This window comes from Ciconia boyciana, chromosome 9 (genome assembly GCF_034638445.1).
Source record: "Ciconia boyciana chromosome 9, ASM3463844v1, whole genome shotgun sequence".
Lineage (NCBI taxonomy): Eukaryota > Metazoa > Chordata > Aves > Ciconiiformes > Ciconiidae > Ciconia > Ciconia boyciana.
In genome coordinates, this window is record NC_132942.1 from 5,313,097 (window position 1) to 5,424,392 (window position 111,296).

The window sequence follows — 111,296 nt, forward strand, 5'->3', positions numbered from 1 at the left end:
TTGAAACAAATTTTTAAGTGTTTTTCTTTTCTACTGTAGAAGGTCACATAGAGTCTTTTTGATGGGAGATCTGTGGAGAAAGAAACCAGCAGAACAACAGTGGTAAGTGCTGAAGCTCGACAGTAACATGGGCAGATTCTGTCCTGCAGGCCAGCTGCCCGCTACAAAAAGCCTCAGCTGATCTACAGAAGGAAAAACAAAAATTTAAAAAAAAAAAAAAGAGAGAGAAAATCTTTTTCTTCATTAGTTCTCTTTAGCTGGGGAGTCTTTGGGGAGTCCACCCCTGTATGCAGAAGCATTCCAGAGCTCCCAAGGAGACACAAAAAGGTATTTTAAAGTCAAACATCTTAAACAGAAAGCTTTAAGAATTTGGGATGTAAGCAAGACAGCTATATTACAGCTGGATCTAGATTTGCCTGTTTTGAATAATCTTATGAATTCTTCGTACTAATAGAGGAACGCCTTCAGTGCGGGCAAGATTAAAATAGCAATTACAGTGACAGTGATTAGTTAATCTCCAGACTCTGGAAGAATTAAAACACTGCAGGTATTTTACCTTGCTCATTAATCACTGCTTGGGTGACGGAGGATTCTCGCTGTATGTAATATCTCTACATTAATGGCACCATAAGGTATTTCTTTTAACATCTACACACTCTATTATGAAATGGCATTGAGATGCTGGACAGAGCTAGAACTGGGGCTTTCAGCACAGCTGAAATGCATGGGTCGGGAATACTTTCTATTCAAGCAACATTTGTTTCACAGGAGCAATAAACCCCATCAGAGCAGCACACGTTTTGTGGGGTTGCGAAGTTTTCGCTGAGATTTCAGCCCCAGGGAAGGCACTGCCCAGCAGGTCCCATCACGGACAGCAAACAGCATTCATGGCAAGTAGAAAAATCACATGGTATTTATTTCCACCATACGACAAGCATTTCAGGAATACATACAGTAGTCCAGTGGCATATACAAACGTATGACTGAGACAGCGTCACACTCAAGCCAGAGCACCCTGTTCCAGTCCGTTTCTGCTGACTGCTTTTCTCAGTTGGTACTCGGAAGTTTCCACTGCCAGTAGTAAAGTCCACCCTCCAGGCACAGTGAGTAAATAGTTCAACCGATAATGTGCACAGAGCATCAGTAGTGAAGAAATCCAGAAGTATTCATTTTTACTCACATGCCCAAACGTAGCAGTTTTGTTTCACACAAGAAATTCAGTGCCTGCAGTTCAAGCACAGTGTTTATCTCAGGACACTAGCCATTGAGAAGAACAGTTGATTGCACCACAGATAACAAGCAACACCTCGTGCCTAGCATGGAACATGTCCGCAGAGGGATTTTCGCTTTGCTACGCAATCCACCGCAGAGCAGATGATGTTTGTAACGTATCACTTGTCATGCTAAGACGCTAACAGCAATGAGATGGATCAAGTCAGAGGTCAGTCATCTTCCCAACACCACCTAGCTGGATCCACTTCACTTCTGCTCCTCACATTGGCTTGATCCTGTGTCACAACGGTTTGTGAATCACAGCCACACCTGTTGTAAGAACAGACAGACAGACACAGTTATCGTAGGAGCAACTCCTGGCTTCCAATGTGGCTAAGATCACCCGCAAAGCCAAAGACCAGCAACGGGCTAGCAGAGAGAGAGGTGTCTACGATTTCTATGAAAGGTTCCTCTACTGAAAGCCACATAAAACATACAAAAATATAAGATTAAAGCTTCAGGAGGCATAGACCTCGAGTTTATGAATTACCCTGGCTGTTGCCAGCTTGCCCACTATTTACCTGCGTAACTTCTCCCCGTGCTCATGCTGGTTGGTAATAACGTCCACTTGTCCGTGATGGGGTTGTAGTATTCCACCGAGGCCAAATTACAGGAACCATCATCTCCTCCCACCACGTAGAGGAGACCATTCACCGCACACACACCTCAAAGCAGAGCACAGATGGTTAGACGTGGACTAACTCATCCCCCACGACACGTCGCCTGCCACGTTCTGATTCATTCCCAAGCAGATAGCTCATCTTCCATTTTTATCACTTTCTTACAATACTGATCACTTACATTACTAGCACATTAGTCGCATTAAAATCCACACAGACAACTGCAACCAACAACCAAACACCACAGAAAGGCTTCTTGTGGTTACCTGCATTTCTTCTACACATATTCATGTCTGCTACTTGCTTCCAGGTGTTTGTTCCTGGATCGTAGACTTCCACACTCTTCCTTACTAAGGGACCATCATGCCCCCCGGTAGCGTACAGCAGCCCGCTGAGAACACCAACACCTGCCAAACAGAGCCCAGCGTTAGCCAGACATACAGGGGAAAGGGTTGCATGTCCCCAGGTCTTCCACTGGGTATTGCCTCGGCCTCTCCAAGGCATTTCCAAATCATGGGCCACACGTGCCTCAAGATCACCGGGGACATGGTCAACCCTCCACCCAACCACCACGTGGCACTACAGCAGACCTGCGCAGTAACACCTGGCAGATGTCCTATCTTTCAGGGCTGTGCCCCTTCTCAGGTAGATCTTAGTCTATCTGAGATCAATAGTCTAGTCCCACAACATTCCTCTGCCTTTATTCCATCTCTTTGGACTGACTTGTTCTCTCTTCCCTTTACCTCCCTGACCGCTGCATCCCACCCCACCTCGATCTTTTCTGCCACAGGGCCCTTTGCTTTTAGCTTGATTCCCACTTCCATGAGATTTATTTTTGCTTTTCCTGCTGCCTTTGTGCCATCTGTCTTCATCCCTTGGGCACTCTTCCTCTTCTCAACAACCTACTGGCTCCAGTTGTCGAGGCTGCCACTGGGTTCCTCTCCCCCCACTCGTGCCCCCAAACACGGCAGCAGCACTTGGCAAAGACAAGGTGCCTCCAAGGCCATCTTCCCAGCCGCTTTTGCAAGCCCCTGGCTCAGTCTCTGGGAATGACAGGGATCTGAAGGGTGCTTCTGCCTAATATTAAAGTAAATCAATTAAAATGTTCACCAATCCGTGAGAGTTAAAACTTCCAGCAACATATCTTCGTTAATAGGTTCAAAGGCCTCTATTAAAATTAACAAGGTGGGATGTTAGTAAAACAGAAACATAGATCTGAATTGCATCATTTTAACCATGGGCATTAACCAGCAGGACAGCCCCCGTGCCCTGAAGATGGACTCGTGCTGACGACTGAGGGAAAGGCACAGCCGGAAAGGGGCCCTGCCAGCGTAAAACCGACGGGTTTTCAAGTTGCCCCTGTGCAAATCTCTTTCCTGCTTGGCACATGCAGCACAGGGAAAGGAGAGCACAGGAGCAGCGCTGCAGTGGTGAGCTGGGGAGCAAGCACCATCCAGGCTCGGCAGCTCCCATGCCACGGGAATATCTCCTGGTGGTGTGTCACATCCCAAAAATACGATGTGTCACATTGCTCTGAGTCTTCCTACGGTCAGCAGGAGCACGGACCACAGCAGCCACCTGCGGGACGGCAACACGAGGCAGGGAGGGAAACCATCTGAGCATTACTGCTCCTCCCTCACCCAAAAACGGGCCAGCACCTAACTGAGACCAACTGATGAGTTAGAACTCCAGCAGGCACACCACCATTTGGGGGACAGGAATGCTGCTGCAGGTCTACCACCATCACCTCTCTCTTCTCCAGATTTTCTTAACTTGCTACTGCTGGGTTTGCCTTTGACCAGCCATCTCTCGCTGCACCAAGAGGTGTTGAAATCCCAACATGACATTGGGATTCATGGTTCATCTCTGGTAAACACTGGTAATTAATGTCAAACTGCCATAAATATCCACCTTATTGGGTGAAATTCTCTGTCTAGTTGAGGTACTCCAATGTGCACCATCTAAGAAGAGCAGAACACATCCCAGTATACGTCCTGGCCTCTGAGCTGGTGCCTCCCAGTTGACTGGGGGAATGGGAACTCATTTAACTGGGTGAGGAAAGCCTACCGCATCTGAGCCCAGCAGCCTGGTAGATCAGGTAGATCTTAGTCTGCAGGACCTTAGCATTTGACTATACTCAGCTGTTAGCAAAAATGTTACACTTTTAAGAAATAATTTAATTAAACTAATTTAAGCAAGTAGGAGAGTTAAAAAGAGTCGGAAACACTGCAAGGCTTCTCCACCTAAAACTGCCTCCCTGTGCGGCGAGACAGGGCACACACGGATGGGACATCCCTGCCAGGAGGGGAAAGCCCAGCAAAGCCAGCACTGCCAGTGCCTGCACAGCCCCACTGCCTGGATTGGGGTCACCCCGGGGACTTGGGGACACCCGTCCTCACCTCCGCTAGATGTCAGCATCGGGACGGCAATGCCAGCAGTCTGAGCACAGTTTCGTTTATGGAGCTGTACAACAGATCATGCTGCAGCACCACTTGTCATGAGTGGCACTGGGTAGTCCCCTGCCCGGTGCCTGCTGGAGGGGCATCTGGGTGACAATCAGAACTTGAGGAGCTCAGCTTTCAGGTTGGGAACAGAAAATTGCAAGGCTATATGGCAGGCAAACAAGAGCATTCCTAATACTGGACTTGCCGTGTGGAGATGTACTTGCAAAGCAGTGCTCAGAACAGAGTGTTTCAAACAAAGAAAATTCACTAAAATCCATCTCACTACAGGCACAAACTGTTTTGCTGTGTTTCAACAACATGAGATACTCATTCTGTTCTCCTATAAGGTTGCACTGGGCTATGTTTAAGCATCAAGCAGATTCTAAAAACCTCTTCAACTGAATTCAAACTAATGGTGTGTGAGCATATTTGCCTCACCTGGAGTTACGGAAAAGGTATTAGAGTGAGGAAAGAAAGATGGTGTGTAGAGAGCAGTCTCCCAACCACCCAGCTCAGAAGGAAACTCCCACTGCAGCTTAACCTGCAGGGTTATTTCAACCCACACGCAAAGGGCAGCCTCTGGGCTTGGCTACTTCTGCATAATTGCCACTTTGGCTGTTGTAAAATAAGAAAACTGCACGATTTGACATCAGGGAGGACCCACTGCACACACCGAGCAATAGGACCAACATTGACACATTCCCTTTCATCTGAAGATGATTTTAAATGCAATGGATAAGAGCTTTTATCCTTTTCAGAGAGGAACAGCCACAGAGAGGACATGTGCCTACCTGGCCTAACCTCACGTAGTAAGTTAGAAACCATCAAGACTAGAATATAATCCTTTTTTTTAACATGTCCTTTCCTCTAATCCTCTAGATCACCAACTCTTGCCAGCAAAAGGTATACTAAAAGCTAGCTTAGCAGGGGCAATCTGAGAGGAATTCTGTTACCTTGACTTGGTCTGCACATCACCCAGTGCAGATGTGCTTTGTGCTACAAAGCACCCACTGGATGCTTGCAGAGAAGATCCAAGAGGAAAATCCATCTGACAACCCCCAAATGATAGGAGAGGAGGAGGCACAGCTTGGCTTTCCAGTCCCCAGCTGAGCCTGCAGCTGGTGATTTGGAAAGATAACTCTTTGCTTACAAGTGAGATGCATCTGTTAGCGAGGCTACTTAGAAACACTGAACATTATTTCATTAGTCCAGAAATCAATTTCATTTTGGCAGATTGTTAAAGTCAGGAGAGCTGCTGAGAGCTTCCGAGAGCTTCCAAGCAATTATGGTTTATCCCCTCATGGGAAGGAGGGGGAAATAACAGGTTGCACTTGCCAGCCCAGCAATGCCAAAACACACTTCCCTTCCTTTCTGTGAGCAGAGGAGAACCCACAGATCATCCACTCTTAAGACGACATCGCGGAGCCAGTACCTGCACCGCTGCGTCGAGTGCTCATGTCGGCAACATAGGTCCATTCGTTCGTGGCTGGGTTGTACTGCTCGACGGTACTAAGGCACTGACGGGACGCTCCATCGTAACCCCCCACGGCATAGAGTTTACCTGGAAGAGACACACATTGGCATCGGCATTACAGCTGTGACTGATTTACATTACCATCACCCCTGACGGCCCCAGGTGAGGACAGATCCCAGTGAGGGAGGCCCTAGGATACCTGCCTAAACCTGCTGGGATGTCTGGGGAAAATCCTACCAAAAGGATCTGAAGTAAACTTGCAGACAGGCAGGACTGTTTTTAAAGCTGTTAAAGCTGTCAACTAAGACAAGGAAATACACGACACAACAGCTTAATTAGAAGCCAAAAGCCCAGAGGGTTTTCCAAATGACTTGTTGGCCCAGGAGAAGAGGTTACATCAAAGCACGTTCTGCTGATCGAGTGTTTCCTCCTGTTCAGGTGCCACAAGGCAAAATGCGTCGTCAAAGGTTGATACTGTACATTAATTACAATATCGCATGAGCAATAAATATGCAATAGCCTCTTATGTTAATATAATACCTGCATGGAAACCTAGACCTGATTTTGAAGAACCTGGGCCAAATCAAAACCAAGCAATGCTGCTAGCACAGCTGAGGCCAACCTGCTCACTCATGCCAAGTGATCACAACACAGAAGATACCACAGGAGATACTCACGGCACCGTGTATCTGTCCCTACCTCAACTCAGTGAAAGCTGGACAACATACACCTACATAGTGAGACTGGAAAAACACAGTCAGATGTCACGGGACTACACCGTACCTGAAACAAGGCTGATGCTCCACCATGTCCTCTGTTCACAGACCTGACTGCATCTCTCCTTATCTCCCTGTATCATCTATCAGCTTGTTTTGTATTTAGGCAGTAAACTCTCTGGGCAGAGAGGGTTTCTTTGTGTTTCTTTGCTAGACCACCTAGAACAAAGGTGTTCTGGTTCTAGACCAGGACCCCTAGACACTGCAACAAACAACCATTAATAAAGTTCAACAAATATGTCGGAAAATTCTAACCCAAATTTTTGTTCAAGACCCATGAATAAGACCAATTTTCAGTCCACAGCCGCAGAGCCTGGCCACAAATGAGCTATGTAATTCTTTATCACATGAGACTCCCACCAGCAGTTATCACCTACGCTCTTTCGCTTTTCCATCCTCCTGTTTCCTCGATGTTTGCAAAGCTCAGAGAACAGACCAGCTCTTTTCTTTCCCATGGTCCTGCCTCTGACCCCTGTTCTCCTTCAGCTCCACTCATACCTTCCTCGGGCTGTGATCATTAGGAGAGGTTTGCAAGGATCAGGTTTATGACTGTGCTCCTTCTGCATCTTCCTGTCTCTTTCAAACTCTTACTTGTGCTGTTTTTTCAACCTGCCTGGTGTTAGTCAATGAATCAAGGCAAGCGTGCCAGAGCAAGACAAGATAAAGTTCCCTGGCTGGCATCAATTATTAGGTATTTTCAGTACCCACAGACATAGGATCAATCTTCATCATGTTCAGATGAACACTGTGGATTAACTGCAGGCTGCAGCTTGCTCCCCACACCAATATGATGAGCTCTTCTTCCCCATCACATGCCCTCTTTTTTTTTTTAATCACGGACTCCAACATGTGCAACACTTATTTGCACTTTCAAACAAAGCAAAGGAAAAGGATTTCATGTGTCTCCAGTAGAAAATCTATCCATAGAAATGCATCTCTCGGGTATGTACTTAGTATTCGTTCCACATTCAAATGACTGACCCACTTTAGCAAATCACACTGACTACCAGCAGCCCCGCACTTCACAAACATGGGCCAATTTTGAAGGAGATGCTTCTTAAATATGCAAATTTAGCACAACCACCTCTATCTATTCTGACTTTATCCCCCTCCCTCTTCGCACACAAACACATTTCATGTACATAAACACGTTTCATGTATTTCCCATGCACACAGGTCAAACCAAGCCACTTCAAACCGCAGTTTATAACAAGGCTCGTACCAACGGCTGCTCCACACTGTACTAATTGGAAACTGCTACACCACGCTAGAGACAAGATCAAGTAAAACCTTTCACTTGCTTCAGAACTGATTTTGCTAAAGGAAGAAAAGGCTCCTACTTAAACTGCTCTTCCTCCTGGATCCAAACCAAGCTGCTCCATTCCAGCTCACTCGAGTCTGGTGCTGACACATAGGTGCCAACAGCTGCCACGATCCCCCCAAGCACCCCCTCCACCCACCTCGCCTACCTCGCTCCCGCAGAACCAACATTTGCTATCGTCGGTCCCTGCTCATTTACGAAGCAGAGCAAATCGTGCCGTGTGCGCTGGCAAGCCTGATGTCAATAAACACAGGTTTTAGTATTCCTGCCAAACCGCCAGCTTGCGACTGTGGGATGAACTATGCTCCTGTTTCTCTCGCTGAGAAGATTTTCTGTGACGGGTACCCCATCCACACCATGTCTGCTGATGGCAACAGCATCCACTGCACAATACCATTTGCTTTCACCAGCAAGAAGCAGCCCAGGAAGAATAAGGATTCAAAGAAACGTGCACACACCTAATGGCATTCACAGGAGGCATGGGCTGGTCTGAGGCTCCTGGAAAGCTACACATGATTTTTCACTAAGATAAAGAGGAGAATGGAAAAAGCTGCAGCGATTACATCCTATAAAATAAATCTTTACCAACTAAAGACAGTCTAGAGAACAGTTCCTGCAGGTCCCTCCTATTGCACTTAAACGTTCAGGCTTCCGTTTCACACTAACATTTGCTTGATGGAAATGGCTGCTGATTTTCTTACCCTCCACAACTCCAACTCCAACACTGCTTCTTCTTGTGTTCATGGGAGCCACAAAAAACCACTCATTGGTTTTATAGCTATAGGCCTCAACTGATGCCAGACCTAGTTAAAAAGGGGATACACAGGTTTTCTAATTAAAAAAAAAGAGAAGAAAAAAAGATTGGTGTTGCACTTTCATCTGCCTTCCACCTCCTCCCAAGCCCGTAATTCCCCCCACACTCCTGCAACCCAATTTTCTAGTCCCTTGACTTTCAGGCTGGGGCCAGTATGTCAACGCCACTTCAGCAGCTGGAAAAATTGTTACCCCATGGCCCCTGCCCTGGCACTGCTGCTCCTCCGATGTGCTGGGGACGCCAAGGTGGAGCAGAGTCTAGATTCCAAGCCCAGAAGTCCCACACCCTTTCAAGCATTACAAAATGTTCATGCAAAGGTTTAAAAATTCCCCCAAACCCTGTTGCATTGTACTCATCACCAGCTGGAATAGTGAGTTTAGGGCTTAACCAAGTGGCAAAGCTCTACAGCAGAGGCAGAGGTGTGAATCTAAACATGCAGTTATGCCAAGATAAATCCCAGACACGCGTACCCCATAAGATGCCTTGCTGGCATTTTATTCATGTTGCTATGAAAAATTTAACTAAAACAAGGAAAAAAAAAAACCCTTTTCAGTCCAGAATAAGCATATTCATACAGAGAATAAGACTGAAAGAACTGTATCACTAAAGAAAAAAACTAGGGTGAGATACTCTGCAATTACTGATGGGTCAAGAATGTGCATGTGGTTAGTTACAATACGCAGTAAACCCAATTTCTGGCTCTTTCTCTACAAAATCATAGAGGAAGGGTGCAGGAACCTCACTAAAGCTCTGCAGTCTTTGCAGGGGTCTCTGAAAAACATTTTGTCAGGTCAGGCACTGCCTGATTTTTGCTGTCACCTACCAGTGCTGCCATCAAAGCCGCCCACTGCATACAGGAGATCATTGAGCACAGCTGCGCCTAAAGTGCTTCGTCTTTCCTGCATGCTGGCTATGGACATCCACTGGTCCTTCACGCCATCGTACACATCAACCGTCCGTACCCTTAAAGATCCGTTAAAGCCCCCGACAGCATAAACATTGCCAGCCATAAATACCACACCTGATAAAAGAGGAGAGAGATTTTACGGAGGTTTTACAAACAGTTTGGGAAGCGAGTATCATCAGACGTCTGTCGGGGTGTGTAAGACAGCAGGGAAGAGCAGAACGTGGGCGACTCTTTGGTATTTTCTGCAGGTTAAGAGCATTGGAGCCAAGTATGATAAAATATACGTGTCATATGGAAGGTGAAATGCACATAAACACATGGCAACATAAGGCACAGATGGATTTCACACCTGAAGGAATAATTTCCCAAGCCAGAGAGGACACCAAATGCTGATCCACATTCACAACCCTCTCAGATGTCTTTAGAGGAACGCTCCCAACTTACAGATCTGCTCTCCATCACCTCCTCCTCAGCACTGAGAGGGACTGACTCAGCTCCTTTGATTTTCACTAGGAAACCAGCAAGTAAAACAGGATCCCTGTGGGCTGCCAGGCCAGTGGGATGGGAGGAGGAGGGGAAACACTGATGAACGAGCAGCCAGTAGAGGGAAGTGACGAAGCGGAGACAGTGGCTATGGAGGGCAGACAGGCAGGAGCAACCCCTCTGGAGAGCAGGGCATCCACCTGAACGAGAAGGATGCACGTGTGTAGGGGAAGAGGAGAAAGGAATGGCAAAAAGAAAGAGCTGCTTGAGGCCGGGGACACCCAGGAAGGCTGAAGGGACAACTGAGGACATCCATCCAGCCCTGAAGAGCTGCACTGGGAAAATGAAGAAGGGTGCAGGAAAAGTTCCCATTACCTGCTCTGCATCTCCGGGAGGGAAGCTCAGCAACCTGATCCCACCGCTCCTCCTCAAAATCATAGCACTCCACACTGCGAATGGCTTTGGGCGCTTGCCCGCCCACCACAATCATCACCTGGAGAGGGAAGATGAGAGCCAGAAAACCTCAGACACCAGCCCAAGAAGCTGCTCTCTGCAAAGAAACTATCAGCACAACTTGGTCAAGGGCAGCTGCCAAAAACATGCTGCAGGCCCACTAAAAGCCTCTGCAGGGGGGGAAAAGTTATCTCCAATTTAATGCACGCTAAATATGGCAGCACCATTAACCATTCGTCACCGTTTCCGAGGTGGGCAACCAGCCCTATTTCCCCATGAAACACAAAACTGCTTGGCACCACCATGCACACAAGACTCACTGCAGAAGTATTTTTAAGTGAAGAAGATCCCAGAGTCATTTCCAGAGCCAGCCCACTGTTTAGTCATTATCTCCATGGTGGTGCTAAAAATAATCAATGCCACTTAGCAAATAAAACCTGACAGCTGTATTGCCACCTGCAGGGAAGACAACACTCAGGGAAATCACCAGGACTATTAAGAGCCAGGGTGCTGGGCTGCCGAAGGAAGTGATTTGTCAGCTTCATTAAGGCTTTTGGCTGCAACATGTATTGATGCAAATCCAGTAATTAAACCCTAAATTCCTTACAGATAGGGAAGATCTATGTGAAGCTGATCAAGGGCAATCTCAGGAGTGCAAAAACCACTCTGCCAGATCAGGCTAAAGGTCTGTCCAGCCCCAGACTCCATTCCCAGCGATGGCAAGTGGTGGATACTGGTGGAAAAGTGAGAAGACCTGGACGGCGTGCAGTGTAGTCCTTCCCAAATCTGCCCTGTCTGCCACCAGAAGACAAACACCCCATAGACTCACTGACTTGCCCAAGGGCAGGGGTCCTTGACCCGCGCTTTGTTCTGAACACGTTTCCTTCGACCCTCCACAGCTATCAAGAGGGAGGATTTGCTCCCCTTATCACAGCAAACACTACCCAAGACAATCTGATTTTTACAAGGCCAGGGAGCTAGAAGCAAGATAACAGAGCTTCAAATACGGTCAAAGCGTAGATGGGAAACTGGCTTTAGCCTCTGCAAGGCAGCTGTGAGTAGCTGAGGGGATAAGATCATCGTTCAAGGTCACTCTGGTAATGAGCTCAGCTCCAATCACAGCTGCTTTAAAAGTACAGAGCTAGACAGCAATTTAAAGAATTTGAAGAGTATAAAAATAGTGGACTGTTTGATGTACAAAGATGAGAATGTGACATTAGAAAGCAAATTGAGTCTAAATTAGCAGCCTGACTACTAGTTGTGTAACAGTCTTCCATGGAAAGCTGCAGAGCTTCACACGATTACAGAATTAAGAGATTTCACAGCAGACGGTAATCCCCCATCAGCGGGACCAACAGACCAGATGAAAGTTTCTCAGTAACAGGATTGCTGGAATATCATCACCTTCTCCCCTTTCTTTACAGTTAAAAAGAAGGGAGGAGAGACCTGCAGAAGATTTGGGTTTGTGCTCATAGGTCATGCTATAGAAGATGTTGAGAACCTCTGAACTCACTGGTTCACTGTTCATTTTCATCCTTACCTACTTTAGTCCTTGAACAATGGCCACATCAGCCCTTCATGATACCCCCAAAGCTATGTTCTACCCACTTCACCTCAGCACCAGCAGGTGGAAAGAACACAACACGCCACGCTCTGCAGAACCACAATTTCTCAGTGGACAGTCCGGTATCTAAACATCTGAATAGTCCCTCATAGCATATATCTCATACACCATCCCACAAGCTCCCTATGATTTGTGCTTAGAAAGATAATACACTGTGGTTTTGATGTCTTACAATCCCCAAAATGCTTATTAATAACTTCAGTGGCAGTCTGTTGAGAGACATCGTGCCAAACTGCATTTATCTCCGGGGCACATGGAAAATAGTTTCTGTTGTCATTTTTTTCTTCACTATTAAAGCGGTGGCCAGAGCATCACAGGCCTGCAAGATAAGTGCAGGGAGTAACAAGGATTATTTATTCAGTAGCTGCTTTGAGTCTATTGAAATTTGCTTCAGACTTCCTGCCCACGGGTCTGGGTGCTGATGTTTCCTGCTTTCCTGGCTTCCGATTATGGATACAGGAAAAGGAAAGACACCTACTGTGACCCTCCTCAGCAGGGCTCCGTGACAGTGCTACAAGCCAGCAGCAACCTCAGCCAACCCTCCCAGCACTACAGGCACCTGCCTGCAGCCGCTGCCGCTCCACGGGTCAGCAATTCCCAAGCTGCAGCCCCAGGAGCAACAGCCGTTCACAAAACCACTTGTGGCTGACAAAATGTTTCAAGAGCAGAACCCTGCCCCTGGGAGCAGGGATATTGCTTCTCCTAAGGGTTTATCTAAGTTTATCCAACTTAATTATGTATCCTTGGTGGGTATAGGCAATACCAGAAGAAGGAGTAAAACACTTCAAAGGACGATCGTGGAGTTAGTAAGAAGTAACGTGGCAAGTATGCAAGCTCCTTTCAAAGACAGAAAATGCCACTAGTATGGTGTGAGGTGACACGAAGTGACCAACTCAGCTTACCTTTGGCAGGCTAACGGGAGTCCTCGGCTTTGTTCTGGGATTCTTTATCAGTTGCCTTTGATCCAGAGGAAGCAAATGATATTTCATGGCTTCGATAAGGAAGTCTTTACAGGTGTTGTTATTCTTGATTAAAGCTTCTTCTTCAACTGTCTGAGAACACACACACACACAAAAGATCATTTAAACTGAAGTACCTGGTGGCACAGGTCACAAGGAGCTTTGTAGAAAGAACATGAAACCTGGAATTTCTCTTCCAAAGTACCAACATAAAAAAAAAAAGGCAGAAGACAAACACAGGCTTCCAGCTCTTTCCAAAGAAACACATGCAGTAACATCCAAGCTTCTCACTTTTTTCCCCAGTATCACTCACGAGTAGCAGTGCTCTCTCTATTCTACCACCCTCTGCCAGACACTTAACTCAGCAGAGGAGAATTCACCAGGAGTCTGGGTACAAAATAAGTAATTTCTTTTATTTGAGTCAGAATTTGTAAGGAGAGGCAATATCTTTTACTCGATCAGAAGATAACAGTTGAGAGACAAAAAATACATGATGGGCTCATCTTGTGAATACCAATTTTATTTCAATTGTATTGATTTTTTTTTAGGCACATGGTAAAAGCATAGTAGTCAAAGAGCCCATATGCCAAGCCCTTCTTTGGGGACTCTCAGTTCATTATCAAGGCCCAGATGCCAGGAATTAACTTATCAAGAACAATCTCTAAGTCAGACTAAGTCAGAGAGCATCTCACCTGCCAGTCACACAGACTCATCTCTATGCGCAGAACACATCTTAAGCCAAAATTATGACACATGACGTGTTTTCACCAAGCTAAATTTCCCTGTGCATTAGGGAAAAAAACTGCACAAGCTTGTACCACCACCACCTGGGTATTTTCAGGGCAAAAAATCCCAAGACATTAACTTCTAAATGCTTCCAAGAGGGGCAGGAGCTCCGCTCTCGGCACTGCCTGGCAGAGCACACGTCACATTTACAAGAAGGTTTCTGCTCACACACATTGATTTCAGAGTCCACCCAGTTCTTCCTTTTATTCCTCTGTTTACAGACTCAGCGACATGCCAAATTACCCATCTCAGACACAAACAGCCAAGCCATTGATTAAAGAGCTACCAGCAGCTTAAGTGCAAGTATTAATTACTTATTTGCAGACTAACCTGTACAAGATAATCTCTGGGCAAAAGGGGTAGGCGAACATGCTCCATCAGTTTAGCCATGTGCTCTAAGCGAGATTCCTTCTCATAATTTATCCAAGAAATAACCGCTTCAAAGACCTACACAGATAAAGTACAATTAAACGGAGAAGAGAGAACTGGCTTGCACAGTCATCTACCCAAAATCAGAAGCATTGTGATTTTACAGTATCAAAGGAAGGAGGTGCAAGATCTCTATCAAACAGATGAAAAAGTCATGACTATGCACAGAGCCCAAGCAACACGGTAGCGAAGAGGTGAGCAGACCATGCATATTAATAAGCAACTTCATATCTAGATGTGCTGTATCACTCTCAAAGCTAAGTGTGTGTCCAGGACAATCATAGACCTCTTGGACGTTAGTACTGGAAGGCAGCCAGGAAACTTAATTAGCCTGCTGACATTTGCACTGGACATTATTCATGAAATCAGCCGCAACGATTACTCCTGATAACAGAGATCTCCCCTCCCGAAGGAGTCTGGCCACACAGTAAGTCACTATGTTCACCATCATATTTAATCACTGCACCAGTTCCCCCCCCTCCCCACCCCAAAACCCAAGAAGTCTTCAGGACAAGTTCACCACACGTGCAGGAAAACCCCTGCTGCAGCCACGCATGCATTTCACCACTAAAAATACCCAGATACTTCTGCAGGGAAACAAGGGCACGCTGGACTTCTGGTCTGAACCAAAATCTAGTTTTACTCCCAGATCCAACCGGTTCAGACAAGCATCCAGACTTTGACGCCGTGACAAACTGGGCACAAACAACCCCGTGCAGCAGGAGCCACGCAGAGCCCTGCACGATGAACAGACACCGGCAGAAGCGTCCTACGTGGGCTCCTGGCATGCATATGCATGTGCTTATATAACTGCGAGCCTCACTCCTCCCAGGAGAAAGGCCTAAAAATGTCACTGGGAGTGGGAAAGGCTTCCTCAAACACCCAGCAAGGCAAGGAGAAGGGCTGGTGCAGTCTCGGATGCTGCACAGCAGGATCTGGACCCTTGCAGTAGAGTTTCCCCACAGAGTCAGAATTAAATTCTGACCCTTAACTCGCATCTACAGGCAAAATTCCCGAAGTGCTCTCGCTATCCGGTTACTCGTGGGGGACTGAGCACAGCCGTCTCCCATGGACCCCGGCTGTCCCATGCTTCGCCCAAAAGGCATCGCTGACCCTTCGCCCCAGCACACTCGGCACGTGCCCTTGGCTTCAACTTCCCTCCAGGGTCACCAAATGGTCAGGCCAAGTTGCACAGATATTTTTTCCCTTCTTTCCACCCCTCCCATCACTCTCCAAGAAACCATTTTGTTCAGTTCAAGGTCACTAATTTGACAAAATTAACCAGAACTGAGGGCATCATCTCTCAGTCCCCAGTTGTTGCTGGCAAATCTATTTGCAGGAGGCACCAGCAGACACGTCCTCCCACAAAGGAGAGGCAGAGTGGAAAGGGGTTTCCTCCTCTTAGGCTAAACTATACCCTTAAAAAAGCAGTAAAGCACCAGCCTCATTTCCTATGCCAGCAAATGCTCTTGCTGAACTGTTTGGAATTCAGGACACTGCAATGAGGATTTAAGCAATGCAGTGGGGAGCCATACCCCAGTGGGTAATCATACCCCAGCAAACACAGCGGAAAACAACTACTGCAGAACCTGTAAGTATTTTAAAATGAAAATAAATAAACAAACAAACAATTTCACTTTGGCTACAAGGCGTTTCAAGTAGAAACTAGGTTGTTGTGAGATTTTTAATTGCAAATGAGCGTGGAAGGAGCATAAAGTAAATGTTTAGCCAACATGTTTTTCATTAACCTCTTCTGCACAAACGCTGAGCTACAGAGCAGGTCACGGGACTGGGGCATACCCAGCTACAGACCAAGATGACAGTGAACAACTCTTAAAGGAAGGTAAAGCAAGTGTGCACAAGGAATAAACTGCTTCCTCGGTGCTGGAGTCCGCTCCTGAATTAGGCATACACTGACACTACCCTGCTGTGCCTACTCTAAAAATAACAGCATTTTTTTTAAAAAATCAGATTCTGGCACCTTCCATTGGACCCGATTCCTCATTTTATGAGAAGGAGGAGGAAAAAATCTTAATCCAAGACAGCAATATCTCTATTTAAAGGCCACATCTGTTTCCACTACTGCCATGCCCTCCCTCCGCACGCTGTGCCCGCAGCAGACGCCCAGCAGCTGCTGCCGCTCCCCCAGGAGACAGGTTCTTCCAGCCATGCAAGACCCGCTGCCGGGCTGTGATGAAACGAAGCAGTTACCCACACAGCTTTATTTAGAGCAGAGGCACAGGCTGAGTTAGCGGCTGGCACCTGCCCGGCTGTAGGAGCAGTCCCAAGCTTGGGAGAAGCAGTTTCCCACTCTATGGAGCAGAAGGGTAAAAGCCTGGAATATCCCCTTTCTGCACACTACCTAAGCAAAGAGCAAGCCCAGATGTTTTCCCAGTCTCTTCAGCCAAAAATCCAGTTGTCAGATACTCCTAGGAGTGAGGACCAAGCTGTGCATCAGCTTCTACTGCATGTTAGCGGCGTGAGACAATGAGTCGATTACTGGACTCCATGTAAAATCCCCAATCCAAAAATCCCAACCCTTTTAAAAATTTCTTTCGTCACTGTTCTGACTTGGCAGGAGCCCTTTCTCAAGGGCTGGAAGCCCCTCCTTTTCACACATCATTAGTAAATATGAATAAACATGATTTTTTATAGTTTTTCCTTGCTTGCATACACTGTTATAATTAAAGAGCCAATTAGGTCAGGTACAGAAAGCATTGATAAAACTGTCTTCAAAGTACTCAGCTATAGCAAACAGAGCAGGCAGGGACCAAAATAAACCTTTGCCCTAGGCCAAAAGGGCCTGTGCAACTGCAGAGGTTGGCAACAGCAAGGGGGAGAGGGAGAGAAAGGAGGATAATCATTGAATAACGGGGAAACGTTGTCACCATTTTACAATTAAAATAGATTTCTGTGGTAGCAGACAATTCGTGTAGTCCTGATGGCCTAGGGATATAAGTATGCCAAAATTTGTGGAGATAAAGAATATATTTTATTATGCCAAATCGGTATTAGTTGGGAGGTGGCAGAGGAAGGGGAGAACACACAAGCTCTTGGGTACGTGTACCTTGAAGCATTATAAGGGCAATACTTCCCTCCCTGGCCTTGCTACCTTCTGGCCCTGGCAGGACTCAGCTATAAAACTTCCCAATGGCCCAGAGATGGCAACGCTCTGGCTCACAGGCTGCAGCACATGTGTGAGACACGGTAAGAACGGGAACAGGAAAGCCTCTCGTGAAATCTGGTTGTGACAATTTAGGTCTCGGATGTTTGAAGTATTTGCCTCCTTACAACATCTTGTTGCTTAAAAATAGTTATCTATCCATCGCATATGCACATGCACACCCATAGATACATGTGTGTGTTTATCTATACATACACACACATATATCATTTTATATATATATATACACACACACACACATCTATTTTTTTATAATATATATCTCATACATTAGCAGATAGGAAGAATAAAGGTCAGGAAAACTGCTTGTCCGTCATGAACCTAACATCAAACAGCAGCCTACAAGTCTGTCCTCAATTTTCAGCACTGCTTCAGACTCCAGCACATATTTCGTGTTTATGTTCCAATCCCATTCTCTGCCTCTCTCCTGTTATTCGTATCTGTTGTTTTGAACGTGCAGCTTATGTTTATGTTTCCTTCCACCGCCTTACATTCTCGACTTTTACAATCAGCTAAAGAAATACTCGTTTTGATTGTATAAAGCTCAGATGAGGGAGGAAGTACTTTGATTTCTCTGGGCACAAGGCCAATAAAAGCTTTTTAACAATGCTGCACAGGACTGGAAAAATTGCTTACTAAACTTGCACTTCCCTTTGCAGGCTGCTTGGCTCGTGCAAAGCAATTCTGCTGCGAGTTCGCGTTGTTTTTTCCCTTTTTGGCTCTGCCTGTGTGGCACCTCGCAACACCCCGCCGAGTCGCCCACGCTAGCCCCATGCCTGCGGAAACTCCCGAAGCCTCCAAGTTTGCTGGCTCAGGATCTGCATGAAGCATCGCTGCATTCGCGCCTCACGTGGTGCAGGTTTTCTGGCAAGCTTTCGGTCTGTATGGGCCCAAGCATCCGCGTGTCTGCAGCCCAGAGGGGCTGAGCAGGATGGTGCACACACCTGGACACGCAGCCTGACCAGCCCAGTACAGACCAGCAGCACCAAGCACACCCAGGGCCAGCCTCATCCCGCCAAAATGTAGGCATTCAACAAGGGCCCTGAAGTTAAAAGCCACATAATCCTCAAGGTCTCCTGTAGCCTCCCACAAGTGTCCATCTCCCCGAAGTGACAATTCGGAGGTGAGCTGAAGGACTCAAGGCACATACCTCTGCCAGAAGCCTTCTGCGGGTCATGCAAGAAGCCCACGCCACAGAAAGGGGCTGGACCTGGTGTTCCAAGTACCGTAACCACTGGTCACTCTCCTTCCCAGGACTACAGACTACATAAAATGGGCTGAACATTTCAACCACAAAACAACATCAACCAGTGCCTTTTTTCCCCTCTTCCATTAAAAACACTGATGATGCTAGAAAAATGTTTCCTTCCTTCTTTTTGGTTGCAAGCCTCCTTTAGTTGTTCTGTCTGACCTGCAACAGAAGCCAATACTCCTCCCTGGCCTAATAAGATTCACCTTTTTTTGAGGTTTTACAGCAGGTAATAAGAGCTTTACACAACAGCAGATGGGAGGTTCTTAGTTTTCCAGAGAGGGAAGGTATTCGGTTCTGGCCCCCAGGGCTTTTGGAAGTGATATGGATCTGAGAATCATTACTTCCTGCAAAGAACAACCAAGTGAAGGTCATTTTTATGTGTTTTAGGATCCACATTATTTTTCATTTTCCTTTCCATGCGACCTCTGTTGGAAAATGGCCCCTGAAGAGCATAACATGAGAACAGTTCCTGATGTAAGATCCAGAAACATTCCAGCATTCTTAAATTCACTGTTGCTATACAATTTACTGTACCTTTTCTTCAGAGGAGACTGTGAGCTTGTCACTTGATATTAAACTGCAAACCTGGTCCAGACTAAGGCTAAGAAATTCTTCTCCTAGCATCACCTCAGGAAAGTGCTGCTCTGTTCAACAAATGAAAAGGGGGAACAGAAAATTATAATGAAATCCATGCTTTAAGTCAATGGAAGGACTACAGCATTCAGAGAACCGCAATTATTACAGCTCTGAGCACCCAAGACAAACAACACACTGCAACTGCATGGCAGAACAGAAACAGAAAATAGTCTCAGAGCAGGTTAAAGGAATTTGATGTTATTTCAAGTAACACAAGCCCCATGAGACACTTTCACACAAATGACACTAAATGGGAACTTAACTTTCTGCAAAGCCAGTGGCAAATATGATTAGAAGTGGCAATTGAGAAAAGTATTGGACCTTTCTAAAGAAGTAAATAACCTGGCCACTTCGAGATTCAGTTCTTACCCACTTCAACAACCTAGACGGAATCAGATCTGCTCAACACCTGGAGGACAGACCCCAGCAAGAGTCCTTGATATTTGTAGGTATTCAAAGGAAAGCCCATCTTTAACATGAATTAGCCAAACAGTCAGTTTGGTGCATACGCTCAGCAGCAAATAGTGTGGGATCCCAGGGAATCCAGCTGAATCTGTATGTGTGAGGGGGCACACGGAGCGATGGGCAAGGGGGATCCTCGTCCCACACACGTACATGGGATCAGCTCTCCTTCCCTCTTTCCACCTTTTACTTCTTTCCCCAAAATGTGTCAACTTAACCTTTCTCCTGCTCCAAACCCTCAGCACCCATCTTCCCCAGGAGTTTTGCCCCTTTCCACTTAAGTCTGCAATTGTACAAATTTCTTCTTTTCCCTTTTTGCCTCCAAACCCCTCCATGCTGGAACTTTGGGAGCCACCTGAAAACAAAATACACATCACTGCTTATAATGCCAAACTGGAAGAATTATGACCAATTGCAATACAGGTCCAAAAAGGATCAAATCTGTCAAGCTTTCCATCTAGCCAGAGGGCACTAGGAGAGAATTACTTTCTAAAAAATAATTTCTAGGTCAAAACCATTGTTAGCCAGTTGCAGACAATTTCAGTTTTGCAAGCATTTGTTACATATACATGCCAATTTAATCCCACCTGCCATTTGCTGAGTCCCATTTATCTTTGGTTGAAATACAGAAACACGAATCTCAGACACTTTATCTAAAGCAGCTTTTTTCAAGCCCTAATCCTTTTAGCTTTGAGAAGCTCAGACTCATGTATCCAAAGAGCTCCCTCCGCAGCAAGATCTGCCTCTAGTTTTCACCTCTGCAAAGTACTTTGCCTGCCAAAAAGCAGCACCACAGGGACACAAGCTGGCATAACTTCCAGAGAGGAGCTCCTTGGAGATGGCACCTGAACAACTCCCTCACCAACCTGGTGCTGCAGAGGGCACTGGGGCTTCCCCAGCCACGGACCCTACTTGGTCTAATGGGGACCAAAACACCACAGCTAAGCCAAAGGCTCTGACTGAAAATAACAGGATCTGGATAAAGTTTAATACTTTGTTATGCTGGAAATCATATATAAGATCTAATGAACTCTTCTGGCCTTAAATACTTGAGAAGCAGGAAATGCTCCCCACGGTAAGCCGGATGCACTCTGACTTCTGGACACAATCTCCTATTCATTCTGGACTGGTATCTGGCACTAGAAAGATATTTGATCTCTTGTTATTAGTCAGAAGCAAGTAAAAATATTTACTGATTTTAATAAAGTAACTTGCGCCTGCCTCAAGAAGGCTTCTCCATCTCCTAAAGTTGTCCGTTGGCCAGAACTAAGCATTTCTCAAGTAACCGAGCTCACGCATGCACAGACTCTTGAGCTTGGGGACTTCTGTCTTGGTTTAACACTGTTACATAAACAACATAGTGAAAAGAATTTTAATGGCATTTTTATTAATGGAGTTCCATTAACATTACATGGGCTGTTGTACTAACTGGGACTTATGAAGGCCAATAAAACAACAAAGCAGACTTTCTAATTGCCAAACAACCAAATAAATATACAGTGAATGCATTGCTTGTTGGGTTAAAGATTAAACAGGGCCTGGAAGCAAGGATAATGAGATATTACAAGCAAGCCTTTATACAATTAACCATTCCTTCCAGGGTACCTTTTCCTCCAGGGGATAATACAGCCAGAGCAGCTGAAAAGGTTTTACTTTTATTTGCAGGAGAATAGGGGAGGACTTGGTGGGCACATTTTTATTCCACTGAGCCTACTTATGGTCCAATTAAGGACAAAACCGTACCAAGAAAAATGTTGCAGGACAGAGCAGGTGCTCTGGGAGACAGCAGGTGTATTTTTCCCTATACAAATAGACAGAAAAGCAGAAAAACAAACTGACTAGAGAAAACTACAAGCTTCTCCCAAGCAGAGGTCAAGGGCAACTCTGCCAGAGGAGACTGGAAAGTGCTGGGGAGTTGAGAGCGTGGGGCCGCTTGGAACAGCTTTACATTTACAACGTAGGGGAGAAATGCTGAAAGCCATTGCCTGCACCTACTTATTGCAACCAAATACATCCACTGTCAAGGAAACAAGAGTCTATCCACCCTTGGAGTAAGTGGCCATCGCTCCACAAATCAGAGGCTCAAACTGCATGACAAGTTTAGCTGAGTCTTCCCACTCCCACCCACAAGATTTAGTTTTGCCCGGTGACATTTATTCCTAGAATGCACAAATCTCCGGCATTGCCTGCTGCTCTCACAGGGCAGCATACATGGGGAGGACATCAGCATGCCAACACCGTGCTGTTGAACAGGCAGCCAAAGAGCTTACTAGGAGTGTACTAAGGAACTATTTTGTGGGCTGGGAATCCAGAGGATCAGGGTTTTTTACCTCTTTAGGTGTTCCCCTGCAACCAAACCACATTTCACAATTTGCAGCATCACAGAAAGTTACAAGTCTACAACCCAATAAAGTATTCCTTTCCCTGTTCTAATACTAGAAGCACAAAGAGACCAACCAGGACGTGCTGATCTTGCTCAACCTACAAGTCGATGTACCTGGAAGCAGGTACATCGTCCGTTAACTTAGCAAATGGACGACCCTTCCCTCACCTGCGTAGGCATTTGCCTGCTGCAGCAGTTCGGTACACGCGTGCACATCGGCAAAAGCTCGGATTCCAAGGCAGTTCGTGGGATGCAACTGGGACTGAAGAAAGTCACAGCAGTTTTTTCTAACATCCATCAATTGCAATAAACTAGCAGCTGGCAACAAAACCTGCAAAGGCAAGAAAGGGGAATTAGAGTTAGCGACAAAGTTAGTTTGATTCATAGCTTGCACAAATTAGATGTAATTCCCCTTCAGACAGGAACACATTCCTGGGGGGTACAAGAAGGAAGGTTAAAATTTTAGCACTATCTGTATGCAGAAGATCCCCATCCGTGCTCTAAGAAATGGAAACAGCTATCCCATGCTGGGCTAAGAGCAGGGGAGTTCTCCCCCAAAAGACCTCAAGGCAGGTAAAGGGAGGACAAAACACAGGCAACCACAGATGCACCTGAATTTCTGGCTTGGCTTTATTGCAGGTAGGTCCTGCACACAGATTTATTTCTTTTTCCCCCTGAAGAGCTTTATGTTACCTACATGCATTACCATCACATTCAAAGCCCATAGCAGCCCAGCACTCCATCACCCTCAAAATGTCAGTCTTGAACTTTCTTATTTCCAACAAAACCAAATTGGCTTATGAGCAGGGTGCCCAAAGTGCCATGGTAGAGAGGGAGTTCACAGAAGCTCAAGCAGGTTTTGGTGACAGCAGGACTCTCAGGAAAGATGGGGACAACTATTCAAATCAATGGCCCTCATTTTCACCCACGCAAAATGCTGTGGACACTTCTGGTTCATGACTGCATCTGAAAATGAGGTCCTGCTTTGCATCTGCAAAACTAAGTACAGAAAAGGGAGACAGAACTGGATTAGGAATGTGACTTCTGCTGGAAAAACCACCTTTGAGGCCAGTGAGCGGGACAGGAAGTAGAAAATACAGTCGGTCAGGATGTTACAGCCCGTGACATCAGCTACTTCCTTTCTTATGTCGTCCAGCAACTGCAGACGTGTCTTATCCCAGCTCTTCCACAGCTCTGGCTGCTTCACACATGTCCTTCCAACCGGGCATCTGTGCTCACCATCTGAGCACAGATTTCTGGAAAATTATTTCCGACTCAAAAAAACCAAGCGGCTGTTAAACAAAACAAACAGGTTAACTGCAATCACCTCCCTGGATCTTGATGGCAGGGAAAGGGGGGAAAAAAAAAGTCCTTTCCCCTCCCTGTCCCTGCCCCCACAGTCCCGTTCCATATCGGGGCAGGACACTCACAACCTGCCCCAGGTCTTTTCTAAGTCACTGATGCGTTCCAGCTCCAGCCCAGCTGTACAGTGTCTGACTGCTGCCAAGCAGCCACCCCAACAGGCAACAAGAAAAAAAAAGAAATCAATTAACCCGGGAGCCCATTTAGGTCCAAGCCTCTTGATGCCAGGAGGAGATTAGTTTGTGGTTTTGATTAAATCAAGATAGCGATGCTCTCACATTTTTGAAACCTAGCTGTGAACCATTTTCTATCTAGCTGAACTATCTCCTTACATCAGCAGAAAGGCAAGCACCTGACTTGCATAAAGGCTGTGGGTAAAGAAGTCAGACTCTCTGCAAGCCACCTCTGGCCATATACCAGCCAGAGCTTCCTCCATGCACTCCCATCCATCCAGCAGACATGTCTGCAATCCAGGTGGGCTGCTTACCTGGAGTGTTTTGGGATACTGCTTCTAAAATAGAGGCTACTCACTACCATCACTAATACCCACATGCTACAGCCCCCCGTGCATCCTAGTACTGCTATTACAGCCTCGTGCTGGCTTGACAGGGCAGCGTAGAAGGAGCCTGATGCCACTGCAGTTATTGGGAAGGGAGCGTTATCATTTAAGACTTTTTAGAAGCAGGATATAAATAGCCTATCAAGAGATGAGGGGATCTTCTCTTTCTTATTTCCCAGTTAAACATCTCACCACTCATCTTGTTTTTACCAGGGAAGGCGAAAAGCAAGCAAAGGATATCCGCTAGCACAAAGTCTGTTTCCTTTAGAAATAACAAGAGGAAATGCCCTGCCTAAACATGCAGCAGGACCAAACTGCAACCCCATCAATATCCAAGCAAGTTACTCACTTGGGTCTGGATTTGGCTCTTAATATTTGAACTCCAACCACTGAACGATTTACAGAGAGCTGGCTTCTCCACCAGATCAGCCTCCATACCAAAATCCAATCATCTTTTGAAACTATGTCAAAATTATCTGCTGTTACTACCGAGACTGACTTCTTTGCTAAATAATGTCCAGAACCTCATCTATGGGGGGTCCTGTGTGTATATATATGTAAATACAGACACACACCCATAACCATCTAGTTCACCAGCTGTGCTCTCTCGCTCTGCAGACTCTGTACCAATCTCAGGTTTTACAGAACATTGCCTGTGCAATTAAATACTTTCATAAACCTTTGATGTCTCTGAATTAGAAAAGTCTTTCAGCCAAAAGTGCTCTGTGTTGTTACAAGGTTCATTCAATAGGCAGGGCATTAACACTGGACTTCAGAGACCGGGGTTGGTTCCCTGCTCTGCCACAGCCTTCCAGGTAACCTTGGCCAAGAGTTCATCTACACTGTTCCTCCTCTGCAAAACTGGGAGAGGAGCATTTCCCCAAGGCAGGGGATATATTAAAGCTTAAGCTGCTTTGACAATTTAGTCAAATTGGAAGCCAAATAAGGGTACTGGTTGTAATCCTCAGCAGCACACCTAGGGCCACAGTTGGGACCGCACATCTGCCCGAACAGGGCGACAGCTCCCGAGCTCCCTCCCAGGGGAATCTGTGACCAGAGAAACAAGCGGATCTTGCATTTGCAAGGCAGGTTAAATACTTGGTTTTAACTGAACAGCTCTAAAACTGCAAAAGTAGCAGAGATAAAACTATATTACTGTAACACGGCTTTTCAGTGTTAGGAAGGCAATTAGGCTTTATTGCTCCCCAACTGCTACCAGGCAGTGCTGAGGGTGAACAATGCTGCTTCTATTTAAATGCTCCACCTGGGGTGAAATAGCCAAGGCAGAGGCATGTGTAGCAGGATCAGAGAGCCACAAAACCTCTCCAGAAGCAGGCATAAGAAGGAGAAGGGATATAGAGGTGAGAGAGAAAACAGGGGAGCAGCTGGCAACCTCCCTCCTGATCTACCTTCTACAACTTCACTGCACAGAACAGCTACACCATCCCTTGGTTAAACAGCGGGATAAAAATGTGGAGACACATCCATCAGACACAGCAGAGTCCTCTGGTGCCACATCCGCAAGTTTGTCCTCACCTTCCTATTTGGCCAATCCAATCTAAAAGACTTCCCGTAGGCTTAGGAAGGGCCCCCAACCCATCTGCTGTGACACCGCAGAGAAGTCAGCCCTGCTGTTGACCAGGGCTCTCCAGGAGGGCAATGCAAGGCAAGGAGCTTTTGCTCCAGGGAGGAAGATAGCCCTGATTTATTGCATCTCTGACCCTCTGCCTCACTCTGGGCTTGCACCTACTATAGTTGCAGCTTTTGAAGTGAACAGGGGCAAGGGAGATGAACTGACCCACTTATCCCTTTACCATCAAAACTGCATCTGCTGCAGATGCTGCTCTTCCTTTGTTGTGAAGTCCCTAGGGAAAGCTGAGGTGCAGAAGCACACTTCTGAAAAGGAAATGCTACAGCTTCTAGCAAGGCTTTTTTCCTCCTTTCTCAAGCCACTTTTTATTACAATTATTATGTCTGCAAAGCTGACAGTTTCAACATCTATTTCCTCCAGACAGCTGACTTCCAGACACCTCTTCGCTCTTCTTTCTATATGAGCTGTATCTTGAACTGTGGTAGTATAGGAGGACACACCACCCATGTGGTATGCTGCACCTCATTCATAAGAATTTGCGTGTGAAATCAGGTTAATCAGGACTTTTGCTAGGGAATCATTACAACCCTAATGGTAATGACTTTAATTGTGAGGGTAATTCTCGGGCTGCATGCAAGTAATTAAGTACCATCAGTAAGGATGGGTGGGACACACTGAAGAGGGACAGCATTCACTGTCTACAGCCAGAGGTCCAGGTCTCTTCACAGGACTACCTAGGAGAATGAAAAGCCTCCTCCCAAATCTCCTCTTCATTCAGTTCTGCTCAAGGACACCATGTTGAGCCTCATCTTCATTGCTGGACTTTGCTCCCATCACTCCTCACTGAGCTGGCAGGTTTGAGATGAGTGTTGGAAAGCAAGCAGCAATGCAGCCAGTTCAGCTGCAAAATCAAGACCTAACTGAAAAATTCAAGGAACTGATATGTTAAAACAACCAGCTATTCTGTACAGGTATGGAGCAGCAGGCCCTGTGCTCTGTTTGACATATGCATGTGGTTTCCATTGAAGCCAACCAGGGCTGCACATGAGCACCTGTGAACTTCCTCAAGTCGCTCACTTTAGTTTTCCTCACTTTTACAGAAACTGTACAGCACAACTTTCTTCCAAATAAACTTATCAAGCTCCACCTTCAAATGAATGAGATCTTTTAGTCACACATATGAATCAGATGTCTTTACAACTAACCTTGATGTGGCGTGCAACAGAAGAGGAACAACAGAAGGCAGCAGGGAGAGAAATCCCAGGATGGATTTTCCTGAGACTACAACATGACTGCAATGAAGAAAGAAATTCTTCCTTGCTCCATGCCTTCCAAACAAGTGGGAGGTTAAGTCCCAAATGTGTGTTCAGAGGCAAAACACTGCTTGGCACAGAAGCCTCTCTATCATCCATCATCCCTGAGCCTTCCTACTACTGCATCTATATTGCCTTGAAATCTCACTCTCAAAATGAGATTCCAATGCATAAAGCAGGATTGCATTTGTCAGCGCAATTCTCACCCACATACCCCCAATAGAGTTAGAAGAGAGTATTCGCTCCCACATGGGCTCAGTGCTCTCCCTCACAGAGCTAGGGTGGACTGAAAAATCCCCTTTACCCCCAGTAATTCACTACGTAGATGATGACCGGAACTGACTGTATAGGCTTGGCCCCTTGTACACACATCCTTCCTTACTTTAAAAAAACAACAACAACACTCTGTGCAATGAAATGACAATCAGCTACAAAAATACGTGCTTAGAAAAACAGAGTCTCACTTCCTGAACACCATACCAGGCCTATAAAAGCAAAATGAGACAGGTTTCTATTAGAAAAGAAACAACAAAAATACTGTAAAAAGGCTTGTTGTTGTGAAGTGCTGGGCGCAGCCCAGCATTTGAGCACACTTGGGAACACTCATTCCTGCACTCCCATGTTACCTTTGCTGCTCATCTTTTTCTCATCTCAGTTCTGCTCTCATTTTATTTTGGTCACTGACAAGAACTTGTCTTTTCATTTATTCACGTTTTGGTAGCTTGTCTGCATATGTTCAGTTAATGCCATTTAGCAATCTTTTTTCTTGCAGTTTCTACAATGAAATTACCTGGCACCTATACCCAGCAATTCCTTCTTCCAGCTGTTGAGGAAGTCTGAAAAACTGTGTGTCAAACTGCACAAAACCCCTTCAAAATGCACCCTCGCCCTGCTAGAAAATTAGAGCTCATGACACAGCAACAGGAGACCTCAGGAGATACCTGCTGGGAAAAGAGAAAGTCTCGCCATGCTCAAGCAAAACGGTGAAGCAACATTGCTGAAACAATGCAGACCGGCACTACCGAGGCATCCTTCCAGCTGGACGGCTGACACAAAGCTGTGCAGCAGGAGGATGTGACAACACGAGGGACGAAACCCACTCACTTCTTCCTAAGACTGACATTGCTAATCCAAACCAGAGACTGCAAGGAGCTTAATATTTTGTTGTTCGTGTTGTTTGCCTTCACTGATGTGACCCTTTCCAATGAATCACAGGATATTCTTCTCTGTAAACCTTTCTTCCTGTTGCTGCAGGTGAATATTAGGGGTAAAACACCCAGGGGTATTCTGCTTAGGGGTAAAACACCCAGAGACAGGATGGAAACTTCTCTTTAAACATTCTATTGGTTTCATCACAAAATGATAATAAATTCCATAAAACACTTTCCCACATGGATGTTTTAACATATACTCAAATTTAAACCAGTCAGTTAATCTTGCTTTAGATCAGCTTCATTTCTTGGCTCCCATGAATTAATTTACCTCCAGCCTAAAGAGTTATTCACAGGGTGGTTATTTAAATAAATCATGTAGAAAAAGGACCTGCTTTATTAGATCGGGAAAAAATTTAATGCCCAAATCTTAGTATTCACCAAACTTATATTTTTTGATCCTACCGTCTGAGAGTTGGGAGCGAAAATATAGACAGGGCTCTTTCTTTAGCTCTTTGTAATCCCTAGGCGATCAGAAGGCAGGCTTTGGGTAGGTTTTACTAAAAGAGACAGCGTTCCGTTTGCTCAGAAAAGGTCACATCTGGACTTCTTCACAGACCTCCTGGGCAGGTCCATGCTGCCAACGCAGTGCAGGGCTGACCTGGCTCTCCAGCCTGCTCCAGCTCCCGCAACACTGCTGATACCCAGGTGCAGCTGTACTCGAGCACTGAAATGCTCTCATGGGAAAACAGCCAGAGCACACGTAGTCACTTCAAGCAAGCTTCATTCAATGCAGACTGACTGGGACCAGCACATCAGATGGTATCCCAAGCTCAGCACATCCCACATGCCGAGTGGGTGTTTCTGGGCCACCTAACAACCAGCAGCATGGAAGGAAAGCATACATTTGAGAAAGCACGTGGATATAGTCTTCACATTTCCCACAGGAAGAGGGACCAGCTCGAGACTGTGTAAATGTCATTTTTCCTCCAGCAATCGAAGATCCCAGAGGTCCAAGGAACTCTACCCCAGTTCCCCACTGAAGTCATGTTGTATCTCAGCTCCTTATGACCCTGACTATACACTGTAACTAAGCATGGGCTACACAGCAGACAGCTAGCCCAAGCGACCCACAGTTGGGTTTGAGTCTCAGCTTCTTTGCTATAATGGCACCTTGAAGGTCTCCTCACTGCTGGTCCTCAGCCTCACTGTGGGGCAACCAGGGTCCACACTCCTACTGATGTGACAACTGCCAGGTTGAGAGCATGCCAGAAAGTCAAGTTTGCAGAACTGGAGGGCAGAAGGGGCAAGAAAAGGTACCCACAGACTTCGGTCACAAAGGATGGCACAGGGCTTAGACTGCAAAGTGGACATAGCTCAGGGTTTTGTCCAAGTTCCTGCAGGAAGAGCAATATGCTACAGGACAGCAAGAACCTGTACCCTCCCTGAGGGACTGGAGCAGAAGAGCATGTCCCATCCACAGCAAGAACCTCATTTCAAACAGAATCAGTCTAATTTTGCCGTCTTAATTAGGTCAACATAAAGCACACAGCAGCATTGCCCCTCTCTCCCCAGCATCACGGTCCCAGACTTATTACCCTGCCCAGCATCCAAGTCACAGAGAGCAAGACAGCAAACTCAGACTGCCGCTTGCAAACAAAAACACAGACCAACCGAAAAGCACATCCACACACGAGCTCCCAGCATCCCTTCCAGAAATCAGTGGCTAAGTGCACAGCCGTTTTCTTACCACAAATACAAGCAGAGTCAAAGAAAAAGCTTTACCAGCAGCCACAGCCACGTGACACGGCAAAATGCTCTCTTCCTGAGCATCCCACTTTATCTGTAGGCTGCCTTTCAATTACTCTTTTCACTTCTAGACAAATATTTACCTCAAAGAACTTCAAGATGGAGCGCGCACACACAAAAAAAGGAAGAATGCCCTCATTTGAACAACATATTCCACTCAAAGCTCTGCCAAACAACTCAAACTACCCAGAAGAATTTAAAAACTAACAGCCAGATTCCTCGACCATGACCTTAAAACAGCATTTGACTCACTGCTTGTTTGAGTCTGTTTTGACCTTTGACAGACTGACCCACAAGTCAGCACAGCTTCTTGGAAGGCAAATGCCTACTCTTGTTATAAGAGCTCGACACAAAAGCTAAATGCAACATGACTTAAGCGCAGGGAAAGCAGCAAAGTGCCTCAAGACTAAACAGAGGCTGGAAGTAGCTCTCTTCAAGCTCAACCTTTTACTTTCTGCAGCCTGAAGAAACTATCCACCCCCGAAGGACCTGTGCCTTTGAGTTTCAAGCTTTTCACTTGGGTCTCCACGGGAGCCACTGAACTAGACCTACCTGCACGTTCTCTTCCGTGACCTCGATCTCAGCGGTGTAGATGTAATCAATCAGCTTCCTCAGGGTCTGCCCATCAACATCTTTTATCTCAATCTTCTTGGCTTTACTTTCAGACATATCTCCTGAAATTAATTTCAAAAGGACAGTTAGAGTTTGCTTTGCAGGACCTCATTGCAGGCCCTTGCTCCCCATTCATCCAGCACATCCTCCTGGTATCTGACTAAAAGACTACCCTGGCACTATCCCTGACCATCAAAGGACAACCAGCGAGATTCCCAGAAGCCTCCTAATGCCACCTAAAAGACATCTCAACATTTGAAGACACTAGTGTAAAATAAAAGCAGTCAATAAATGCAACAAGCTCAATTTCTTACCAGAAAAGAACCTGCCATGGTTCACCTGCATTCAAACACACAGAAGGGCTAAACCCCCCCCCCAGTATGACCCTCAACCATGTCTCAGCACAGGGACAGACTCAAAGAGACTGTGGACAAGTTTTAGGAGGGCTTTTTTAAAAAATATTTTAATATATATTTATTTAAAATACTTTACAAATTTTATATATATATCTCTATATATAGGTAGATGAGTAAGTTGCAACAGCTAAGTTAGGGTGCTTTGTGATATACCCTACAATAAAAGCAAGGCAGCATTACCCTCTTTCTTTAGAAAGAGCCTGAAACCTGCTGAGGAAAACAAGCAGACATGCCAGCAGTTACATCCAGCATGCTGCAAGCTTCTCTCCTAAATCACCCTGCTGTAACCTGTCCACACACTTACACCTTATGCAAAACATCTGTGCAGAAAGCTGCATTTCTCATCTCTCGCCTTCCCAACCTCACACCTCAGAGGCAAAGCAGCCTTTGGATCCAAACTGTATCCTTTCTCCAAATACATAACTTAAAAAAAATAACCTCAAGCATGCAGAACTAGAGCAATAATTTCCCCTATGGATATACAAGTAAAACCCATATCTGTTTAAGAGCCTATACGTGAACCCGTGCTTTATGTGCACCTTTCCCATCGCTGTTGTGGCCAACGCTGTGCACCATATGCATGTGCACCATATGCACCATATGCACATACCCCGTGCGTAACAGGAGCACGTCACAGGAACAAAAGCACGCTGTGGGGAGGAGGAGAAAGGACTCCCTGGGGCCCTTCCAGCGTCCGTGCACACAGTGACCTCACCCAAGTTTTAATCACCAAGATCTTGAGGAACCACAGAAAAGAAAGAACAAACTCCCAAGCGGAAAGAAAACAATAAGTGAAAAAACAAAGCTAAACAAAGGAGAGCATGAAGAAATGTAAATTCTTAAACCTGGGCATGAATAATCACTACTATAAGAAATCTGGTGACTCAGTACTGCTGTGGGATTAAGAGGAAGAATAGTTCCTGCACCCTATGGGAGAAGTAATTACAGCCTACATCTCTGTACAGCGTGTGACAAGACGTGGCCAGGCACATTAAGTGCACAGCACAGAGTCAGATGCTAAAGGGGGTCCAAGCTTGCGCAAAATCTGGATCCTAGAAATTGAACTTTGCAGGCTTCACTTATGCCAATAAGGAGGTAAATAGCAGGATGAGGTCAGACCATAAGTATTAGAAGAGCCAACAACATCCCAAGGGAAACGTAGACTGAAATAATATTTGTCCCAAATTCAATTTTTAAAATTAAATAATAAAATGTTGTTCGGAGAAGCCCACGAATACAAATGTACAAGTACAAAGGGATAAATGACCTGCATTTTGGAGGCCTTCAAAGCAGGTAGGACTTTTTAATTGCCAAAATAAATGTCATCTCCTTCACACACTTCCTCCCCCCAAAAAAAAATATCTCCAGAGATGAGAGGGGGCTTCTGAAAACAGGCCAGTCCCCATCAGCCTCTGTGGAGCTGGAGGTGCCTGTAAGGAGCACCCAGCCAAACCCCACCCGCACAGCGAGGGGCGAGCGGAGCAGCCGGAGCCCTGCAGTGCTCGCCGGGACCCCCGGGACAGAGGGAGGCTCAGACACATGCACCCGGAGATCAATGCAGAAATTGCTGGGAGGGACCGATCCAATAACATCATCTGTCTTTCTGGCATTCACGTGACACAAGCAACAAAAATAAAGGCTGTGTGGGCTTCCACACCCACCAGCAAGCTGCCAGCCCTGCATACTAATGGACTCCGCTGCCTCTGCTCTGGTAACAGCCCAGTGCAGGATGAGAAAGGGGAGTCTCGTGTGCTGTGCATCACGGTCCGAGGGGATCCGACCCCTCCAGCCATGCTGGCATGATCGAGTGCCTGCCACTTGCCAGAGGGTGCTGCTCTGGACATGTCTCTAATGCTGCGGAGTGAGGAAGAACCTGAAGACACCACAAGCGAACCAAGGCAGGGGCTGGTGCAGACTGGGAGCAGGGAACAAGCTGCCCCCTCCTCCAAGCACAGAGCCAAGGCAAACACAGCCTCCAAAGCACCGCTGCAGGCAGCCAAATGGTGGGTCAATTAAGGCATCTCATCCCACATCCCTTCAGAAAAAAAAAACAACCACCCCTAGGATGCCCTTCATAAGTCAGACTTGAGCCTTACCCGATACCTTAATTATGGAGTAATTCAAAGCACTAGCATCATCTCTCATACATAAGGGCTGTGCTGAGAAAGGGCTGCCATGCACGAGGCACACTGCACAGACCCCGTCCCTGCACCACCGTGGTCAGGCAGACCCGAGGGACAGGGTAGGAGGGAGCAAAGGCAGGTAAAACAGGCAGAGTGGCTCCAAGCAGACCCTTTTTAGGGGACAGATGTTGCAGACACCAGCCCCTCGTGAAGGCAAGCCCTTCATGCATCACGCTCAACACCCAGCAGTGCTTTCTCCGTTCCCCTCTGCTCATGAGGGCAGGGAGAGAGCAGAGCTCTCCTGCTTTGTCACAAGATAAACTACAGTCAAAACTGCAGCAGCTCGCAGTGCCTTGTTTACCCAGCACAGCAGCTTGCCTCACCTCCTACGTGCCGCACTCCAGAGAGGCTTCCCAGTGCACAGCTACAGCTTTTGTTGTTTCCTAAGCCAGAGACGTGCTGAAGGAGAATACTAGTGCATTGGATAACAAAACCACAGCCTCTGCGCATGGGGCGAGTGCTTTGAAGTGGCACGCAAGACCCGAAAGGGAGGTTTCTGCGTTGCTGCTCCCTCCTTCAGCACTTCTGAAGTTCCCCCAGGTATCTCCCAGGAGCAGTCCTAGTAGCATCACTGAAGTATCTGTTAGCCCTTCTGAAACTATTGTGTTTTCTTCTAAACGGATGGAAATTACTCTCCCCAGTCATTCCCAGAGAATGGTGCCAACAAGGACCAGCCACCGTCCAAAATGCTCTAGAAAGCCAGTATGGGAAGGGACACTCAGTTAGGAAGTGCTGGGTCCCATCTCTCCTTCAGCAGTGGAAGATGTGCCTCCTTATTTTCGGACTTCCCAAGGCTATTTCAAAGAGGAATGCCTAACCAGAGGACACTAGATGGTTTAGGAAAGACCCCAAGGTCATCACAAGGTCATTCACAAGTCCAAAGTCAGGCACAACCTACAGGCCTGCAGAGCAAGCATCAGGCAGAGGTGGATGAGCTGCAGGTCTCACTTTGGTTCCCACTGTTCACAGCTTTACACTGATCATTCACTACCGCGTGGCTGCCAGCACTGCCGGGGGACCCCTCCGGCCCCCCGCGTCCCCAGAAAGCGGCTCCTCCAGCGGGGACTCGGTGTGCACAAGCAGCTCCCGTCCAGTCCTGCAAACACCCACGCTGTGCGGCTGCCCCGAGTCATCGGGTTGCATCGCTGATGTGCAAAGAAAAAAAACCAAGCCACAACAACCAACTAACATTCAAGCTGTGATTTTAAAATCTCCCCCTCCAGCAAGTGAGCCACCACACCGCTGGAAGGAGATCACGCACTTGGTCTTTGCAAGAGGGAGATCCAGACCTTACAAATTTGGGACTAGCTGGACGGAAAGCGAAGGGAGAGCTGGTCTTTGCCTGACCCGCTGCCCCCGGGAAGGTGTCAGGGGGAGGGGACCGGCGGCCGCCGAGGCTGTCACCCAGCCCAGGGGAGCTGCCGAGCCGGCCACATGACGGCGGTTAGCTGATTACTGTTTAACTCACAGCGTGAGGGATTACACGGCCCGGAGAATTCCTGCATGGAAACATGAGCAGCCCCGCACCACCGCCGCCTCGCGCAGGTGACCTCTAAGGATCAGAGGGTTTTTCCAATAATTTTTCTTTTTTAAACTTCTCGTCAGGAATGAGCATCACAAGCACAAGTCCTCCCCGAGGTGCCCTGTGCAAACGGTTCCTGAGCAGGGTTTGCTCCTCTGCCTCGCCACCACGGCCAATACCCACTTCCACCATGCAGTGCCGGTGCCCCAGAAAGCACAAATGCCCTCCACCTTAGCTCACTACACTGATAAAGCCGTTATGGCAAACCTCACGTCTCATCTCACATTCAGACATCTGTTTACACCTGAAGTTTTTCCCCCCCGCTCCATTACAGAAGGGAAAAAAGCTTCCCAAATGACAAGCTTTTTCCCGAGAAACGCTGCGTTCTGCTTCCAGTAAAGCAAATAAAACCAGGTCTAACCCCAAGGCTTTTAAAAGGAAGAAGCAACCTCTAGACCACAGGCAAAGGAACATGAAACAGGGGCAAAACCCCCAAACCTCATTTATGCTGAAGCTGAGGGACAGTAACAACCATTCCCTGGAGCATGCAATCATTTTCTTTGTATGTGGCTAAGTCAGTTTCTATCCTGGAAAGGACGGCAAGGAAAAGGAAAGGAAGCTCAGCAGCTCCCAACCAGACTAATTTTACTAGAATTATTTAAGTTGGTCACTCCCTTGCCTTGGGATTGGCATGGCTTTTTTTGCTGCCCCACCTGGGCGCAGCCTCCGAAGGGCCCATGCTATAGGGATCAGGAGATCAGGGCAAGAATTTTGTCATCGTCTTTCCTTCACACTGAGGTTGCATCTGCCATTACCAAAATATACCGAACTGCAGCAACGCACCCTGCAAAAAGGCAGGGCTGCTAAAACACACTGGGATCGAGAGAACAACAGTGTTATTGCGGGCAGCAGCAAAAAGTGCCCCGGGAGATTAAACATCCGTGACTGCAAATCAGCATTGGCAGGGCTGAGCCTTGAAACTACAACTCCTGTGCCAGCAACTTCTTTGATGTGCACCATGAACATTTAGGGCACTGCACACGTGCTTGATGTTAATGATGTGTGTGATGTGTTTTCATGACCAAAGGTCTTGTTAAGGAGGGGGGGGGAAATAAAACCAACCCAAAAAAGCAGTGAGCCAAACCTCAGTCATAGTAACCTTCCTGTGACTCATGTGCTACCCACTCACCCCACACCCATACAACCACCCCATACCCATATATTGTGCCTCAAGGAATTAGTCAAGGATGACCAGCATCATCCATCAAGTGTAGCAAACTGCAGACCTAACCGTACTACTTCTCTCAAGGAAACCCTTTCCCCACAAGTCATGCTTACTGCCTCTGCTGCAGCTCCTGCCAGAGATACAACCAGAAGCCTCTGCGTTTGCAACGGCCTGTTCAACCCCAGTACAGCGTCAGATGTCAAGAAGAGTACCTGTAAACATCGCACAAAAATAAGGGCTGCAGGCTGCAAGGACCACGCGGTGGGCTTCCATCTCCACAGTTTCGGCCACAATCACCACATCACAGAGGAGCCGCTTGCTGGAAAAACACCAGAAAAGACAAAGATCATTTCAGAACTTCCGGTCAGGCAAAAAGGTACGTCCCTATAGCCTGAAAAAGCAAGTAGAAGACCCACTGTTACAGTCAAGGCACCTGAGCTTCTGCCAAATCCCAGTGGAAGATCCTCTAATCCTTCAGCTACCAGCTCCCATCAGTGTTTGCCTACAAAGCAAAACCTGAATCCTCCCAATGCTGCAGCCCTGCCTGTGGTGCTGCTTTTCCCAGAAAAAAAAAAATGTGGAAGCCAAACTAGGCACACACGCTGCCCGAAGAATGGATGGGTAAGGGGCTCCTTCCACCTCTCAAACAAGTAGGGCTTGGTGAAGGCACAGAAGAGCTTTATCCATGGGCCTGAGGACTTCGTTTACCCCATGAATTAGTCTGGGATTAAGAATCACTGAGATAAAGCACTGGGTTCCAAACAGAAGCCAAAAAACTTCTGAGCTCCCCCACCGACTCATTGTACAGCTTTGGAAAAGTCACTTCATTAAGTAATGACCTTTTCTACCAGCCCCACGTATGTCCTTTGAGGATTCATTAGTTAATGTTTGCACAGGGCTGCGGAGATGCAGACAGCTAGAAGTGCTCAGCCTCCCAATAAGTCGGTTTAAGACGTTTGAGCATACAAATGCAAAATAAGGCTGTTCTTTTCAAATGTCAAGCCTGAAAAAGGATCAGTGTCTGTAAATCTAGATGTCAACTTCTCTTCAGAAATGCTTATCACCACGCTGCACTTTGTCTTTAGGAAACTGCATATCAAATAAACACACACAGAGCTTCTAATGGACTAGCTACATCTCCTCTTCTCCATATATTGGAATAGATGGACAAAACATCTGTGAAATGGAGGGTTATAGGTGGAAAACAAGAAGAAAGTAGGAACTGGTAGTCTGTGCTCTACATTCACCCCAGTTTGGAAGGCTTGATGGCAACGAGGGAAGCTCTTTAACAGCCTCTTGATGGAGGCTTCCTCATTTCCTTCAGCTTATGTAAAAGGTGCTCTGTTCAATTCCTCTCTGGACTACAGTAATTTCGTGAGTGGTACTTTAGATAAATTTCATCTGCATTTGAAAGCTAAAAATTTCAAGCAAGCAACATACAGCAAATACGTTAAAGGCTCAGCAAGATTTTTCTAGACCCTCTGTATGAGATTTCTGGATGCATTTGAATGGAGGCACTATTATTCAAGGTAGCTATTAACACTGATTGTTGACAGCTTAACCGATTGCAAGCTTGATGCACATACAATAGACACGAGAACTGTATATCCCAGAACAGCAGCAGGAGCTGACAAAAAGGAGAGCCCAGAAGAAGAAAACATCAAACAGGTGCTTAAGGGCAGCTTTCAGTCTTCTATGTTTTATCTCTTCAGTATTGCACAAGGTCTAGCTAACTACAGGCACTAAGAAACATTGTCAGTCTCCAGCTATTCCCACCATGCTTCAATTAACAAAGGAATAATAGTAGCACAATAGATTTCTGAATATAGCTGCACAAACCTCTATTTTCAGATCCTTTGCTTTCAGTACAAAGAAAGGACTAGAGGGATGCCAATTAAAAAAAAAAAAAGAAAACACACCAGAAAACTCCGCTTCATGTAATTGTTACAAGGGAAGGATATTTCCATTTTCTGTCCCTATGCAACTGAGAATCACTGTCAGACATCTGTGGAAGGAGACATTTCTAATCCTTCTCCACACTGGAGAACACGTATATTGGGAAACTACTTAATCCACAGAAGAAAGGTGGCTATTACAGCATCTTTTGAGTACTTTGAGTCTGCAGGAAGAGTAAAGGGTGTTATCTGCTTTCATCGTACCATCTGGATAGCAAGGGAGCACAGATGTTCATGTGTATGACACATATACTTTCCATAGGAGTTCTTTTAAAAATTGGGTTTCTAAGTCTCTACTTGAATAGTAAAGGACTCAAATGAACTAGTCGGAGAAATGCTCACTGAACTTTTATCTGGGTCATGGGATAACAACAACCAAGAAACAACTCTGGTTTAACTACTGCCACCACATTGCTGATGTGATGGCAGCAGTTCTTGAAGACTGTGTTCGTTCCTATTTTTTTCAGCCTCCATTCTCCCTGTACCCATGCAGCTGTGTAGAGACCAAGGTGTTCTCTTTTAACCAATATAAGGATTTTTAAATTTGCAAGTAGAGAGCTGACAATCTTCCCAAGTTGTTGCTTTTTCTTCACCCCCTACTTTGGAATGCTAAGCCCAGACTGAGCGACACTGCCAGTTAAAGCGAATAAGAACAGTACATTAATAATCTTTGGTCTGTAATTATGCGTAGGTGTCTTAATGTCTGTAATGTTCTATTATTGGTTTTCAGACCATTAGCTCAGTTAAGAACATAGTTTACAGCTGAATTTGCTGTAAGTAATGGAAAAGACTAAATGAATTATCATCTATAAATGAAGGCTATCGCTCAGATAATGTTTTTGAGCCATAGCTGGCTTCCTTCTGCCAGGAAGATAGAGAGGTCTGAGATTGGGAAGAGCAACCCACCACAGAAGGGCTATATTTTAGCTGTCTCTTCCTACTTGTTTATTAATACCCTACGCACAACCATTAGCTGTGACAAAATGGCACTTTTTGTTTTTTTCTAAGTCTCCCAGAAGCCTTTCTGTTCCAATCAGCACGTTTCTGATAAACCAGAGAGGGTGCCCATTAAGTCAAAAGTGTACCTCCGTAATTCGTTCATGACCTTGAATGCCTTTCTCATGTGAGACGGGTTGACTGTCACTGTGCGCTGGTCCTTTTCATCTTCAGCTGCTTCAGAGGATCGGGAACACTGCTTAATGCTAAAAACAGAGACAGAAAAGGAGTAGAAAGTTTGATTCAATGACACTTAAAAAAAAGCATTATAAAACTGCAGCACAGGATATTATGCATGGAGTTACTTGCACTTTTGTTAATCGGCTCAGGTTCACTGTAGGAAGAGCATCACAAAATGCAGCTACTTCTGCATGGACGTTGAAAGCCAACCCAGCCCACGTTTCATTCAGCAGGGAAGAAAAGGAAAAAGTGCCAAACACTAGAGGACAAAGCCCAGCCTTACAGGCTTCAGGCCAGGAAAGCAGTATAAGTTGAAATTCAAGCCAGAACATAATTGCTTCACTGATCAGAAATGGACTTCAGCACCGGGAACTAGAGTACTGTGGATCCTTTAACATCTATACAGAGAAAGAGAAGTTTCGTTTTCAATGTCCCATCTGAAAAACACAAGCATACAATACATGGCTTGTATCTTCTTCTAGAGAGGCAAGTAGAAAAGGACTATTAAAGCTCCCTGCACAGCTTCCAAAGCATTAGCTTTACAGAGGCCACATCGGGTTTCCATTTCAGAAATAGGTCTATTCAGTGCCACCGAAATGTATAGAAAGAATTATTAAACCAGACCTTCCTACCAGAACCACCAGCTATATAGGTAATGTCAAACCAGATGCACTCAGTTGTGTGCTGTGTTTAACCAGGCCAACAGGTGCCTAAGGCACATACACGTCCTCATTACTTTGTTGGGAGCATTGGCTCTTTATACAGAATTGACATCAGGTCAATATCTCTAGCTCCCTGATCTGAAAGCATGTGAAACCACTCGGAGCTAAAGGCTTCCACCTATGAAAAAAACCAGCACTTAGAGCCAGGTCCCTGCTTCTGCTTACATCCACGGCTCACCCCTCTAACCTGCCAGCAGGCAAAGGCAAACGAGACAAATCAAGCAAGGCTGTCCACGTCAAAAGCCAACCCCAAGCGAATGGCAGACCTTCGGGGGTAACCCCATCGCCGCCACGCACCAGACTGGGGACCTTCTCAGAGTTTTCCTTCCAAAGGACAGTCTCCCTCAGCTTCATGTTCGTCCCCTTCTCCCTGCCACCTTTCTTAGCTGGGCTTGTATCAGGATAAAAAAGGCTGAATCAGGTTAAACCAATGGTCTGGGCAGCCCGGCATCCTGACTCTACTGGTGACCAGAAGATGATGTCTGAAGAAGGGTACAAAACCAGGGAAGTGTGAAGGGATCCTTCCCCAGAACAGTCTGCCAGCCTCTGCTAAGGTGTGTATGCATGCACATATATATCTATATACACCTATACTCACACACAGTGAATTTTCCTTTGAAAAACACAATTATTCACAATTTACAACCCCTTGACAGTGCGAAGCCCTTGCTGAACATTACACCCTCCCCGTTGCCTGCTCCTGACCGGTGGCTGTTACCAGCACCACGTCCCCAAGACCACACGAAGCTCTCTGCCCCCCCAGCTGTCCTTTTTCTAGAAACAAGGTGCTGAGTAGCAGCCAAGCTGCACACAGCTCAAATACACGCCTGCATACTGAGCGGCCTCCAGCTTTGTGCCCGAGACAAAGGTTAATGCCAAAAACCAGCCAACTCCAATTCCTTCATTTTGCTGACCGAGTGAAATATTTTCAGTCATAAGTGAAGCCGCGAGGCTGAGCACATCATCACTCAGCACATGTCCCAGATGAGGGAGACTACTTCCCAGACTGTGTTACCCAGTCATTCCCAGACCAGTCATCATCCAATTAGCTTAGTATGGCTGGATTAAAAGAAAAAGAAAAAAATCAGAAAGAAGAATACCTCTTGTTAAATGTTCCGTATTCAAGGGACTGGTACCAGGCAACACCACAACCAGCTTTTCTGTCCCCGAAGAAAGCTGAACTCATTCTGTGCCTCACGTAGCACCAGCAGCGTTCATGGGCACGGAGCAGCGGCGGCACTTGGCTCTTCCCCAAGCCTGCACGCCCCAGCGAGGGAGTCTCCTGCTCCAGGGACACAGCCAAATTCAGCTAAGCCTCAGTGTTGTATCTATCAATAGCCCTGGTTGAAATCTTAGGCCAAGTGAAGTTCGACCACAGCTTTAAACACCCCAGCGTAAACCCTTGCTTTTTAAACAGCTAAACCTGCCCTTGCGGCACGCTGGAGCCAAGGAGTGAAAAATGAGGCTCTAGAAGCACAAGTGACTTCACCGAGCTTTCAGTCTCCAAAGCTGAAACACATATAGGAAGCAAACAAGACAAACAAACGAAAAAAAAAGAAATAAAAAGGAAAAAAAGAAAGTGAAACTGAAAGGTGGCAGCAGGGACAGCGGTACCCATTGCTCCTGGGGCAGGACAGCTGGACTGCCATGGGACACTGCTTCGGTCATTGTCAAAGATAGACCTCGTGGAGTCCAAAATCAAGTGATGCACACAAAATTCATGAGGCGGCTGTAATAAGAAAAAGCACACCGCTGAGATTTATTTATTAGCACTCCAGTGCCGGAGACCAAAGATTCATTATTTTCAAATTTTTCCACTGGCAAGAGATACAGTTCAAAGGACATGGCAAGTTTCACTGAACACCAAAGTAAATGTCAGCTCAACAAGCCTTCATAAAGCCTCAACTCCACCGTTTGTCTGTGTATTTTAAAAGTAAAAATCTTGCTTCAGAATTTTTGAAAAAGATCAATCGGTTCCTCCTAAAGAGCATGAAAAGTAAGTTTTTAAAAAGCATCCTAAAAGACATTCTCAGCTTTATTAGCAGGGGTGGATTTCACATTTTGCCAAAGGCTCACCATAAGAAAATACTCCAGATTGTCTGGTTAAAAACTTGTTTAAAAAAAAAAATCAAGATATGCTATTTAAAGTTTTTCCAAATGACTCATATAAAAAACACATTTAAAAAATTAATGGCCAAGAGTCTTTAACTCATCTTTGAGACTAACTCAGCTTCCACAGAACTGTGTTCCAGTAATGCACAGGACGATTTTATGTAGGAGAAAGATTTCACACCCCCCTGCACGCACTCTCAGAGATCACGACACATTTCCAACGTAAAAACGCAAGAACCTAAAATGCTCCAAGCAAATGCAACCTGCCACAAAGCAAAAGCTACCCCTAAGACCAAAACAGTGCGTTGCACAGCCCTTCTCTGAGGTTTTTTCCCCTACAACACTAAGAATTATTACACTTATTACAAGGGTATTATATTAATGGAGCAATGCAAAGGAGGAACAGGGTCCTCCGATCAAAGGTACTGGCAGAGACCACCCGGACGCGCAGGAGCCCCGGCACCCCGTGACCACAGAGACTTTCCCCCCAGCACCTTCACATTTGCGTAGCTGCTGTCCTACCACACCAGCGGGACTCGCAAGCCGGCTGCCAGGAGCAATTTGTTCTATTCCTGGGCTATCCAAGGCCACGTACCGAGTGAACAGGCAAATTATTTAATTTCCCTGGGCCAGATGAACATCCTCGTTAGGGACACAGCAGGATTCTCCTAAAATAAGCAAAGAGGCTCTTACTTCCAGAGAGTGCCAACCCCACCGCCACCTCCTGCGTGGCCTTTCAACGCTGCCCCAAGCAGAACAAACAAAGCCTGATTTGAGAGTCCCCAGTTAAGCCAGCGAAGCTAATCACAGTCCCATTTACACCGTGTTCCTCCTCTCCAAGACCCACTAGCAGGGCTCGGCTCAAGCTACCCGCAGGCTCGCAGCACAGCTCCTGCCCCAGCGCGGCCGCATACCAACCAACAGAAAGGTATTTTAAAAACCCATAACCCGTAGCACTGCTGCACGCATGCATAAACTATAAAGTTGGGTTGCCTTAGTTACCAGCAGTAATTACAGATGTCTTTGCAGATTACATGAAAGAATGAAAGCCTTCCTTAGAGCTAAACTGTCCCCTGGCAAGATTATTGCCATGCAGAGAGCTGGTAAACCCCAGGAACAAAAATCCCGTCTCTGCCAAAACCAATTCTACCACTGGCTTTACTGGGGCCAGGAGTTCACCCTAAAGGAGGGACAGATCTCAAATGCGCTCTCCTTCGGAGCAGAGAAGGATGAGCTTCCTCTCATGTTTCCAGGAGAAGAGCTGCGGGCTCAGCTCCTAGCCCACATGCGGACACCACTAAGGTCCCTCTCCACCAGGCTCTCACACTGGAGAGATGATGGGACTCCAGACGTGTCCAGTCCAGCCCAGCCTCATCCCGCTGTGCAGCACTGGGGGAAGACTCTCGGAGCTGCTCTCGTCTCCTGCCTGCGCACCACAGGCTGAGGTCTGCTCTCCTGGGTTGTCCCATAACACCACGGAGCTTCGGCCCCCCAGGGCTGGCCAAAGAGTCAACAGGCGCGGTGACCTGCCCTCCCGCAGCGCGGGCAATCCAACACCTCCACGGCCACTTCATATCCTTATATTAAAAGTGACACGGTAACTGTAAATTTTCAAAGCCTATGGAGCTGCTTTGTGGGATACATTACAATTATCACTGTAAAATGTTGATCTTCAGTTTGAGAGGTTTGGCACAGCTCTGATCTAAAAATTTGATAGATGCCCAATAGCAGTTACCAGTGCTCAAAACTTAAATGCCTCTACTAAGATAGAGACCAAAATATTAATTTAGTCTTAGCAACATGAAAAAATCATTTTACCTTAACTGACATAATTCTCTGTTTAGAATCAATGGCCCAAATCATGGCACAAATACATTATGCCCATTAGTTGTATTCCTCCCATCAGGCAGATACAGTAAGAAAAAGATGAAAAAGATGTCAGTGTAATGGCATATTTATAAAAATCTCAACTTCTGAATTTGTCTTTAGGTATATACAAAGATAATAGAAAAATGTGACTGAAGGAATCCAAATACTGAGATGGATTTTGAGAGGATTTCAGAGAAACATATTATCATTAAAACATATGGGAGGTAGCATAATGGAAAGGATTTTTTCTTTTTAATAACAATATCATTTTCCCATTTTGTTGAATTTTTTCAGTGCCTACATCAACATGGAGACATTAGCTTAGAAAAACACACACAATTGGTACACAACACATCCCCAAAAGGATATTCATATCAAAGGAGACCTCAGGGGAAAAGCAGACTTCAGGAACTACTGAGAAGAAAAGTCTTTGCTGACAGTAATGGAAACAACACAAAATACTTCAAATATGACAATACCATTTGCTTTCAAAGGCAAATATTGTATTTCTCAAACAAATACTACAAAGAGACTATTCCCACTCAAACATAAAGTTAAAATTACAGGCGTTTTAATTCTTTAACCAAAAAAATTAACAATCCAGGGGTTTTTTTCTATTCAATCTCAAAAAAATCTTGCAAATTCAGAACCAGAATACTACGCCTGATCATACAGCCTTATGTAATTTCTCCATAAAATGAAAGTCCCTATCAGCACAGCAAAAGAAAATTAGGATTCTGAAATAATTTATTGCCAAATGTGAATGTTTCGGGTTAAATCCCCCTTGCCCCCCGCTGCTTCTGCCCATGTGCAATGACATGAGCACATGATACCACTGAACAAGTCGGATGTGCAAGTTATCAGGACATTTGAGTCCTGGCAGGCTTGGGACCAGAGTCAGAGGTGATGTGAGCACCAATAACGTGTTCCTCACTGACTACAAAAATGGAAAAAGCAATAACATTAAAAACCAGGGGGAAGTCTGCTGTCATGAAAGTCACAGAGTGTAAAATTTGAGGCCTAATCTGCATGACATGGATCTGAGTTGAAATGCAGGGCAAAAGTACAAAAAACGGGAACAGAACCAGCCCACGGTGCTCGCCCACCAAGGTCATTTTTCAACACCTCCTTCCAGGACTTGCTCAGAGCAGGCAGAGCAGCCTCGGCACAGTCCCACACAACGTGCCCTTTCGAACCAGAAAGCAGGTGAATATTTCCAGCTTTCCTTGCCAAGGGTCAAACCCCACATCGCTACTGCCCGCAACCAGTTCAGGGCCACCTTCCTCTTCCCAAAAACTTGAAATATAAGCAGCAATTTGGGTAATCATTCCTCACTTCCAGAGGCAGAGAACATGCTGATGGGGACAGTCCTTCGTGCCCTAAAAACAGATGGTCTGGAAAAAAAGGACAAGGCAACACAGTCCAGGTACTTTCCTAGTGACTTTTTCACCACTGTATCCCCAGCAAAAGGCCTTCAGTCAAAATGAGACCATTGCTGGTAGCCATAAAAAAAGGTAGTAAGTAATAGCGTCAAGGATTATTCCAGCGACTCATTTTTTTATATATATAAAAAAAGAAGAAAAACCCATTCCATGGGCTAGCATCTAGCACAACAATTTAAGATTTCAAGGCCCTGGAAATTAATTAGTATCTGGATTAATATCCAGAGGTGGCCATTCACACCCTTACAGGAAGCAGAAGCCCTACAACGTGATTTAAAGAGAGATGTGGCAGGCTGAAAGTTTTGTTTTGCACATTAAATACACAAACAATTGCAACCACTGAGTCACATAAGGGTAGAAAGCTGACGTTGGGAGCTTGGAAAGCAACTCCCACAGGCTGCTGCAAGTGTCTTCCCTCAACAGAGGGAAAATTTCCAGAATTTGGGGGTTGACCCCAGCTTAATTTTCCAATGTGTCATATTTAAACGAAACTTCACCAGCACAAAAGGAAGCACTCAGCATATCCTGTTTTTAAAAAAAATACAAAAAAACCAAACCCCAAACCAGCTCAATGTTTAGTTTGAAGCAGTACAAGTGAGCTTCTGGTGTGCAAAAGGCACCGCAACAGAGGGGAGGAAGAACGAAGGCAGAGCAGAAACACTGACCGTCTCTCTGGCATCTACGAAGTCCCTGGGCAGCAATAATCTCTTTTATGTGTTCAGTGGACATTAGGTCGACTCTGCGAGCACTTCTGCACACAGGTTTTAGAGCAAAATAGCTGCCTTGCAGGAAATAAAGTGTCTATGACCCAGCTACCGTGCGAGGGAGACACGGGATCCCCTCCTGCCTGCCGTAACACCCGTGCGGTGCACAGCTTGTACGTACGCAGGCAGGTAAATTGACCCTGAAGGCTCCACAGACGTTACAGATTTTCATTCATTACTCAAAAGAGCACCAAACATCAGCGGGTATGTCTTCAACTGAACGATGAAGTCAGCTGCTGGAGGTTCAAGATAGAAGCAAGGCAGACACAAGCCCAGCGTTCTGGGAAGACCACCTTGCCGATGGAACCACCCTGCAGCACGCCAGCCCACCTCTCCTGCCCATACCTCCCGTGCTCCACGAGCGATTTTAGAAAATACCCACTGGAGCAGCCTCCCTTACCCCGTTATCCATAGATAAAGCACACCCTACTGAAAAACCACTCTGTTCCCTCGGTTTGGGCATACAGCGCGAAGCAGGCTGTCACCATGACATTGCAACATCTAGTAAGCACACGGCGGGCGCCCATGGCAGAAGGTATTTCTGCAAGCGGGCAGGAATGGGGGGGGAGATTCCCGCAAGCCGCGTCCCGCATGCCAGCGCACAGCCACGGAGAGCTCCCCGGGGAACAGCATCCCCGTCCCGCACCCCTCCGGGCAGGCACCGCGCTCCCCGCAGCCCGCCGAGCCGCGCTGCCGGGGCGGACACAAAGGCTCGGCGGCGGTACCCACCTCTCCTCCTCCATTGTGCGGCGCGGCGGGGGCCGGGGCCGGGGCGGGCGGCGGGGCAGGCTCAGCGCCCCGGGCCCGGCATGGCTGCGAGCGGCCGCCCCCGCCCCGGGCCGCTTCCTGCGGGAGCGGAGCGCTGCGTCCCCGGCGCGCCCCGCCGCAGCGACTGCCGCCGCCGCAGCCCGCACCGCCCCCCGCCGCCTCCTCGCAGCCTCCTCCCCCGGCGAGCTTGCGATCGTCTCCGGGCAACGGCAGCTGTGGAGGCGGAGGGCGGCCCCGCCGCGCCGCGCCGCCCGGCCCGGCCCCCGCCGCCCCCGCGAGCGCCCTCCTGGCCCGGGCTGCGGTCAGCGCCGCCGGCACAAGCCCCGATTACGGCAGCGAGGAACCAAATAGGTGAATGGACCGCCCCGAGCCGTCCTACCGGGGAGCGATGGTGGCGAGCGGGAACCCACCGGGCAGCGGGGCGGGAGAGAGCTGGCACCCGCCGGGAGCAGCTCTCGTCTCCCCAGCATCCATCCGGCTGTTGATCTGAGTCCTCGTATCGGTGCCGTTGCCTCCGCAGCTCGAGAGTTGGCCTCTGGGGAGATGGTGGATGAGCTGAGTGGCCCATAACTACTTTAATCCTGGCAATCTATAGACCAAAGAAAAGGTTCAGCGGACTGAAAGTCCCCAGTACCGACCACAAGGGCAAGCCTACGCACAGGACAGCGGCAGGAGAAGACTGGTGATGCTCAGACCTGCTGGCGAGGGAGAGGGTCCCAGCCCCCCAGGGCTCCCCACGCCCTCCGCAGAAAGCGGGATCTAGCCTCCAGTTCCCCAGTTTATAAAAACCTTGCTGTCCTTCTGTGCAATCTATCAGGCCAGATACACGCTGCGTAGGCAATATGGGTCCTCCTAAACTGTAGAAGGACCTACTTACCCTGAAGCACTGGACTAAATCACATTTGCCATTTTTATTCTAATCAATACAAATACAGGGACTTTTACATACATCTATTTTTTTTCCCCTCATTTTATTAAAAGATTTTCTCAGTCTTATTCTGCAACAATGAGGCCCTAGAGGTTAATTATAATAAAGACAAGAAACATTTGCTTTCCTTATTACTCTTCCATTTACAAAATGTTCTTGTGCAAAGGAAATAGATAAGTAGAAGTATCAAGAGATTTCTCTTGAAAGATGCCATTCCATCTCTTTTGTAAATAAAATTACCTCACTCTTCTACCTTTCTCCTCAAACCATGTCCTCAGCCTAAGTTTCATACATCTGTTAAAATCTATCAGCAATGATGATTGAACAGATGCTATTGCACCTTCCACCTGAGGGTTTCAAAAGCTTGTGGAGAATCTTAACTAGTCATCACCCCCGTTCTTCAGATAAGAAAACTTAACACACCTGGAAGTTAAAGGACTTTATCAAAGTCACATGGGGATGGAGAGTCAAGAGTCCTGCTCTTTAAACACCATTTATGGCAGCCTCCCCATAAACAGAAGAAATACTGATAAAGCCATGAAGTCAAACCTCACACAGGATTCAGGCAAAATTCCTGCATTTTCCCTTTGAGAATCCTGTTAAACTATCAGTTTAAGACATCCAGATCCTCAAGTACTTCCCCAGTGTCCATTCAGTCTTACACTCTTGACGCACAACATGCAAAACTGCAAGACAGAAGAGTTCAAACCAAAGAAAAAGTAACTATACTAAAAATAGTAGAATTTACCTAGAAAGCGAGGGCTAGAGCTTGTTTCCATTGAGTAAGTCCCTCAGTAGCCATAAAAAGTCCAGACACAAGAGCAGGTCCTGAAACCGCTGCAAAGTACCTGTGTATTTTTATTAACATATAGTTTTTAAATAACAAAATATTAGGCTTGCACCATAAAAATCTACATCTCACTTCAGTCAACCTGGGAACTAGGCAGCTAGGTTGAACCAAACCAGCAATACCTTCTTATGCGCTTTGCCCCACCAGCACAGAATCACAGAATCGTATAGGTTGGAAAAGACCTTTAAGATCATCGAGTCCAACCATAAACCTAACACTGCCAAGCCCACCACTACACCATGTCCCTAAGCACCTCATCCAAACGGCTTTTAAATACCTCCAGGGATGGTGACTCAACCACTTCCCTGGGCAGCCTGTTCCAATGCTGGACAACCCTTTCAGTGAAGTAAAATTTCCTAATATCCAGTCTAAACCTCTCCTGGCGCAACTTGAGGCCATTTCCTCTCATCCTATCACTTGTTACTTGGGAGAAGAGACCGACCCCCACCTCGCCACAACCTCCTTTCAGGTAGCTGTAAAGAGCAGTAAGGTCTCCCCTCAGCCTCCTTTTCTCCAGGCTAAACAACCCCAGTTAAACCCCACAACCCCAGGCACATGTACTGCTGGACTCTATAAATGCCGATAGCAACCACGGAAAGGCAAATCCCAGGGACAGACGAGCAAACCAGTGAATAGTCCTTGCTGGAATGGGACAAAAGCATGTTCCAGTAATCAGATATTATCTTTATAGCAGCCTTGCAAAATAATCGTGACTGGGTAACAACCCCAATACAAAAATTTCTTGCTTGTTTTTAAGTGCAAAGATTGATATCTTGAAAAACCATCCAGTTAAAAGGAATTAGTGATACCCGATGGGTGGAATTTTTCCAGCCTCTTTCAAAAATTCCTGGTCCCAAGTAGTCCTAAATTCCTCCTACATCTAATCTACCTTCAATCACTGGCAACCATATAACCAATGCTCAGAGCAGAAAGGTCCACGGAATGCCTGTTCCAGCAGGTACCCCCATCCCTTGGCCCACCAAAACCTTTCCAGATTCCTGCAACAATCTTCAGATCTACAGTGAAAGACCAAACCCCCCCGACTCTAACGAGCCATAGGGAGAGGAGAGATCAAAGCATTGCCAGTGTCCCTACGACAGCAAGGTATTTCTTCAATAAAAATGCTAGGAAGGGAGGGAATAAAAACAACCCTGCCAATCTGATCCAAAACTCTCTCCTAGCCCAAAGTCTGGCAGCTAGTTTAACCCTGAGTTTGTAAGTAAAGCATATCGAGTGCTTCCAAGAATTTAATTCTGTGAAGAGAGCCAATACGCTCGGACAGCACCCTGTCAATCTCCACAGCTTCAGCAGAAACCAGAAAGATCCCCCACCCCAAAACCCAGCAGAACACAAACTGCATCAAGGTGGAAAAAACCCCTTCCTGGCTCTGCAAGGCAAACTGCAAGAGCCCTGAATCACAGGATCATACAGCTTAAATACAGTGCAAACGACGATTCAGGAACCCTTCACTCCCCTGTATATACCTGTTTCCAGGTATACACCAATATACAGGTTCCAGAGATCCGTATCATAAACAATTTGCTATCTTTAGCAGCTCTCCTTTTTAGTTGTATAATCCCCTCCACCAAATTATTAATCATCTTTCTTAAAAAAAACTATGGCTTCTGCATTGAAGAGCTGTGAAAGCTATACATAAAACACCGCATTCACGGAAGCTTCCAAGGCTGCATCTTCTCAGTCTAAGTTATTTTTTATTCTGTTTTTTCAAAGATAATTATGTCTCAATCTTATAATCAAACTTATATATATATATATATATCTGAGTGAACAACCTGATCTAACCCTGAAGCTGGTCCTGCTTTGAGGGGTGCTTGAACCGGATCACCTCCAAAAGTCCCTTCCAATTAAAATTATTCTGTGATTCTAATTAAGTAAATATTCATTTAAATAGATCTGTATTTAGACCATACATTTTCTGGGAAAAGGTCTGCTAAGAAAACTAATATAAGAAAAACAGTGAAAGGTATCTGCTGAAATAGACGTCTTGGTATGTCAGTGGCTAACTCAAGTCACTTGGAGGTGACACTTGGGTACCACACTGCACTGACTCCCACTGCACCCAGAGCACCAGGCGAGATGCCTTGGCAGAGAAGTCCTGAGGGTATCTGCTGCCTAACCACTGCTAGAATTTAGAGCGTGCCATATTGCTTTCACATAACAAAACCAAAACAGCAGCTAAAATTCAGCTATTACAGCAACTCACCGGCATCCAAGTTAACACATGGCTCAAAAGGAAGCTCTAGGAGACCTTCTAGGTAGGGACCTCCCCAGAGCTGGAATCAGTGATGTTTTGGCAGCTGAAGCTTAAGAGGTGAGAGACTCCCACTGAAGCACTGTGTTCTGAAGCAGGTGATTTGTAGAGCAGAGAGGGCTGGAGCATCCAGCCCTGCACTCTCCCCCCACCTGGATCCTGCTCCCCAGGCAGAGATGCTACAGAAGCTCTCGGCATCTCCAGCTTCTGGGACTGTTGCCCTCTGCTGGTACATGTCCCACTTCCACACTCCTGTCTGCCACAGGCCAGCAAAACTGGGGCTCATGAAATATGTTTTCCTTTAATCTTAACATAAATCACCATTCCTATAAAAATAGTGTTTTTACTCCCAGTTTCACCACAGAATCAGAGTCGTATAGGCTGAAAAAGACCTTTAAGATCATTGAGTCCAACCGTAAACCTAACACTGCCAAGTCCACCACTACCCCATGTCCCTAAGCACCTCAACCAAACATCTTTTAAATACCTCCAGGGATGGGGACTCAGCCACTTCCCTGGGCAGCCTGTTCCAATGCTGGACAACCCTTTCAGTGAAGTAAAATTTCCTAACATCCAATCTAAACCTCCCCTGGCGCAACTTGAGGCCATTTCCTCTCATCCTATCACTAGTTACCTGGGAGAAGAGACCGATCATAACATTAACAGCTTTAGACTAATAACCCCTGGCCATCTTCACCCCCAGGCTGTGATTTCTGAGGCATAAGCTGTTCTATCGCTCACCCTACACAGCAGTAACAGATCAGCTGAAAATGTTCTTCCTGCTCCTCCTCTTACTCTTTCCTGTAGCATAAGCAATTGATGTCACCCCCAGTCAGCTACGTCAGAAGCACAGACTTCCTGCCCTGTAGTCATATTAGGTATTTATCACAAACTTGCTGGAAGATTTTCAGATAGATTTTATGGTTTAGAATTGAGCACTCAAAAGGAAAAATCAACATTCAGGAAGAAAGCTGTAAAAAGAACTGTTGTGGGCACTGGAACAAAGGCAAAGGCCAGTATTCAGATGCCTAAATACCACCAAGTCCCTCTGCCTCATGAGTCTTTAGTTTTGACTCCCCTTTCTGCACCTACTGAAGTGTACAGTTCTCGCTACAGGCTGAACACGTGGACTTGAGAAAAAGTTTAGGCTATGGTCCAAAATGTGGGATTTTTTCCCCCAAGGTTTTTGCTTAAGTGTTAAGACATCATTTTAATGTGATTCTTTGTCTTTATAACATATCCCTTAATGCTTCCACTATCACCTTCTGTAATAAGGGGAAACTACCCATATGCTTCATAAAGATGCTGTATGCCTTAATATTTGCATACTGTAACTCAGACACCAGCATAAACAAACCTATTCTCATTCAGGATCTCGCCACCCCAACCCAAGTCTCTCTACTATTACTCCTTGTACATTCATTCCCTCACTCTCTTCTTGAATTTTTTAAAAACATTTCATTTTTTGTTCTTTGCAAAAGCCAAGAAACACAGTCCACCACCCTAGTATCGTAACACAACATGCTGCAACATTAACATGAATGAGTAAATCGCACAGCGGCCACACACAAAAATTTAGGCAAGATTGTTCCTGCAGGCACATTGTTTTACCTGAGCAGAAAAAGCTGTCTCATGCAGCATGTCTTCCTGGCAGATAACGGACTGTCCTTCATTATCCTGCTTGGTATTCTGGGCAAACACCTTTTTCTGCTCAATCTCCATAGCATATTCAGCGTGGGAACGGTACATCAGGGGCTCAGCTCGGGTTTCTATTCACTTACTGGACTTTTGTGGTGTGCTTTTCAGGGCTCATCTTTCCCATCCTCTCTCTCTCCATGCAGAAGTACACCCTGTGAGGGAGAAAGAAAACACACTCTGAGAAGGCATTAGAGAGCGTGTGGCACCAGCTCCTTGCAACACTTTTGGCCTGGAGCAGCACCAGCAATAAAACAAGCCCTGCTCTTCCTTCCCAAGGCGATGTTTCTCAACTTCCTCTCTGCTGACTCCCCAGTACACAGAAAACAAGAGCTCCCCAATGCCACCAGCTACACACAAACCCAACCTAACATTTCCAAAACACGTGTGGTGCTGGTTCATCGCCAAGCTTATGCCTCAAAGAGCCTTTAAAAGTAACATTGATACCACAGAGCGGAAGCCCAGATTCTAGCTGGTGCTAGGTGAGTAAAAGAAAATTCCAATAACAACTTCTAAGTGATGTAATTACGGAAAAAATAATTTCTCTACATTTAAAATTGCTGAAAATAATGGACGGGTGGGCCTAAAGGGAAAAAGGCATGGCAATTCGCACCAGGTTACTTACTGCAAAGGCTTGAAACCCTCCCTTGTGCTCCTGGGGATCTCTCTTTTTCAGGAGGATACATCTCCATGAAAATAACAGTAGAAAGCTAGCATTACTTCTCTTGCAGGATGCACTTTGCTAAATATTCTATGCAAGAGGCATTAGCAATTACAACTACAACCATCCTGCAGTCCAGTAGTGATCTCAGGGGGAGAAGTCCTGAACTTGCAATCAGACAGAACTCAAAAGGAGCTCTCTCCAGTAAACGGAGCATCGTTATTCCAGCAGTGGTGGAAAGAAAACAATTAAACAAGCCCAAATGAAATTGCACAGTGAAGGACTTTGGCCAAATTTGTTACCCAGTAAACTTAAAAGATTACTAAAACCTGCAAAGGTACTAGATAACCACACAGACAGAATTGGGAATTTAGCATCAGAAATCTTTCACGACTCCGCAACCCAGGCAGGGAGCAGTCAGTGAGCCCGAAACCGGAGGACATCTCTCTTGAGGAGGGAGGGGACCTGGAGGATGAAATCGGAGTAAACTATTTCAAAACACAACTGGTAGTGCTGTGCTTTTATACAATAGCTAGGTAAGCACAGCCTCCCCCCAGGGCCATGCCCTGCCCACGTTGCTGTAATTTGTTCATCAGGGTGTGTGGTTGGGAGAGGGAGGCCTTCCACTGAAGCTGCAGTAAAGAAAACAAGATTATTGATCCACAGAGAAAGAGAACGAGTAAAAAGAGCATGAACCTCCCATCCCAAACACTACTCATGCATTTTATCCAGCATTGCTTTAATCCAAGTCTACGCTGGAAATAGGGACTGGACTCCTGATCTTTCTTCTTCCCAATCAGTGCCTGCAGTAGCTAGACTCATGCTTCCTTCCCTCCAGGATTTTGTGGAAAGCAAAATTTCTTACAAAATAGAAGTCCATTGTAAAACCACAGAAAACAACAGAAGTTACAGAAACAACAGAAGAGACTGAGATGACATTCATTTTTTGTATTGACTAGATTACAGACTAACAGCATATTTTCAGACATGTAGCTTTGCATGCCTTCAATTCAAAGGAGTATTCCCAGTGAGAACAGGCCTTCTGTGAGACAAACCAGTCCGCAATTGCATGGTATAAAGTAGCATTTGAACAACTGAAGTATTTTCAGATTCATCAGCTCATTCTGCTTCTAAGGATTTTTTCTGCAATGTTCATCAGTGATTCGTGCTTTGATGGTAGCGAGCAAAAGTGCATCTTGACACATTTCCAGGCAGAAACTTAATCCCTTTCTAAATTGGCATCAATTCCTTACTGCATTACACATGGAAAGAGATATTTATAGTAGTTTAATGAATGTAATATGTATCAAAATTATCCATAGCTCTACATAGTGTAGTTCGATTTTTTTTTTTTTGAGGAAGAGCTGTTCTTTCCCAATCTGTATATTTTCCATTTGTGAAAGCATTCAGGAATGAAACTGTATGCATCAGACTAAGAGGGTTAATATCCAGATGCCTCAGACAGATGGCATTATCAGTCTGACTGGGCTTGACATCTAGTTTTCAAAGGTAAGGAGCTTTGGTTACTTGGATGGCTGACAATCTGAGAATAGCCAGTATCCTAAGCTTGATGCTTTCTATAATAGCAAGAGGCAATACTACAGCTTTGCCTAACAAACTTTTAGCAAAAAAAAGTTACACCAAGATCAGCCCCACTGAGAAAGTACTTCAGAAAATGCTGTTGCAACTTTTAGTTTAGGATGCCTACCGGCAAAGGCTGAACCAAGGACAGAACAGTACTTGAATTTTATTTTTTATGCTGGGGTTTTTTGTTTGGTTGGGTTTTTTGCAACAGCCTAGACCTGAAGTGTTCCATCTTTTTAACCATCCAGTCTATTCAGTAGATAGAACTACAGGAAATACAAGAATCTGAAGAATGTCTCTCTTTGCACCAAACTACAGCTTTACAGCCCTTGCTCTTTCAGTGTTCTCACTACCCATTTTCCCCATGAGATGGGTTAGATGTTTTAAGGGGAATAGATATACGATTAAAACACTCTTAGAACCATACAAACGAGCTATCAGTTCAAAAGTGACTATATATTTCCTCCCCTTTATATGTCACAGAAATCTAGGAGAGTTCTGAGAGCAGAGAAGGCAAAAAGACTAGGATTTGTCAAAGGAACATCAAGGAGGAAAGCACCCAACTTCATCAGCCCCTTTACAAGTCCTAGTATACAGGTAGATGATAGAAAATTCATAGGTAAAGATATATAGCAGAAGGACTTTCATCTTGTTATAAGAAACACACATCTGACACCCATCAATAGTAGTACTTACATTACAGTACAAATAAATACTCGTTAAAGGTAAGTGGAAGTAGAGGTAATATATGTGTGTGTGTATACACGCACATATCAGAAATAATAGAGTAGTAATACTTCAATAGGAGACCTAAAAAAAGCCCATCAACAAAAGCAAATAGTGCTTGTTCAGGCTGGCTCAAAACTCCTTATGGTGTGCTCGCATTGTGAAATACATTTTAAAGCGAAGCAGGCATGTAACTGTTTTATTCATTTAAGAAATACAAAAATAACAAACAGAAAACTCATCTTTAAGGGATGCATACACCAGATCACAGAATCAGTTATGCAAAAAATATTAAATAACCCATTGCTTTGTAAACTATACCTCTGGCTAAGGCGAAAAACTGAAATTTTGGGGATTATGCTTTCAATCACCTAATATTAATCCAAGGTATTATATACAGACACATAGTTTGAAAAACATATTGGAAATGCCTTCTTCCTATTACATAGCTTAGAAAGCAGAGGTCCGTAACAACATATACCACATAAATGTGGTACAAACTGTTGATTACATGATAAACACTAATCCGTAATAGCTACTATAGGACAAGCAATCCTTTTTAAAAGGCTTGGATAAGCTACCTTCTATTAGAAAACCAATCATCTCACAGACTGCAGGAGCAAAATCCCATTCTCACAAAATGCACCATGTTTTTATTTACTCTGTGCATGTCAGAAGGGTGTCCTTCAGTTTTATTTTTTAGAGATTAATTAACAATTTAAACCAAACTTTTGCATTTTAGAAAGAATATTCTGAGGTACATAGTAAAAAGAAGCTCCTCTATTTTCAGACTTGAAAGAGAGGTTTGGGGTCCTCAGCACCACTCAGGCTCAGACCCTTTTCAGCAGCAATAGGAATGCCATTATATTGCGACAATAGTATCAGCTGACAGGGCAGGATAATAAACCAGTGTTCTGACCTACACTATCCACTTAGGTCTTTCAATGCTAAATGAAAGCAAAATTTGCTTTACAGAAGGGATCTAAGTTGGGGGGGGGGAGGGGGGAGAACACCATAAAGCATGAGAACTTTACATTTTTAACCATCTTAAATATTTTGGCTTCACTGATTGTTAAGTATGTATGCACAAAGTATCTGATAGAGTTCAAGCACATCTCCTGTCAGTGCCCCTGCTCTGCAAACCGGTGGCCTCCCAGCAGGTCTGCGCTCCTGCAAGCAGAACTGGGAGTCCAAGAGCTAGTACTGCAGCTGCACCACTTGCAGCTACGCAACACAAATCCGAAAGCTTGCTCAAGTCTGGAGGGTAAAGATTGTCCACCTAAGTATACTACACAAGCCTGCAGGGCAAGGCACAGCTTTTATTTCACAGTCTGCCACAGCTGTAATAGTCAGTGACCCACAGAGATTTACTGTGATCAAAGCTGTTACTGCTGTTCTAAACTACCTTTTCATCACCTAATGTTAAAACAAACAAGTGAGAGGTACTTCCACTGATTTGTGCAAGTCTCAATTCACTACGTATACAGGTGTTTAACATGTTTCTTTTTAATGCAATAGTCATCAGTATTATAAAAGTGTATGTTTGGCTAATTTTATTAGCCAAATAAAATTTACAAGTCACACAAGAAGCAGAATCAAGAACAAATTATACTTTAGAGTAGACACGAATCCCCATTACTATTAAAAAACTGTGCACACATCACAACACACTGAACTATACTGTGACACCACAGGCTCTGAAAAGCTTTGTTTTGGGGAATTTCTTTTTGTTCATGCAGATTACGAAAGTAAAAAGAACATCTGTGTTTTAAGAAAACTACTGCACTTTTACTACCATTATTAAATGCTGAAAGTAAACTAATTGCTCTCACTTCCTACTTCTCACAGGTGAAACCAACACACTCCAGCATTCACTCCTGAACAGGCAGACATTAAATCATTGAGATCATTTCAGACACATGTACTTCAGAACTAAACTACAAACTAAGGAACAGCAAACTAAAGTTACTTTATTTCTATCTCCGTGACCATCCTAGCGCAACTGTGCAGCCGCAAACTTGTTTATTTACATGCCAGCTATATACTTCATTTCATCTTAATTCTTCCTACGCACCTCTATGCGGACAAATCCACCCAGGGGTCAGAAAAGTACTAAATACCATTAAATACATAAGCAAAGCTTTAGCAACAAATCTCTTCCGTTTACTAGGAACTGTACTAGAAACAGATTTATATTCAAAGAGAGCCTTCAAGTCACTGCATCTTTAATGGTATCCAATACAATTTGCATCTCTTTCTATATTCCATGGTACATCTGAGCATTACTGGCCCTTATTAAACAAGCACTTACACGAGCCTCTCAAACGTTACCTGCATTATCACAAGGAAGTTCTTGCTCCCGAGAGACAAGAGGTCAGAGCAGAGCAAGTCCCACCTACTCAAGACACTCACCACAGAACACTGTTAAACAGATGACAATCTTTTGAGAGAGAAATTAGGTAGCGTACTCCCTAATACAGGTGCAATTTCTGGGACCTACTTTTTATTCTAGAAGACATTAATCCTACAAGAGGATTATTACGTACAGATAATCAAACGGCATGTTTCAGTACAATTCTCAAAATCAAGGTATAGCTTGGCAAAACTGTCAGATTTCACACTTGAAGTCACTTTTTAAAAAACCTACTCGTTTCTAGTATCAACACATTCTTTCATGGCACATAACGTGAAAATACCATAAAGCTATAGCTGGTGCACAAATCTTTACCTTCCCAAGCCAAATGACAGGCCACATCATGGAAGTGAATTTAACTATTTCTTTCAAAACCAGGCTGTCCTTTGATAAGGTTAAGGCAATTCACCATTGCAAGGGATGAAATCAAATGCCCAAACTAACACAAGACCGAGAACTCAGTAGTTCATTTCGGCTACAAAAAGGAAAGCTGAAGTTCACGTGAAGTTCGAAGATGACTGTCCAACATGGTAAAGTAAAAAACTCCAAGCCCAGGGAACTGAAATAAAGCCAACCACCTGAAGCTGTCTGCTGACAACAGCTGGTACTTGCAGTGTTTTACAAATAGTTCTCCAAAATGACTTGCACTGTCAACAACGTATCAGTGATACTGGTTCACAACAGAGGCTAACAAGCTTTCAAGATAAAAAAATTATAATATAATTGCAAAGAGCAAGTTGCTTGGAACCTATTTATAAAAGCTAAGCCAAAGAGAACAAGTTTCACTACAAGAGCCATAAATTATCGCAATCAAGAGGAAACTCAGGTCTTGGTATAAATCCTGATACCAAAAGGTTGTCCTGTTTATTTAAGCTTACGTAGGTAATTAAGTTGATGCTAGTTTTACTTCTAATAGCAACAAAAGGACTCATTTCAACTAAAATCAGCATCACGTTAGACTGACATCAAAGACTGACAAATACCTTGAAATTTCATGCGAAATCCTTCAGCCCAGAAGCACAAAGCCCTAGACGTTTACTTTCCACTGGAATCAGTGGGAATTATATGCCTAATATCTCACGTGTCTGGAGCAAAGCAAAAAGCAGCTTTTAAGATGCAGTCCCATAAAGCATCAGCATCAAAGACTAAGTGCTTAGAAACCTGAAGTCAGAATAACTTTGCACTTTTTAAATCCATGCCCCGTATCATACATACTCTCACTCAAGCATATAAGGAATTCAAATCTTTATTTGATATCCATAAACCCATAAACGTTGCTATTCTATATTTCTATGCAGGAAGGCAGTTTTCCCCTAAAACATTATGCTTTTTAATAAACAACAAACTTTAATTCTATTGCGTGAAAGGGCTACAAATATACATTTGTTAATCAAGCAGACTACACAGATATTTTTGCTTTACAACTGGCACCTATGTTACTGGTACACTTAGCTGGCTCATTTATCATAGCACTTTGCCCATGTAGTTTAGATTATCACTTTTTGAAATATGGGCAATTGCAATTATTTTAAAAAAAAAAGAATACGTGCTGAGGCAGGTATTGCAAATCCATTCCTGTTTTCCAGTCAATACTCATGGAGCCCATCTTTATTCACATGCAGATGTCATTGCATTCTACGCCAGTCATCTAGTGGCATAAAATAACTTTCAGAAGTCTAGTACAAACGTTAGCGAACCAATTTTACTCCTGCGGTAACGAAGCCTGCAGCAAGGGGGCTGCCATCCTGTCGGTAGATGGTGCTGCGAGAGATTCTCGGGGAACTTTAACGAAGGACAATAGTTCAGAGCAAAAAGTCTGTTAACCCGGTCCTATGAAAACAAGTATGCGTTTAATAGAAGGGATAAATGTCGACCCTTTCCTGGAAGGAATCATACACAGACAAACCGATAAGAGGACTTGAAACTAAGCAATCGGAAATTCTGAACATTTTATATGAATGAAGCACATGCTTAACACAAACTATTTCTTCAAAACTACACAGTACATATGTTGATGGAAAAGTCCTATAGAAAAAATTGACCAACCATGTCAGCACGTCAAACTGCCTAGTACAAGATGGTGGATGCACACAAACTGCGTGAGAACGAATATTTAAAAAACAGACCACATCCACAGATCAGTACTTCAAAAATTTCTCTGTCAAGTGTTTGAAAACCAATAAATCCACTAGGGGGGTAGCAAAAAAGTCAATTAGGACCTTTACTGGCAATAAAATATTTACTCTACGTACATAGAGATTTTAAAGCAGAGGAACACTTGCTTCAAACCTGGAAAAGCCTTAAAACCGTACGGAATGGATCCTAGGAAAAAAAATTAGACATGTAAAGGTCAATGAACACAATGATTTATTTAAAAAATAAAAAACGTAAAAACGATTTTTTCCTCCTTTACAGAAATGTTAATTTCAGTCATGGGATCCGAGTAGATTTTGTAGAAAATGTAGTAGCCAGGTATCGAGTCCTTACAACAAAGGAAATTCCCCCGTAACCCTCCCCAGTTTTTACTGCAGATCAGCAAGACACTTCCCACCCCGTACCCCCAAAAAACAAATTAAAACAAGACATTTTTCGTTGCTAGTATAAAAACGACCAAGGTCCAAGTAATAATAAAAAAATAGAGTCCATCAATGACTGTAACACAAAGTATGTGTATGTGGGGCCCAGTCCATCTTCAGAGAGAAAGAAGTGGCACAGGCAGCAGAGGCGATCCCCAGGGGGCATTTAGGAGCTGCTCCCACAGCAGGGAGGCATTTTAAAGAAGCTGCCCTTCGGCGAATGAGGGGAGAAACCATTTAGAAGCTGCCCCGTATCAAAGGGAGGGCTCTCCACGCCACCCCCAATGGGTATGGGCGCTCCAGCTCAGAAAGAGCCGCCCCCGTAGCCTCCCCCACCATAGCCTCCTCTGTACGGTCCACTGTTACTGCGGCCCCCCCAGTTGCCGCCCCCTCCTCCACCTCCTCCGCCGCTCTTCATGGGGCCGTAGGAGGACTGGTGCTGGCTGTAGCTGCCGAACCCGCCGTACCCGTTGCCGTAGTCGCCGCCTCCCCCTCCGCCGCCGCCTCCGTAGGAGCCGCCGCCATAGGAGCCGTAACCGCCGCCGCCGCCGCCTCCTCCACCGTAGCCGCCGTAGCTATTGTACCCGCCGCCTCCTTTGGAGAGGCCGTTGTGATCCCGGTTGCCGGATCCGCCGCCGCCCCGACCCCTTCCTCCTCCTCTGCCTCCCCGGGAGGGCCTGGAAGAGCCGCCGCCTCCCCCGCCCGACTGGATGTCCTCCTTGGGCACGGCCTTCTTGACCTCCACGCGGTGGCCCTGGATCGGGTGGAACTTGACCACGGCCGCCTTGTCGGCGGCGTCGTGGTTCTGGAAATAGACGAAGCCGAAGCCGCGCTTCTTCCCGCTCTGTTTGTCGGCGATGATCTCGGCCTTCTCCACAGGGCCGAACTGGCTGAAATGCTGCACCAGGTCCCCTTCGCCTACGTCCCCTTTGAGGCCGCCCACAAAGAGCTTCTTCACCTTAGCGTGGGCCCCCGGTTTGGCCGAGTCCTCCCGGGACACGGCCCGCTTCAGCTCCACCGCGTTCCCGTCCACGGCGTGGGGGGAGGCGGCCATGGCGGCGTCGGCCTCCTCCACCGCCGAGTAGGTGACGAAGCCGAAGCAGCGGGAGCGCTTGGTCTGCGGGTTGAGCACGACCACGCAGTCGGTGAGAGTACCGTAGGCCGCGAAGTGCTCCCGCAGCCCGGCCTCCGTGGTCTGCACATTCAGGCCGCCGATGAACAGCTTGCATAGCTGCGAGTTCTCCATGCTGCCGCCGGTGCCGGGGCTGCGCCTGGGCCTGGCGCCGAGACTCCTCCTCCTGTTGGGGGGCAGCTCCGAAGGTTTTTTCCCCCCCTTCTCCGTCTTGCCGCTTCTTCCCCCTCGCTTGCTGCGAACAGCGCGACCTCACGGCTGCGGCAGCCGCCGGCGATGCCTCCCTCGGCCTGGCCCAACGCCTTCGCTTCGCCTCACCTGACCAGCAGAAGAGACGGGGCGTCCCGGCTGCCGCCGCTCCCGCAGAAAGGGGGGTGGGGGTGGGGGAAAACACAGGCACGCACAAAATGGCGGCTGCTACTTCTCAAGAGCTCGGCCGGCGACTGGTGCCCACACAAAGGGGACGCTGGGAGCCCCGCCCGCCCGGCCGCCGCCGCGCACGCCCCCCACGCCGGCGCAGCCAATGAGGGCGCGCCGCTGAGGCTGTCCGCGACTCACCTTTAGGGGCGGGGCTCCGACCGCGATCGACGAGCGCGGCGACTAATCGGAGGGCGCGACCTCCGCCGCGCGTCGGCAAAAGGCCCGGCGTCCGCCGGTGACAGGCGCGCCGGACAGCCAATAGAGTTGCGCTGTAACGGCCGGTGATGCGGGGCATCCTCTGCGCGCGCAGGGAGAAGGGGCGGGACAGGCACCGGCCCGGGCTGCGCCAGGGCGTCCAGCCAGCGGACGTCAGCCAATGGGCCTCCTCCGGCCCGGCCGCGCGCTTTCTCCCCGGCGGCCCCGCCCCGCGGGCGGGGGCAGCGGGTCGGCGGGCCGCTCGCGCGGGAGCGTTTGAAACGCTGACCGTTAGGCGGCCGCGCCGCGCGCCCCCCGCCCTGTCACGGAGGGGCTTTCCCCTGCACGTCCCCTCCCTTCCTCCCTCCGCCCCGGTCCTCGCCATTGTTCCCAGTGTGAGGGGCGCGGGTGGAGGGGCGGTCGGGGCCGCTGCCCCCTCAGGGCTCGGCCTCGCCGGGCGGGGGCCGGGAGCAGGGGTTACTCGCTGACCGAAAGCTGGCACAGGCCCGGCCTGGCAGGGCTTGCTGTACCGTCTGCTCGTGTTCCGTTCTCCGCCTCTGCCGGCCCCAGCCTCGCGCCTTCGTTGCCCTGGGCTCGCTCGCCTTCCCCGGCGCTACGGCAACACGGACAGCATGTTCCTGCCGGGCAGCGACTCCCCTCTTCGGGGGACTTCCCCATTCCGTTTTGTCCGTTCCTGTCTACTGTTAGCGTTAGTTGGCTCTCCTTCCCTCATTTGTGTCCGTTTTCCCCTTTCCAGCATGCTCCCAACTACCCACTCTGTTCTCTCGGGCAGCTTCTTGCTTTTCCTGCTACAGTTTCCTCCCCCGTTTCCCAGTCCTCTTTCCAACCCTATCACTGCCTCCTCTTCTCACCCTTAAATCTCTCCTTAGCTCTAAAAATGAGGTATTTTCTTAAAGAAATAATTAGAGCTGTTCAAGGGTGTGTAAGCCCTGTGAAATGACTCATAGTGAGATGTATTTCCTTTTCTTTTTTTACTTTAATAGTACCTTAAACATTGTCAGCTTGAAGACTGCAGCACTATTTTCAACATATTGAATTTTTCATCAGAAACAGGATTTATTTTTTTTTTTGTCTTACACCCACTGGGGTTTGTTGGAAATTATCTAGGAGCTAAGAACGATTTTTGTGGTGGAATTTTCTTTCCTTGACAGTGAAAAGGTCAGTTCACATTTCACCAGGCACGTTAGCACCTGCACCACACAGTTTCTGAAACTAACGTTAATTTACTTAAGTCCTCCTCGCACATACTTGTCTAATCCGTTTCTAAAACCTTCAGTGAAGGCAATTTCACAACCTCTTCAGGTAGCTTCTTCCCTTGTTCATTATTTCCACAATGAGATAAAGGTTTCCATTTAGACATTGAGACAGTCTGAAAAAATAGCCACATAATCGTATATGTTAAAGTGAGCGCAAACCTCGAGCACTCATGAAGCATTAAAGCATCCGTATATAGAGTACTCAACCCACTCATGTACAAGTAAATGTATATGCTAATATACTGTGGGCTCTACTCAGAGGATAACACTTCCTCTTCTGTTTGGGCACCTCTCCCTGTTTCCTTTGTTCATTGTTTTCTGTTGCTTTGCTTCTTCAGGCACTAGATCCCGAAAAGCAGGTCTGTCTTGTCTCATCTATGATGATAATTCCACAGACGTTTTCCAAAATTTTTTAGGAAACTGTTCCCTATGAAAGGGTCATATTACCTCTACCGATTAGCACAGGCTGAGAGCATTATTTCTGGCCGTTGCAGTATTTGTCACTTAAGAGCTGCACCTCCAAAGAAAGTGTTTGACCTGCAAAAATCCTCCTTGAAGACCTCTATGTAATACCTGGTTTATATCCCAGTTCTTGGCTTTCAAAAGCCTCTCTCTGCTATTTTATTCTCTACGCCATCCAAGAACATTGGCACCAAACCTCACAGTCAGAAGTCACCTTACCCTCCTGAACCACAGATGGGAAGTCCAGATTAGTGTACTGGAAATCAGAAGTTTTTGGGACTGGCTTAATAAAAAATGACTATCAGACCACCTGGTTTCCAGCAAGATCACATCCTGGATCCCCTGTCAGACACATTACTGCTGCCTTGCTCAGGGAGAAGAGTTTAAGTCTTCCCTCCGATACCAATCCTGGGAGCCTTTTGTAAAGGTATATACTGAATATTCCAACCCTCCTGACCTGCTGGTTACAGTTTCGTATTAGGCACCATATCAGGATGTAGTTCCACAGCTGACTGAAGTGATTTGCGCTGGGATTGCTGCCCTCCAGCCATGTGACGCTGCCTGCTCCCATGTGCCAGCCCTGATGCTTGTGCAAACACCCAGCGAGCCACTTCAGAGAACTGAGACAGCCAAAAATAATTTTATCATGAAAAAGGGTTTAGTTTTTAGCTGCCTCAGCTTTCTGAAGCAGTTTTTTTGCATGATCCCATGAGTGCTGGTGCTGGCAGGAGGGAGGAAGCAGAACTGCAACATCCCCCTGATTCAGATCAACTGCTGTGGCAGTGCACCCGTGGAGACTCGCAGATACAAGCCTAACACTGCGCTGGCAGGTTAGTTATCGATAGCCCCAGATTAAGTCCAGAGAGGCTGAACATTTCAGCACAAAGATTCTTCCTTATTCCTCTTCAGATGGTGTCAACTCCAGACATTAACACTGCTAGTAAAATTCTGGCCTCATTTCTATCAGCGGGCCAAGTTTTTCTGCTTTAGTCTCAAAGGCTATGATTATCATTAACTGGCAGGATTAATACTTGCAATATAGTAATCTGATTTTTCTTAAATTGGATTTTTTTTCTGTTATAGCCAAGTCTGTTAAGAGTAATGTATTAATATGACAGGACTATTAAATGTCCGTGTTTGACAACCACTTACAGGGAAAGATGTCGTGTGTTTAGATCCATTTATCTCAATGCATGAACAGGCCCAATCATTTTATCTCTTTTTAGAAAAGGGAATATGCTCATAATGTCACTGAAATATTTGTGGGTTTAAACTAAACAAACATATCCTACTCTATTAAAAAAAAAGCTTATTCACAGATGCTGTCTGCAAGCTCCACACAATTACAGGAAATACAAAAATATATTTTGCCTCCCACTTATTGTAAAAACTGTGTGGCCCTTCCCAAGATAAATTAATATCTGTTTCATGTGGAGAATAACCCACGACAGTTTTATAGACCCTTAATAATTTACAGCAAAAAGGAAGAAAAATTAAGAGGAGCTAATTATGGCCTCAACGGATAACAAAGAAAACAGAACACTTGTTTACGGCTCACTTTCTCTCCCTGAAAGCAAGGCAGACAAGTAGGCCAAGGAAGAGATCACAGAAAGAAGTCACTACTTCTTTCAGCAGGAGAAGGAGAGGAGGGTCTTTAAGATGTGAGCAAATCAGTAGGCAAAATCAGTCGCTAACACAGCTCAAGTATAGCCCAGCTGCTTCCTCTTCATTTGCACTTCTGACTGGTTGATTAATGAAAGGAAAATGCCTTTAAAATATATATACCCATCTCTTGCAGATAGAAGTGTCTTCTCTGATACTACAGAAAGGCCAAACTCCACTTGACCTGGTGTCCTCCTGTCCGCCGTCCTTTCCCAACTGCCGTGTAAGCGACCTCATGTAGTTCATGTATTCGCTCAAAATCACGTTCTCAGAGTTCAGTCCCCACATTGAAAGGGCCAAGCACACTGCAAATGTACATGTGCCCTGACACGTACCGCCAGGCTCCACTGATGCGGGGTTTCCTCGACAGCTAAACATCAGTTTCTCCTGCACGTCCCACAGACCTTCATGCGCCCCAGGTCATCTGAGCCACCACAGAGACTCCAGTTTCTGTCGGATTCATGCCTGGTGAGGCATCCAGTCACCCGATCAGTGCACCAGGTCATTTGTTATACATGTTCCTATGAACTATGTGCCTTTACATGCTCCTAAACATGCCTTTTCCCTCTAGCTACGTGAGCCACTGCAAACGTGAGATACGCAGGTACCGCAGAACCAAAGAACGAGTCTCACACTGTGCATGCGAGACATGACAAGTCTGCTAAAACAGACAACACTCCAACAGCTACAGCAGTTTCTCCACCATCTTTTTAAACTGCTTTTAACTACATAAGAGTAAATGCATAATATCGTCCTATGTATTTAAAAGGCAAACACCGTTAAAAAGAAATTCATGCTTTTCCCCTCTTGCAGCGTTAAATTGTTTCAATTCTGATAACAACCTATAGAATAAGAATCCATTGTATAAGCAGTTTAAGTTTCTAACACAAGTAAAAGCTTCACCTGTATCATCACCTAAAGAAAAGTGCGTTTCTCAAACCAGAGGCACTGGCCAAATAATGCACTGTGTTGAATGTCTTCATGGGATATTTTAGTTAGTGTTAAAATATTAGAAGGAAGGAAAAACACACAGTTTCCATGCATAAAACATTCCAGTTGTTCCAGTAGAAGGCATACTACCTAGAGTCCACAGGAGGGCATCACTGCTTAAGAGATCACAAAAACAGAGGCATTTGAACAGTCCCTTTCCAGCACTAGGCTTCCCATGTTACCATATAAATCTGATACAAAATAAATTATTAAGGAAGTCTTCAGAGCAATTTTTGTCACTAAAGAAACATACTTCCATCATGCTGTTTAATGGGTCCAAACTTCTAAGATAGGAAAGGAATAGTGAAGTTTCGGAAAAGAGCGTGAGGGGCAATAGAGGGACATTAAAAAGTCAAAAGTAGCTCTTATAAAAGTTATAAATATTTTGATTATCTAAACCCTTGTATAAACGCAAAGTCATATCCTTTTAATTTGTTTCAACTTCTTTAATCTAGTTTATACCAGTGTCATTGGCTTCTATAGTCAACAGATATCGATTCTTTTTTTTTTTTTTTAAACAATTTAAGCGTATCAGCTGGATTTTTTATGAATTTAAGTATGTTTTGTTAGTATTGTGCAATCCTCTAGATTTAGGTCTGGCTTTACCTTTCAGCAGATGGAAGGCATTTTGAAACCTACAGAATTCCTTCATGCAGACTGTTTGCTGACTTAGTTCTGTGTTGACATTATGCTCCTTGAAGACTGTAATAACATCGTCCTGGCTATAGCCAGATTTCATCCTGATTTTCTAAATGTGCATATGTGGAAACAGCTGGGAATAGAGGGGATTCAACCATAATTTCCCAGATCACTCAGATCCACACACATTCAGATGAGGATTTTTGATCTAATCATTTCAAAGAGATATTATTAGACTTTTAGAAGCCTCACTCCTACCCAAATCAACACCCCAGGCAGAGAGTAATTTTGTAGTTCATAGGAAGACACCACAAACTTCTCCATCCTGGCCTCTTGCTTTAGCTACAAGTGTGAAGAACTTCTTAAGAGAGATACAACTGCCCTTGAAAGACCTCTTGCTTTTTTGACGAAAGATTTTTCACCCTGTTCTGCTGTTTGTACTTTAATCTGCATAAACATCAAATCTGTGATCTTACTTTTGAGACTATCGTAATTAGCACTGGTTGGGAGAGGGTTTTCATTGAAAGAGATTGATTAAAATGCACTGAGAGGAAGCTGGATAGTCTTTTGCCTACCTAAAGTTTGAACATGACGCTCTTCGCGGTAAAAATTTCTACCCTGTGCAAATTCAGATGGGGAACAAAACACTACCCCTCTCTTTTATTTGCTTAATGCAAAATAAGATATTCTACAGATAAAAAGGTAACTACAGAATAACCCACAGGAACTATTTCTTCAGTAAGTAGTATCAAAAGTTCATCTTACTGAACAAAATCTTCTCTGAGCCCTTTGTAAGGGGAGTGTGCTGAAAGAGAGAAACACACCTTTGTGAAGGGTGAAGCGGAAAGTCATCGGAGAATTGAATTTGCATCCTTTTCTTTGGACTTACGTCACCATTTTTCCTTAAATCCTGCCCTCCCTCCTCTTCCCTCCGAAGCTCAATTTCTCTTTGCCTCTTTCATCTTTTCACTCTTCTGTCATAATTTATCATTTCCTTTCTTCTCTTTCGTAAAAGTTTATATGAGAGCTGGTCATAATTTGGAGTGATGGGATGAAAGTAAGACAGCAAAATACAGTCTGAAAAGTCAAGGTTCGCGTCAAGGATCAAAGAATCTAGCAACGCTGTGACAGATGTGAGATGGTAGATCTTTCACTTCGTCTTAGTCCAAGACAAACCAGGATCATAAGTTTTGCCAAAGGACGATCTGGAGCCAGCAGCAATCTCAGCCATGCTCTGATCTTTTTCATCTGCAAATCTTTCTTTATGTATTTTCCAGTTAAAATTAAAATCTACTTGCTTTTTTCCCCCCTTAGCTCTTCCTAGGCCCCACCTATTTCTTGTTCCACAGAACCTCTGTAGGGTGGTTTTTGTGGTGCTTTTGCATGACTGACATTTAGCTTTGTTTGAAAACAGCAGGAGGAGTTATGATACGAAGTGCAGTATGTACCTGCCTGAAATCAGCTGTAAGACATCCATGCTATTCAAGAAATTTTAGAATGAGGTGATGTATAAAAGCGAGGCTTTCTAGACATAAAATAGCAATGTAGAATTCATATTTTTAATTCAGAAAAATCAAAACTGTTATTACAGTTTGAAACATGCAGGAAAATTGAAACAGACTGAGATTAACAGGAAAAACTTTTTGATTATTTAAGTATTCTTAATTAACAATTAGGACAGTGAAAAATGTCATGGCATGAGAACAGCAGGGTTTGGTGCTCACAGTATTGTTATAAGAAGACTGTAGAATGGAAAAAAAACAGAGATACAAATGATCATATTCCCCCAAAATCTGTGAGCTATTGAAATAATTCATTCTTTGGCAGAGATCACTCTTGGAAACCATCAGCTGGAGAAGTTCTAGAAAGCTACAAAGGATTGAATCAGGGTTTTGAAAGTGGAAACTATTATAAAATATGAATTGATGCAGTCACACTCCTATTACGATTACTCACATATCTTACCTTTTTCCAGTAAAGAAAGTAACTTGGCTGACCCAAAAAATAAAGATGCTAACCTCCCAGCCAGAGAGTATATCAATCTCCATCTCAATTGTATGCCAGCTGAATAAGGTCCAGAAATCAGCCAAAAGTTCATGGCATTATATCATTTTTAAAATGAATATGCTATTATAAGTAACTCATTTAAAGTTAAAGCAGATTTTAAAACCATTGACTTTTCATTCTAGGCATGACCTAATTGAGAGGTACGGACCAGAATGAAGCATCAAGGGTGTTGCAAAGCTATTCTCTAGAGCTATGCAATATACAGGAGTGAAACCTAAACTCTAGGTAGTGAACCTGAGCAATTTTTGTGACAATTTTTTCCACATAAGAAAAAAATTCTGAATCATGGAGCAATGTTTCAACTTACACATATACATCAGTCCTTCTTTATCTGCATGATCTTTGGAGAAATATTTACAGTGCGTACTTAGTTGATTTTCAGATGTTGCTAGTTTGGTCAAATTATAACCTATTTGCTGAAGATACCTTATTAGGGTGTTGATCTCTCCACGAAACAGGAAAATGTGAAGAGACTGTGTTTTTCCTCCATCATAGCATATTATCTTACTTTCCTGACATTAACCAGCACATCTGACACTAACATAAAAGATTTCCAATTATTCTTGCTTATTTCTCTGTGCCTCTTTGAAGTGCTGTAAGGAATAATACTTATTAGGAAGAAATATTCCAGATCCTTCAGAGATGTTACAGGTCACTGAACCAGCTCTTAGCCAAACGGCTATTGAAGAACTCTTTCACCTAGGAAGCTGAGAAATGGTATGTATGGTACCTCGACTAAATCTTGCTTTCTGAAGAAGGAGGCTGCACCAGGTAGGAACAAGGACTGCTGCACAGCTACATGGGAGAAGCAATTAAGCAAAAGCAAAAGTTTAGAGTGGTCAGCCATCAGCAAAAATTCCTGCTGGGCAAGGAATCACGTAAATGCCAAAGCAAAAGGTGAGCTCAAAAGACTTATATGCTAGAGAGTTTTTCAGGCTGTTGCCAACACAACAGACGTTATTACAAACTTAAAGTTTGAAAACCTGTGTGTTATGGCACCTAATCACTTACCCTGGTTTTCCACACTGCCCATGGTCTGTATGCCGTAGCCCGGGAGCCAGAGGAATAGCATGCCTTCACTGTAATCGAGATGAGACTGCACTTCATAGACATGGACCCTGCTTAGCTATGAGCTGGCTGGTTCAGATGGTAGTGCCCTGAGCTCTGTGCTTGTAATGGTTAATTGCTACCTGGTTTAAAACTACCTTGGGGACATTTACGCAAGCTGAAGTCATGCCTCTAGCTGCTGTATAACCAGATGCTTGGAAAAGATGTTCCAATTGATTTTGATTTATCATACCTGGAAAGCTTTTGGGATCAGGCTTTTATTGGAATGATTGTGATGAGGTGATAATCAGTATAATGATTGGCATTCAGTAGAGTGAGAATCAGTACGCTGGTTGTTTTGAGGTTTCTTGCTCATTTGTTTGTTTTGCAACCCAAGACAGAAATCCCTAATAAAACTCTTTAAAAATCATATCAAAACTCCTACCGTTTCCTATGATATAGAGTCATCTTTGAACTGCTGAAATCCCACAAAGGCAGAGTTATAAATTCACACTTGACATTGGCAAGCCAATTGCAGTCTTATCTGCAATATATTTCAACTTTTTGTTACCAGGTTACATGTAAAGTTTGCTTCTCACTACAGTTGCAGGCCTGCCTTCCAGTTAGTTATCAATGTCTACTGATAAAGGCTATTTTCCCATCACTTAATATTGAGCAATTTAGAAACAGCATGATCATCTATATAAAGTAAATACAATTCTGCTATCCATTAACCTTTTTTGCAAACAGACTCTACAGCATTTGGCTGAAAACAATATACCTTGATCCCTTCATGCACAGCCATAGATCCCACTCAGTATACATACCTTTGACATCAGGCATAAACAGAGCAAGAGCAGCTACACCCACAAGCCTCTGATGTTGGATGTGATCCAATTCACAACAGGTTACAACAAAATTAAATCCATGGAAGGTAGCAGATTGACAGGACTGTAAAACCAAGGGGATCACACGTTAAACACATCAGTCTTTCCACAGATGGAGGACTGCATACAGTGTTATATTAGAAACAGAAGCCTATGTAAATAAGAACCCGACCTTTGTCTGAAATTTATAAATAGAATCAGATCATCTTTTAATTTTACTGACTTATTTCCTTTATAAACAGATAATGCATTTTTATGGCTTGTTCTGATGCATATCTAGCACATTCCATTTTCAGGTCTTGATTCACTTCCTGGGTTACACCGCAACCAGAAGCAGAAATTTTGAAGTACTTTGGAAAAGCTTTATTTTTATAGTATTTTTGACATAATCAAAACCAGCAAGTGCTAGAAATGTTTTAGAAAAGTATATTAACGTTGCTCGATTGTAGCATTTTGGTAAAAATTTCAGAATTCACAGACCACACCTAGAATAAAAAGCAATGGGCTAAAGTGAACTGAAGGAAATTCTAGGGGGAGGTGTTAAGGAAGTCTTCCTAACAGTAAATTAGGCACTTGACTATCTAATCGAGGATTACCACAGATGTTTAAAAACAGGTTAGACAAATACATCATGAACAGATACAAACATACTAGAAGCAGGAGGTTTGTCTGGCTGATCTCAGAGGCTCTCTCCACCCCTATTTTCTACAAATACAATAGCATGACAACAATATTTTCAGATAATTAGTTCTAACCTGCACTCTAGGTACAGCATCAGTCTTGCTCAACCCAAAAATCCTACTGCTTTTCAAAATCATTCTGTCCAAAAAAACAGACACAGTAGGACAGACTCCAGTACACTCAAATGTTTTGTCTGCAAGTTTCTACTTCTCAGATTTAACAGGGAATTCTCATCTAGTTTTCCTGAGTCTGTTCCCACACAAACACATTCTAACTCTGGATCATTTTCTATTGCTTCTGCTTTTTCTAGTACTGGAGAGCCACGGAATGGTTCAGCGTAAGAGATGGGGATGCTGGGGTTAAGTGGACCCAGGTATGAAATCAAGAGTTTAAAAAGCAATGTACCAAATAGTACGTCGTAAGAAAGACCAGTTCCTTTCCTGTCCCATAAAAGTCCACTCTGAATATTTAATAGGGAAACATTGAATGCTAATTTTTATACACAAGCAACTATAAAAGGTATGGGCTTTTACTGGAAAAACAGTAATAATAATAGAGCCCCTTTTCAACATGTGCTAGTGTAATGTGCCATGCTTTGCTTTTCAGGAATATTTTTATATCTCTAGAGTATAAGCTAAAATAGCAATTTATAATGAAAATATGATGATCTTAATTGCAATAGAGCGAATGATATACTTAATAGGATGTGCATGCTCTTTCAAAGCAGCTTACTGTATTTTCGTCTCTCCCTCAGTTAAAAAAGCAATAAGCCATCTGCAGATGTTTATGTATGAAATCCAACACAGGGAAAACATTTGCACTACAGAACAGATAAGATAATTGAAAATGAAATTGCAAGATACAGTGTTTGACAGGGCGGAGGGAAGCTGCACAGTGGAGGAAAAACCATCCCCATGACTACTGGTCCTTTCTCCTCCCTGCTCATTGCTGTTCGCCTCTTCTTGGATTCCAGAGCCTGTTTTATTCCTCAGCAGCCTCTCTACAGACTGGTGGATTCAGTCACAGTTGGAAATGGTGGAACTGTGGTTTGTTTCAGAAAGAGAAGAAAAGAGAGTTTAAGTATCGCTTTAGCAGTAGATGGCTTTGCTTTGGATTCTTTTATACACAAAGGAGATGTGTTTGCTGGCTTTGTAATAACTCAAAAAGGGAAAAGAAAAATTGTTAAAGGCAGTGTGGATATGACTTGAATTTTTCATCAGGTAAGAAGTCAGAAAATCCATAAAACTGTGGCAAAAGTTACTGAAATATATCTTTTAAAGGATTATTGTATTCTGTACATCCTATATTTAAAATTGAATGGAAAGTTTCCTCCAGATTTTATCTGCGCAATACTTTGGAACTTAATAAACAGACAATGTTTGCAACCAAAACATTTACTGGTCACTTTGAAGGGATGGGACTATGCATCTTTAACATAGGTAAGAAAATACTTAGGAAAGAAAGCCTTTTTAAAACTCATTTTATTTTAGACTATGCTTTTAATTTTCTTTTGCTTATGCATGTTTCATTAATGTTTCTGCGTCCAGAGGAATGAAACAACTAGGCTAAGCGGATTATAATTTCTTATAGTGTTAAACTCTCACTATGGTAGAGAATCTTTTTCAAAATGCATGGATGAGGGATTGAAGTAATTAGTTCTCTTATTAAACACTTCAATCCAATTCTGACATTAGCTGTAGTTGCAGTTCAAGGATGCTGATTCTGCTAATATTTATTGGCTTAAAAAAATGTCAGTATGTATTATCATATAGTTCAACATGCTGCAGTAAGTACTAGTGTAACTCATTTTTCTAATGCTATGAATACTCCAGATGTTTAAGCAAGGCTGATGTAATTGTTTTATTGCCAAGGAAGTGTTTAAATTGCTTTACAGAATGACATGTACTAAAGACTACACTTTTTAACTCACAGTACAAACCAAACAGTGAAAAGAAATTAATCTTTTTCCTGAAAAAAGGACAATGTAGATGATCAGTGTGCCTAAAGCTAACGTAGTGAGTGATCTGATCAGAAGATCAGTACAGGGACTTTTCTTTAATGGTAGAAAGTGCCAGAGAAGCCCTACCACCCACAGAGTTCTTGGGAGAGGACATAAAGCACTCGCTATCAGGCCATGTTGTGCAACCATGGATAAATAAGCGAGCATAGCAAATAGTGCATAAAATATTACAAACCTGGCTCAGCCTCATATCCTTTGAGTCCCCACAGCTTCTCCTGCTAACATAAAAAGCAGGGAAGAGCAGAGCTTGTCTTTGATGGTATCTTGCTTCCAAGCCAGATCCCCTGCTAACACCTGATCTTTTCTCCAAGGGCACGGCTCAGATCTGTGTGAGTCCGGTGAATACCACAGGCAGCGCAAAGAGAAAGATCACCCTTGGGATAAAGCAGCCAGATTTTAGACCCTTACACATCTAAACTGGCAGTAAAGCTCATCAGGGCAACATTTACCACTGGTTGGCCTCCTGTCCTTCCAGCACATGCATCCTTCTGTGTGATAAATCCAGCCTGGCAATTAGTGCTGCTTCAGGGAAAAGCAGTTTACAGCGCATTCCAGGAAACGTGTTGCCTGAAGGTGCTGCTGCCCCGCCACGTCATCAGTTTCTGCAGGGTCTGACTGGGGCAGCTTCAGAACCCCTTCCATTTCTCCTGGACATATTAGGAGAAGAGTTTTTGCAAGCTGGTGCACACAAGTAGGGTTCATAGCTCTTGTTCCTGACCTGCTGAAGTAGGGACACCTGTGAGGGGCTACGAAGTCTATCTGAGCCACTAGACTTCAATAGCTTTTGCAGCATGATTGTGCAAGTTTCTATGCCATTCCCTCAATATAGCTGTAACCGAGCCAGCTGGGTTATTTAGGGAGATTACAGGGCTTAATATTAGCCCCTGAGCACATATTAAATCATATTTGGTATATCAGGGCCACATATAGTCATATAAATCTACAGCCACTTCTCACTCCAACATGACTACACTAGTTGAAATGTACATTTTAATCAGAATGAGAGTGGTAATAGATCCTCCAAAAGTGGTTGGGTTTTGGTTTTTTTCAGAATCTTAATTTGAAGCACCCAAACTAATGTCATGCAGAAGTATCAGGATAAAGCTGTTGAGGATATAACTCTAGCTGCAATATTCTTTGGGTGCCTGGGGACAAACAGTTATAGAATCATAGTTCCCAGTTTAACCCTGGATTTGGTGTTTAATCTCGTGCAAGGAACTAAACATTTTTTATTCCTTTGTGACTAAATAACGGCAATAATTTCTGTAAAAAGGTTGACAAATCTTCTACACATAAACAAATTATTTCTAGTAATAATAAAACATCCACCTAGCCCTTCTTTTTGTGCATCCTCTTTAACTTTCCACTGCTTCTTCACCCTCCTTTCTCCGCAGGGCTCTCAACACTATGGTGTTTGTTACTGGGGATGAAGAATGACCTCCTTGCAGCTAGTTTTCCAATAATTCCTACTTCAAAAAGGAATTAAGGTGAGTTGAGTTGAGTTTTGAAAGGCATATGTGTAGAACATATTTATCCATCTTTCAAAGTAACTCCTAAATCCTTCTTTTTTCCTTTCCCAGGTTGGAAACATAGCCTCTTTCTGGCCAGAAAGCTGGTGAGCCTTTGATTTACGATTAATATTAACTCAATGATAAATTCAAACCCATCAAGATGAACCTAATTCTTCCCATTAGTATTAGTTTTATAACAACAGAATCGCACTAATATCAGCTTTTTGCTTGACAACTGTTTAAGTTAGAACTGAAAGAAGAATCAACTCTGTGTCTCTTGAGTACATGTTGTATTTAACCACAGAATATTTTGGGGGTATCGTTCGTCAAACTTGTACAACAGCAAACGGTGTGTGGGGAAATGAGACGACCTTTGGCAACTACTGATATGGAAATAATTGTATGTATAACTAAGATGTGATCTTTGTTTGGTTTACATTTTTCTCAGATTAGATTGAGGAAAAAGGATGTGCTATCTTTAATACATAAGCAGAACAGGAAACTCCCTTAAAGATGCCATTCATAGAGGTGTTGAATATTACTTAAACTCAAGCACACATCATTTTGATTAATCCAGAAGGATCTGGTGTATTAGCTCACATTGCTTTGTAGTTCTAGAGAAAATAGAAGTGTGATGTCTAAGCTAGCAATGTGATGGCAGGACCCAATTCTTCATTTTTCTGATAATAAAAAAGCAACAGATTATCCTCACTGGAATTCTTTAAATCTTGCTAAATCTTCGGCTGAGACAGAACTTAAAATATTTTATTTTGAAAAGCAAAGTTTATCCACAGTTGGTAAAGGAGGGTTTGCACAAAAACGTTCGTACGAGTTTAAACAGAGCTATCACTGCTATTTCTTTTACATCACAATCAGTTACAGTTCTGTAACACTGTCAGTGCAGAACCTCAGAAAAGTAGCATCAGCCTCCATCCGTATATATACACAAAACCACCAGTACTCAACCACTGGCTTTTCCTTTCAGGATTTCTCAGTGCTGTAATTAATTATACTAGATTTGCTCAAAACTTCAAGGACACCAACTATGAAGATAGACTTATAGTAATCATTGCCTTGGAAAGCTCCATACAAACTATATTCCAAATAATACTAAGTTTTGTCCGTAGGTTGGCAGATGCTTCATGATGGATAAAGCCATTCAGCATCCCAGTGAGATTCTGTCTAATCAAACTATCTCAAACATTAGCTATTCTCAGTTTTTGAACTTTGATACATGCCAACCTTCCTTCCTTGCAGAATTCTTGCTTATTACAGCCTACACATTAGTTACAATAGTGGGGCTTTTTGGAAATCTTTGCCTGATTATTATAATAAAGAGACGGAAAGAAGCTCAAAATGTTACCAACATTTTGATTGCCAACCTCTCTTTATCAGATGTCTTGATCTGCATCATGTGTATTCCTGTCACAGTTGCATACACCTTAATGGACTACTGGATATTTGGGGAAGCTATGTGTAAAATAAGTTCTTTCATACAAAGTATATCTGTCACAGTCTCCATTTTCTCACTTGTACTCATTGCTATCGAGAGATATCAGTTAATTGTGAACCCACGTGGCTGGAAGCCTAATATTTCACATGCTTACTGGGGAATTCTTTTCATCTGGGGGCTTTCCCTCGTAATATCCATTCCTTTTTTAATATTTCACCAATTAACTGATGAACCCTTCAAACATCTATCTTTCCATAGCGATTTCTACAAGAACAAGGTTGCTTGCATTGAAGCATGGCCATCTGTTACAGAGCGACTGATTTTTACCACTAGTCTGCTGGTTTTTCAGTACTGCTTCCCACTGGGGTTTATTTTTATCTGCTATCTCAGGATATTTGTATGTCTTCGAAGGAGACATGGCAAAATAGACAGGATGAGAGAGAATGAGAGCAGACTGAGTGAAAACAAAAGGATTAATATGATGTTGATATCAATTGTTGTGACTTTTGCAGCTTGCTGGTTGCCTCTCAATATATTCAATGTTGTTTTTGACTGGAACTATGAGGCACTAATGAGCTGTAATCATAATTTAACATTTACAATATGCCACCTTGTGGCCATGATCTCAACATGTATCAATCCCATCTTTTATGGATTTCTCAACAAGAATTTTCAGAAGGATTTAATAGTATTAGTTCACCACTGCAGATGCTCAGCATCACAAGAGGAATACGAAAATATTGCCCTTTCAAATCTGCAAACTGATGCATCTAAGGGATCTCTGAAATTAAATAACCCCCCTGTGGATATCTAAAATAATCCAACAGCAGTTTCCAAAGTTTTGTATTTTGTTGCAAATGACCTTTTTCTGTACGTCTTGATCATGTTACCGCTGAGTCTAGAGGAAGTCTTTGCCAGTTCAGCAAAAACAGGATTATGCTCCCATAGGCATCCCCTTAACAGTACTTTATGATGGTATTAATACTAATAAACCAATTCCAAGAGTCCTAAAGATCAATAATAATGAATTATAAACAGTATTAACATCTTACCTTTTAAATCCACAATTTCCAAGTCATTGGCATACTACCTTAGCACCAATAAAAGTATTTCCATTTCAGCCACTGATGCGGTTGTCCTTCCTAAACACCTGGCTTCACCCAAGTAAATCATGAATATTATGGCATTCCTAACTTCATCAGCCTTTTCACAGACTGTTTTCCGGCCTTTTAATTTTCCAACCCTACGTTGTTCCCACCTCTGGTTCATCTGCACAACAGTTTATAGGCAGTTCACAGTGTAAGGAAGGCCCCTTAAGTTATCCTAGGCCTCCACCATCTTCCTTTCAGCCCAGCATACAGTTTCCTTTGGTTTAGTACCAGTTCAGCCTAGAAATTGTATTTTAACAAGGGAAAACGCTAGAGTGGAATTTCTTTTTTTTTTTTTTTTTTTTTTTATGAGCACTAATACAGGCCCCATTTGATGTACTGCCAATTCCACTCAGATTGATGCTGTTCAAGATGGAATATGTATTTAGCATTTCTCCTAAAAGCATTGTATTCTACTCCAAACCACCAGTACAGATCATTGCTTTCTCTGTTACCACCATCACTGGTCCTTAAAACAGACCTTTTAGAATCTCCATTATCAAACAAACACACTATGAATTCAAAGTAGATTTTGTTTTAGCTACTTATCCAGATTATAAGTTTTTCTGAGTAGAAAATTACTTTTGTGTTTTAATTTCAGAAATATCTTTCTCCACATTTCTGCACTTGAGGCAGATGCGGTAATTTCCTTTGGACTATGTTTGAAAATAGTTTCTTCCGTAATTCAGTGCATAGAAGCCCAAGGATGTAATACTGAACACGAATTCCCTCAAACTAAAACACATTAAAAAGCATTATCCAGTTTGGTCATAAAAAAATAACCAAACACATTCTTCATCCATGCTATGATGCCAACATAAATAATCCATTAAAATTGGGCTCTTTAAATATGATAGTTAGAACACTCTAGCCCAACAACTCACCACCTTAGAACTAAACTTGACTTCTTTTGTTCAAGTTAAATTCTATTTAACTACCTGTATTGCTAAAGCTCCCCCCCTTTTCTTTCACTTCCAAAAACTAGCCTTAACACTTGTACATAAAATTCCTTGTAATTCATTCTCTAACTTTAGCAATTTACCGATGCCCCGCTTAACCACAAAGAATTAACATTCAGATTACAATCAGCTCCTTGATGATTCAGCTATGATGAAACTTACCTTGAGGCTCTAAAATTCTCTTGGATAGGGACCATCATTTCCTGTAATCATGCAGTTCTTAAAGGATTCCGTCAGGTCACAGTTCTCTTGTTCTGTTGCTACAGCATTAGTGCAAACTGTCTGCATTACCCTACTCATCAGAGGGGCTCTGTGAGAAGAGCCTCGCAAGCCCTTGCAGATACGCTGGGTTGTTAAGTGCTTCCTCATTCACACTGAGCAAAAAGACTCATTGAAATCTATGAGATCCCATTGAAGTCATAAGGGCAGCACTACTCACGGGAGCAAGGATGGCAGAATTAGTGACGTGGTAAGCAAGTATTTGAGTGACAGGTATGGAATAGTTTTAGCATAATTTAGGGGTTTTTTTCTAATTAGATCAAATATAATGCATGTAAAGTGGAGTGCATAAATAACCACCTGCCTTGTGCATCACAGAAGGAAAACCAGGAGACAGCTAAATACCTAGTAAAGGCTAATGATCAGACAGCTGAGAGTATCTTAGTATTAATTATTTCCATTAACTCCCACCCTCAGTTACTGGGCTCCCTTTATTGCTGATACACACCATCTGCTTGTCCAGCGCAACAGGCGTTTAACCAAATAGAAAGCAATAACTTATAGTCAACAATACTGCTGATATACTGGGCATCATCAGAGTGGCTTGTATATGCTTTGGTGAGGGGCAGGTGGTGGAGCTGGGTCTCTGTTCCATCGGTGAGACTCCAGGGTAATAAAGTCATTAATTATCTCCATTTCACTTGCTTAACTGAGAGCAAATCTCATCCAGGAATTTCACTTTCTTGGAGATTCCAGTACCCATACAGAAAGCCATCTAATATTGTCAGGAGATCATTCACTGAACAGAGCATTTTAACAAATTATGGTGGCATACCTGCTAGAGGCTGGGTTAGCAGCTGGATCTCTCTGTGTTTGGAACACGAATCTCTATCGCCGTCTTCCTCATATTTAAGCATACTGTTTACAGGTTCAGAAGCCGTGCTTAAAGCAATTTACAAGCACATGACATTCACAATATACTCTGATTTATTAATATTAGACACAATAGTTCAGAGCACTCTCAGTTCTCGTCATGGCAAACATCTCCGTATTTAGTGTTGGATTCAGGCCCAGATGAGATTCCCATGTGAGAACTTGGCCTAAGTGGCTCCCATACCAGTATTCCCAGCCCATAGTCATGCCCAAGTGTGCTTAGTCTTACAGCAGAGGTGTTTTTAGTATCAGGCCCCAAGTGGTTTAAATACAGCCATGAAATGAACACTAGGCTAAATTATGTGGTCAGTGGGCCAGCAGAAACTCTTGTGACCTTACGAGAAGGCCAGGGATGCTGATGGATGGTCTCCCTTTACTGTCTCTCCCTGCAAGTGCTTGGGCAGTACATTTCTGTGGCATTAAACAGCTAAAAAAAAAAAAGGTTGCTACTATTGCTTTTTGTAAGACCAACTGTGTACTCCTGACATCCTGATCAGAGTTAAGCAATCATTTTTTCCAGTCTGAATCTTGTCATAAGAGGGTTCTTCGTTACCAAGTGGAAGCTCTCTGAGCGGTGAGACTGCTTCAGAATCGAATGTGAATAGTCATACTTGTGCCTTGATTTCTTCTTGCAATTTCTTCCTTACACTTTCATTTGACTCAAGTGCTGATGCTCCATTTCTGTTCTGAGCATTCAGTTATCAAGTATCTCTTTTCTTAATGCTGCACTTTTAAAAATCACTGCTAACCGAACAGAGTATCATCACTGTCTTGAAGACATCACCCTTCACGCTGCATGTTCTCTCATTACATCCACTGGCTCTATATCCAGTCTGATATCTAATTTCCAGACAAGTCAAAAGGAGTGAATTGACTTTGATAGGAATAGGAACAGACAAAGAGAAGTTACTTATTTTTAATACATAAGCATTATGGACTCCAACATGGCGTGTGATGGTAATGTATGTGACTGTGCAATATGCAATATTTAAAGATTGCTCAAGTCATAATATTAAACTGACAAATGTTGCCCTGTGTTAGGTAATGCTGATAACTTTATTTTCCCTTATTTTATTGGTATAGCAAGTAGACAAAATTATAAGAGCCTTGCTCACCAGACTGTTGTTTCTTGATGCAACCAGATGGAGGACTGTAAGCTTCCTCGGGGGAGCATGGAATTAATTACGGAAAGCTAGAGGGAGAACCTGAACTCCAGAATGATATCCAAATGTACAAACAAAGTCTTAGCAGTGATGTTTTTTTTAAAAAACCTGCATCGGAGCTTTGTTCAAGTGGTTTGGTCGTGTAGACCAGACCAATATATTTATAAACATCCTTGTAAATTAATATATCCTTACATGTATTTGTATTTTGTGGTTGATTGGTTTAACTGTAAGTACATATAACTAGAGTTAGATACATGGAAAATGGTATTCATGGTGAAAATGATTCTGTTGAACAAAGAGCTCAATTGATTATTGACTGTAATTATGTACGTGGACAACAGCAGTACCATTGCTGAGTGTTATTTAAATACTTTGATTCCTCCTGTCTACTGACAAATAAATATTACCCTGTATAAAACTGCTACGTTGCCCAGCTGGTAAATTTTACTGCCTATAATCCTGATAGGACAGTTCTCATACAAACAGTTCTGGAAAGTGGTTTAGCATTTCACATGTTCACTTATTAGATAAACAGACATCAGTGAAAAATTAGATATTTGCTCTTTCCAGAAGAGAGAAGGACTTAAAAACAGCTTGAGAACCTTCTCAGGGCTCATGGTGCTGGCACACTTTTTGGTGGAGAAGGACGGAATCGTAAAACAGGGAGCTTTCAAGTGAATTTATGCCTCAAGGGCAGAACAACTTTTTACTATGGTACTTTATGATTTGTACTCAAATACAATCAATGTGTTTGGAACACTGTTTTCTTAGACATTTTGCAGATACATTGAATAATCTGTGCAATATTTCAGAGTGCAGGTTTCCTTTCAGCAGCTCAGGAAACTTTATCTGTAGCACAAATACTGAAAGAGCTCTTCTGAGTGCTGCATTGCAGCCCAGCTGGTACATACTAATTTCCAAAGTAGCATCTACTACTGTGTTTTAATTCACCAGTATCTAAGTAGGAGAAAGATACTTGTGATTTTTCTTGCTTAAGCCAAAATGTTCATACCACACTTGCCTGCATTATCAGTATTTTACCACATATGATAAAAACTCCTGGGATTTAACAATGACACATATGACTGGGACAGATTCCAGCCTCGAAGAGGAGATGCTTTTATTTTACCCAGCCCTGATCCACTACAAGTGGCAAATGATACCCAGGTTCTACTTCTTGCATTATATTTTTTAAAGTTACATCACAGCTGCATCAATTGCAAGGCAGGAATATTTCACCCTGACATAACCATAAATTAACATTGCACTAAACGTTAACGCAACAGGTAAAATTCTGAACAACACTAGAGCTGACTTTCAGGGAGATAAATTTTGCATCTAAGAAGTGATTGAATCTTACCCACATTCTAGAAATAAATAGAAATTATCACAGAATCACAGAATCGTATAGGTTGGAAAAGACCTTTAAGATCATTGAGTCCAACCGTAAACCTAACACCACCAAGACCACCACTATACCATGTCCCTAAGCAAAGTTATGGCAGGTAACTACATACTTATATAAATGTGGTCATATAAGGCAATTACAGTATGTTATTTTATGTCATGGTTCTCACTTAGCAAGCTCTGCCCCGTGCCTCTTGAAGCACATCTTGATTTTAGCCTACTTTCCTATAGAAACAAAGTTTATACCATTATGCTTCTGTCCTTTTGACCCCGATAACATTTGAGCCATTGGCCAATCTTAACCCAATTTGAAAGAATAAATGTCTCACAGATTATTACACTCCTATCTTTGGAAGAACGGTGGCTGGCTAGAAGACAGCAATGCAAACTGCCAGCCCCACTGAAGGCTACACATCCAGCAGTACGTGCTCAGTTCTGCACTACCTGATCAGAAGATGCACAGCTTCGGACTAGCAAGAGCGCATGCCCTTCCATCGCCCAGGAAGGGTATCAGAGTTTCAGAGAGTTGACACAGAAGTTTTGCCCCAGCACTTGGGATCCTTTGAAGTTAAACAAACAAACAAACAAACAAGAACCCACACACAAATTGCCACACTATGTCCCCATTACACTGTTGTAAATGCATCAAAACCTTCGCGTTCATGTAGGCATGAATGGCATTTTAAAACATTTATGACACTTTTTCCAGGTTGAAATCGCCTATGGGGCAGAGTAAAAACAAGTAAAAAGAAGGCGACAAAACATCACTGCTGACAGAGGGGTCTTTTAACCAAAACATTATCTTGGGACTTACAAACTATCATGGTCTAACTATGGCAAGTCCTCTAAGCCCTGCACCTCCTTTCCCAACTTCCTCCTCCTCTTCCCCATGCACGGACTGTGTGGGGCAGGGGCTGTTTTACAAGATGCACAGAGCGGCCAACATAATATAGCCATCTTCTTACTTGCAGTTCTGGATGTTATTTAATGGAAATAAAATAGGATTTGGCTTTCAGGAGAAAAATCATTCTTTACATTCACAGACTCACCTTTTTCTTTTTTTTTATCTCAACTCCCCATTTTCCCCAGGCCCATCACAGTAGATGGGTGATAAACCAAGCTATTAGGTATATATGAAGTTTGTTTCATCATATAAATATTTGGGTTTCTTCATTGTTTTGAATAGTACTCTGAGAGGAGAACAAATCTATAGCAAAGCTTTGAGTAACCTCACAACAAAGGGTCAGAAATGACTGCAGATATACTTAGTGGAACCTCATAGACTCCGTAAATATAAAACAACACTGTCCTTTCAATTCTATGCTAATAAGACACTTAAAAATGTTCCACAATGGCAACCTTAGAATTATCTTGTCTGTTATCACTCACTTTTAAACAAGGTTCCTTTGGCATATAGCTTGGTTTCCATGCAAATGCACTGACTGACGTCTTTTATTTCATTTCATAGGCTTCTCTATTAGTCACAGGCTATTTACATAATGTGATGGAATTGGCACCTGTGTGGAGCTATTCCCTGTGCAGAATTCATTTCACCCTCATACCCAGTGAGGAAAACTTGTTAGTTCATGTAGATGACAGGGCTACAACAGCTGCATGAATTAGTTCTTCCAATCAAGAATGGCTACTAGAGTCAGAAGAAGCTCTCCAAGTTTGGGGTCTCTCTAAAGAGAATTGCTTATACCCCCTTGCCAGCTCCATTTTTAGGCTGGAGACATCTGCAGCGCTTGCTTCCATGAAGCCAGAACCACGGTGTCGGAGGTGGCTCGGAGAGGCACGGATTTCCCAGGCACACGCTTCTGTAGTGACTGCCGCACAGCCTCCACCTCCACAAACTCCCAGGCCACGGTTACATTTCCCCAGCACATTCAAATCTCTTTCTCTCGTCCTCAATACAGGCCAACAGATTTGTCTATTAACAAGCAACAAAATGACTACTTTTGGGACTAAAATCACTTGGATGCTATAGTTGTGTCAGATGATCCCATGCTTTAATTTCTACCTGGAAGCCGTCTCAGGATTTTCCATCATTACCACTACTAAAAACCACCCCATGACTGCAGTCTGATCATATTCCCATATTTCCTCAAGTAGTTTGCCAATGGAAGCCATTTAATGCACATTAGATTGCTGGGGTTGGGGGTTTTTTTGGGGGGGGGGAGTTGGTTTTGGTTTGTTTTTCAAATAAATGCGACCACTGTTTTCTGACACATGACAAGTAAATCTAGGCAAGAATAAAATTCAAGAAGTTTTGTATGGATCGAAACAAGACAGGAGATCCCAGAACAGCCCTTGTACTCCCTTTTGTCTCTCCAGAGCCAACTGTCCCAGTCTTCTGGAATTTTCCTCAACACAATTATCTAGCTGCCATCCCCTCCCCTTTTAAGTAACCCTGCAGGAACTTAACAGCAACTATTGCCTCGCAGTCCTTACCCATTCCTGTTGCCTCTTGGATGGATTCCACTGCTAAAGCAGCTCTCTTCAGCTGCAGAAATGAATGCCAAACAGCCTGGATTTTGGGGAAGGGGCTTGACTCTGAAGTGGCAGGGAAGGAGCTGAGCTTAACGGAGTAGAACAGAGCCAAGCCGAATGCTCACAGGAGCTCAGACCCTGTAAGAGACTGAGGAAGATTCTGCAAGAAAATGGAGATACAGTTTACAAGCCTCAGAGTAGATTGTAACAGCATGAAAATATACATATGCATTTAACTCAATACACTGTGGCAACTATCTGGGCTTTCAGAGAAAAAAATCTATTTGAGCATCATATCTTCATAGGACATTTTTATAAAGGTAAAAAGGCACAGGAACCATTTCAGATCTAACTCGCACAGGAAGGAAATCCATATACACTCTGCAGCCGTGCCTGGAGAGGTAAGAAATATGGGCTCTCCTTGCAGGAACGCAAAGCCATCAGGTGCCTAAGGTGTTAGCAAGGGACCTCAAGCCTCCTCATGTAAGACTTAAGTCTTACAGCAAAGAGCACGAAAGAGCCCAAGGCTGTTCTGAGAACGCGGCCAACCTGTGGCTTTGCCGCAGGATGGGCACTTATATCCTCACTGGGTGGTTGTAAGCTTATTCTCTCGTGAGGAACTTTAAAGTAAAGGTCAGAGGGACCTCACCGCACCCACAGGATAAACCTTTGGGAGAATAATTAGTCAGTAAATAGTCTCTTTTAAGGTATCCAGGCCTAATTTTCCACTATTTGTAAAGAATAGCTTTATCAGGCAACTTAGCAAGGCTGTCAGCATGGCATCATATCCTACCCACCACACATTTATATTTTTGCATCAGATGGCTTTAAGTGTCTTATTGCTTCCAGCTTTGTATTCACAGACCTTCCTGACTGCGTGCACAGGTCAAGTTCTCACTGACACCAAACGCACCGTTCACTCCTGCGCTGGTTAGAAATCAGACTTCAAGATCTCCTCCTTGGGACTTGGATCATTCATTTCAACCCACACCAAATATCCATCTAAAACACAGCCTACGCTTTCTCCTGAAATTGGCTCTCAATAGGGCGATTCCCACAGGCACCGTCTGTCTCCAGCTCTTTGTCGGAGGGAAGCGCCGGGTCGTGGTGCTCGGGCCGGAGCAGGGAGGAACTCTGGAAAATATCACACTCCAGCGGTTTTGAATGCCACCATCCAGGTTAGTGACCATAAACGTGATCCCAAGAGCACGTTCTCCAGGAGCACCCGCAGCCTTTGAGGACTGCAGAACCTCCTGCCAACCAGCGTCAGATCCCACATGTGTCGGGCAGAAAACCCCAAGCCTAAGGCATATGAGGGTGTAACCGTATCTGAAGTGCTCTTTATTAACTAAAACCAGCTAAAACTTTTGCCTGTGTTTAGGCGTGCATACAAAACCATGGGCATACTGAATTTAATCATCAGCTGAAGTAACTGAAGTCCTGTGACTGACTGGGAACGCAAGATTGCTGGCTTCTAATTAAAGATGAAGTTGAGACTCCTTTAAAAATTGGCCACAGAATTAGTATTGAATCCAAAAGCAAAATCTGAGTTGACTGAAAGGTCATCAAACACAGGGAGATAATTACTGCTTGATGTTCCAGGAAACCCAAGCTCTGACACTAAATTTAAAAAAAAAAAAAAAAAAAAAAGGCATGCTGGAAGCCTGTGATGAACAATAACAAAAAGTTTCTTTCTTCCCATCCCCATCATGCAAACAGACCGGGCACGAAGATACTGAGGGCATTATGCAAGAAAACCCCAACAGTCACATGAGCCTGAGCATCCTGTTAAACCTCACGTCCTTATTCATTGAAACACAGGACAAATCAAATATTTCAAGGGAAAATAAAAATTTTGTTTTGTTAGTATCATCTAGTTTGCTAACTAATCAATTTACAGAGTTGGTTAGGTTTTGCTTATGCAGCTCTGAGTCCTTGCCTCTTTCCAAAGGGAAAATATTCCATGTAGTAAGATTCTAGGAGTACTCAAGTTCTGTTAAAAGGCTGCGTGAGGTTAGTGTTAAAAGAAAATACTTTCAGTATGTTTTTGCATGGAGGATATCTGCAGCAGCTGTACAAAAAGAATTTGAGAACAGCAACAGCAAGTTATGAACAAAAACAAATTATGAACAAAGAAAAACTATGAGCAGTCAAATTAATATAATCACGAGTTACAGTACAATGGCTGCTCAGAAATAATAGCTGCTTCTTGTATTCTTGGAAAAGCTCAAAAAAATCAGCTGCTAGTTTAATAATTAAGAAGGCTTTAAAAACATACGGAATGACTGAACTGTTGAGGATGGGAAGGGACCTCCTGAGATCGTCTAGTCTAACCCCCCGTGCTCAGTAGGATATAATGCTTTTTCTGAAGCATAATCATAAATTTACCTAATTAAAACTTCAACAGAAAACTGCTCCTGGGAAAGCTGGCCACGGAGGAGCCGTGAGTGGGTGCACAGCCACCAGTGCCTGCGTTTCTGCCATGGCACCTTGCTTAACCACCACTGATCTCCATGGGAAGCTTGGTGCCAGCTCCGGTTCAGTATATCCCCTGGAGGAATTTTTTTTTTTTCTCTGTCCCAGTTCACGTTGCTGGCAAACCGGGAGCTGAATTTTCTGAGAAAAACAGTCAAAGTTCCCCAGTGGAGGCCACTCCAGCCACCAGATCGAAGGCGGCTGTCGGGGACGCAATGGTGAGCAGACGTGATGTGGAGCCACTGATGAAGCAGGCAGGAGCCTGGTATGTCTGGGCAGATGTGCAAGGCAAAAAGTTTTTTTTTTTTCTTTTTTTCACCCAACAGGCCCAACCAGGGCTGAAATCAATAGAAATTAGTTTCCTGCCCACTTCATCTGTGGAATCATGATGAAGCTAATGTTTCAGTACATGGTACAGCTATAGAAAAAGAGACCAGCAGAACTGCCTTAGATGACCAGAATCCAGAGATCCTGCAAATTACTGCCATCTACATTTTATATTAAACATGTCAAATTTGCTTGTCAAATTTGCTCCTTGGGAACATGTGTCAACCTTTTATACTGACTTTATTTGTTTCAACTTCAGAGCAATCCAACTGGTCCCCGAGGCAGGTATTACTCACATGCCACCTTTAGCGCAATCAGATTAGCACTGTGTTTGCTCTAAAAGCTGAAGCCTTGGTGCAGTGGCAAATGGAATGCTCAGCATTGAAATGAGATTGCCTGAAGGGAGCACACAGCCCGGCCCCCATTTCCAGCCCCGTCTTGGAGAGGACCGTGCTCACCATATGGTGTTCCTGCTACTCCTGTGCTATTTCTAGCTTCAAACGCTGGAATTGGAATGGACAGATTTAAAAATAAGGCTTTGATCCTGCCAAGACGTCTGCTGACCACACCATAGACCGTTTTTGCTGGTAGTCGAACCAGCATTGTGCCATGCACCCTTCAGATGATCCCTGTTAGTCCCTTCATAATACAGGTTCACACACTTTGCTCTTCCTTACCCGATTCCTTAGACCTACTTTAACCCACATTGCTTTCCCTTCTGCTCTTCTCGCAGACCCGTGTGCCTGGATTTGAATGTGCTTTGACTCTGACATTACTTATCCAGCCGGAAAGAAAGCAAACCTACACTCTAGGCAATTAAATGAGTCTTTCACTTCTTGAAAGCCTCATTCCACCATTTACCCAACATCCACCATCAGCATAAGGTGCCACCTCTGCAGTCCAAACAGACCTCCCGAGGACTGGCTGGTCCTGAGACCAGCCCTCTGGGCACAGCTTCCAGTCAAATTCTGGTGGAAACCCAGGTACTGACGACTCTTTCACATCCAAAGTTGCCCACATCCCAGTGTCAGCTTTAGGTAACACTAAAAATAAAATAACAGTTTACCTAAAACCATTAATTTCTACATAAATTGCTGGATTTCCAGTTAATAGATCTCTAAGGATTTTTTGGTGGACCAAACACTCCTTTCAAGGCAAATGATTAGGGTTGATATAAAACCCAACCTTTTTACTCTACTCTTCAGCATTTAGATTCATCTACTAACTAGTTTTAACATCTCATCAACCATCCTCCTGCAAAAATGAACACTTAGCAGTCCTAGTCAAAAAGCCTTGAAAGGCTTCAGTATTCACGGGGTGACAGAGATACAAAGGATATCCCCTTTGCACAGCAACTAACCATCTTAAATCCCCACAGCTGCAGCAAAGGCAGAAATCTGGCTTGCGTAGCACTCACTTCAGCACACCGAGTACACCATGAATGACCCATGGCGTGTAGGATCAAAGGTGGGAAATGTGTCATTATCTGGGACTGTTACCCAGAGAGGAAGGTTTTACCCAAGCTGAGTTTCCAAAATACATAGAGGAAACGGATTACTCCTGTCTCAAAGCTCATCACCCATTTCTAGCTACACCAGGACAAAGAGCCTTCCAGTGCTCAGCTTGCTCTACCTGGATTTTCAGTTTCCCTCTCCCTCCTTCTCTCTACCACTCCTTTACTTACTGGGAAAGAGCAAAGATGATGTTTCCCACAGTATTTAGCAAGAACACCTACATGATGCAACTGCTTTCCAACTCCTTGGGCACCATTAAGCCAGCCATGGGCTTTTTACTAGCATAATCCCTGAGTACTGGGCTACCAAATACCAGACTCATCCTTTTCCTTCCTGGAGATTCCAGGAACAGCAATACCCCAGCTGATGCGCTGACCATGACCGCATCCTCCTGCAGGGGACGTAACACACTTCAGACAGTTAAACACATGCAGGACTTGTGTTCATATCATTCTCCTGGAGCCAAATCCAAGGCTGCTTTTCCTTGTCTGCTGTTTACTCCACACAAGTGCCAAATGACATTAACATGAAGGCTCCCTGAAATTCCATCTCACTAACATTTAAATATATTCTGTTGATAGGTGGTCTTGTGTCATGGTTTAGCCCCCGCCAGCAACTAAGCCCCACCAGCCGCTCGCTCACTTCCCTCTGGTGGGATGGGGGAGAGAATCAGAAGAGTAAAAGTGAGAAAACTCCTGGGTTGAGATAAAGACAGTTTAATGGGTAAAGCAAAAGCTGCGTGCACAAGCAAAGCAAAAGAAGGCATTCATTCACTCCTCCCCATGGGCAGGCAGGTGTTCAGCCATCTCCAGGAAAGCAGGGCTCCATCAGGCCTAACGGTGACTTGGGAAGACAAACGCCATCACTCCAAACATCCCCCCCTTCCTTCTTCTTCCCCCAGCTTTATATACTGAGCATGACGCCATATGGTATGGAACAGCCCTTTGGTCAGTTTGGATCAACTGTCCTGGCTGTGCCCCCTCCCAGCTTCTTCTGCACCTGGCAGAGCACGGGAAGCTGAAAAGTCCTTGACCAGTGCAGCAACAACTAAAACATCTCTGTATTATCAACACTGTTTTCAGCACAGATCCAAAACATAGCCCCACACCAGCCACTATAAAGAAAATTAACTCTATCCCAGCCAAAACCAGCACATCTTGTGTTGGGACTTGTCAGCCAGCTCCTGTGAAGGGCACGCGAATGAAGCAGGGGACTATTCAGAGATGTTCTGCATCAGAAGGAGAAGGTTCAGAGTGCTCAGCAGCTAGCTACAGTTCCCAAAGGGATATGTACACTTTGGTAACTGAGATGATGCCAGTTTCCCAAGCCAGATGGCCGATTGATCTGATATTATAGAGCGCATGGCCACACTAAAGCGGTTTGTCATGCTTCATTACACAGTCTGCTTCCATGCCTAGCTGAACATCCTCAGATCCTCTGGAGAAAAAAAGTAAAAAACCAAACACACATTACTCCCAAAACTGTCAGAAGATACAGGTACAGCAATAAAAAAAGACTTGTTAAAAAATAAGCCTTGGACCTTCTTAGGGAAATCAGTGTACTTCCAATGCGATAGACAACTTTTCCCAGGAAATTATCTTCAAATACTTCCAAAATGTGAAGTTGTTGGCTGTCACAAAGAAAAGACATTTGCAGGGCAACTGCCTCATTTTAAGCGTAATGAAAGGTCAGGACAAACTCAGCTCTAAATCCCTGCCCAGGTCTACTCTGCTTGGATTCCCACGGAGCAGCAGCACACGCTTGTTCGGGCAGCCTGGGAGGACCAGCAATCCCTTTCTGCATCTTACTGGGAGCACCTGCAACGCTTCCTGCATGAGCACTGCGTCAACTCTTCTTTCCAAGCAACCCAGACCTCTCAGTTTGCCAATTTACCACACCTTACACTGACTCTACTATAAAATATAGTGAAAGCATTCAGACACTGTATTATCAATTAATTTATACAGCTGCGTTTAGACAAAACACTAAGAGAATCCAAACCTGCTGGGTTTTGTGCCTGAGCTATCTGTTGAGTTCCACCATCATGCTTGCCATTCTGCTAGTAAATCTGCAATTTCCACATATTTTTCTCCTGATGGCCTCCATGTAAATATGCAGAGCCTGAATTTATGAAACAATCAGATTTTTTCTTTGCTTAGTTTTGAAAAGAAGGAAGAAAAATAACCAAAATTCTTCCCCCATCTCACTCTTTTATTGTATTGACGTTTTGTCTTTTTATCTCTGGAGACCAGGGTTAAAGTTCCAACTCGGTCATAAGTCACAGGGCTTGATGGAATTGCTTCAGTCCCTAATAACTCTTTGTCCACATCATAAAACTATTATCGGACAATCTGTCATTATTGGCCATTGCTGTTTGGCCGAGGCAGCGGGTTGTATTGGTCACACCTGAAGTACAGGCTGGGTTGGGCAAGTTAGATAACACAGCACCTGCCTGCACAAAGCATACCTTTAGCTAGGAGAATTGTTCACTTTTTTGAAAAAGAACCAAATCAACACAAAGTTTAAGAGGAGTGGTTATTTTATTGGCATATTTCCTGCTAGAGTTTTATGGGTACAAAGTATTTTTTGCATTGGAGAAAAATCAAGGCTGTATTATGCTTAGATTGGGTCTAATTAATTTTTCATACTAAAAACCTTATCAATGCTAGATGGCTGGTACATGGCCATTTAGAAAGCAGAAGGCATCAGTCAGAAAAAAAACAAAGCCCTCAACTTTGTTCACTGAGCCCCCTTTTTTACCCATGGCTTTGCTAGTCACATTGTATTATATACCTTTGAACAGGGAAGTCATTTAAGAGAAGCATGAATCTTTATGATTTTAATGCATCCATTTCCTTTCAGAATTGTTCTTTCCCATTCAAGCCAAGACTTTCCAGGGTAAAATACTGGAGCACAGCATATCAACCGTTGAGTTATCTTTTGCTAGGTCAAAAGATCTTTGGGTCATCTTCATCATCATCTAACTTGGGGCCATTGAGAAAGATGCTCAGGGAAAACTAGAGTCAGGGTCTGCCGTGGCTCCCGTTGTCACCTTCAAGGTACAGTTTGGTAACGGGAAAAGGAAGAACATCCCCACCAGAACAGCTGAGCAAGGGACAGAGCACGCTGCCGAAGCCAGCACAACCACAATCAGACTCCGTGTTTGTCCATGCCATCGCAGAGGGGAGCAAAGCCCCTGTCTCCCTTCTGCACAGGTGAAGCCTGGGCTTACACAAACAGTGCAAAGGCATTTCTGTCCTGTTTACGCCAGGCTACCCACTGGCTAACATTTGCCAGAATGTCACAGGGAAAGGAAAAAAATGTGCTCCTTAATTATAGTCCTTCTGTTGCTCGACTCGGGGGTTTTATTAAAAGGGAAAAAGCATAGAGAGCAGCTAATCAGCTGCTCCTAACAAATGAAGTTCTGGAGATTGATTTTTCAAGTGATTAGCGGTGCAAACACACATTTTCACAACTCAAAATCTTTGCATTTTTATCCAACAGCTATTTTCATTAACCAAGAAAGGATCAGAGAGGGACAGTTAACAGCAATACTAGCCTCAAATCCTAACGGTGTTATTACCACAGCACACAGATTTAAAAACCTATATTGCAGCTTTGTTTCCCTAGTCCCAAGAGCTCCATAGGTTCCATATGCAGCTTTAATTAGAAGCAAAAGCTGTTGCTGTACCTTTGCACATATGATTCTTTCATGACAAAACATCACTTGCTGGACAAAATGCCGTTCAGCTTCACACAAGCCATTCACCGTCTCCAGCAGCATTTAGCACCGTTGCTCCCATGCTCGAGTTAGAAGCTCTAATGACAGAGCAGAGCAACTGCCAGCAACTTATGGGCTGAAATAGGAATTGGAATAGCTTAGAGACAGATGATATATCCTGAAGGGAGCTAACAATAAGCATGGTGGCATCAGACAGCCTATATGTTTGCTGTGCTTCTTTCTGTACCTGCTAGTCCCTCGAGGTATCGAGAACTGGCAGCTGACTGCACTGCTGGGACTGGGAGCGCTGGGTGCTCAGCACTCACACAATACACTTCCAGCTAAAGCCAAGCCACAAAAATTACAGTCAGAGAACCTGTTGTATAGATCACTAACTAGATTTAGTTTAAACCTCCAAAAAAGACAGCTTTAATAAAATCATCCTGGCTGTGTCCCCTCCCAGCTTCTTCTGCACCTGGCAGAGCACGGGAAGCTGAAAAGTCCTTGACCAGTGCAGCAACAACTAAAACATCTCTGTATTATCAACACTGTTTTCAGCACAAATCCAAAACATAGCCCCATACCAGCCACAAGAAAATTAACTCTATCTCAGCTGAAACCAGGACACTTGTCTACCACACTTTGTCTAATTTTCTGAAGGCAAGAGTCATACAAGTTTCACCAGTGACTTAATACCCTTCTGAGCAATAGACTAGATGGGGTCTTCGCTCCCACACACAATTAGCACGTCTTCACCTCCCTAGCTCCACATATGCTGGTGACAGAAGATTTATTTTTTCCCCGTGTGCTCCTTTTTACCAGCCATATCCAAGAGAACAGGCTGGGTGAGCTTTGCTGCCTACAACTTGAAGAGAAAACAACAGAGGACTTTCCTTCTCCCAAACATGAGTTTCCATGACATTCCCAAACACCAGTCCAAAATCCCTTGGATGGCAGCAAGTTAACATTTGTCAGAGCAGGTGAGAAATGCACGTGTGCAGCTAAACACAGCGGCGTGCAAAGCAGCTACGCTGGGGAGCAAAAGGCTCTCAAGCTGTGCGTTGTATTGCTGAATGGAAATTGCAGACAAGGAGAGATGGGGTGGGCTCTCACCCCCGGCATCCTGCACGCTCCACGGCTTCTCCTTCACAGAGCACAGCCCGGCTCACCCTCCCTGCCGTGCAACGCCTTGCTGGCACCTCTCCACTGAAACATCAGTCCTGACACGCTGTTAGGTGTGACTTCAGCCTCCAACACGCTGTCAGATGTGACTTCAGACTCTGAAGACGGATAGGAAAGTCCCAGCGGGGCAGTGGGCCAGCAGGACCCCTGCCCATACTGCAGCAAAGACTTTCACAGGCTCCCAGGGGAATTAAAATGTCCCTAACTCATATTGGAGAGAGACATTTTCTACAATCAAGGAAATACATTTAGACTGTGAATACCTCGGTTCCCAGTAGCTGGAGGGAGAGGAGAAGGGGAGCTGATGCTTTTATTTCATTCTCACCAAAGCAACCTTAGTCTTGCTTAACTCAGAGACAGAGTTTATGGCAGGTTTGTAGATTCTATTCCTTCAACCTCTTACAGCTTCCAAGACGCAGCATTAATGCCCCGGGAAGGCAGAGGACTCTGAATTAAGGGCACAGTTGTCACAGGAGTTGTTACAGCCCTCCCGCTTTCACCCACTGCGCTCTCATTACAGAGCACCACGGGATATTCACTTACACCGACGACTGGAGCTTCACAGCTTCACTGTTCCTGCAAACAGTGATTTTTCCTCTAGTGAAATGCCATCATTTACAATTAGTGCAGTTGTGCAGGACGCTGTTACCAAACCTGCAGTTAGCAATTATAATTAACTGTTGGTGATAGGAGAAGCATGGATTAAAGCACTGTCTATACATCACAGAGATCCATATAAACTATTCTTCAGCAAGACATTTCATGCTATATCTGCAAACCCATCCTTTTCATTGCCCTGCTTTTCATCCAGTCCTGCACAGTGATTAGAGCAGGTCAGTGGGACCAGGACAGAATATGACTGTATGGGTTTATCCCCGCTCAAGATTTGGGGCTCCTAGATCATCTTCCCAGGCTGCCAGCATGAGCCAGTCTGGCAGTGATCAGTGAATTATTTCCAGCCTCAACGCCAGGTTTGTTTTTCCTCTCCAAACTGCCTGCACAGGCACCTCGTAGACCAAAATTTCACTCCCAAGAGAAGTTTTGCCCCAGGGCAGAGCAGCCGGAAAGCCACCTAAAGTTGCTTCCTAAGAATTCCTCTGCTGAAGAGAAATCCACTGCCTAATTTAGGGCTGTCACAAAATCCCGTGCACCCCAACCTCCACTTTGTGGCCTGTGGATCTGACGATGGAAGCAAGCACTGGCAATAGCCATGTGATAGTTTTCTGGACCCTGAATTACACTAGACATTGGTGCAATGCATCCAGTCAGGGGTGTTTCTCCTCTCCCTTATGCAGCTTTAAAATCATAAAAGTATAAATGACTACATATGGGATCTGAGAGTAAAGGTTGATTCCTCGTGCTTACACAGGCTCAGAGATAATCTCACTGCAGTTCTCAGTGGAATTAATTCATGCACTGTGGGCCCATAGCATTATCAAGATATGAGAAGGAATGCATTACATAAATATACATTTATCATAGGGAGTGGAACAGCTGAGACCAATTTTCATTTTTGCTTCTGCACTTAGATATGATTGTAGATATTTTCCTTCAGCAAATGATTCAATCCATCACAATTAAAGTAACACAATGTAATCTTGTCTTTGATTTAATTGTTCCCCTTCTGCCAGATACACAAGTTCAAAATACATTCAAAGTAGTATTTAAAATAGAAAGATTATTTTCAGAATGAGCACAAATCTCCTAATGGGCTCAGAATTACATGCTGGGAGTCTTGCAATGCATTGATTTTTGGTAGTTAATTTTAAAAGATTTCCAAAGTATGCCAGCATGAGTCTGAGCTGCTATTTCCCAGGAAACTCTAATGGACTTAGGTATTCAAATCCCTCAGAAGATCAATATTCTTCCCCCCGCGCTGCTGCAAACGCTCTCCTTCCCCCGCGTGCTCAGCGCAGAGCTGCCCCTCGGATCCGGGACGGTGCCCACAGCCCACGGGAGGAGCGAGCCCTGCCTCCTCGCAAGGCAGCAGCCCACAGCATCCGCATCTCAGGTACTTACATAGCTCAGGAACAAAGCCATGGGGAAGGTCACAAACACAAGGTCAGAATGAGAGATGCGTGGAAAGACGCCCAGCAGAAACTCAGACGGTGTCCATTTCTTTGACAAAGACACTCAGGGAGAGATGCTGACCGGCTACATGGCCACATGCCCCAGCATCTTTGCCCACTGCTAGCTTGGGCAGGTTTGACCTGACAACTTAAAAGCTTTTACTAATAGTTCCATAAGCTTGCCCAAGGCAAAGCATGTGTACATACAGGTATGCTTGTTAAACAGCAAACAAGAGCTATGCTCAGAGCTTTTGCACCCTCCTGTAACCAAGAGACAAGTGAAGAAGAGCAATCCAACATCACCCCAATTAATGAATGTGATTTCTTCTGTCCTTTCCTTCTATCTTCCCTCTCCTGACTTTGTTTTCAACTCCCTTCCCTTGCTGTACCTCCTGAATGTTGAATTTCATGTCCAGTCTCTGCAATGGAGAAATGCCAGCGCTGATGCTTTTAGGCAAAGAACCGAGGACTCCTTAGCATGGCGCAGCCCAATACTCTCAGCAGGGACACCACGTGTTGGAGCGCAAGGCTTGGTGTCCCTGCTGAGATCCCCAGATTGCAGAGCCACTGGCAATAATTTTAAGGGAAATGGCATGCACCATCACTATAAGGATTTAAGTTTTCGTTAGCTGTTGAAGCAGGGTTTTATACAGGCAGCAGCGCTGTTTTTTCAGGAACTCTTCCTCAATAAATGATTCGAAGGAAACAATTACCCAAACCAGGCTGTAAGTGTCCACATTATGCTGAAGCACTTGCCCTTCCTCAGCACAGCCATCCTAGAGCTCTCTAACTACTTAGCAAGACAAAGGATGCTAAAATAATCAGCATGTTCAAACCCTGACTGTAGCAGGTATGCAGCAGGACCTGAAAAACAGCCTCAGAAAAGAAACTGGTGTAAAAGGAGTAAAAACTCCCAGGTTTTTTTCCTTTTTCAAATGTCTCACTGTGTCTGGCAGGCAGAAAGCAGTGTGCAAGCACACGCAACGAGCTGTAGAAGGTCAGGATGGGAACCAAAATCAGTAATGTCCTACCAGCTCACTGTCCCCCCAGCTGGGTTTGCACAGAAAGCAATGCTGGTCTGTCCCAGGTGGGCTTGGGTATTTCTATATCGCGCTGCATCAGCCAGTACAAACCTATCCCAGAGGACACGAGCGTTGCTGCACATCGCCTACGAGCATAAGCCGGGGACAAAAGGGTCCCTATGCTCCCTCCCACCCAGGTGGGCTGGGGCAGGGAACAGCCTTCACCCCAAACTTCTCCCTTTCCTTCTCCTCCGCACGCTGAACGATGCAAGTGAGGCAGGATGGCGAGGCAGCAACGGACCCCCAGCAGATGGAAAACTGGCTATTTTCAGCACACAGCAACAGGCAGCAACTTGCCGAGTGCAAACTGCAGCTTTTGGAGTTGTTCTCCACCCCAGACTGGTGTCAGCGGAGGAGCAAGCTGTGCACTAATGGATCAAAAGGCCTCCTGCTTCACATATGAACTGGGGACCATTCTGCACAGAACCACTGAATACAGTTATTTACACCAGTGTTGCAGGATCCAGACCCTTTGCCTCCAGATACAGACTTACTTCATGGAGCCACTCTATGCAAAATAAAAATTGCCTAATTCCTTACTTATATACTCATAAATTTATACACCAGAACTCATATTCTTATTTTTCATGTGCACATACTACTATTAGCCTATCCCACCTGGAGACTTGGAGTTAAACGCAATGCATGTTTAAAGCAATGAAAGATTTTTCCCTCATCTTCAACAGAATTAAGTGAGACTCTCAATACCAAGATCCCATTGCCTGTGATACTGCTAGTAGGATGCATATTACTATGTGCAGCAAAACATAACATTGTATTGAATCCTGTTAGAATAGAGCCTTATCAAATAAATGATTGACAGGAAATATGTTTTTTGAAAATAACCACAGTATTTGCTCGTGGCACTCACACGAAGGATATCTTTGAGCCACAGCTCAAAATATCTTTGCCAAATGAGAAACCTCTAAAAGAGCCTAATTTTTTTTGCTCATTGTAATTTTGCCCATTTTAATTTTACATACGAAATTTAAAAAAAAAAGGCAACATATTTTAAAGAGAAGTGTTACTTTTTTGTGTATAGTTATTATTTTCTACAACACATGGACAACATAAACAAAGCAAATTAGTGATGTTAGAGCAAACTAACAGAGTCCGTGCAGCAGAGTTAGATGCTCATTCACACAGAGGAGATAAGCAGGGACAGGAATCCCCCTAAACTACAGGATGGACACGAGGAACCATCTATACGGTTTGAGTTGCCAGAAAACTAAAGGCGCGCCATGGCGATTATAACTTTGTGAGGTCTTTAACTACAAGTTCTCCTGCTTGTTCATGTAATCACAGCTTACATCGTTCTAACATCCAAAGCCTGACAAGCTTTTTCTATGCTCCTACCACCTCCAAGCTATACAAATAATTAAGAAGCAACCTCATTTACAGCAGGTGAGAATAAGGTGTTTGTGGAGCACAGGGCTGTAGGGATGTAAAGGCTGGGGCCGCGGCCACAGCCGAAATCAAATCCCACAGAAGGACAGGCTGCTGGGCCAGGTTAAAATAGGGGTGAAAACTCCTGGCCGTTGCCGTCACATACCCACGCGTGGTCCTGGCCAGGGGAGCTGACAGAGCAGCTCATCCCTCCCCGCGACTTCGCCAAGCTGCCGCCTGCCCCGGCCCCTGAGGGTGGCTGCTGTGTGCCCACCCGGGCGATAAGGAGCTCTGTCCCACCCGTCAGCCACGAAGCAGGAATCAGATCTTTCGGTCGTTGGGCTACAAACCACTGCAGCAAGGCACGCGAGATGGGAAGGAGAATTACAGGAGGGATTACAGCCACCAGCTGCCTATAAAGTTGCTTATATAAAAAAATAATAACAAAAAAACCACCCCTGCTACAGCCTTGGTTTTACAGCTTAAATGCTCAGTAATATTTCACCTGCTCAGTTACAAGCGGTAAGATGTTCTGCTGAAGTTATTTGTAGCTTGCCTGAACAGGCACAGAGTGCTGGTGCCATCTGCCGTTTGCTGGGCATTGGCAGGCAAGCACAGGCAAATCAAGTAACAGCATAACCAAAGAAAATGACTTGATGAATTAATATCTGGCAGAAATGAAAATCCTCCAGATGCCTGAGGGTCTCCTGTGGCAGTTTAGGGATAAACGGGGTTTTAGACAAGATTTATTTACATGGGAAATATCACAAGCAAATCCTTGCTGACACAGTCCTTAATGCTGCATGAAATTAGACACAATGCCCTTCTAGAAGCAAAGAGCAGGATAAAAACAGAGATAGCCACTTACTTTTAGGGTTGAAGGTAATTTTAGGTTTTAGCTTAGTTACTTTTAGCTCCTCAGCCAGGAGCCTGACTCCTGGAGCTCATAAACCCAGCAGTCCCGGGGAAAACGGCACCGAGCGCTTTTCCTAAAAACTTCTTTACTATTGAGGACACACAGAACCAGCTCCATCTATAAAACCAGACAGAAACCCAGCTTGCTCTCATCCAGCTTCTCCACCGAAGGCCCCGCCAGAGGCTCACGAGCCCCCACCCTTCACGCTGTTGGGAGCCACCTTCCCACACCACCTCCCCTGGAGCCTTCCTCAGCCACCCTCCTCCTCGCATCCTCCAGCCGAGCCACCCCCACCTCCAGGACCCCCTCAGCAGGGCAGGAGGTGACAAATCCCCGGGGCAGCAGGTCCCGGCTGCCCTGGCAGGGAAGGTGCTGCCCCGTGAGAACACGGCAGGCCAGCAGCGAGCCCGAGTGCTGGGGCACGTCCCCTGTCCCCCTGCCCAGCGTAGGGACGGGGGACAGGGGTGAGACCATTGCAGCCAGTGACCTGAGGGACTGGAAACACAACCACTCGCCCAACCGCCTTTTCTAGACCCTCAGTTTGCGTCCAGACTTGACACGAAGATGTCAGCTCCCAAGATACTGCTTGGAGTTTGACAAGGCAGGATATTATTTTGCTGGGGCCCAGTTCAGCTGCTTTGTATGAGAATCATTTCCACTGTCCTTCCAGAGAGTTATTTATACTGACAGTTGTGCTCTGCCTTAAGCACTTAAGCCTGCTGTCCAGCCAGAAAACAGGTTTCACACCAGATACCATGCCTCTTCCTACCCGTACCAGTCCCCAAACACTGATAAAAGGGGCCGTGCCATACAGAGAAGGCAGGTAGAATATTTCTGGCAGAGCACAGGCAATGTAATTTTTAAACGTTCTTGCTTATGGGCATTGAAACCTGCAAACTTGAGGGCCAGAGGTGCTTGTGTGGCCGTCAGAGAGCTGCAGCTGTTGGGATGGCATTCTGAATATGCAGAGGGAGCTTCTGCCAGAGCTAAAAACAGAAAGCCTGGGTGGTGCGAGCAAAGTGCAGGCAATCCACACGCTGCATTTGTTCTGACCATCTCTGGCTGAGGCACGCCAAAAGGAAAAGTCTCTGCTTTTAGCCATTTTCTCTACCTCAATAAATTGACTCTGCTTCCTAAGCACCAAAGGGAAAAGTCAATTGTAAGAACCGCTGTCGTGATGGGAAATGGAATGAGAGATCATGACGAACGCAATCTTTTCTGCTCCAGCAAGTAGGTTGCTTAGGGAAAGGCCAGGATAAAACATTCCTCTCTGGAAATATCTCGGCTCTAGCTGGATAGAACCTAGACCCACATCCACAGGGGAAACTCACATAAAATTTTGATATATTTTGTGGAGCTGTATCATGATGCAGCCTGCAGAGGTTTGTTAAGAGCCAACCTGGGGGCACATCAGTACACTGTCTCTATAGATATCAGGGTAAGTGTCCTACCCAGGACTGGCAAACATCCAACAATGTTCACCACTCCTCAAATTGCCTATAGATAAGTCCGTATAGCCCAGACTGGCACAGGTTTAAGTTACAGTGGAAAATATATTAGATATGTCAAAATGTCTGAAGTTAAACCCAAGGGAATGCTGCCAGAAAGCATAGCTGTAAGATCATCCAATAAGCGGATACCTCGAGGCATCATATAGTAACGTCTCTATCGCAACACTGTGAGTGAACTTTACTTTGAGGCTAGACAGTCTCCCCGTTAAAGTGCTGCTCCTGGGATTTGGCGTGTGGAGAGCAAGCAGGCACCTCTGCTAAGTTGCTTTCAGAAGTTAATACCGACAGACGACTGAGGACATCTGCCAGCAATGCCACTTTTGTTATGTAATAACACAGTTCCAGATTACTCGCGCTCATCTGCAGTCCTCTGCTACCACACTTGCTCAGTCTCCTTGAAGTCTACAAATATGTGCCAGCATAATTTAGAAGAGTATTTGCCTAACATCGTCAGAGATAATCTGAATTTACACCAAGACACCCAATGATAAGCATCTAGGCTAAAACTACTGATCCGTCTGGCTCTGAGAACATCAGATCTTTAGCAGAAGAACTAGTAATGGCAGGAGAAAGGTCAAATGTGCCCTGTTGTCCAAACACAGCCCTGACAGAAACCTGCATTGCTCCTCTGAAGCCAGAGGAACCATCACAATCCAAATTTGGAGCAGGAAGCGGATGCAAGCAGGTACAGCTCCCAGAGCATCCCTACACCACAGTCCGTGCTGGAGGGCAGGATCCACCCATCCTCGGGCCCAGGTTGCCTTGATACAATTTGCAGTGACACAAAAAACTGATACAGCCATTAAGAACAGTGCCAGGAGAGATGCTTTAGCCAAAAGTAATTTATACCTTTTCACACAGGTTCTGGGACTCAGCATGAATGAAGCAGGCAGGTAACTGGAAAAATTTAGGAGCTTGTGCTTGCAGGAAACCCAACCACAAGTCATATTTTCAAACCGGGAATTTGGGGAAGACCTTCAGGAACCCACAAAAGGTAACTAATTCAGCGTACCTTAGACTGCTGGGCAGGGCTTCGCGAAGCAGCTGGGTTATTTTCATGGTCACAAAACGGATGAAGGCTGACAATGCCAAGACTGAAGGGTCTAACGCCCCTTTGGCCTTCAGCTGTGGAAGTGCACTGCTATAGTAGAAGACAAGATGCAATTTGTTTACAGACACTTTCAGAGTGATGGGCAGCTTTGCTTGGGGATGTCTCATCCTACCCTTTATGCATCTATGCAAAGCAATTCCCCCAAACGAACTGTTAACTGGAGCACAGGAATTTCCATGTAAGCTTGCTGCGCTAACACGGGCACAGACACAACCCTGCACTTCAGAAATGCCCTTGCTCCAGCTCCTTCCCTACATGGTACCTCCCTGAATAATGCACCTTGCTTGAAATTTAAGCGCATAATGGCACTGTGCTTCTGCCATCATCAGGATATTAATTCAGCTCCCGCAAGCTTTACACAGGTCTTCTACCAAGTCTGGAGGATGCTAATGTGAACCTGTTTAAGTCAGCAAGACATACACTGGCTCCACTCGACCCAAGCTATCCCCCTGCATTCCTCAGCATTTAGGGAGGGGGAGTACCTCAGGTTTTCTTTATATCCCAAGTGAATAGGAAATTCCTTACATTCCAGATCTGTGTAAGAGAGCCCTGCTTCCAATGAAGTTTTACCTCACTTCTCTTTCTTGGCCCTCTGTCAATGTAGACAGTCACAATTGACCTGAGCTGGCATCTTTCCAGCACTCAGGACTACTAGCATGATAAATTATAAGCAACTACGGATCTGGCCACCGTTATATCTCACAACAGTGGACCTGTGTTGTTCCAGCTAATGGTGCCGCTCTGTTGACTTTCAAACAGGCCAGAGAGAATAAATTGCTGCAGTTTATTCCCATACAGCTGACATTCCCGCCATGCCATCACTCACAAGGACGGATCTGAACATTAGAAATGTAACCCACCACCCCAGACAGCCTTCAGTCCTCGGAGGGGAGTTGGTGGAGAGGAGACTTTCCACTTCAACACTCAGCACTGACTCAAGCTGCTGGCAGCAAAAGCCCCAAAACCAAACTGATGGCTTAGAGAGGTGAGTAACACTTTAATTTCTAGCATACTAATCATGTTCTCAGGTTACATGAGGGCTTTGCAGGGGGTGGGGAGGAGAGGCAGGGATATGATTTTCGATTTCAGATCGCAGTGTTCCCCTTTCTGGCACACTGAGCTCTGCTCTTACCTGTAGGATCATCAAGGGTGCTCATCTGAGCAACCTGGCAAACCAGGAGCTCCAACCCCACAGCATGCCTGGCTCAGTCCTCCTCCCTGCATGACCACCTCTTACCCTCCCACCCAGGAAGGTCGTGGTTTCCAAAGCGAGAGAGGACTCCACTGCCAACCAGAGGGCATCCCGGCTCCGCAGCACATGTACAAGGGGTGAAGCCATGATGAGCTCTGCCCCCTTGAACGTCTCACTTCATTAATGAGGTACTTTGCAAGCAGCCAGTCCACCAATACTTCATTTAGTGTCTTGGGCTGAGGGAAGAGGCAAACGGTCCACAAGGCACTCAGCTGAGATGCGGGCTCAGTTGTGCAGCGGAGCATCAGCTGGGGTCCACAGCCTCCTCCTAAACGTGGCTCACGGGCAGGTTAAAAAGAAAAGAGAAGGGATAGAGGTGCTACAGAGAAGAAAGTGGCCAAAAAATAGAATGCATCTTCTCAGTGAGAGTCTTTTCGTAGCACTGGGAACTGTACGTCATGGAGGTAACCAGAACCACAGGAGTGGGATTTGGGTTTAGTTTTTCACCCTGCTCCACCTTTCAGCAGCACAGACTGCTCTGATCCTCCAACAGCACATCATTTGCGGCCACAGAAGTTCACACTCCAGTGAACTAACTCAAAAGCTACCACCATGTGCCACAAAACCACAGCACCTGGATATTCCTCTGCAGCAGCCAAGGAGGCAGGACACCCTGTTTGTGCCCCCTGCAACAGGGCAGCAGCAGAGGGTAACCCCAAGCAAGGGGCAGAGCTGGGGCAGTAACCTCTTCTCCTACCCCAGCAGTGCAGGACCCACAGCCCCAGCTCTGCAGCACAGTAAACATCTTGCACATCATCTGTAGGCCTAATCCAGAGTGTAGAGAAGACAAGGGCCAGGTGTGGATGGGAGTTTTGGGCTTCCCAGCCCCAAATGACAAAACAGTTGAGTGTTTTCCTTGGCGGATCGGGGAGTGAGGCGAACCCGAGGGCAGGACCTGCCTCTTGAAAGGAACTTTATTCCCCCCTGTTGCCTGGATATCAACTCTTCCTTTTCATATTTTGCTCTTCAGTTGTATTAATTAGTAGACTGGGGTATTCAAGAGCTTTGCCCATAACACTGTGTTATCTCCTAGAGAAATTCCTAGCTGTTGTTTCAAAAGGTAGCAAGGAAATTCAGTGGAGCATCTTCCTTCCATCTGCCTGAGCAAGGGACTTTGTCCATTTGCCACAAATACTGTTAACAAGAACTGAAACCTCTCTCTACTTCTGATGCTTATTTAACCTATAACATTTTAAATGCATTTACTGACCAGCTCTCTAAACAGAAACTTTTTTTTGGCAAGGAGGGCAGGCAGAGACAAAGCCCTGGCTCTCCTGTGCCCTGCACTGCACACGTGCCTTCATAGTACCATTTCCTAATTTCCAAAGGCTACGGCTGTCAGGGGACAACCCCTCGGTGACTGCCAGGGCTGCCGCAGGCTCCGGTTGCAGCACTAGCTGGAGTTCACAGCCAGCCGGACACTGCCGCGTTCGGTGCTGAACGCTGGCAGGTGAAGTGTTTCCAGAGCAGCTGGGTACGCACTAGATTAGGCATTTTTGTTTTCCTGAGACTTTCCAGTAATTAAGCAATACAGCTTGCTTACGGGACACTTGAGCTGGAGTTTAGCAGACGTGCTATCTCTGTCACCCTCTAGTAGACAGAAAATGCATGCCCTGATGTATTTTTAGGGTTTTTCTACTGAGGAAGTTTGTGTCTCAGCTGCCAAAAAGACGGCAATCCGAGCACCCACTGAGATCACTGCCTAGATGTACTCGAGCAATTAGCATGACGTCTAGTAGATCAAGAGACCACCGGTAGCTTAGGCTCAGACCACTGCTGGCTTTCATTAGATAAACTTTTCACTGTAGAAAACCTTTTCACAAGAGGGGAACAGAGAGTATGAGCAGAAAACCTTTCCACCAGTTGTAAACAGAAACAGGTATGTACTAGATTGAAATGCAATATGTGGTGAGAAAAAAAAATAAGTTATGCCTCACTTTTCTAATGAAATGGCGTTAAAATCAAAGAGTTTGGGCACTGCACATCTATTTACAAAGCTACAGCTCTGATTTATATTGAGTCAAGCGCAAGCTAAAACAGGGCCTGACTTTCTAGATCGCCTTTGGGTGGAAATGAACATATTTGCTTTAGCGATGCACTCGGGTTGCTTGACAGGCTCACAGATTTGTATGACACCAGCTGCTTCCATATCAAATGCTGTCCACATAGTTAAAATTAGACGGATCATATCTCCTGGCGGGGTTTCGGCTGTACAGCCCACCGTCAGCCTGCGCGTGGGCTCCCCAACAATGAAGAGTTCACTGCTCGGCATAAACCAGGCACACGGTACTTTGTGGAAGCCCAAATGCCATTGCTATTCATTTAAACTAACCTTTCCTCCTCCTTGGACACAGGGCATGGCACATGTCACTGTCATAAGAGGTGTTTGTGAGAGCTTAAGCAGTCCAGTCTTGATGCTTCCTAGAAACAGAAAATAACCATTAGACCCGGTGTACATTTATTTTTCATTCGAGAAACATCGGTGCAATTTTATACTTTTATGCAACACTTTCTGCCAGCTCAATTTTCTATGAAATGGCTTGGGTTTCGTAAAATTATTTCCCTATAAAAAGCTTCCTTTGACTGTACAGTGACGGCTTAATTTAGGCAGCTTGAATAACAGTGGTTTTGGGAAGTGGCACTTTTAACTGCTTCATAGTCTACACCTTAGTTCTACAAACATGCCTCTACGCTACAGTGTTTAGCGATATTCTGACTATTTGCACTTTGCGTGCACGATTTAGGCTCTGTGTAAAAGCTCCGAGGCTGGAATAGCTCTTTACCATGTTTTACAGTGCAACAGGTAGGTCCCTGTTTTGAGCTTCGTGGTGATACTGCAGCACGTGCAGTGGGTGACAGTCCTCTGAGCACTGCAGGTCTTCCACGCCTGGTTATATGATGCACTCTGGGTCCCAGCAGTTTTGGATAATTACCATGAGCCCCGCTGGTGGAAGCAGAGCTGTTGGTATAGACTTGTCCATACCAAGTCCATACCTTGTTGGTATAGACTCAGACGCTCTTTCAGATGTCAACAGCTGCCCCAGCTTCTCTGGTGAAGAGATCACAGGTAGGGCCTGGCCTAGACATAGGACTGAGAGCAAGTATTTAAGAGACCCCAGCTCTGCCCCACTGCACAGAGCCCTCCAGCCTCTCCAAGAGCCATGCAAGGCCAAAATGACTGATTCCTACCTCAGATTCCTACGTGCTTCTGAGTGCAACTTAGCCACTGCTATCAGTCTGTAGACATCCCGTTTGAATGTGGTCCCACCTGAGGATATACTTTCTCTTTATTCCTATTTGAATCCCCTCCTCGTGCTGGCATCAGCGCCAGCCGCATCCCCCTCCTCCCTCGCTGCCGCCCTCGCACCGCGCAGCACCAACAGCCTACTCCAGCAGCGTTTTAAAATAAGTCACTTGAGATAACTCAGGTGGCAGCAGAGGGAAGAGCCCTGTCCCAGCGGGACGTGGCCAAAGCCCCCGTCCTTCGGATGCTCACCTCCCAGCTCCCGGGCCTGCCACCCCACGGCATTGCACGCAGGGGTGCGGAGGGAGACGGTTTCACCCATCCCTGATGACCGGCGGCTGCCCCTGTGGTTCACGTGCCCCCCGCAAACCCCTCGGCTCCTGGGGGAACCGCGCAGCACTGGGAAGGCGGCCCTGGTCAGACCCTCGCACCGCCGACGCGGGGACACGGGGTGGCTCTCCCCGGCGGCTCAGACAGACGCTCCTCTGCCAGGAGAGGAGTGAGCTAAAACCATCTCCCAGCATGTCAGTGAAACCAGAGACGAGAGAGCTTTAAATAACACTCCCCCCAAGCAAACAGTCTCCAGGGGGATCCTGGGTTTCTTGTTTAATTCTGCAAGTTCAGATCTCACCCACTGACTTTGCTCCACTCGTGGAAGCACTGCCCGTCCCGGGTGTTGGTGGCTTAGCACGCTGGAGCGGGGCAGACCGGGCAGCGGCAGAGCCCCCGGCAGCAGCTCCGTATGAACGTGTGCCCGGCATGAGCGGTGCTGGTGGAGCCGAACCAGAACAAGATTTTTAGGCCAGAATTCACTGCGGGCACAGATGCGAGGTGCTAAAGTGCAGCGATGGGTAGCCTGGAGGATTATGTGCTGCTGTTCCCGTGCACGGGCTCCCCTGCCTGGGGCACAGGCTGGAGGCAGCTCTCATGGCACTAGAGATCAGACAAGGTGCATGAAACTCAGTCCCTCTCCTCCGTTTTCACTGCAGCCTTCTGCATTGCACAGCAAGAGCACAGGCAGCTCAGGGGCCTCACGTGCAGTGGGACAGGACGGCAGGCAGGCTCGGGAGCTTTGGTTCATCTCTGGATCCACCAGCTTTGATGACACCAGGTTTATATGGCAGAAGCATCGGACCACCAGTCAGGATACGCTGTGGGATAACCACCCGAGACAGACCTGTGTGACAGGAGATGACGGAAGCTACAGCAGGCACATGCTGCTCTGCGTAGCACGTCGGAGAGAAATATTATGCAGGCTCTGCAAAAGCTACCTCAGATTCCTATGTGCTTCTGAGTGCAACTTAGCTACTGCTATCAGTCTGTAGACATCCCATTTGAATGTGTTCCCACCTGAGGATATACTTTCTCTTTATTCCTATTTGAAACAATTTAAATCAGCTCAGTAAAAGCAAGAGGCTCTGGGACAGAAAAGGCTCTTTTTCCATTTTTGTAATTACTAGTATAGTAAAGACATCCCGTGCTATGCCAGGTGCTATAGCAGTCACAATTCATACAGTGCTGTTCACAAAAATTCCTTCTTCACGAAGAAGAAGGGACACACGTAAGAGGTCTGGTTTGGGGACAGTGGAGATCAGAACATGCTGCGTTCTGCAGAAAGTGCAAACGTAACAGCACAGCCACCGCCAGCAGAAACAGCAAGTCACCGCCGGAGCAGCGGATAGCAAAGCCATGAGTCAGGCACAGTTACATGCACTGACCACACAGTTCCGATCGTCTCCTAAGCCGGCTGGAATGACATACCCACCTCCTTGGAAGGTGTGCCCCGCATGAAGTATCCTGGCTAGGCTGCTCTCTCTCCTTTTTGGCCCCGTTAACTTAATCCTCCTTATGACTCACAGGAGAGTCATCATTGTATTCTAGGGTGGAGAGGTTAACTTACTTGCTGGCTGAATACTGAACTGTGATATTTTCTACTTTAAAAAAAAGACCGTGGGTTGTCTTACGTATTAAGGCTGAGGCTCTGCTTCATTATTCACTGCAGGTATCCATGGGGGAATGGGGAAAGCATCCTCTGCAGTGAAAGGGAGAGCTGGAATTTGATTCATGCTCTCCTCACACGCAGCCGGGCTCGTGCAGGCAGGAGGAGCCGCTGGCTCCTCGCGCTGTGTGGCTACAAGGAGGGGAACTGACCGGTCAGATGGCTCGCAGGTTTGTACCAGAGCAGAGCAGGTCAGCGCTGCCCAGTGCTGCATCCGCTCTCGATCCAAGCACTGACAACACAGAGTTCTTAGGAAGTAGTAATCCATGAGACAGTGAGCCTGTGGGTGTTTCCCCAGAGCTTTCAGGAAATAACTTTGTCTAGCTCTGTTACTATATAGCATCCCAACTGCAGAAATAGCACTTTCCAGGTTCTTGAAATAACGTTCTTTCCATGGCACCGAACGCTTGTCCTCGGGGTCCACGTCAAGGACCCCCAACCTCCACCAAATGCAGCACCGGGATGTGCCCGTGCAACGTGAATGCCAAAGGTACCCACAGCACAGGCAGCAGAGAGCAGGCGGGTGCGTCAGGATGCCCAGGGACTGCCCAAAGACTATTGCCTTTACTCACATCTGCGTGTACTCTACAGGTTACAGCCATGGGCACCAGGGTCTTCATGCACTACACTCCCCAGGATCTGCAGTCTTCATGTGTCAGGCAGTCTGGGCTCAAAATCCTTCCACATTCCTGTAATGCTCTGGCTTGCAAAGAAGTGGGGCAGGGTTGGGGTTTTTTTACAGGGAAGAAAGGAAGCAAATGACCAGGATCTCTGTTTGACATGAATCTACTTACTTTAACAAGTATGGAGCCTCATGATTTCAAGTGGAAGCTTAGCATCTCTTAAAATAAGCTCTAGGCGTCTTTTAATGTCGGTGCTTAAAAGGGGATTTAGTCACTTGGTTCTAGGAACTCCAGTTTGACCCAAGTGTCCAATATCTGTCAGCAGTTCAGCTGTTATCCAAATAAAGGGAGGGAAAGCCAGGATTTTCCAGCCCTGAGAAACAGCTGTACTCTGAAGAGGCATGTAATACGAGGGATAAAATTAATTCACTCTCAGCCCTGGTTTGTGAGCCGTTCCCAGCCGCTGGATGAAGAGACGGAGGCTCACAGCGGGTCCCACGGGGCTGCACGGAGCGTGTCCCGCTAGGCGGCCCCAGAGCCATGCCAGGAGGGACCTCTGCTCTCCTCTAAGGGCTGGGTCAGGGCACCTTCAGGGCAATCGAAAGGTGATTTGAAAGGAGAGATATCGAGGCCCCATCTCTTCACACTGCGCTTGGAGTGGGACTTGTACTGTCAGCAATAACACGCTGAGTGCGTGCACCCCTGCACGCTGCCCGTGGACACCAACATCCCGCAGATTTCACCGCCACGTGAGCCATACGCAGGGCATGTTTGCAAATGCTCGCCATCACATCGGGGACGTGCCTTAACTAATTCCAAGATTAAGCTCTCTACTGTGCTTTTTTCTGTATTAAGGCTACTGTTGCCCAAATGCCATTACACTGAGATTGCTGATGCTCTTTTCCTTGTGACAGTCTGCTCTGTACAATGGACAAACTCATCTTAAATGTAGCAAAGACTTTCAAGCATGGAGCACAGTACACGCATTTCAGCAGCCGTGCTGTTCTCCGTACTTGAAAGTCTTTGCTAATCCCAGAGTGAGCCTGTCCTTGAAAGCCAGCGTACCTTTCTGCCCTTCCTGAACAGCATGTACGGAAATGCCCACAGGAGTTCCATACACAGGTTTTGAGATGCAAATCTAATATCCTACATGCTTGATGGGAGGCATTAAAAACCTAATGCACAGAAAAGGAGCCTTTGAAATAGAGCACTTCAGTGCTACATGTTCTGAAAACGTGCTATAAAAAATTGGTCTTTGAAACATACTCAGTGTTCAGCTGCATTGCTACAATTTAGAAAGACTCTCAGCAAGCTTCAAATCCAGTCAGGATTCTGCAGTTTCTGTAAATACCTTATCAACGGCTACAATAGCTTCCTCCAGCTCTTTCCTTATTTTCAGAATATCTTAGCCGATGCAAACCTGCCCTTCTCCCCACCTGAAGAGCAGTCATTTTAAGAAATCATCCCGCAATTTGAAACTATCATAGATTTCCCTGCAATCTAACCGGTCATCTCAGGATCCTTGGTGTGTGGGAAGAGAAACAAATAAAATCATTTTTTTCTCACTTCCTACAGAAATCTTGT

At 45.0% G+C, this 111,296-nt stretch overlaps 3 protein-coding genes across 8 annotated transcripts; 1 reads left to right on the plus strand and 2 right to left on the minus strand.

Annotated features, from left to right (window-relative positions):
- Positions 1 to 264: 264 nt before the first annotated feature.
- On the minus strand, positions 265 to 60,276 carry KLHL3 (kelch like family member 3). Of its 6 annotated transcripts, XM_072872083.1 has the most exons (16): positions 60,212 to 60,276; positions 52,662 to 52,730; positions 39,063 to 39,179; positions 36,235 to 36,341; positions 30,617 to 30,738; positions 22,448 to 22,610; positions 19,333 to 19,442; positions 14,264 to 14,380; positions 13,091 to 13,240; positions 10,487 to 10,604; positions 9,545 to 9,742; positions 8,609 to 8,710; positions 5,769 to 5,897; positions 2,159 to 2,299; positions 1,794 to 1,937; positions 265 to 1,542 (listed from the first exon to the last, which is right to left on the minus strand). In XM_072872083.1, coding segments are annotated over exons 1-16 (1,818 nt in total). In that variant the 5' UTR covers positions 60,214 to 60,276; the 3' UTR covers positions 265 to 1,513. The 6 variants fall into 6 exon arrangements, with proteins under 6 accessions (XP_072728184.1, XP_072728183.1, XP_072728188.1 ...); XM_072872082.1 differs by lacking the exons at positions 52,662 to 52,730; positions 60,212 to 60,276 and adding an exon at positions 52,492 to 52,632; XM_072872087.1 differs by lacking the exons at positions 52,662 to 52,730; positions 60,212 to 60,276 and adding an exon at positions 47,241 to 47,257.
- A 32-nt stretch (positions 60,277 to 60,308) lies between these two features.
- Positions 60,309 to 62,129, minus strand: HNRNPA0 (heterogeneous nuclear ribonucleoprotein A0). The gene has a single exon (XM_072872088.1). The coding sequence runs from the start codon at positions 61,779 to 61,781 to the stop codon at positions 60,840 to 60,842; it is 942 nt and encodes a 313-aa protein (XP_072728189.1). The 5' UTR covers positions 61,782 to 62,129; the 3' UTR covers positions 60,309 to 60,839.
- A 14,538-nt stretch (positions 62,130 to 76,667) lies between these two features.
- LOC140656977 (neuropeptide Y receptor type 6-like) lies at positions 76,668 to 77,792 on the plus strand. Its single transcript, XM_072873344.1, has one exon. It carries the CDS (start codon positions 76,668 to 76,670, stop codon positions 77,790 to 77,792), a length of 1,125 nt encoding a protein of 374 aa, XP_072729445.1.
- The last annotated feature ends 33,504 nt before the right edge of the window (positions 77,793 to 111,296 follow it).

Excerpts from the sequence above, each read along its gene's own strand:
- KLHL3 (XM_072872082.1), bottom strand. The coding sequence starts at position 52,607 with ATGCTATGGAGATTGAGCAGAAAAAGGTGTTTGCCCAGAATACCAAGC. Across the intron at positions 13,241-14,263 it reads CCAGAGATTATCTTGTACAG|ACAGTTGAAGAAGAAGCTTT; the intron begins GTTAGTCTGCAA and ends GTGTGTTCTCAG. Across the intron at positions 10,605-13,090 it reads CTCCCGTTAGCCTGCCAAAG|GTGATGATTGTGGTGGGCGG; the intron begins GTAAGCTGAGTT and ends TTCCCTCTCCAG.
- HNRNPA0 (XM_072872088.1), bottom strand. The coding sequence starts at position 61,781 with ATGGAGAACTCGCAGCTATGCAAGCTGTTCATCGGCGGCCTGAATGTG.
- LOC140656977 (XM_072873344.1), top strand. The coding sequence starts at position 76,668 with ATGATGGATAAAGCCATTCAGCATCCCAGTGAGATTCTGTCTAATCAA.